The 121,348-nt window shown below is 38.9% G+C and overlaps 2 protein-coding genes and 1 long non-coding RNA gene across 7 annotated transcripts; 1 reads left to right on the plus strand and 2 right to left on the minus strand.

The window, feature by feature from the left end:
• Window positions 1-5,237: 5,237 nt before the first annotated feature.
• Window positions 5,238-119,947, plus strand: LOC110974918 (uncharacterized). 3 transcript variants are annotated; one of them, XM_087135423.1, is made up of 11 exons: window positions 5,238-5,492; window positions 16,171-16,347; window positions 40,553-40,785; window positions 56,069-56,273; window positions 64,605-64,739; window positions 68,227-68,427; window positions 106,750-106,884; window positions 113,062-113,196; window positions 114,681-114,827; window positions 115,996-116,187; window positions 117,451-119,947. In XM_087135423.1, the coding sequence occupies exons 2-11, from the start codon at window positions 16,248-16,250 to the stop codon at window positions 117,849-117,851; spliced, it is 1,884 nt and encodes a 627-aa protein (XP_086991549.1). In that variant the 5' UTR covers window positions 5,238-5,492; window positions 16,171-16,247; the 3' UTR covers window positions 117,852-119,947. The 3 variants fall into 3 exon arrangements, with proteins under 3 accessions (XP_086991549.1, XP_086991548.1, XP_022082577.1); XM_087135422.1 differs by lacking the exon at window positions 5,238-5,492 and adding an exon at window positions 8,733-8,868; XM_022226885.2 differs by lacking the exon at window positions 5,238-5,492 and adding an exon at window positions 8,733-8,868 and having other exon boundaries at window positions 113,062-113,175.
• On the minus strand, window positions 8,865-24,928 carry LOC147799349 (uncharacterized). Its single transcript, XR_015424989.1, has 4 exons — window positions 24,765-24,928; window positions 22,124-22,340; window positions 10,768-10,879; window positions 8,865-9,518 (listed from the first exon to the last, which is right to left on the minus strand). It is a non-coding gene; the product is annotated as an uncharacterized LOC147799349 (long non-coding RNA).
• Window positions 86,478-100,223, minus strand: LOC147799350 (uncharacterized). Of its 3 annotated transcripts, none has more exons than XM_087135425.1 (5): window positions 99,983-100,223; window positions 95,468-95,798; window positions 91,469-91,570; window positions 87,602-89,197; window positions 86,478-87,254 (listed from the first exon to the last, which is right to left on the minus strand). In XM_087135425.1, exons 4-5 carry the CDS (start codon window positions 88,167-88,169, stop codon window positions 87,157-87,159), a joined length of 666 nt encoding a protein of 221 aa, XP_086991551.1. In that variant the 5' UTR covers window positions 88,170-89,197; window positions 91,469-91,570; window positions 95,468-95,798; window positions 99,983-100,223; the 3' UTR covers window positions 86,478-87,156. The 3 variants fall into 3 exon arrangements, with proteins under 3 accessions (XP_086991551.1, XP_086991550.1, XP_086991552.1); XM_087135424.1 differs by lacking the exon at window positions 99,983-100,223 and having other exon boundaries at window positions 87,602-88,451; window positions 88,946-89,197; window positions 95,468-96,058; XM_087135426.1 differs by lacking the exon at window positions 99,983-100,223 and having other exon boundaries at window positions 87,611-89,197; window positions 95,468-96,058.
• Window positions 119,948-121,348: the final 1,401 nt, after the last annotated feature.

Here is a 121,348-nt window from a genome sequence, read left to right on the forward strand (position 1 = left end):
CGCAAGCAGGATCCAAAGCTGGATCGAGAAACTGAAATGGGAATCCTTTTCTAGAATTTCCATAAAACAAAAGACTGGTGTATGTGTATCAAAAATAGAAAAATTTCTTCAATAATCCTTGCAGATAATGGAAACACTGGAGATTGGAACTTTAAACGAAACATTTCCTAATGAACACCCACTTTTAATGAATGGCTTACTGACCGTTGTGCGCACATCACGCGCAAAACCCCTTCCGCCCCCCCCATTTGCCTAAATGATAGCGCACGCTCTTATTCATAGTGAACACATGTTGAACAGCCTTTTTCCCCCAAAAATTGAAGCTGGCGCTAGTCCCTCTTTATGCAGCTCTTGAGTCCAAGTCGGCGGGCAAGTGCAGTTGTTTAGAAGGTTCAATTTTATGGATATTTGGATCGTGATATAATCACGTATCTTGGCTCTGGGAGTTAAAAAAAGAACAAACCCAGTGCAGGCAAATTAATATTATGCATCCAAACTTATTTTAGAATTTTTTAAAGGAAATTTGTCAATGATTTAATGGTTTAATACTGAGGTACTTTACTGATTATGTTGTATAACCCGATTTCCATGAACCTTATACGTTAACTAATGAAAAATGCCCATGCATTCACTTCTAGGAAACACTTTAAGTGATTTTTTATATTGACCACAAACACCACTACGATTGTCACGTTTTAGGGATTAGCGCCAAAATTTGCTAAATTTCCGGAACTTTGCACGTCTGGCCTTCGCGTGCTGTATGCAGATGTCATTAATGGCAGAAAGTGTTGATAGTATTATTTATGAACGGCACATTACGTGTTTTCATGACAGTTTTGTGTGCTGCTTAAATGATCTACAAGGATTGTAATCAGTGTTTTCAGGAAGTGTTTCTGTTGGCATTGTCAAATGCTCTGGTGGTTGATTTGTCTACGACATAATTTGCCTCTGTTTGTGTCTGTATTGCGTTTATGTGATCGTTTCATTCATTGTTTTGGTTAGCCAAAAGCGCAACACAGATCACTATACGTCTGATGTCCTAAAAGAGCCAATCTATGATGTCGTGATTTCTTTTTAGGCAAAGTGTACCGATGTATACCTCATCCAATTAACGGGATATAACTTTGACATCAAGGAATCATTTCATTCCAAACTTCGGGATGACAAGCAATAAATTGTTAGGATGACAGGGTAGCCTACTTAGGGCCTGTAGACAATGGGAAATGTATGGGGGGATCATACACGACATCAATTTGCACTCAAGGAGCCAAAATTGCTGAAAAAATGTCACTTTGAACATAAAATGGACAAAATAGTATACTATATATGCCCTAGACTTTTCCTAAACAATAGTTGGCACAAAGCTATCACCATTTTTTTCTGATTCTTCAGTGCACAACATGATCACGTTCCTGAATTTACATGGATTTAATCATGAACGTTTAAATTGGACTGGATGTTTTAGCCCATGCAACTGGAAAAAAAATCGTCCATCTTTGTTCGCCCACTTGGGCATTATGTAGACCCACATGTGTATTTTGATCAAGGCTACAGACTTGCTCGCTTGTTTCTCTTTTCGTCTGTTTGTACACATCGTTTGTAAATTTATTGGTATGGGCAGCCGTTAATGCAAACTGACAAAAAAATGTGGCTAACACATTTCGGGGCAAACAGACATGCACGCTCTGTCGAAAAAGGGAACGATTGGCAGTATTTTTACCATTTTATATTCACTATACACCGATCATTATTGTGGTTTTTTTTGTTTGCAAGTGACTGTGACGCTATGTACCGGATTAGTCAGTCACGACGATCACTGATGTTGTCACTCGACCAAATCTGTGTACTTGACGGCCAAATTATTTGCTGCCCTCTGTTAACCAATAAAATGTTCACCCTGTAATGGCGTTGGGAACGAGCTAAAGAAATTAAAGGTGCAAACCACTAATTCAAGTGAGAATTTCTGACCAGCTCATTAGCATTAAAAAAGTGCCCCCCCCACAGTATCTTTTGAAAAAGGAGATTGTTTGGCCCCCAAAATGGTGAGATTGTGTAAATCGTCGCCAGGATCAACTCCCTGGGTCTTTGAGCTTTCATGTGAGGGCAGAAGGGCTGAAAACTACGGTTGAAAAATGGTCCTAAGTGCCCGAGAAAGTTGAGGGTTGCCACTTGAAAAATGGCTGCAATCAGACTTCGGAAAAATCACTTTTTGGGGGGTGATTTTGTTTTGTGGGAATAATTAAAAATGTAATTGGTTAACCCACAAAAAATTGAAAAGAAATTGAAAGATAAGTGACCAGACAAGAATTTCATTTGTGTTTCAGAAAACTCAGGGATGTTGGCGTGCATGCTATATGGCCCTGAACGGTGCTGATTTTACACTGTTTTCAATGGGGCTTGAATTAGTGGACGTGGACTGGACCCTTAATAGGCCTACCATCTATGGTGCTCAAAATATGAGCGATTCACAACAGTGCGCCTCCAAGAGTTTCTTACACGTTTGCCAATCAAAATGCGTGAATATTGTCGACCCAGCGCGCAATTGGCAATAGCCTGGTTCCTTGCCCAAAGATTCCCTGACGACCCTTATACCCAGCAAGAAATGTGACCGAGGGGTACCCCCCCCCAACATGTCCAATCCCTATACACATTCCAGACTATTGTTACTTAACACCCCCCCCCCGAGATGTCTGAAAGGAATTCCCCAGATTCCTGCGAGACAATGACCAACACAAAGCAGGGAGGGTTCTCTCCGTCTCATACCTTGCTGCATATGACGACCCTTGGTAAAAATCTTCAATAGTAGAATAGTTCGAATCACCGGATCTGGTATCCAGACTAGTTACGGTGGGACTCTTTGAACACACTAGACCACCACGGCTCTTTTCAACCGATAGGGGGCGCTTCGTCTCAAGGCAGATAGGCCTACAGGAGCATTTGGGGGCCCAAGTTTTAAATGTATTTTTGCCTAATTCCATTTGCAAAGTAAAAATGGAGATGAAGATGAAGGGTGAAGAAGAGTCAGTGCAGAGGATGAAAAAAATAATTGATTTGACCGTCAACTGTTTGTACGCTCGAAAAGTGGGTGCACAACCCGATCTCCCACCCTTAGCGATTGAAAATATCTTCCAAAAACTTCCTCAAGGGGCTTTTTCAACAAAGACTGGTAACGGGTTTGAACAAAACTTCATGCATGCACAGACGATCATTCCTAGGTGCTTAAAAGTATTGTTTCGAAGGTAACTGGAAAAGTAACGGTGAGGGACAGCCATACATCTCTGGTTGTATCTCTTGCTCCTTTCCCTGGGAACAATAGGTAAACCGAAGCCGAGTATAAAAGAAAACGGGCGGGAAGGGGGTTGGGGTATCTATTTCTATCATTGTCTTCTTTCCAATTATCAGGAAACCATTACGACAATTTCGTAACAAGTTACCGGCTGACACTTTTTCAAACCGTTCACAGCTTCTCGTGACTAAAAATTTCAACCTATCCGGGAAAAAAAGGCATTTTACTTCGTGTCGCACGCACAGGGAATCGTTTTCTTCAGATGATTTTATATCCTTCCCGTGGTTGCCGCAAGTTGCCTCGGGACAAACACGCGACACCTTTTTTTCGTCTGCAGTTTTCTTTGCAACAAATCGGTTCATTTATTTGTGAGCGAAAAAGCCTCACAGCAGTCTCTTCAGCTGATATATATTTGTGATTGACTAGAAAGGATGGGCCAAAGCGGCGGCCCCTTTGTACAATCAAAATTTGCTGCAAGGGGAATATACACAGATGGACAGGTTGCACTGCCAAAGATAGTTCATTTTTGCGGAGCTTGCGCAGGACATAATTTACTCTGCTACGAATGCTGAAGAAACAATAGCTTGCCAATGACAAGAACAAGAATGATCATTAGAGAGTCGTGATTTTTCCCCAGATGGATAAGTAATGGGGAATGGTTTCATTAAACTAAAATAGGAAAAAAATGTTCTTCCAAAGTTCCAACGCGCCTTGGATACCTTAATCGAGGTATAGCGTCCAGGGGGGTTGCAACACACCCTCCCAAGGAAATTAGGGGCAAAAAATTGTATTTTTGAAAAGTAACGAAAAAGAGATGCTTGTTCTATTTTATTTCCCTTCTTTCAGAAGGTGTGTAAAAAAATGTAGCCACACCCGTCAGAAAAGGCAATTGAACATTAAAGGATACAATCCCACATTAGCTCCCCCCCACCAATTTGGTCCTGGGTCCTTCCTTTCTGTCTGGTTTTGATTCGGTCATATCAGAACTTTCCTGGATGCATTTTATGAGATCGATGGATTATTTGCAGTCTTATGTCTGAATCTATCATGTGTTTCAATGTTAATTTGGCTTTGTGATGGAGATGTTGATTTTACACCAGCGTGTATATCCACACTTCACCCCAAGTCGCCAGAGAGTGCGAAAAAAATCCCAAGCTTGCTCGGGCGGGTGATTACTTTATTTCAGACGGAACTCTCTGACCTAATCGAGAATGCAGTGTGAATGTATGCATGTCGAAGAAGGACATAACCTACTAGTACAAAAATAATTTAAAAATAGAAAAATAAAAAATTGTGTGTTGTATGAAGTCGAAGCTCCTATTGTATATATATATGGGCGTCGCTAAGACGGGGTTTGCCTGAGCAGACTGAGTGACAAGCCATCAACAGTAGACAGGAATTGGTTACTTCATTCGGCAGCATTTCTATGAAAAAATGGCAATATTCCCGTTTTCCCGTACATTGGTCAAAATCATTAGTTCCGTGACCTATCATCTGACCTTTCACTTACATGTACAAGTAAGGGTATATGCAATCATTTTTGTGATCACAATCCTCCAAAATGTATCTTCGTGCCTTAGTTAAACTGATTTTCAACTTTTGTTTAATTATATCAAAGGTTATTTTGTTATTCATGTGCAAAACTGTGATGTCATCTCAGGAAGAAGTCTCAATATTGCATTGGTTTGTACACCAAAAAGTCCTGCACTTTTGTAGATTTTCCTGGACTCAGTTTTCTTTTCTTTGCGGACTCATTGTTGTTCATGTGCAAAGCAGTAACAAAATGTCAATCCCTCTCTCAGAAATGTTCTCAATAGGTAAATTCTGGGTTCACAGTTTGAACAGAAACACCTATGCACTGTACCATGTCTTCTCCAGATGAATTCAAAGTAACAGCGCCCTCAGTTGCGTGGATAACTTTAATCGTTTAATTAAAAACGTGCACTTTTCAGTGCATTTAACCAAATAGGATCGGAGTGTCAAAGAGTTTTCATGCAACGAAGAAGAGTACAAAGATGCAGAAAAATTGTGTAAAATAAAAATTCAATGCAGCTACACTTTAACGAGCGAACGTAACGCCAAATAGCACGCGCGTAGACGGTATGTGTGTGAGTGGGTGTACATGTAGATCAAGGACACAGGAGCATGATATGCAAGACAGTCGAATTTTTGAAACGGTGGAAGTTTGGAAAGGACAGAGAGTCAGGTGTGTTGTGTTTGAAAATACTGCTCTACAGAACTCAAGATGAGATCTATAGGACAGTATTATCTAGGCCTGCAGATTTTCCCCCGATATTCTCATGATTATCGGCTGTCTTCAGCAGTGTTCACTGTTCTGTGGTACTGATCATGATAGGCCCGACGGGCCCGTTTGTTTTTGACCAATAAAAACAGTTAGGCCAAAGCAAACTTCCAGGTAGGTTAGGCTTATTCATGCATGGGTTCCTATTAAACATACTTTTTCAGCACGAAGAAATATTTAGTAATGTTCAGTGCAATTTCAATCTTGATTGTTCTTTAGCAAATTTATTGTAGGCCCTACCCCCTCTGCAGTTGATAATCCTGTTAAAGGATTATAATGGGTCGATTTGAGAGCAAATCAACTCAGGATGGAGTACTATACATTTGTGAAAGATTCAAGATTTACACAATGCCACATTTTCCTTCTAAATCCCTGGTTAACCTCTTCAATTTGCTAGTCAATATGCCCGTAAGCCTACCCTGGTGCTTTATACTTAGACCACTGAGTCCTAACTAGAATGAGGTTTAATATGATGAATGGCTTACTATATAACTTGAAAATCAATTTAGATGGTATTTAGATTAAATGTAAATGTATGTTTCCAGTGAGCCAATGGGAGGAAAGGATTTACATATCGGTGGAGACCTGTTATGTTCCCTCTTTCAGGTTCAGGTTCACTTTATTTTTCACATTATAATTATTATTATTAATACATTATTATTATTATTTATTTCTGGTAATGACACCAAGGATTCCTCTAAAGCGCCCTAGGCACTGTAGAAGCCTGAAGAAACATGTAGAGAGGAGACAATGAGAAGCAGTTACAGTTTTAGAGGTAGGAGGAAAACCCCAGTGGAATATTCTGGGTAAAACCCACCGAATCAGGTAGGAACTGAAAACCCAATCCACATGTGGACTGAGCCGGGAATCGAACCGGGACCGCAGAGGTGGAAGGCGAGGAAAGAACCACTGTGCCAACCCGACTCTCGATTCCAATGGTATGTGCCCGTGGGAGAAAATTAAACTCTTCTCTGATGGAACTGTTTAATTACTTTTTGTGTACCAAGTAAACTTCTAGACTGGGTTGTACTACAGTGTAACTAAATTTTATGGCTTCTCCAAACTGAGGAAATTTCATTGATGTTTTTGGTCTTGCTGGAAGAAGGTGCTGATTGGTGAGGGGTCTTTGGTGCCCTGGGACGGTTGATGTGAGGTCTTTGGTGCCCTGGGGTGGTTGATTTGGGCAGGGTCTCTCTTGGTGACTGGCTTGCCCAGATCCATTGACATTGGTAATTTGAGAAAAGCAGAAAACAAAATAGACTGGGGACTAAAGAGGTGGTAAAGGCTGTGGAGAAATCTTAAATGAGATGCTGTCATAGGTGTGTCATTCATAGTTCCAAGTAGAAACAGCTCTTATAAGGTACACTTTATCAGTAAGCATTCTAAGGCAACTGGCAAAATTTACTTGAACCATTATGTCAGAAAGGTGCAATTGCACAAAGTGGATGTCATATTTAACAAATCTTCTGGAGCCTTATATGTCCATATTTGTGGTACAACTGCATTTCAACTTCTTTGCGGTGTGTTTGAAATTATAGCTCTTGATAAATGTATATTGGTAGCAACTCAAGCAAACTTAGGGATGGAGTGGTTGAGCCTTCCTAAAACCCTCACTTTGCAGAAAATCTGTCTTTGTTCTTCAGCTTTCAAGGAGCATCACTGGACATCATGTAAAAGTACAGTTACACAAAAAAGGTTTGCGGGTACACCATGTTGGGAATATCTCTTTTGTGAAGAGGTGTGGCTCTGAAAAGAACCGGTGAGAGCCACACCTCTTCACAAAAGAGATATTCCCCACATGGTGTAACCGCAAACCTTTTTTGTGTAACACTTCCACCATGCAAAGCTTCAAATCTTACTTAAAAATACAGTTATTAGGCAATTACTGTCTTATTCAGTCCCACAGAAATCTCACACTACTTTGAAAACTGTTTAATTTATTACATTCAGTTATGGCTTCAGATATAAGTTTGAAGTTCACTTTTAAAAGAGAAAATTTTACAGTGGAAAGGGATAATGTAGGTGGCAAAGGTTTTTACAATGAAAAAAATGATTTCTCTTAAATTGGTTTCCTTGCATCTATATCTATCCAAACTTTTACACTGTTCTGAACATGGAATAATTCACCAAATGATGGAAGTGGTGATAGAAGAGCATCTCTTTATATAAGATGAAGCAGTGTTCCTTTCATAGGCAAGTACACGTATAAAGACTCTTTAAATTGAACTGTAACAAGTAGCCCTCCCCTAACCCTCAAGGTTTAGTGCAAATCACATAAAAACTTGTTGGATTTGGCACGATTAGGGTGAAACAAACAGATTAAGTACAGTTGACTGATTAAATGATTTCTTTACAAATCCTACTCATATTTGATGTTCTCTCTACAAAGTTATTTTTCCTTTTTCTAAATCAGTTTCTTTCCTTCTTTCTTTGCTTTGTGAAAGTAAGAAATTTGACCTTATTACTCTAATCTGGTTTTGGTGTTGCAACCATAAGTTTGCACTTTGAATCTTTGGAGGATGCGGTTCACTTCGACATAAGGGTGACTTGTCTATCCGCGGACTTACTGTACTTGGAGGGCATTGGCTTGTCAACATTTAATATTAATGTATAGTGCACGCATTCAACTAGTTAGATTTATCCATTTCTTTTGCTGAGGCTTTTATCATGGTCAATTCTCTGCCACAACACTTTATATATGTATTTAATTTTTCATCTTTCAAAAACAACTCTGTTTACCATGGGATGTTTTAATCTTATCAAGAAAGCCTTGCTTAGCCTGCCCGCAGTCCCCCCCCCAATTTAATTTGGCAATGATTAAAATCGAAAACCAAGCCAGGTGTTCTCCACAATTTCCCCCTCCACCCTCAAAAAAGTCATTCCTGGCAAATTACTGTAAGAGACTGACTGTGTTATCATTCGACGGTACTTCACAGAGGAGATGCAGACCAGGCCAGATAAAAGTGAGGCCAATTTGAATGGCACTGCCAGGCCAGCTTCTTCCGAATTACTCACCGAGAAAATTGGTCATAATTTCTCAGCAGTGATTCATGTCTGCACATGAGAAGCGGTCCTCCTTGGGATTATCGCTGCACTCAGCGCATCATTACAATCCATCATTGGAGTGGAGTATATACACGAACAGCTCAGAGCGTTGTGGGAGCTAATTGCAATGCACTTGTATGTAGTCCTCGATCCTGGTGCGTCTCGTGTGCACAGTGCTCAGCTCCACTGTGTACCCATAGTGTGTGTGGGGTGGTTTGATGTTCTCATATCTCAGGTAAGTGATTAGCACCATTGGAATACCAAAATGGGTTCTGTGAAGTTAGCGCCAGCGTTTGTGTTGTTTCCAGAACACTGTGTATCTGGTCGGTACTCGCATCATCTTTTAGAGCTAGTGTTCTAGTGTTCTTTGTATGAATTTTTTTCCTCATTTCCTGTTTGTTTTTTGCTTCACTATAAGTTTTACAGTAATTGCATGGTCACTGTACAAATTACCTACACAGTGAGTACATCATAGGTATACATGTACATTTATATTTCTTTAATCATTTTTCACAAACGTACCTGTGCACATACACACATATAAAGGCATGTAAGCTTATAATCTACACAGTGAACCCAAAACAACCTTCTTCAAATGTATGCATACATTTTGTACTGGTATATTGACCAGGATTGCTGGTGGCATGAAGGGGAGAGAGGGAGGAATCAATAGTGTCGATTTCAACTACAAGGTGATCAAGAGTGATGAAAGTCGGACATTTTGCCACGTTAATGTCTACTACAGGAATGATAACCTGTATAATGGCATCATTTGTGGCTGCCAGCACAGAAATGAACACCGATATGAAACTGGAGTGCATTATGTCAGTCGTCTGTTGTATTTAGAGTAGGAGGCAGGTCAATCCTTGGCCTTCATGAGACAACCTGTGGCATTAAAGGAAGACAGGCCAGAGTTCCTTGATTATATCAAGTGTTCAACCAAGCATGCAAATTTGTAGGAACTTGGACTCATTCAACAAGGAAGACTGATTGAAAGATGAGTTTATTTATGTACAGTCATGTACATGCACATTTGAGTGAAAAATTCTTTTCCTCTGATAAAATTTCTGTTAATTAATTTGAATTTTTTTTTGCCAGAAGCACAGAGTAAAAGTAATTTTCCTTTTCTTTTGGGGGGAATTTAATGTTTACCATTTTTGCAACTTAAGGAGTTAGCATCTTAGTTTGTGTGCACAAATTGCTAGATTCCATGGGGCAAACATTAAAGATCATATAGGAGCTGATCTATCAGAGTCTACCTACCTTTTTTGCCACAATCACATGAAAACTTTCAAACTAACTATAAGCTCACACACAACTCATTGAAAAGGGTACCATTCAAAATTGGTACTACAACTACAAATTTTAAGTCTTTTTCATTCCGTCATATCAGTGGGCTTAGAGAAGCAGAATTTTGTGTTTCAGATATCAGATGAGCGTTTAGAAAATAAATTTGAAACTGCAAGTTTGAAATCTTCACATCCACACCCTATGTAGAGCTGGGATATAATATAAAATGATAATATGAAATGACAAACCCCACTAATTTCTACCAGTTGAATATGTAAGCCTCAATTCAGTGTGGTCTGTCAGTGTGCCTTCATGCTGGATTTAATTTGCCTGTGAGGCTTGAGTGACATTTGTTTGAGCACTTTAGAATCTGTTTGCAGTTGACTCTGATGAGGGAGAAAATGGTTGGAGGTTGTGAGGTTTTCCCTTTAATTATTTTTCATCTTCGCTCAACAGTTCAATCAAAGCTGTCTAGCTGAAGCATTTTGAGCAATTTGTGTTGTAGTTACAAAGAGTGATGCTGAGGAGGTTGCCATGGTTACCATGATGTGGTTTGAGTCTTGTCCAAATGGCCATTTTGGAGTAGGTTTTGTTGTGCCATTTGTAGTTTGATCATCATTCAGTCTTTTTAAGTTACTGATTGCTCACATCATTGATTTTGGATGTACACCATGAACCACAGTAACTAGAAAAGCTCTATAACGATGCCAGACCGTTACTCACATTTCCAGTGGCTGCATTTTTAAAATGTTCAATGTGGCTGTTGCAGTTTTACAGAGTAAATCCCAGCTGTACTTCATTACAAAATATTGTATTTGGGAATCAGAGATGCAACTCTACATACCTGCATGGATTCCAGTATACAAATACCATGGTGCCGTAGTCTATAGATTGTCAACTTTCAATACTGAGGTGAGCTATCGTAACAACGACTGGAAGTTAATCAAACAGTCCACCTGTGAATAACAAAAAAGAGCAACTGCCATGTGGGAGTGAATGGACCAGTATAAATATGGCTCTTATTCATGAAATTACATACATGTGACTGGTTTCTTCTGCTTGAACTGTTAGACAGTGATTTTTAAGGAAAGGTACTGGTACTTTGCATTTTATATAAACATGAAGAATATGTAGTGCTCAGAAAGCAGTGTAACATTTTGAATATTGTCAAATTACTAACTTTTAATCTACATAATGAGTACTGATATATTTGTTTAGGGCCTACGTCAAATTTGGTGTGCTTAAAATTTAGCCAAAATGATTTTGCAGAGACATGTGCATGTAGTTCAATCATAAAAAAATTGCCTTTGCGAAGAAAATGTGATAACAACTCATTGGACTGCTTCCTATGTACATGAACATGCTGGATAGAGCAATGAGTCAGTTAATGATTGTGTGATTTGGGTATGGAAAGGTTAATCTTCACCAAAACACTGTAATCATTCCCACCACTATGTATGTACTGTTCCACTGAGCAAATTGGTTATGTGTTAGCTGAATTGTCACGACACTTTCGCTGACGAAGAGTTTGCTGTTACCACACATGAAATATCCTTTCAAGGACTCACACAATGCAGATGCCAGTTTCAGGGCCTGTTATTAAGCCTAGCTTTAGCTGCATGAGGCATTCAAGATGACATTTCTTTTAACACTTTTAATTCCACGTTACCAAGATGGAGGCAAGCACTGACTGCAATCCTGATCAATTATTGGCAAATTTGCTGTGCGGACCTGCTGTATATGGAGTGCAAAACTGCTTTGTATGCATCTACATTTAGGTAATAGTACTGAGGAAATCTGGAAACATGACATGGAGTATCAGGCCTTCCGGGCCTGAGTCACCAGCAATTGAAATGGTAGAGGGAATAACCAACTTTCAAAATATATTTACCCGCAATCGTAGAGCCCTGAAGAAAGGGTCAAAGAGGACTAGTGTGTGGTTGGCTAATGTTTTTTGCTAAGTGCCATCATGCTTAATGAAAAATTTACACATTTCAGAAGAATCATTTAGTACTAAAATTTACTTTAACGACTTGCCGCTGGGGTTGCCGGTACGGGACACGTATTCTTTATACGCGTGGCTGGGGTCTCCGAAATTGGACAAAGGGAACTGGGCCTTGTAACAAAAGACCGTACTCGTAACAAAAGACCAGGCTGCTGGGCATTACCAACATTTTGTCACTCTCAGTGGTGGAGATAATCCAGCCTTGTTTTGAAACAGTATACCACAGTTTTGGGGATTTAACATGAGTAGATTACCACCGGGGACAAAAGTGCTCCACCACTGCAGCAATGAGCCATACAGTGCCACTGCACGCGAACCTGGTCCCTATTGAAAAGAGGTCAGCAGCGCACTGTGCCAGTTTCGTGAACAAAAGACAATTACATAGCACCGCACAATCTGGGCTTTTTTACAAGGTGGCAGGTCTTGCTGAAATACTCCAGCGTCAATAGATGTTGTCTGTCAGATGAAAGTAGAAAACAGATGGTCCTTCATGTGGGTATAAGTGTCCAGTAAATGAAGATACAAATGTTGAAAAAGAATTTTGAAAAAGAAACAATGATAATTATCCCGTCCCAGCATCATCAACATTGATAAATGCTCCCGGCGCAATGTGGTTAAGTATGTCATTCTTATTTTCAGTGTAAAACTCTGTGTTTCACCTCCTTAAACTATTCCCAAAGTACGGTGTCTTTGAAATGGCAGGATGTATCAGCCCGCCATCCAATTATTGTCATAATGGCAAGTCTCTGCATGTGGCACATGGGATGTGACAATAGAGTACTTAGAATTGGTAACAAGACCTGTGCCAACTAAACCTGGACTGAGTCACTGAAACCAATTATTCTGAGATTATTTTTATCATTTTGAAATTATCGAATTACCAAGGTTTTGGATGGTATCACTTGTAAATGCCATTAGTAATTGATATCAGTTTCCCTTTGCACTGATCCTGTGGGAGGAAAGTGATCCATGCAACCAGTATCAAAAATCAATTGTGAGTAAAATTTCATGTATGCAGGAAGTACGCAACCAGCCTCCCTAGAATATGTGCAAACAGTCCTATGGTCAGCTTGAGGTATTGGGGGACACAGTACCAGTGAGGGGGAGGAGAATACCTTACAGCTGTTGCTGATGGGGGGACCAGCTCACCAGAGGGGCATTGCCCTTCGGCCCCCCTTGGTTACATGTGTCTGAATACAGTAATACCTTGCTCTATTCTGTCTTGCAGTGACGATTTGAGGGGAAAAAATACATTCTATAAGATTTTATGTCCATGTATATTTACATAAGAATATGAATGTTTCTGATTTCATGCTTGTGCATTTATTCTCCTTCTGTTACCCGGTTCTACTGGAGGTGGTTTCAAACTTGGTGCAAAACAAAATAACACTGAATTTTATATTTACATGTATAGATGTACATGCAGTATTAGCCTTTATACGTCACTGTATGACATCTGTGCCTTAGACTTGAGTAAGGATTACGATAGTGGCCACTTTGGTTTACACTCTCTCCACATAATCAGTTTGCCACAAATGCATTGTATCAGGAAGCCCTCTGTTTACATGGTTTGAGGATGGGTCGTTAATACATGGGCAAAATAAGGACACAGAAAGAGTTACAACTCTGGCACTTGAAAGTGCTCGATGAGCATCGCTGCCCCAGTCTGACAAACAAAAGTAAACGTTCCAAAATGCCTGATTGCTGCCTGCAGCTTAGCCGGACAAGTGGGGACAGTAATATCCTTGCAATATTTGGTGTGTTAATTTTGCAATTAACTACAACTTACCGCTGTGACCAGGAAATAAAGAGCAAAAAATCTCTAACACAAGATCTACTTTTGCCATCATGAATAAACTTTTATATTTTAATACACTGTTCCATTATCCATGCAATATTTGTAATTTTATTTTGTCTCTCCAAAACATCAGTTTCCAAAGTCTTTGTGCGAATTTGGCTAAGACTGGCCAATAACATGTTGACCACCACTGGACAGTTAAGTTCATAACAAACAAAATACGCTATTTCATCACTATGAGTGATCATGAGATCTCATAAAATACCTTTTTGTATAAATGTGGCAATAAAAATGATTCAAATAAAACACAATTTCTTAAAATGAAATTACATGTAAATAGCGCATAACTGTTGAACACAAACTCGGCTTGTGCCCATATGTGACCAGTTCCACAGAAATGGGTATTATAGGACAATGTTTTCAAAATGAGTTACATATTTAAATTGGTTACACTATAAGCTTTAATTTGGTGTAGGTTTCAACCCAAGAGCATTTTGCAATCTGGAGATATATTGATTTTTGTGTAATCATATCATACACATTAACAGAAATGCTTTCAGAGATAAGGCCCTTTAAACACGGGAAAAGGAAAAAGAAATCAACCAAGAAGAAAGTCTCTTAAAACCCATTGCAACAGTTAGATTTCTTGTATGAATTGTGAAAGTATTGATCTAATAGAAGCCAATAAACCCAGAAGTAAAAGATCACCCTGTCCACATTAAATAGCCCTTAGCGTGAAATAACACAGCATCCCGTAATACCCTTTTTTCCAGAGCAGGTCACATATTCATGCCCATTTTTAAATTCACTGTACAGTGTGCTTGCTTTCTCATCTCTTGTGCAGGTTAACTTGTTTCTTCTTTTACAGATTTTCTGTATACATACCATTTTGGTGTGAATATTATTCTTTGTCAATAGCAGTATTTTTAGTTTTATCAGTATCATGGATAACCTCCAGAAAAATGGAAATTGTGTTTTCAGGTAATAAAGAACTGTGTGAAGGTAAAGAGATTTTTAATATTACTAGCATCTTGCCAATGGTTACAGGTTTAAAACCACATGCCTACCACATGCATCTGCACCTTGCAATGTTCTTTCTGTGCGTAAAGAGCTACGGCTGTGCATAGTACACTGATGTAATAAAGGAGTATAACCAATGGTCCCACTGTGGATTATAACAACTGATTAATGGCACGTGATCAGTAACCCACCAATCAGATGATGGGGATTTCTTCAGGTGTTGAATAAAAGATATTTATTGAAATATTTGCTGCTACCTGCGTAAAAAATGCATTATGATTCTAAAGTTATAGGTATGAGGATCTTGAAAAGAATTTCATTTTGGTGGACTTATGTGTATTTCGTTTGGGAGCTGTTCCTCCTGAAACGATAGTGTTTCATGTTTGTCTCCCAGAGGTTACAAATACTCCTTCGCACGAAGTAGGGCTGTGGAGATGAAGCTCAGATGACAGTATGTTCACTCATTGCATATCACCTCATCTTTTCCAAACACGGAAGAAAATCCTTATGAAATTAGTCCCGACCCTCGGCGGATTCACAGTCGGATACGAATCACAAAATATTTTTGTGCAGAAGGAAGAAGGTGACCACGGGAATGGCTCAGAAAAATTACTAATGCACCACTGGCCAAGATAACAGTGCCATCTTATCCAATTATCACATCGTGCATCACTCCTTCATCCTTCCGATGCAGATTCTGGTGCATTAGTGTGATAAAAGGAAACTTTTCCCAGCGGGTTGGATGTGATAGTAACGTGCATGTTTTCTCACCCATGCTCATATCTGCGCCTGTCTCCTTCAACGTCTTCAGCTGATTGACATTCTTGGCATTAAAACTGTGGTATTCATTTAGTGGGAACTCACCTGGAAGTGCTGACCTCTTCAGAGAATCAGTGATATTTCAGGTTGGGGGAGGCCAGGGGGGGTTGGATTGAGGGAGAATAGGCTCTGGGGCATGTGTTTCAAAGAAAACGTGATTACCTGTGATAGATATGTTTGCATAATTTATTAGGTTGCCATATATGACAAACAATTTTGAGGGGGATAAATTTATCATACAGTGACCTGCAGGTTTGAAGGAGGGTGAGTTATATGCATATTCTATTTGTTTCTATTTTTCCTTTTAGAGGGCTCCAGGAGGTTTGATCCATGCATGCTATCACAATCAGTGGTAATGCTGGAATAGGTTGGGAAGGAGGTGGATAACTTATAGAGTCAGTCTCTTGGCAACAAGCATGGGGCCGGGACCTATACCTAGGCATATGCTTACACTGACCAATCATTCATCATTTTGTTGCCTCACTTGTGTTGAGCATCCAATCACTATTGACCTACACGTTACTGGTATATGAGCCGATCATATACTGCACAGATCTGAAGTGCATTTTGTAAATCTGGCTCATCCCAGTCTTGATCCTTTGCAGGCGCGAGACTCCCTGGAGAATTTATGCGTGCACCGGTGATTTGGATGTCGTGATTGCAATCGCTGGTCTGGTTACTGATGTCTACCAGTGTAATGTCACTCATTCCCATCCCCACTACTCTGTGGTGCCTTGCTCTGCTTGCCTTCGCTGGACTCCAAATAGCCACCAGCACATCTGGTAAGCTGATGTATAACAGTTTGAATCCTTTCAAAAAGCATTAATTTACATGTATTATTTCATTACCTTAACTTCAGGTCAATATGTTGACTGTTTTTGGGCAGTAGCCTGATGGCAAGCTGGTGAATGTGGCAACTTGAACTCAGTAACAGTGTTAATTTGTCATTATCAGCTTATTAGTGATGGCTGTGCACATGTTTAGCCTGCACACAATGAAGTAATGATTGGTGGGATAGTGTGTAACTAAGTAATCCATTTGTGCGGTTAGTTGCCCGAGGAGTGGCTCACCATGAGAGGATGGGGCTAGTTCATGGTAATATGAGCACAGCCCTGATTGATTGGCGCACAGAGCTTCAATTTTGCCCCTTTTAATGGAAAGCCTCTCAAATGATTAGGGTAATCGGGAGGGAGGGGGGGTCCTTCATGTCGGGAATGCAATTTCCGTATGTTGCACTCGGTATATTCCCTTTGGACATATGCTCCATAACAAACCCAACTGAGTGGTTAATTGCACTGGGATAGAGTCATGATTTTACAGAGGGCGATGATTTCCTGTCATTTTAGCTCTCTTTCCACATTGCACAAAAAAACATACAAATGCAATGGGAAATGAAAAGCAACGACTTTTGGGTCAATGAATATACAATGCATTATGAAAAATGCTGGGCAAGACTCTTTTGCCCAGCTCAGTGCACCAGGTGAATCACTCAACCGTTGGGCAAGAAAGATTAAAACCCTGGGGGAAGCAGTTGTTTTGCAGTTAACATTTTCTGCAGCTGTTAGGTAAATGACACAAGTTTGCACAGATATCATCCAGGATTACCCAACAGTTAAGCAGTTAACCTGCTACCCCAAACTGGGCCCCAAATAATAATAATTTGAAAAATTAAAAAGTCTAATATTTTGACAGTATATTATAGGTTTTATCATCAAATGTCTTGAAAGACAAACATGCTGAGATAAAAGATAGGGAGTACAATCCGTAAACAGGGAGAGTTAAGTATGAGTATATCTTGACTTCTGGTTTAGCTACCCTGATAACTGAATAACAATCCTATGTATGACAGTGTAATGACATGGAATCAAAAGAAACAGTAACAGTGCATATTATTATTATGTGACGATCAAATTAATACTTTTAGTTTTGGAGGAGTGCTGGTTTTTTTGGTTCCTGGTAACCTGTGTCATTGTGTTGCAAGATACCATATTCAGTGGTTCCCCGAATCATTGTTTATGAGTGTGAGGAGTTTCAGATACAGGCCTGCAAAAGGCATATATATCCTGAGAAAATGTTTTGGGGGGGAGGGGCAAAATATGGAATGTTTTCAGTGTTACCTACTATGGCCTTCCTAGCAGGTGAGGTTTGGGAGAGGAACAGACACAAAATAGTCCCCCAAATTGCCTTTCAGTATTTTTGAAAAACAAAACTATGTCTTGTTTTAGGGAGCCCTGGTCCCTGTTGGCTCCATAGACTTACCAGTAGACCTGAGACATTCATTGCATACATGTATACCGGTATTATTATTTTTTTTGTAGTGCAAGGCCTATGCATGGTTTAGAGTTAAATATGCCATGTTTCATGAAATCGGCAGCTGAAGATTCAATTACATTGCTGTCACACTCATTCAGTTTTTATGTTTATTGTGTTTTCCCCTGCCTTGTGCATAAATTTAATTTAGTTTGTTTGGCTTGCCTGCAGCATCTATCGATGATGTGAATGTACAATGTACATGTACCAATGTGAAACATTGTTCTATCACAGTTTTCTCGATGTTACAGATTAAATCCCACTCCGCGTCGATTCTTTGTTCAACTGTACAACTCAGGGTTCCCGCGGTCATGAAGAGTTATGGAAAACTGTAGGATGTCGTTGAATCCTGCTGTCAAAGAAAAAAAATCAGGGAAAAGTCATGGAAATCAGGATCATACACGTGCTGTTCTTGATGAGATGCTTTTGATGTGATATATGGAATAATGATAAATTTACGGTAGTGGCAGTCTCCTAGTTTATAATACCTAACTCAGGGTTCGTAGTGGTCATTAAATTCCTTCAAAATCTATAAACTATGTTGTGGTCATGAAATTCCTGGAAAAGTCATAAAATGTTTGTAGAATTGTGAATGGAGTCATTAAAAGTCATTAAATTTTCATCTTTTACATCTTGTATTTCATAATTGTGTTGCGTTTCTCAAGACACAGTTCAATATTTGCCTGAAGCACTCCGATCTGCAAATCATGGACAGTTATTGCTGTTATGTCAAACCCCATGATGTCACGTCAAAGGATAATTACACATAACGATTGTGGAAGTCATTAAAAAGTCTTTGAAAGTAGACCATTAAAAAAGCCTTCGAGTTTTGGGGGATGAACCCTATAACCAAATGATGTTAAATATCATCGAAATTGTCTAAGTTTAGTCCTGAAAAGTCATGTAATTGTAGTTTTCAGATTTTGGGAGGATCCCTGACAATTACATGTATAACTGTATATACATGTATATTGCCGACATGTTATTGTAAGCACCTTATCTGTTGTGCTGTGTGGTTTGAAGAACTATGGGCCCTCCCTCCTCTCACAACAACCCTCTGACCCTAGAGATATTTAGTTTTGTCAAAATTTTATTTTGGGTCAACTGTCAATCTTTTCATGGTAAATCTGTCTTTGCAATTAGGTCGGCCACAAAGCATCTCCAGTGTACAGGTTGTGGTGATTTCAATAATGCAACTTTAATTATGCATGGTACAATGGATGCTGTGTGTGGATGTGCGAGCATGGTTGTTAGATTGTGAGCATGGTTGTTAGATTGTCCAAGAATAATACACGTATTATGAAAAAGAATTCTAATAACAAGGAAGGGTATATGTGTTTATCTTCAGTTCTTCAAAAGAATGTGGGAAGTTGGCTTTTGGCAGTTGAGGAAGAATGACAAGGTTTGTGATCTGTTGAAAGAAATAAAGAAGGGATTTTGCCACACAACCTTTTAAAGTGCAATTGTTTTTAGTGGTTTGGCAAGGTTTGAGAATCATCAGGAAGTTCCCCTCCACAATCTTGCACTGTGCTCCTGAACTTGATGCTTTACAATAGATATTATGAGACTGTTGCTGTAACAGTGTTAATGTGCGCACTTCCTTTTGAAAACAAATTTGAAAAAATGTGTGTCCTTTTGAATCACTCAGTAAATGTGGAAGTCCTGTGTGAAAACATTTAGTGCAGGTGCAATTTCATGTAAACTTTGATTGCTCTGCTGTGAAGTGTATATATTGTTGAAAGCTGAACCACGCATTCACCATCACAGGATGCCACCTCTCTTCAAAGTGCTAAATACCAATATTTTAGTACAGGCATGTATCTTGCAGAAATGTACCATAGCTACATAGGTGTTTGAACAAACTTAGGCAAGGATGTCTGCTGAAAATATAAGAATAAGAAATTTTGAAACCTCCAAAAGAATTTTACCGGTATTGGTCTTGAAAATAAACGTCCAATCTGGAGGGTATTTCTGTTTGAATAGTCATACTTAGTAATGCCATATGAACTTACCGTACATATACAACCTTTAAATTTGTTGATGTCTCACTGAAGAACTCATATTTTTAACACCTAATAGACGGTTAATGCAACAATTTGAGTATGATTTCGTGGATGTGGCATGCATGCCATACTTTCTACTTTTCACAAGGAAATATTGGCAGATAAAATCTTTATATCTTGGAAATTTAGTTCATGAGATGTGAAAGCTCCAGCTTTTTCACAAGATAGAAGTGAAAAGCTCTTGTCAGTGATTTTGAACTAATGATTAATCAGTAATGGATTTTCTTAACAAGAGTTTCTTCTAATTTTTTTCTCCCATAACTGCACTTTCTACGAGGTGTATTGTGAATTTCTCTCTTGACATGGCAAATTCCTTTATGATACAGTTCTGGGGAAGGGGGTAGTACCACAGTTCTTCATTAAGCCTCACTCTCTTGGCACTGTTCACACTGTGGAACCTGCCTACATCCTCCCTGAATCCTCCATTGGCAGGAACTCAATTGATGATACATTAAAGTGTCAAAAGTCATCAAGTCACATTAGTTGCTGGGCTCAACCATCTTCAGTGGTGCAATACACTCCAAATACCTCCTTATTGATTTGGAGAGCCCTATGTGGGTAAGGGTTATGGATCTTTTTGATGTGTGTTTGAGAGAACTGATTGATGATGATTTGGTTGAATCCGTGATGAGTTTTATATTTTATTTACTGATGTTGTTGAATAGAAAACAATAATACCAAAATTTGTATCTAAGTTCAAATTTTTATTTGTTACAATTTTTTTTGTAATTATGAATAAGAAATCTTGGCAGGAGGAATATCCCAAGTAAAACATGGCTTTGATTAGTTTTAGCATTAAATTTATGACATGGATGCTTTTAACACTTTCTTGGTGTTACATCAGACGCATGAAGCAGCAGTCACACTGTGGATTCATAGTTTCCCATTTTTTTAATGTTAAAAGTACATGAGCAGTACATTGTAGCCTAATATAACAGCCTTGGCACAGACTAACTTGGCACGTCATATTTCATAAGACTGGCTTACAATCAAACCTACAGGTGTACGGTGCAGTTCCTTGATGAAAAGATTGTGGCTTATATGCACACTAAAAATACTCTTCAGATTTTATCAGAACTTAAGGGAAGAGGCCAAGCCCATTTCACAAGATGAAATAAACGTGCATTCCTTGACCTTCTTTGTGTATACATGTATATCGCATCCGTGTTGCATGTACAATATATTGCACTTGCTGCTTGAGTAAATTTGATTCTGCAAGTGATTGATACATATATATGCAATCTATGTTTGAATTCAGGCCCCTGACCAAGCAAACCCCAGAATCTCCCAGTTGATTGGCCGTGGTTGACAGAATCATTCATCATCGCAGCAGTGTTTCACCAAACTGTCTCTCTGCATGAGTCAGACCAAGATGGGATATTTAGAGTCACTAGAGCTGCCCCTGGGCAAGATCTCACTCATACCTGCTACTTTAGATAGGAACGAAATTATCTCTCTAAAAAGCACCCAGACGAAGATTGTATTTTCTTCCTAATCTCACAGCTTGGGAGATTAGATTCCATCCCTCTATCTGGATCTTAGAGTTGTAATGACAAATTTTATTTAAGTAATGATGAAGTTTGTATCAATGTAAAGACATGAATACCCTCTTTGTATTGGACAAGACATTCTGTAGTTATTGTAGATATCTAAACTTCAGACCATTTGTAAATGAGTACTGTTTCCATGCATGTTCAATAAAAATAAGCATTTTATGCTATCACAAGTTTAAAAATTTGGACATTTTGCAAGAATGGCTAGTTCATATATTATTTCCCCTTCATGTCCAATGTATTTAAGACTCCAGCAAAATAACTCCCTGCATGTAATTGCAAGGTTTCTTTATTGTGATATTAAGTGTAGCAGTCCAGGTTTTGTTGAATTGAAGAAAAAAATAACGAAATATGTGTAGAAACCTAAATTAAAAACTTGCATTTTGTACATTATGCTTCTATCAAAAAACAATTCTTACTACAAAAAAGAGAAAATGGATTTTGTACTTGCAGTAATCCTCTTACAATGGTTCTATGATTAAAATGTCATGTCCAATCTCAGAAAACCTGGCTTGAAATGCCATGGGCATTGTCAAATGGAGTTCCACGTTGTGATGTGACAGCTATTATGCTAATGGCATGCAGGAGTCCTGACCAAATTTACCCTGGAAAAGGAACTGCCTTTTTCCTACCGTATTTCATTAGCTCAGTCACAACAGTCTACTGGATTTCTTATTCAGCAAGGACTGGACTCTTGGCTTGTACACCAGCGCATGAAGCGATAGAATGTTTCCACTTGGACACACACTCAGTTTCCAATTCACTAGTGACATGTCAGCTTGTTTTTCCCTGCCGGCAGAATACTTCTCTTAGTTGCCACACAGTGTACTGCACCATGCACAACAATTCCTGTGGAGGAAGATGCCATGACGCCTGATGAGAACAAGACATCCTCATGGATTTGACAAAGAAAAATAGCAAGGTAGAAGATGAAGCCACAAAGGGCAGGCCTAGGGACAATCAAATCACCACTGAAAGTCAAAGATAACAAAATTGGGAGAACCCTTATGAGCTGTCTAAAAATTGAGCTTTTATATACAGTGATATAATTGGAAGGCCACACAGTAAATAGAAATTCTATTCCAAGGTCTCCAGAAATATATTATATTTAAAACTACATGTAAACTTGTTGGTAATGCAGGGATTAATTGAGGCATGTTCAAAAATTTTCAGGATTAATTCAGACATTTCAGGCTATAAATAATGAAATTTCACATTTGTGCGATGAAAGAATAAACGACTCTCACAAGTACACTCATAAATGTAACTATATGTTTAATAACCTGTTCATTCCAAACTCTGAACAAATACTTCAAACTCATATCATGCCTGTAGCTAGGTATGGAATCTGAATAAAGTTTGATAGCAAGTTGGATGATGTTTAGTGATTGAAGCATCTTCTAAACTTGAAATTGATGACATATATGTTTAAGAAAGAAATGATCAATCTTGGATGCTCTCACTTTTGAAAAAATAAATTAAATGATGTCATAGGTGTGCTAATTGGAATTTCCTTAATTGATTGCTCATGTACAGGTATGCGTACTCTAAATTGCTTCTGGAACAACTTACTATCAAGTGTAATTTAATAACAGAAGGAAAAGAATTCAGCCATAATGGCATACAAATGTATTAAAGGTTATTTAGTGTTGTTATCTAAGTGACTTATATTTGGCAAAACTACATGTACATGTACATGTATTAAACCACAATTCATATTAAAATGGATCTGCAGAGTTCACTACCTGATGGCATTATTTTTGCCAAAAATTTTGACTTTCAAAAAAGGCAACATGTACTGCCACATGCCACAAATATTGACTCATTGGAGTCAATGGAACACTCCTCCCCGAGCTGAAGTGCACCCCCATTTGGCGAAAGAAAGACCAGTGGTTACAAGTGGGTTCTTGCACGCATTCTGCGTGTATGCAAAGACCATACATGCCAGAATAAATTAGTTACGCGTACTCGGCATACTCCGTGTCAAACACGCATATATTTGTGCACGTCATGACGCGCCTATGCAGTGAGTACCAAAAAATGCCCTCTTTTGTTCCCCTTTGGAGCAGATAGTTGTGCAGTATTTGTTATCGTAGCCTCATATTTTTCAACACCCCGGGATGTGCCCACTGAGTGGTATTTTCTGCCACAGCAGGCTGTGTCTAGCAGCCAGGTTCAAGCTCAACAAATGGTCTGCCCACACAGACTTCATTTTGTATGAAACAAATGGGGGATTAGCATGTACATGTATAAATGACAGATGAGATTCAGTCCAGGCGCGTGTGGCAGTTTAACTCAGATCTCTGTAGTTAAGAAACTGAAAGATGGAATGACTTGAAATATCCAACCAATACTTTACTGCATCAGCTGCACTCATTAATTCATCCGTGAAAAACATGCTGTTTGTTGTTGTCGATGTTTACTGGCAAATAGAAGTCACTCTGATGTCAACGCCTCAGTTGGTTGTAAGGTAATTCAAGCCTGAAATGGGAGTGTGTCTCCTCCTTGTGCCTGGATGTTGCAACAAATTACTGAACCTGTGGCTCTTGATGCACTACATGCACACTATATTGGCACCCAGGCACCATTTGAAGATTAATTTCATTCCGTGTGTTCTGTCACGTCCCGGCATGATATTTGATCATGTCTTATTCTCTGGGCTTGATGTAATGTACTTGTGTTTAAATTCGGTGTGACGTGTGTTTTGTGAAAAATCTCAACAGGAGGTAATATATCTTGTGTGAAAAAAAACCTTACATGTGTGTGTCTTATGTCTTGTAAAGATTATAGGAAGATGTAGCCATGTTAATGGCAGTGTACAATTCATAGGGATGAGATCTGCAACAAATCTGATACATGTGTGTTTTAAGGAAGACCAGGGTTGGAGTGTCAAATTACATGCGCATGTCACTGGTACATGTGCCGTACACATACATGTGTATACATTTATTACTGATATTTGTGTAGCAGTAGAACAAATCTTGAACTGTAATTGAAGCAGACTTCAGACTTGTTTTTGTCATAAACGATTGTTTGTGACATGTACACACAGAATGGTGAGTTACACCTAACAAGATACACATGTAAATTTCGTTATGTTTAATTGCCTCCAATTTCAAAAAATGCCAGCAATCAATCTAATGTTTCAGTAAAATATCTGAACGGAGATAATATATCAAGTTAAGCAGTTTTGCAGGAATGCTTGTCGGTCTTAAACTTACACAGCTTCAAGTCTTTCCCTGTCTTCCCAACCTTGCCTGCCTAGCTACCTACCTCCATCCCTTTCTGTACCCTGCCTGTCATTCTGTCTCATTCCATGACCCTGCCTGCTTAGCTGTCTCCCCCTTCTTCACCCTGCATACCTGCCTGCCAGTCTGCCTCTTTCCCTGATCTGGCCTGTCTGCCCATGTCCCTCCTCCTTTCACCCTGCCTGTCCTTCTACCTACCTTTCCCTCCCTTTCCCTGTCTGCCTGCCAGTCTGCCTCTTTCCCTGATCTGGCCTGTCTGCCCATGTCCCTCCTCCTTTCACCCTGCCTGTCCTTCTACCTACCTTTCCCTGTCTGCCTGCCAGTCTGCTCATCTTTCACCCTGCCTTCCTGTCTATTCTTCCCTTACCTTTCCTGTCAGTCTAACCCCTTCTCCGACCCTGCCTGCCCATCTACTCCCTTCCCTAATCCTGCAGTCAGCCTAGCTGTCCCTTTCCCTCACCCTACCTGCCTCTGTCTCCTTTTTATCTGCTTGTCCTTTTCCCCCTCCACCACAAGCCTGCCTTCCTGTATTTCTACCTGTTTGGTATCTATCTGCCTGTCCATCAGATACCTGCATCCCACATCTACTATGCTGTGCTGTTTTTGTACACTAGGCTCAGTACTTCACAAACTACTGAATTACTTTCATTGGTTTTTTTTTGGTTTGCTTTTTTTCAACATGTGGTAACTGCACTAGTTGTGATGTACTTCATTGTTCTCTTGACTTTCCCTATATAGCCTTGCAAAACGTCTTTCTTAAAAAAATTAAAACACATTTGGTTAAAAACTGGTGACGTGTGGTGTTCATAATACGTGGTGTTGCACCTTTGTGAACAATTTAAGTGTCAGAAAATTTCATTCAAAATCCAAAACTAGCGCCCCCCCGAACAAAGATATTGACAAATGAGAAGAGCCACCAATATTTGGCTGGATAGCTCAGTTGGTAGGGCACGGGTACAATATTCCGGAGGCAGTAGGTTCAAATCCCACTCTAGTCAATTTCTTGTTTCATCTTTATTATGAAAATCCAAAACTGTCGATGTCGGGAAATTGGGCTTGAATTCAGCTGAGTGTTCCCTAACGTGACGCACTAAAAAAAATCTCAGAAAATCCCACAATTGATAAATTGATAAATTTTTGTAAAGCATCGTTACTTCCACTCAAATACCCATCCACAAATTTGTTAGAAAATTCTTTTCCTATTTTTGGGCACATTTCAAAAGAGTTCATTTTGCACATCGTAAAAACCTGAAAATTGGGCAAAATATAATGTCATCTGAACTTTGTAGCAGGTATGTAAAATTGAGATTCATGAATCAGAATATTAGGAGTTTGATGAAGTTTCACTAACTGAAATTTGAGCCAAAAATATTGCTCATGAGACAAGAAACAAAAAAGCGCGTGACTTTAGGGGCCAAGCCATGTTAGGGTAAATCAACAATACAGTAGTCCTGTAATCCTGTTCAAGATTTGAACGACCAGTGCAAATGTTATTTGAGACAGCCAAAGTGTAAAAGCTTTGGATGTGAAATGAAAACAGTGCTTTATAGCTTTATGTACAGTGCAGTAGGCCTAGCTAGTAGCCTTAGTATGAAACTAAGGCAGGGATATATAACAGTACACATTGCCAGTGTAAACTAAATACTTCAAGATTGGGAAAAAAGTCACTGCAGCTTGTTAGAAGAGCCCTTGAGCCTTGAGGGACAGTATACTACAGAATAAAACTGACAATGCACACTATGCATATGTAACATGATATTGGTATCTGTCTACTTGCTTGGACATGACTGTAGCCCAGGTCTCTCACTCTACTGGTAGCTTGCAACTTTTCCACCATTACAGTAACATGCAATATGATGCCCCCCAAAATAATCCCATCAAAATTAAATTAGCCATTAAATATTCATTGGCAAAATCTTTGCAAAGGGTGTGACTGGTTCATGTTCATGTTTGGGCTTGATTACATTTTTTGGCAGGCTCAGCGAGACATTGCAGAAGATCAAGCTGTTTATTAAGTGTCCATGCTGTAAATTTTATTTGGAAACATTTGTATAACTGTCTACTCCTCTCAAATGTAGGTAAATCTCTCGGTTAGTCTCTTTGCAAAGTACTTGTTCTTAAACATTTAAATGTTTCCATGCTTTCCCTTAAATGGTTGCACTGTTTGTTAGGATGTCATTACAGGCAGACACAACTCGTTTGGATTTTATTTTGGATCAAATTATGAGCCCAAAATTTACTCATTGAAATTTTTTGTGAGAATTGACAAACTGATGAGACAACAAATCACCAAATTGAACATAGTTTATAACAACCCAAAAAAAGCCAAAATTCTATCAAAGTTTAGTACAAAAATAGCTGGAACACTGAAGTTTTTGTCTCAGATGACATCACAGTGTTAATAAAATTTATTTTAGCATAAAAATAAAAATGTCCTTAAAATGGCATGACAAAAATTGAAATCAGATTGAAATGGAAGGAGCACGCACTAGAACTTAATGAACAGAACTACATTGCATGAGCCCTTTTAAATTAAAGTGGCTGTCTGTCTTTTCATGTTTCTTCGACAAATTTGTCATGGCATCATGGTCATTGTACTGAGGAATTTAAGACACCTGGGATGTACATGTATCATTGAAAGCAATTTAAATGTAGAAATTCATTGAAAAACATCGTCTGCGATGTTGACATTCAGAAAAAATGTTCTTCATTTCTCAGTGCTCTATCTTAGGATGGTTCATAATGCAGCAAAGGCATAGAAACATGGATGTCACACTAAGGTTCAGACATATTTTAGTAAGTTTTAAAACCCAGAACTAAATTTTTGTACCTTTTTTGTTGCAGCAATTCACATTAAACAGTGCAGATGCAGTTAACTGATTTTCTTAACAGAGCCAGACTAAATGATTGTAAAGTTGCAATATAATGTTTTGTTGCAAAAATTTTACAATATTTTGGCAACCATTGACCTGTTTGTCAAACTGTCTACAGTGCATTTCTTACATGCCTTTTTTGTGTGTGTATTCCCTGCATTGAAGAGTTTAGAAAGAGTGACTTTAAAATTTACATGGACAGTTTCTTTAAGTGATAAAACTTTTTTTTGACTGTGAAAAATACATGAAGGTTGCTGACAAACAATTGCAAAAGATGAATACGACCAACTGCATTGCTTCAATGAGCAGTATTCAAGAGAAAGCCCTTGCCTTAAGTTAAGAGGATTAGCATACATGAATGCAACAAATCTTTGCAAATGGCTCTTTGAATTCCCGCCTGCGATTCTGTCATGGTTTCACACAGCAAACATCCGCCGTTTAATATAATACCGTCCCCTGCAGGGAACTGCAGTCTCACCTTCACAAAGTTATGCACAGACATTGCAGGATGCCTTGAAGAATCCCACATCCCGACACCCTTGCGACGTTTCTTCCCATCAGTAATTGCCTAACAGGATCAGCGACACAATGCATAGCAACTACTTACTGATGTACAGCAACACTTGCCACGCAGCAGTGTCTGTGGCAGGGGGTTTTAATCTCATTTGTTGTGGTATTTGTACCCAGCAGCATGAGTGTGAAGTTTAACAGATTTTTTTTTAAATTAAGATTTGTATAGACCTACGTGTAGAAAGTCATGTCATTGGCCTACTTCCATTGACATTTCATCTTGTGAAGCAAACATCTTTCTTCTTCTGAAATCAGAAGTAATCATGATTTGTTTGTTTTTCTGGTTTCTTTTGTTAATTTTTGGCTGCTTGCCTTATACCGCTGTATTTTTGGCTGCTTGCCTTATACTCTGTATCCAACCCTCATCTGACTCTGGTCAAAGCACCCAATAATGTTGTGGCACTTTAGAAGAGAATTACATGTACATGTACATACTAGTAAATGTACATGAATATCAGTCAAAATTGGTTTGCCTTACAATTTGTAGTGAACTGTTTATGGTAAATTACAGTAAAGGTAAAATACATGTGAACAAAATCACTTTGTTTTGTCTGTATTTAGGTATTGAAATGTCTGTTGTTTTTAGGGACCTCTCCAAACAGTACTTCCCTACACCATATCAGCTATTTGTATCTATTTGGAGACTTTAGTACGATTTTTTTTTTTACCACAAACTAATAAAGATGTTTTGAAAAAATAAATCTCCACTTAAACGGCCATCTTGCTGCTAGTTGGAACAACTTCACCATCTACCCGGAGGATTTGAAAGGATTTGTGCAATTCAGGGAACATAGCTGACATTGAAATTCATTAATTCAATTTCCTTGGAAGTACATTGGCTTCCTGCACATCTGTGAAAACATTCCTTACAAAAATTATAGGGGTCAGAGAAATCAGTTTTTTTTTAACCGGAGTTGTTTGTTCATTTGTATTTGTGTGATTTCTCCTTGATTTCTGGTCAATCCAGGTAGACTCTCTCTAACTATGCTTTTGCATTACAGTCAAGCTAAATTCAATCCTGCAAGCACTGCAGCCATTTGTTTTTAGGGATTTTTCCAAATATGGGAAATTGTTATTCATGCCCTGTCAATCCAGAGAGGAAAGTGTGGATATAATTGAGTGAGGAAAGAGAGTTCTTTTTAGATATCTTGGCATTGCCATTCAATTACACTGCTCAAGGCAGAGAACAGTGTCTACTGTTACAATCTCCAATGCCGATTTAGGTCACACTGGCGAACATCAGCAGCAGTCATTCACTACCTAGTTTAATTGCCCTGAAACTCTAGAAATGTAACTGTCAGAGAGCAAATCTGATCATGGAGGAAGGAATATTCTACAATGGTAGTGGCATTTGTTGCCAGCTACACGTACTAATTTATAAGATGTATCTTTTAAAGAGTTGTGTTTCTGGAAAGTAAGACGTAGCTTTATCCCAGAGTTAGCCACTGTCATGAAAGCAGACATGGCCTGATTTTTGTCCCCTGTGAGTCACTTCTCTTGGCGTTGCCATTTCCCTTTCATCATGAGGTAAATCAATTCAATTTGAATGAAAGCCTGCGGTTGCTCCCCCCCACCCATCAAGTTCCACTTTTATCCGAGTGGCTGTATGAAACGGCGATGTCTCCCTCAGGGGTCACTGACACCCAATGGCAGGAGGTATGGGATGGATATCGGGACATCAATTCACAGATCCTTCACTCGCATCCCTCCCGGATAACATCTCTCAGGAATTATGGACATCAAAGGTTGAGAAGATTTCACATGGCAAGATATTTATGCAGAAGCCTCAGTGTCCCGGAGGGCTTCCACCTCTTGACGCCGACGTCCAACAGACATCTGACTAGCAAAGAATGCAAATTCTATCATGCTGGCGCAAGCCTTGGGGTATATTAAAGCTGTGTGGAAATACTAAACTTGCTGTAGATAAAATAAACATGGGGATTTATCCAATTAATTTGGAAATGGCATGCTGCAGCAGTAAGAATGTAATATATGGTTCATGTGTACACATGTCTGCAAAGCTAATGCAGTTTGAATTGATTAAAAGGATTGTCATAGGTTAATTTATTTAAGATAGTTAGTAAAACATTAAATGACTAAATGTACATACTGCTCATTGGAATTAATGATTTAGACTGTTGTTTGTGCTTGCTTCTTATATACGTGTAAAAAAAAGATGTAACTTCAGAAAAATAGAAATATCATTTTCGATTAAAACAAATATTAGAACTGGAAGACCTTCACATAAGAAAGCATCTAAAAATGTAAACACTTCAAGCTTCCTCCAATTGAATGTGACAGTTGATACAGGCCCTTAAGTGGTAGATGTTTTTAAACATTTTACCAACATTTTCCATCATCATCCACCGCGGTGATTATGTTTATCTCTTCTAACATTTTCCATCTGATTTGGAGATTGGGCTCAAGCCAATCACCTACATGTATTTGAAATTGTCAAATTCCATTTTTTTTTCTTTTCTGCCCTTTTTTCTGGACATGTTCTGGGGCTTATGTTTCGACAAGGTATTATGCATAAACTTGAAAGTTGGAAGGAACATCAACCCCGATTCTGAGGTGTGCTTATAAGGGTGACGTTGTGATGATGTCATCGGGTGTCAAATTACAAGCAATTAATTTTTAATATTTTTAATCATTGAAAATCCTTATAAAATCAACTGTGTACCTCATCTTGCTGTTTGTGGCAAGTTATAGAGTTAATTAAGGTCATCATTTTAGTCATGTACAGAAAGTCACCTGACCTCTGCTTTTGTTAGAAACCAGATATGTCTAATAATTACATGTACATGAATTTGAAATTGGTAAATGATATGAGTACTTACTGTCATGGTCATAAGTCTATTGGTATTACATGTACATGTATTAATTAGATACAAATATTGTTCAAAAATGGGACTAGACATCATGAATTTCTCCAGCTCCCCCAAGTGGCAGGTTAAAAATTGTAAACGGTGCATTTTCATTTGTAGTGTGTAGTGAAATTTGCCGTAGTTGCTTAAAAATTGGTGGATAGGTGACCTACGTGTAGACAGCATATGTCTAAGGATTCAAGTTGATGATGTGAGATCAGTCGTGAGAGATACAGTCTTACCATAAAATTATGGAATAATACGTATCCAGTTTTCCTTGTAGTCTTAGTTTCAAGATGTCCTTAGTGGTGCAGTGTTTAAGCATGCACTGCCAATTGGCTGCACAGTGAAGCGGCTCGGGGGACCTGTACACACGTACATGAGGCCACAAAGGATGGTATATCTTGGGAATCGTTGTTTGCAACAGTGTGTGACCTATATGCATCATTCAGTAGATAGGTCACAAGAATAAAAGAGCTCATGTGCACTTTTGGGAATCATGGTTTAGTAATAAGCTGGCTAGTCACTGATTAGGTATATTACATTACATTACTGAAGCTACTGCGTGGGTCATGCATGCCTGCGTCCCCGGCCGGCCATTTGCCCTGCACCAGGCCCACTAGGCTGACATGTCTCTGATCTTCTCAACAGCCCGGGTGACAATCACCAACACTTTGTCCCATTTGCCTCCAGGAGCATGTATTTTGCTCAAGGTATCAAAGACAAATGGTGCCGCTTGGAAAATCGCACTCTTTACAAATCCATCAAGTGGATAAATCATTGAAAAAAAAAATCATGGCCACATAGAATTTGATGGAGAGCACTGATTTGGGGTTTTAAGCATTCCAAGGCCATTTTTTTTACTACAAATCGATTGCTTTCTTCACCCTGTCGAACATGATTTTCACCAAACAAAAAAACTCGCTCTCTATTTGCACACTTTATAAACAGGTGAGTTGGACCATTCATTTATGTACGGTAGTATGCATAGGAACTAGACAAGAGGGTCAACAAGTATACCCGGCAACATCATGCAATTATACAATTACATGTTTGAAAATATATGCACAATTCTGCTTGGAATTTCTCTGATTACCTGTTGCATTAACTATCCAACATTCAATAGAAACTCTTGGCATCATTATGCACTTTAATTGCTATCATACCAGTACTTTTTCCCAATTTAAACTATAATTGAAGGATTTTTGGCCCCTAAGATTTGCTTACAGATGATTCTCTCTAGGTCATAGTTTGCTTTTTATACTTTTTTGGTTCCATTATAGCACGTTTACAATTTCAAAAGGGTGAGCAGTCACAATTGTCTGTGTTTCATTGTCATCATGCCATGAAATAACAGTGGATGCTGTTGTTACACAACTTTGTTGCCTTTATGAAAAGTGACCAGTGCTTACTGAGTCTGGACTTGTACTCAAGTTTGAACTTGAATCCAATTTGGACTTGATTCAACTTGACCCAGTGTCATGGCCTTTAGAACCTGTCTGAGCTAAGTGCTTGGACTTGGCTCAGTTTATTAACTTAAAAAGAAAATCTAAATTGTTGAAACAGTCCCATGTCTGTTTTCTGATCAGTTAATTCTAGCGTGGGACAATTTTTCCAAACATTAATCTGGGCGATTGAATAATCATAACAGATTGGATGGTGTCTATATTCTTGGTACATGCCTGCGTGTATGTGTTTTGCGAGAAACATTGACTCACTCTTCAGGAGACAAACAATCCTCTCCTTTGTGTATCCTGAGCATCATTTATAATTAATTGATTAGCTTCAGTGATTCAGTCTCAGTCAGTGCTAGACAAGGGAGCATTTCTTATGTGCTTATTTCCATTTAAAGGGTTTGCCACAGTAAGTCACAGAGAAATATTGTGATCCCTCGTCTTACAAATTTGGATGATCTGTAAGTTTATGGCTCATACAGTAAGCCAACCATTCTGTGTGGTACGTGTACTTGGCACATCCTACTTGACTGGCCTGCTGCCAAATAAGTGTTTGATGTGCACACGCCCATTCACACACAAAAAATGTTTTGTTTATGCATTACTTGTAATTCAATGACTTCTGGCATAATGACCTGCAGTTAATCATCTAGCTATCATTGTTAAATATTACCACACAGATGCATTCAGAAGCCATTTAAAGACTACATTTGTTTACAGGAAAAAATCCAGCTTCAAGCATGTTTGTAAAAAACAGACAAACAACAAAACATAAATCTTCCATATATCTGTCAGAGTTTTGTAGCCTTTGTGCAACATGGCTACCATTTGGCAAGGTGGATGTTGCCATTTTTCCCTGTGATGAACATGTACCATGGGCAAAGCAAGATCAGCCTTTCAAACCTCAGTTTCTCAGGGTCACAAGTTGCTCATTTTACATGCAGATAAATGAATAAGATTTTTTGACAAATTTGATTTGACATATTGCCCCTACACAGATGTCTCTCCTGTTCTTTTTCTGTCCCCAGGGTCCTTTTCATCTGTCCCTATCTGTCCTTGTCTTCAAAATCAATAATCAATCGAGGAGCCATCAACCTACCATGCTTATTGGTCTTTAATTTGATGTTAAAATGATTAACCTTGTCCCTCACATGCAGAAAACATTTCTGCCATACCCCCTTTTTTGTCTGATGTCCAGTTTTCCGGTTATTTCTGTCTTTGCTTACACCATGAAGATAAAGTATGGTGCTGTCGAGATGCTGTCTTTTGTTGTGTGTTGCACCTCAAGTTAACATAAAGCTCATTCAAGACTAGAGAGAAATGTAATATTGCCTATCATCAGACATTACTGGTATTTCTTGTGGGTCAAAAAGTAAATTACCTGAAAAGTACAATGTTGTCAAATACTGTTATGAATACTCAGATATTCAAGTACTTTCTTGTCAAATCCAATAGAAATAAATGCAGTGAAACAAGGGGTAAAAATAGTAAATATACTGACAAATACAAATATTTCAAGATGTGCATACTTTTTGTTGGGAATATGTTAAATTTGATTACGGGTTTTACCCTTACATTGATTCATGTATTGTTTTTGTAGATGATGATGCAAAAGTTGATGTAATCATGGGAGTTGTTAGTTTTTGTCTATGTACTTGATGGAGAACTGAATACACTTACTACTTTTTTTAGTGATGTAGCTTGTAAAACATCCACTACCTAGAAAGGAAAAGTGTACTCAACGATAATGAAGAAGCTAGCAGTCCATCTCTGAGATCCCCCCTTTTTTCAGTTCTGATATATTTTTTTTAGTGTCATGTTTACATTTTGAATCCAGGGGGATAAAAGGGAGCTTTTTTCTGAAGTGGTTGTCCAATTTTTTTATTGAAAAAGAACCCTCCTTCCATCAAAGGAAGGGTGTTCTAAAGTGTTAGAACATTCAAACAGAAAGATATAGGGAACTTGAGCTGGATACGTCACTGCATCCTTACTTTTTTGGCAGTGCTTTACAGTCATTATTAAAGTTGATGCTAACTACCAGACCATTTTTTAGTAGTAGCTATTCAGTCAATTTCTCCAAACATGTGGTGATATGACACTATTAACTATCAAAACCATTTGCCTTTGTTTGCATGGCCAGCACCTATTGAAAAGGTTTCTGCTAGGAATTTGTGGGGTTTTGACTTCTTCAGGCATTTGTGATGCATGCTTTTGTGCCTTCAAAAATGAAGGAGTTGTAACAAAATGGTTTGGTTCAATTATTCCCTCCTCTCCTCCCCCCAAAAAAGGGAAAAAAAGGGAAAATGCATCCAAATAACCAGCACAACTATTATTTGAATGATGAAATATTGACAGTTGTTACAAGGGTTAATACTACATGTATGTCACGTGAAAGGGTATCCCAGTCACCCAGTCATGCTGTTAATTACAATGATTGAGGTCTCCTTGGTAAAATTGCTGCTCAGTTGTACAGATCTCATACAAAATGGCATCTTATGAAAACAGTACTAAATACAACGTACATGTACATTTAACAGTGCAGGATTTCTTGTTAGCTTATCAGTGAAGTCAGTGTAGTTCACCTATGCCAAATTGTCAGCACCACTTCTCACAATTTATGACTGTGGACCATGTTTTCCAAGTTTGGCATAAGTTGCAGGAGGATAGGAATTCATACCCCCACTTACTGTGGGGGGGTGAGGGAATGAGCCTTCTCCCTGAATCTGCTTGTCGGTGCTGAGAAATATAAATTCATTATTTTGCTGTGAATGTAGCACTTACAAAGGGATAGGTTCCCTGGCATTTTTGCAAGCGGGTGGGGTGGGTGCCCTTATAGGAAATAAACATATGAGTGAGGCTTATTTAAGTTATATTTAAGTGTCTTCAAAGTTACTTCAAAGTCAGATAAAAGGCGTCTTACTTCCAAAAGTTGTTTTTAAAATTGAAAAGTGCAGGGTGAGTTGTCACTTGGTGCAAATACCGTTCCTCAGATCTGCTATTGGTACATTTATATAATAAGCTGTTTTTCAATTGTTGAAATGCACCAAATCCCAAACATTAAAAGAAAAAAAAATGAAAACATGGCACAAACACAAAAACTGTTAAAGTTCCATTTCATATGAGATTACAACATATACATACATGTGTTGTGTTTCTTGTCAAATTTCTACTGTCAGACAATATTGTGTTAGGATGGTTACATCCTCGTTCTCCCGTTGGCAGTATGGATTTCACCACTGGTTTTTCTTCATATTTTCTATCCTCTTGTCACCTTGTAAGTCTCATCAAAGGTGAGCTGTTTTTACTAAAAAGGGGTTTCCATAAGTATTCAGTTTTTAGGAGAACTGACGAGCTTAGAAGCAAAACTTATTATTGTGGGAGGCAGAGAATTGTAAGGGCCTCATGAATATTTCCACCGCTTTACTTAGCTCCTTTAAGAAAATCAGAAGCAGTTACATTTAACTTGCTTAGTATTGATTGAGAAACCCACAAATAGAGAACTTGTTTTAAGGTCAAAAGTCCAGGCTTATTGTTATTGGAACCCTGAATATGGATGCTGCATCAAAGTAGAGAATTTGAAGGAGCTCACTTGGGCCTACTGTTGCATTCGATTAAGCATGGCAAGGACGAAAGCCAGCCGTAAGTAAGTTTCGTATCTGTGCCCAGAGTGCATTTGCTTAATGGCACAGCCTGTACACTTCCATTAGGGACTGTATCTATTATCCATTGGTCATTAAATGATGATTTATTCAGCAAGAATCACGGCACATACTGTGGTTTGTTTATACCTGCATGTATAATGAGGTTCGCTTCTTGAACCCGGCTCGTGAAAAAGACTGTATTTCACAGCCGAGACCTGGCCTGGGAAAATCATGCCATGCCCGGGACATCAGCTCTGGGTGAAAATAAAACAACCCCATGTGTACTTCTGTCTCTATTTATTTGATGAATTCTCCAGTGGGCATCAGGAGGGAAAAGCTGAGAGCAATCTGTGATAACTGCCCAGGCGTATGAACAACCAATCAATAAACTGTGTGGCATACCCAATTCCTGTTCAGGCTGTCCACTGCAACCGTCAAATGCAATTGATGTCCCTTGATGCATACCAACACAACACAATGAACTGCATGTATGAGTACGCCGTGCCACAAACTTAACATTACTTTCTACCCTCTCATTCCTGAAATGTTTTATTCACAAGCATATGTACAAGTAAGCCTGTAAGTTATAAATCTGGTAACCATGCAGATGTAAGGCTTATAAATGATGGTAGTTTGGTACCAACTGCAGTTAACAAAGGGAATAGTAATAGTATGCGCATATATATATCTGGTGAATGTTTTCAGTCCTAAGATTAATTCTTGCTGTGTTTTCTGTTGTCTTTTTTGTCAGTTTGCACTTTGCTTGTGGCTTGATCAGCAATCTACCGATCACGGATGTGTCACGTGTACAAGACAGTGTGTTGTGAATTAAGTTGGTTTTAGTATCTGCGCTACTCGTGTGTTCCAGTGTTTTTAAAAAAGTCCTAATTTTAGCCATCCTTTGACACATTTCACATTGGAAATCATTCCTAAATATTGGAGTAGAATGCAATTTTGTAGTTTGATAGTGAACCATTACAAGCAGGAAAGTACATGTACCTACACGTACATGTACATTGTAGCTAGAGGCATCTAGGCATTGTGATGCCTACCTGAATGTATTACGCAATGTTTTGCAAATAAAAGACTTTTTTTCTGCATGCTTCTGGCCACCTGGAATTAGACATATAAAGCTTTTTTACAGAAAATTGACATGGTACCTGTAATTAACCATTTTTAATGAGTCAGTTTCAGTATTTCAAAAGGGCAAGTCATTTGACAACAAAGCACCTGATATCACACCCTTACAAAACAAAAGAGTTCAGCACGGGTGAGTCAGTGTAAAGCCTGGGCCGACAGGACCAGTTTTTAGTGCTGTTGGTGTTTTCAAGTGAGCTATATTCTGAACATGATCTATTGAATTATAAGTACTGAACTGGCTCATTGGATTTTCAAACATTTTTACGCCAGTTGAAGCGTGCTACTTAATTGGCTTCTGAGTAATGGTCATTGTTTTGTTCAGTTGTGTAATATTTGTTACAAATGACAGAGTAGCTACAACTAGATATAAAATCACTCATCTACAGAGTTGCTGGCTGTGTAAATTAAAGAAAGGAACAACATTTTCACAAAACAGACAGGACATTGTATACAACACAGACGATTCACAACAGTGCGCTTCCAAGAATTTGCAACACATTGGCCAATCACAATGCATGACATTTGTTGACCCTTTGCAAACACACATTGGGTCAACAGATTTCATGCATTGTGATTGGCTAATGCGTTGCAAACTCTTGGAGGTGCGCTGTTGTGAAATGCCGTTTTGCTGCTGCATCTCAAATTCAGATCACTGGCTTTGAAACTTCCAGGGGCACACAGGGTTGTGTCTCCCCGTCCCAGTGGAATTCCATTACCACTCCCCCCATTTTGAAAATTTGAATTGAGTTGCTTTCATTGACCCCTTGAACAAATATTTGCACCCCTGGATACCCCCTCAGAAATTTCCCCCTAGATGAGCTACTAGATTGCCCTCATCATTTGCCAAAAATTAGAGTATTGTTGTCTGAGGCCCCCTTCATGTTCAGTCCACTGCCTGAAGCCTGCAGAGGCTGATCATTTTCCCCGGCTTCTCTCATATAGAATGATGGCCTTGGCTGGCTTTGCTGTAATTAGGAGTGTCATTACTGCAGCATTAGCAATAGGGATAATGGCCACCTGGTAATTAGCAAAATGAAATAAGGCCATATAGATGACCCTGCTCAAGGATAAGTAGAGATTTGTGAAGGGCTGTTATGCTTTTACAGGCTTTATATTCATGCACTAATTCCTGAATTCTGTTTCAAAGTATTAGTTATTACTCTGAAGACAAGCTACCTCTCAATGATTATCTGTGTAATGAAGCATTATCGATATTATTGAGGAGCAGCCAGAGCATGCTCTGTGCTGTTTGCTATTTTATTAAAAGGGGAAAAGTAAACCTTCACGCAAAAGGTATATAGTATACTGAATAAACATTGTATGAATACTTGATATCGCAATGAAAGGAGACCTACTGTAGTTAAATTTGTCTCCATTGAGCATAGTTTCAATATGGTCGTAATGATCGCTGACATCTCACCAGTTAATAATAAAGATGTAGGCAGTCACTGAAGAGACAGTGTGTGATGCCATTCAACATTAACAACCCCCCCAAACCAAAATACAAAAGCAATTTTTATCTGAAGTTCACAGCCAATTCGTCTGAAGTGCCCTTTTCAGGTGGTCATACCATTTCTGGCATCTAAACTGGTACTTAAGTGTTTGATGTATCACGTTTAGCGGATAGTCAGCTGTTTTTGACATCTGGTACATGTATTAACTTCTCAGACACCAGGAACAATTAGACCAAAAGTATGGAACAAGAGGACCATTGTGTGCACCCGTCATCATGTCTCTGTCCATTTTGGTATTGGCCTACTTTATCTGAGGACTTGATGCAGTCAGTCGGCTAAGCTGAACTTGATCCAACTGTGACAACTGGGCCTATTGACAACTGAATGAGTACATGTTGTCATCAGAGATAGTTTGATGTTGCTGTCTGCATATTTACACTACACTATAGTGCTGAGGGTGCAAGTCTCTTTATATTTGATAACGGAGGGCTGTATTGATATTTTTTGTCCATTGGTTTCAGGGAATTTGACACTAATCATGTGGTGCATTAGGAAGGTCAGAAAAAATGCATACAATCCCATATTAACTGTATCATGCATGCACATGCATTTTTTTATTAACATTATGGTTGAAACTTACGTCGATCATTATTATCGATGAAATAAATTTATCAATCAGGGTTTATGAGTTGTTAAGTGCTGGTTCACAAATCAAGCATGAGTCTGCCACAAGTTAGTGACATTTGAGAATTACCATTGATTACGATACCCATTTTTTGCTGTATCAGATATGAATCTGCCAGCTTTAGCAAGCTTACCAGTGGTTAAAGGTGCAGTCCATTATTTGTCATTTGTGCATTATGTTCTTTTATGGCAACAAACGTACTCAAAATCTGAACAAGAATACCTAAAGAACAATTAATCGGATGAAGTTTAGCTCAGTGAATACTAGATATTCCGAGTAAAACAATATTCTAGGATGTTGATTTCAACTCAAAGATTGCATCTCAGTCACAGTTTGAATTGCACCCGAATTCAACATCTGGGACACATTTTCATTCAGTTGAACTTAATGCATTGTCATGCATTGAACTGAGGAATTATAGTAACTGTACGCATATGTGTTGTGTTGATGCATGCGTGTATGTTTGCGAACGAACTACTGGCAACAGTTTCCAAATATGTACTGTTTGACACGTTTAGCCAAGGACAGCTTTCAGATCAGGATAATTTCACAGGGAGTTTAGTCCCATCACACTGAGCCTAATGTGCTTTTTTCAGCTTTTGTCAGCTAATTTTTTTGATAACTGCAAATGATAGACTACATCTTTAAACCACATGCACCTGGCGGCAGGAGGTCATAAATTCTCCTAAGTGTGTCCTTTCTTATAATTCAACTTGTCAGGAATGGTTACTGTCCTATTCACTATTACCCCTATTACTCTATGGGCCTCAATCTGGACCAAGAGATGGTGCTATTTTTTAGGCAATGGAGGCTCCTTGGTTGAAACTGAACTTCGCTTGTTCACGAATGACAAGGAAATACACATGTCACAGTTGCATCCCCACATGAACACCCCCAACCAACGCAGCTCTTTTCAACCAATGAGGGGGTTCTTCTGCTCCAGACAGATTGTTTGAACAATTGGCAGTTCACTGTCTCATCCTGTGGGACAGTACCTTGGTAAAATTCACAAATTAATGTTTGTTCCTGAAGTCTGAATATAACACATGCATGTTGATAAATTGTGTTTCCCAAAGTGATGACCATTCAAAATAAACATGGTTTCTTTTCTTTTCTGTTACCTTCACAGATTATAAATATTTCTTTGACTTCATCCAAGGCAACCATTCCTGCTCATCGTCAGGTGCTGTGACATCCCCAGGCTTTCCCTTGCGCCATCCCACGTCAAGCTCGCACATTTATTTCTATGAGCTGGAGCATTTGTCTCCTGTTGGACGCATCAAACTGGTCTTCACCGATTTCTTTCTAGATTCTGTGAACAAATCGTTCAACATGTGCAACGACAAACAAAATTATCTAAAGGTGAGTCATGCATGGGTTCAGTTTAATTATGCTAGTGCAGCGAGGGAACTTCAGAAAGGCACAGGGACATTTGGCCTGTTGTCCTTGGCCTTTAATTTTGTGCCCCTTGCACTGTGGCATAAATAAAGGGGAATTGGGGAGAGCACTGCTTGAGGCATACAGTACGGCTCCCAGTGCTGTCCCTGGTGATAGTTCACATCTCCAACAGTTTAATTGCATATTTTGAGGAGTGTAATTACTGAGTTCACAAAAGTTATTTAGTGCACATAAGCCTGTGACTTCTGTAACACATAATGGATTTATTTTTGATAGTCCAAGATTGCATACATTTGCAGAATATAAATCGCAGCCTAAAAGCACCATTTCTAAGTTTGATCATTTTGAAGACTCTTATTGCTCATGTAAGATTATATCAAATCTCTTTTTTTCTGAAAGGGAACCGTAATAAAATGATAGACATGGAATTTGCAGCCTCATTCTGAAGAAACAAGGCAAAACTGTTCTGAAAATTATAGATGGCCCTACTACTTTGACTTTGGTGTTACATTTTTGAAATTGTACATACAGATAGACAGCCAGGGTTGTCGAAGCCGAAACTGTCTTTGTCTTGGTTATTTCTATTCAAAGATTTGCCCATCTACACTAAGTTTTGAGAAATCAGTCATAAGTGCACTTCATCTCAGTAAATTTAATGCTGGAAATTGAGTGAAAGGAATGCATTTAGGCACTCTTGAAAAAACTTCATTACCATGAACAAACTGATTGGTCATACATGCACTGATAGTTGTCTAGAATACAAGCTTAGAATCAACAAAATGAACAGTTAATGGCCCAACAATTGGAACAATAATATGCCTTTTTTGTTTTGTTCTTGAAATCCATTGTTTACCAGATCATCCAGTACCTTGTCTTTTCCTTTTTTTTGATACTGTTTTACTTGGTTTTTAAATTTTCATCCAGTTAGCATTTACTCACACACAAATTAAACCAACTACCTACCTTAACACACATTTGCCATACATATGTAATCAGCATACACTTTCTCTTTGTAGAACCATTCAAAAACTAATTTAGCACTCATTGAAATCAACTGAGATATAGGGGGTACCAGCATATCAAGCATTTTACTTGCCCATCGACAGCCACAACAACAGGCCTAAAATTCAACCCTTTCTCCCCCATCCCACCTGCCCAACCACCCATCTCACTGACTGCATCTGATGAGGACAGTGATTTGGGCAAAAAATAAAATTGGTTGACCCCTTTTTGGGGGGGTTTATAGTACCTGTTTTGCTTTTCCCTGTTGTTTAGGGAGCATCTCAAAAGTCGGAACGTTCTTGTTCCAGCTCAAATGCTCCATTTGGGAACTCAAGTCATTCCCATCTAGAACACAGCTTGTTCCCAATGGCAACAGCCAGTGTTCCTCTTGGGAACACGAGTTGTTCCCAGCTGTTTTCTAGGGAATACTGTGTTGTCACGTCAATGTTCCTTCTGGGAACATTGGAAGTGGGTCATATCGTAATTCTAATTGGGATGGAAAGCAAAGGAAAATAAAATATCCTGGAAGGAGAAGCACTTGACAACATGATACGTCCATTATGTTAGAGCAGGGTAAATTGAGCATGCCGGATAGCAATCAGACAGGAGTCATTTTTGCATAATTTAACGTATGTGCTCTGCAGAGTTAGTTTCTGTGCTTTGAAGTTTTTGTATAAATATTTTGCCAAAATGATTCCATAAATTATTTCCGTTTTGCACTGAATATGTTGTTGTTGTTTATGTGTGTGTAACACATGACCATTTTCTGCATTGTGCTTCCCAATACTGGTACTTAGTCACTTAAACCATTTTGATGAGGGGGAATTTACATGACTTCCTGACAACTGACAAGTTCTTGTTTCATTATAGTCCTTTCAGTTTGAAGTTCATAAGCACGATACAGATGAGACAAAATATTTTGGTCATTCTCAGTGGGAATAAGCTCATCATATTTTATATCATTCAAGAATGCAAACACGCATTGCATCAGGGAACAGTGGTGTTCCAAAGGTGTTCTCCACTCATTCCATCAGGGAACAGTGGCATTCCCACAGTATTCTCTGAGCATTCCATTAGGGAATGGTGGTGTTCCCACAGTGCAGATTTCTTATCAAATGACAATTTCTCTAGTTTCTTTGGATGTATAATGTTTACTCACTTGTGATGTTTGCTGCGATGCTGAATACAAAAGCAGTATTCAGTTAAAGGAAATTCGTCTTTTTGGACATCATAATCGTATCCCAGTGCCGAATAATTGTCAAGTCTGGGAGCAAGAAAGCCTGTCGTAATAATCCCCTCCCCTGTTACACAGCTTAGTGTATTGCATGCGGTACTGCAGTGCCTGTGGTTTGATTCAAATTTAGAGATCTATTTTTCAAAATGTTTGCAGATGATGTCCCACATTCATCTTATTTAATATAGTATCTGAGCAAAATCCTCGATTCCAACACAGGTGTGCTGCAGAAGTTTATAAAAACAAAATTTGTGTACTCAGCACATGTTAACTGGGTTCCGAAAAGGAACACACGCATTCCCTGAAATCAGTGTTCCCAAAAATGGAATGTTCCATTTGGGAACAGCACATGTTCCACAAGGGAACAAGGCTTTTTTCAAAGAATGACCAACGTGGAAGTCATCATAAAAGAGCAGCCTTCTCCATGTCTGAAGACTTCCAACTCGCCCCTAACAAAATTTGTAAACTGGCCAACTACCTGTATGAAAGTGTCTATTGAAAAAGCCAATTGGAAGTGACTACTTGATTTCTCTGCAATGATTTTGGTATAAAAAAATTAGATTCAATCCTAGATTTTGTTGCCACCAAATTCTTTTTGAAATACTATCATTCCACTAAGTTTAATACTGTCTGTTTTTAACCTTGTGTATTTACATTAGCAGCATAAATTAAATTATTTCCAGAATTCTCTATAAATTCTTTTTATTCAAGGATTACAGAAACATTAGTATTCCTCTTATTTCTCCTAATTGCACAAAGACTGTTTACTCTCTTGAACGTGTTAATCTATCAATGTTCATTTATCTCACACCATCTATAAATTCCTTTGTATTCACAGATTACGGTAACATTGTCATATTCCCTTAATTAATCTAATCTAAATTCAATCTGATCTACAATCTGATCTGATGTACACTGAAAGATTGGTCTTCCTTCACCCTTTACCTCATTCTTCTAAAGATAATCTGAACTTCCCCCTTCTCAAAAAATGGATAATCTAGTACCCAGCCCCAATTCCTCTCATGCTATTCTTCCCTCACCAAAAGTTAAGAAATATTTGTATCATAAAAATAAAAATAATAGATAAAAAAAATTCCTGTCTAGTTTAATTATCAACTCATTAACGACATTAGAAACAACCTCCACACTGAACTATCCGAACTTGACAACCAATACCACACTCTAATAGATGACATCAGATGCAACAAACCAGTCAACCACATGAAATATTGATGTCATCACTTCATTACAAAATTGTCAAATCCTTTATAAACAGCAGACTACCCCTTTATAATCAAACATGGTGCTTACAAACTAATGTCCTACAGAAACAAAGAAATAAATAGCTGGCAAAAGAAATTCTAGACCAGTTCCCCAATTTCCAAAACTTAACTAACCAAATAATTTGCCAAAAGTCCAAGGCCACTTCCTCATCCCTGCAGACCCCATTGAAGACCCCTTTCTCACTGAAAATATAAATTTATAAGTTTGTCCTCCTGTCCACTGAAACTCTTTCAATAACCCCCCCCATAAAGACCTCACCCATGATTGCAATCAATCCGACGCCATAACCCCCCTCACAGTTTCAAAGATATAAGTTTTGATTATGTCCACACCACATTGGAAGATGCAGCCAGCATCCCTAATATCAGCTAAAATATGAGCTTATGCATCGACTACACGTCACATTAATGAAGCACAAACAGCAAATCAACTAAACACATATAAATTCCTAGGAAAATTCAGCACACATTCAGTTTCTGAGCTAATAAACTCTGCTAAAAATGACTTGCAGACACTCTTTAACCAAGAAACCGCCCCCCCACCAATTTGACTGCAAATAAATTACTTCAGCTCTTGACTCTTCTGCTGTAAGTTTACCCTGCATAGATTTGCTTCCTAAAGTTAACAAGCTCAAGTCCCCCCCCATCCCCTAATAATTAACACCTTCTAACAGGAAGACCAATCCTGACTGCCCACAGTTGGATCACCTTCCTTGTATCTAAAGTTCTGGGGTATTAATCTCAAATATAGTAAGTTCCACATTGGTAATTTCTGTTTCAAACAAAACATAGGCATGGCTGTGGACAGCTATTATTCGTGGCTGTGGGCAGCTATAATTCAGCACAAGTTACTAATCTAATATTAGTCTATAGAGAATACTTGGTCTTGCAGAAGCATTGTATAGGGCCTAACCAAATATGATAATCTTTGTCAGAAATAATCTGACGATTATCTGATCATCTCCCATAATCAGAATTAATCTGAGCACCAACAGATAGTTCACCTACAAGCATCACAAGACCCTTTGTATATTCCTATCACATTTTAAAATAAAAAGTAGTACATTACTTAGATCTACAACTGTCAATCAACCACTACATACTACTCCATAGCAAATGTCATTTAAGAATTTATGAAAAACCCCATCCAAAATTTCACCTACTTACTTTTCAGTTCCAATCATAATCCATCCTTTTTTTCTAGTGTAATTAAAGAAGAATGCCACAGATACCGAGCCCACTCTGGGAACCCAAAAGAATACAATCATATAACTAAATCGTTCAAATTAAGACTAATTAAATGTTGGTTCACATGTCAGTCATTAAATTTGACTATAAAAAGACAAAAGAAACCTTCTACCCTCTGCAACACCGAGTCTTCTGGAGGAGAGGAAGTATAGCAAAATGAATAAAAAATGTTTTTCTTTGCTTTATTTCTTTAATACTGTAATATCATGACTAATACAAAAAAATTAATCCAAAATAAATTCCATATCCACACCTTGATCGCTAACCATAACAACTTGTAGAGATTGTCTTTGCACTAGCAGTAAACTCCATTCAAAATATATTCTTTTGTTTCTCTGGTTTTGTTTTTCTTCTCCCTTTACTTCTCCTTAAATCTCACTTTTATACTTCACTCTCCAGCCAATCATTCAAATCTATGTAATTGCTTTTGCCCACGCTCTCTGCAGAAAGTGTCCCCGATGGCTTCCCTTCAACCTTGTCCATTTCAGAATTCCAGTATTCCTCACTCCACTAACATTTCTTGCTTCAGCTTCAAATTTATAATATTCTTGATACAGTAGCCTTGTAATTGTGGTAAATTCCACGTTGGGGGACAACTGGTTGTGTTGACCACCTGAGCTGGATCAAGGGAAGGGATGTTTATCCCAAGGTCAGGAAGCAGCGAGCGAGATTGACGACAAGAATGGAACAAATGGGGTGACACACACTCACTGATGATTCACTGCTTTATTTTGACTACTGAAAGACCCATGGAAAGACAGTAAATTTCAATGGTGACATTAGGGTTGACTTTATAATTCTTTTATAAGAATTTATAGAATTCCGAATTACACACACACTTGTAAAATGATTAAGAATAACTTGAGTAACTTGTTAAGAATAATGTCCAAGGACCCTGATCATTTAAAATAAGGACAAGATCCTCACCCAACACTGTTGAGTTAGCTGAAAGAAGAATGCGACACTGGCTGCATCCTACATGTAGCCTACATGAACTGCTAGAAAGCCTAAGTGAATATTTGGGCCCACCACAAAGGTGCAAATATCCTAAAAACAAACCATCATAAGTCATTATTCAACAATATATATCCTTCTTATAAGATAAGGTGGGACAGTACGATGTTAATGGTTGAACTTGAATATGACATGCTATATGTTTTATGTTGATGTGCATGTACGGTGAGTCTGCATGCATGCACAAACTGGACTGTACAATCACTCTAAAAAGTTTACGCCGCCAGCTCATCAGTGCACAATTACAGTTGCTTTCTGGATTAACCTCAAAGCTCAACTTTCAAAGAACCACACAGCTTTAGATCAGTATTATCTGACACTAAGATCTCAATCGCACAAGGATTGGGAAACTGATAAATACCAGTCAAATTGAATGAAAATGTTCCTCACTGTCAGCTCTTGCTCTTACGCGTCTCTGGACAAGCTGTGAGAGGCCATATCACTAGTAAATCTTTATACCCATGGGCCATCTCCCTGTTTCTGAATACCGGGTTGCCTTGGGTTCTAACTAAGTTTTCTCCCACAAATTACAAGTTCAATGCCCTTTCAGATTTATCAAAGAATAATTTTGACAAAGGACAATGTTACAAGGTGCGAAGGCCTAGTACCTAGTTTTTGTTGAGTGGAGGACCACTTCCATGCCCATTGTAACTTGTACATTGTAAACAACTTACGTTAAAGGGGCAGTTTAAGCTCACTGCACTTAAAGGAAACATATCATACCATAACCAATTCCACCACATAATATTTCAATTTTCCTCATTCCTTTATTTGTATTGTTGTGTGAGTATGCAAATAATGCATGTTTCATATTCGTGCGATGGTAAGATTAATTGCATGAGGTGACAGATGAAATGGTCTGTTCCACTCTGCTTCGCTGAGTGGGGTAGGTCGTTTTGTCTATCACCTCAAGCAATTATTCCCACCATCACACAAATTTGAAACATTTATTATTTGTGTCATACAACACCTGTATAAACTCTCATCATCTATTTGGTTTACTTGTAGCATATTTTATTTGCCTCTTAGAGCTGGCAGCATCAGCTTCGTTGACAAGTTCCTCGTCAGTTTCTCCTTCAGTAAAAATCGCGAACGTCAGATCAAGTTCGCCATGTTACTGTGAATATTTGGTGCCACAGTGCCACTGCATGGAAGCCACAGTGCAATCAACCTGGAGGTGTTTGTTATCCATTTCTAAATTTTTTGCACTCTGCACGTGTGTCACGTGCATGTTGTGCGCCAGCTGTGTGTTGGTACAAATAATTCAATGCCATGTGATCAACAATCCACCAATCAGATGACAGGGATTTCTGCAGGTGTTGTGTAATCCCCATTGATAATATACTTATCAGTATTAAAGTACCTGTATTCCTTAGCATCCTCAGTAGCTTGTCATTGTAATACTACTTAGTAATTATTTCTTTGGTTCCAGATATCACAGTGTAGAACTTGTATTCATCATCTTCACAGTCTTAATAGAATTTCCAACAATCCATGATAGTATTATTAGTGATTACTGAAAATTATGTTTTCCTTAATACATAAAAGGCTATTGCAATAGTTATGGACAACATAGTGAGCATTTGGTCCGGTTTAAGATTTGTGCCCTTTATATGCTCAGTGCGTGTGTATGGTTTTTTCCCCTTCTAAAAATATGTTCCGAGGCGTGATGGTTAGTCTTCTCTATTTTTCCTTCTAAAATATCCTTTTAGGTGTGATGTTAATCCCCTCTAATTTCCCTTTGAATAAATCTCCTCCTCGCCATAATGGTTAGCCGCCTTTTTTTTTCTAAAAAAGTCTTCCAATTAAACATAATGCTCTTTCTCTTCAGTATCCCTTCAGATATATACCCTCCCCATCATGATGGTTTGTCTCGTCTAATGTTCTTTCTTTAATGTCCCCCATCTATTGTAATTTGTTTCCCCAATATCCCCCTGAGAAACTCCTTCCTAGCTGTGACGACTTGTGTGTAGATTCAAAGACCACAAAACAAACACTCTGTCCAAAAAAATCCTCCAATTATTATAACATATGAAATTTGGCTCACTCTCTTATTTAAAACAATTTGTTCCATTTCGTGCCAAGATAGACAAAGTCAGTATCTACAATCAGTTGTCTTCTCATATTGGCATACTACTTTTGACGGTCTAAATTTCTTGCATTCCATATCAAATCAATAGTTTACAACGTTTGGCATATTGTGAGGTGTGCATTAGGCTGATAGGATCTCATATCATGCCACTCTTGGAAACAACAGACCCCAAAACAGCTCTAAAATTCAACCCAACCCACCACCCACCAAAGCACCCTTCGTTCCAAGACACCATCCATGGGGCACTACTCTCTGCCCGCCTTTCCTTTCTCATAAGTTCCCCTTTTCACTAATGCATCTACCCTTTTACCATCCTGTTGGTTTAGCCTTTTCTTTATGGGCCTGTCATGCATTAATCTATTTATCCGTTATATTGATGGATGAGTACATCCAGAGTGAAAAGGAGTCAACTGGCTGAATGGATGTATACAGCTATCGGGTTCTCATCTGGAGACCTTTGGGATGTAATGTGATAAAAAGATTAATGTGTAATCCCTATGATGCATGGCATTGTCAATAACTACCTTTCCCACTTAATTTTCCTGGGCTTCTTTGCACTTTCCCATCCTCATCAAAGAAGTACATACAGACATCCATTTAGAGGATCTTCTTTTTTGATGCTATTATTGCTTGTACTGGTAGTTTATAAAGCCTAGCTTTTGAATGTCAGTATTAAACCACTCTTAAGGCTTGGTTGAAAAATGTGTTTGTAGTCCCATACAATGAACCATTTAAATCCTGTTGTAATTCATGATCAGATCCCACAGAGTGAGTTTTTCACATGCTATTTTTGATTTGCATTACAGAGTGCAGGCATTTTAGTTTTATTAATCTTGCTATTTGTCATCCTGAACAGAAATGAACATACCAGTAATGCATTGGGTAAAACCTATTACAGTTTCTATTGATTTTCATTGCACAAGAGAGTAAACTCCAAAGTGGTTGTATCAACTCTTGACGCAGTTTGCTTTATCACGTTTGTGATGGTGCTATTCATTGTGGATAGAAGGAATTAAATGACTAATTTAATTAATTTAAGTAATTTTACAGATCGCTGCAAAAACCTATTTGCAACTGAATGTTTCTGACAGCTGGCATTGATTGGATATTCATAATTCAGACAGTTTCCTTATTCAACAACGCACAGCGAGACCATGTATTAACATTTGATAATGCCCGCTGAGATTTGATAATGTCGCTGTGTAAAAACACACTGGCACCTGGATATGAGAGAGTTTAATCCATCTCTACTGGTCAAGAGACTATATGCAGCACTCCATGCAAAATGCATCATGCGTGTGCCAAGTCCATATATGGAGATTCCTCTGAACAATTTGCCCAAGGAATATACCATAAAATGGACGGAGGTGTTCAGGAAAATGAAAGTACAATTCTACAACAAAAATCATTGGAAAGCCATCATATAAGGCTTCTTTTGACTCTCTGACTACAATATTTATGAATGGGAATAAATATGTGCTTGGCCGGTCTTAACCACTTCCTGCCGGGTGGGATTGGCATATGCAGGACGACTTCTCGGATGATTTTTGAGATTTTCCATTTACAAAATTCTTCAAAAATTCATAACTTCATTTAATTACTGCACACTTACACCCACAAAAATGACTGTCTGGTGGCTCCGGCTACTCTAATCTGATAGGCAACCTCCATTGACACCCGAGTATTGCAGCCAGGCCTGCCGCCCAGTAAGAGAGCCCAGATTATGCGGTGTTGCCTAATTTCCTTTGTTCCTGAAATTGGCTCAGTGCGTTGCTGAATGGCAGTGGTGTTTTTTCAAATGCGGCCAGATTAGCGTGCAGTGGTGCACTCACTGGAGTGCTGGAACACTTTTGTCCCTGCTGATAATCCCTGGGTGGTGAATGCCACAAACAGTGGTCTACTGTTTTGAAACAATGACGGATTACCTCTGCTAATGCGAGCTAAAAAATGATAGTATTTCCCACCAGCTCGGTCTTCTGTTCCAAGTACGGTCTTTTGTTACAAGGTCCAACTCCTTTGTCCAATTTCGGGCACCCTGGCTATGCCCACAGACCTAAGGTACCCGGTAACAGCAACCCCAGCACTGAGTGGTTAAACTGATGTTTAAGACTGGCTCAGGAGAATGAATGCTGATAACGCCCTCGCCTGCAGTTCAGACATTAGTCACGTCCAGTCTCCTGAGTCGGTTTACAGACATTTAAGACTGGCCAAGCACTATTTATTCATTTGCCAAAAATCTCTCTCATATCCAGAAAACCTTGATGTAATTGTACAGCGAATTCCGTTTGCCTCTTTTGTTAATGGATGATTTGACTGGGATAACTCCCTGACACTAGGCTGTAGATTCGAGTTTGGGGGAGGGATAGAAATGTCAGAACTCACCTGCAATTGAAATGGAAGAGATCAACATTTTCCAGCACCTGTACCAGGAAACACTATTTATATGAATTAATGTTCGTATATACAGTATAAACGTACATGTTGGCAGTTTTTAACCCATGGTCTAATAGCTACACTAGGAATTTTATATGAAATTAGCATTCTGGTTCCTCACCTATTCATTTTTTTCTGTGGTCTTTATGTCCAGGGAATGGGAGTAGGAGAAGAGGTACATGCATATCCTACACCCCCTTCTCACCACTGCCCACATCCACTCTCATCACTGACACTAAGTAATGTCTGTGCACTTAAGGCATTCTTGGTTCATCATCACACGTTGATGGCGTTGTGTGCTATGTGATTGGTGCACGTGGTTTATTAACTATATGCATCACTTGCTGGTGCACTTTGTGGTCACTTGGGGTGACATGTGGGCACCTAGCTTGCAACTCGCAGGGTATTGGGGTGGACAGAGTTCCCGTTGCTTCAGGCATTGTCAGCTAAGGGATGCAACGCTGTACAAACATGCAGGTGGTATAATCAATGCTGTGATTTGGCCACACGTTCAGAATTGATTTGAAATGAAGAGGTGCACATCAAATTATACGGACCATTTTACCATGGACAAAATTGAAATCATAATGGGATTTACTACATACATATATTATACATCTCTTTTGGGCTAGTTCATACTTCAGATGAATACAAAAGTCAAGCATATGTAGCATTACAAATTGCTTGCTGTACACTTCGCTGCATGGAGTTAAAATGTGTTCAACGTTTGTGAATTTCAGTGTGAATATTTAAAGTGATGATGATGTTTGAATTTCCCTGTAGTCAGGAGGTATTTGTGATCTAACCAGTACAAACAATGAGACCAAATTTTCACCATTGTAAGTTATAAGGTAATCCTGCTTGTGAAAAGTATTTGCTGGTACATGTAAGTGAGACTGATTTTAGTGAGGCAGTTCAGTATTTCAACAGTGCATATGTCTTAAATGAAGCACGTCTGAGGTCATGTGGGAACAGCAATACATGGACGAGGTCTGCCTGATCAGCAGAGCCATATGGACTTGGACACATACATTGTTTTTTCAAATATCCTTTTTTGAAATATGAAACTAGATCATTGCATCACGACCAAGAGTGTTTTTTCCGTTGTATTGCTACGGCAATAGTTTTGGTAATAACCACCATCCCTGTACACTGCAATAACATGGGCAGTTCCCTTTCCCAGTTCCACATCACTAATTCTTTTAAATGCTAGAAGCACATCAGATAAATACACTCTGTTTTGTGTGAATAACCCAATTCCACCAGATTTTGTTGGAAATTCATCGTAGCCTACACTCTCATCTTATGAAAATACATGGCAGGTAAAAATTGAAACAGAAGAATACAGTCAATGTATGTTGGACTTTAAGCATGGATAGGCCTTCAGAATTATAATTAAGAACGCTTTACCCACAAAGCTAAAATGTATAGTGTGACATGAACAGAAATGCAGATAGCCTTCTTGAAGCTCCAGATCACCTCACAGCTGTCCAATGAGGTCAAGAGGAATCCTAGTCAAGATTTCTGCAGAAACTGGCTGGAGGATGCATGCTGCCATTGTGGAACAAATTGCTCAGACAGTTGGCAAGGATATGACAGGTTTAGCATGTTGATTGGTCCCAGGTTGTCAAATTAAGTAATGATTGGTCTTCTGAAAATTGCAGAACTTGTCAGCTCTCTCACTAGTTTGCATACACTTTTCCAGTTTGTAAAACATTTAAGGGCAACCCCAATCAGCCAGAGGTCATCAGTTTCTTCCAAAAGGTTCTTTCAAGGGACTTGGCCTGGGTAGGTTCATGTACATGATTCTGAAATGATTTTCTAAATACCGTTGCCACCATTCTTTCGATCTTGAAAGTCTCAAAGATTACCACCTCCCCCAGTACTCTCACTGTTACACAATGGCTTCTGGTAGAGGCAGAATGACCAAATTGGAAGCCAAGAGACAGGCAGCAAGGTAGTCATTGAAAGGGATTAATTGTTCTTATGTTAGTTACCAAATAACAGCTACCATGCATGCCCTCGAATGTACAGCTTTGTGCACAGGAAAATTGACCATCTTCCACCTTTTGTCTGCTAAAGACAGAATTAAATAGTACAGCTTTCAATGCTTTAAGAGTAATTTCTATCAGTCATTCTGCCGTCAGATTCAATTGTCTCCTTCCTATCAAACTCAAACTGTGCAGGAACTGAATATTTTTGTGCTTTAACTTTCAAGAGGCAATCAGACCTTATTTGAGGTAATAATAGCTGGGCCATAATGAATATTCTTAAGGTTTATGAAATCCTCCCATATTTCCATAAGGATGTGGGAAAGCTGGGGTCGAGCAAATTTGACTGCAACATCGTTTCAGTTGAATTTATCAATTATTTTCCGAAATACTTATATGAACTGACTGAATTACTTGAATACGCCCCTTAAGATTGGGATCAGTTTGTCTGACAACACAATGTCAGGTCTACAGGTAGAGGCAATGAATGTTTTGCAAGTATTTTTTCATAAAAAAAAGAAGTAGCAATTAAGAGGACTATTGAGATCTGCCCAGTTTCCTATCTTTCTGGTCGACAGAAATGTTCATCATTCACAGAATTCAGTTAATTGCATGAATGTTCAAAAAATGTAATTTTAAAATCTTCTTAAAAACAAGTAACAGTACTTGCAGAAAACATCAAGGAGTTCAATACGTGTGTGTGACATCTGGAGTTGCCCACTTTCTACACTCACCTAGACTCCCCCTCTCCCCATGTACTCAAAGTGTGTCCCGACTAGCAATATCAACAGTCGTATAATACAGCTGTATTTGCTTGCTGTAGCCGATAAATCTCTTGACAAGCTCAGGTTTCTTTATTTCCTATCATTGGTGGGATATTCATTGTCAGTCACACAGACACTTGAGTGACATTATGAGATCAATTGATGCCCAAAGGACCAATTTCACCAAAGCCTCCATGTCATTCACCTTGTGTTGAATGTGCATCTCCATGTGTACTTATCAGGGTTCACATACCGATGGATACCTCTGTAATCTCCCAAAGTTGAAAGCCTGGAGAACAAAATTTGCAGGGTATCACAAAAAGTTCCCGCCAAATATGTGCACTAGAAATTCAGATCAGGTGGCTCGGGTTACAAAATACACCCAATGCAAACAGTGCAATCAGAAAATCCAAGTTTGACTCTTGGTGCAGCAATGCTGAATTGCCTACAATTGATGTCAATTCTATTTCATCAAAAACAAAAAATTCATAGAGAGAATCAATTTATGCTTTCATTCTTTAATGTGATCCATGATCTCACAAACATGTACTTCAGATCTAATGCACTCTTGCTTTACAAGCCTTTAGATCTATGGCCCTGCATTAAGGGATCTTGCTTTGAAAGATCACTTTCTTTGTTGTTTTCTTTTTGATGGAAATCCAGTGAAGACAATTTGTTATTATGTTTACCTTAATAAGCCCTGCAACAAATGGAAGGGGCCTAGATGGCTCTTAGGAATGTTTTATTAGCCTGAGTAAGGCAGTAATAATGATGTTACACCTTGAGTTCTAATTGAAAATATGGACGCCGGAAATGTCAACAGTGAAGTTATTATATTAAACACATGTTTAACACCACAGCCAAATACAGCTGGAGTTTTTTGCATTTTCCTTCCAAATTGATTTCATCGACGGGCTTTGTAATTAGAATATTGTATAAACACTTTCAAGGACATTTAATCCTCCAAGATTCCTGGCCTCAGAATTCTCTGGGAGCTTTGACTGAGAAAGGCAAAGTGATTGTCCAACCACACTGTTTTCCCCACACAGGGATTCCTCCTTGAATGCATTCAAGTACATTTCAGATTGTGCCCGAGGTGTCTTCCACAATGGAGGATCTTGCGGGATTGAGAAAAATTTCGATCTAACATGCTGAAGAAAGTCTCTGCTTATTTTGATAAGAAGTTATCAGTAACAACCTACTCATGAAATGTGATTTACATTAAAGTGTGCTGCGTGTATGTGACTGGCTGCAATTAGGCTCACTCGGAATATTATTTTCTTAACTACAGTGTATCATGTACATGTAATTGCTTTTTTCAGTTTTCATCTGTCCTTACAATAACATTCTGGCTATTGCTAAGTATTGCTGTTCACGTGTTTTGGTAGCTTTTCATTATTATGTTTCTACCATCTTTGGCTTATTTGTATTTATCTTCTCTGATGTATATATTTACAATGCTTAGTCATACAGGTATTCGACTTTTAGACATATAGTGTAGGTATAATGTTTAACTTTGATGATTAAGCCAAATTATCTTATGGAAATGTCATATTCAACTTCAGTTCATGATTTCAACAACATTCATTTTCAACAAGCAAAGTTTGGGTTCACAGTTTGAACAGAAAACCCCCACATGAGCTTTAACTTCCTGTGATGACATCGAAACTCTTTATCAGGAAAAGCAGTGGAAAAGTTTAAAATGTCTTTTCATTGAGTGCAGCCAAAAACATGTCAGATAGCTTCCCATATTTGAAAAAGGTGTAGAAAATTACGCAAAACATATTCAAACATATTGAAGTAAACTTCATCAATGAGTATAAACTTTCGTTTGATCACATAAACAAAACAAGATTAATCTGGTACTATGAGTCTTTCTGTGATGTGTTGTATAATTCTGCTTGACAGTTTTTCTGTCATCGTACAACATATTACAGGAAACAGGCTGTGAACGATACTAAATGCATGGCAAAAGATCAAGAAAAACACAAGATAACATCATCGTCATATTGAACAAATTTCCTTTGAAACAAATTGCTAAAACTTCTTCCCCAAATCATTTATACATAAAAAACAGCCTCCGTCTGCATAATGGTACACGGTATATTGGATCAAATTGCATCCTCACCCTGACGTGCCTTAATGTGGTCTGTTTGACAGGTCTCCAATTCGTTTTGACCCCACAGATTATCGACGACAAGAAGTCCTCCCGCTACTGCAGTTTCAAGAGGCCAGCACCACTCTTATCTTCCACTCACAGCCTCCGCTTGGAGTATCATCTTAACGGAAACCAAAGACACCATGGCTATGGTGTATTCAGTCTGAACTACTTCTTCATCACGCTACAAGAGGCTGAAGAATTCGAACGCGAGTTGAAAGGGGGAAACTATGGTAATGAAAATATTTAGTGGAAGTAAAGTCAGTGGACGTTGTTGACACTGAAGTCATTAATTTTCCTTTGAATCAATGGAACTGCTGCACAAAGTATTGCAGTAGCATTGGGGAAAATATTAAATTTGAGGCAGTATAACGTAGTCCATGTTGAAAAAATTGAGCTTAAGTCATTGTTGAAAAGGTTAAAAAGGGGACAATTTTCAATACTAGAGGCTGTTATGGTAGCTATACCATTTGTTCTTTATGAAACCTCCCTCAAGTTTTATTAGGAGACCACAATCAGTGAGTATGACCAAAGGCATGCTGACTGTAGGGAAACTTGCATAAGACAGAACTAGCTTCAATGCAAAGTTTTAATACAAACTTTAAAAATGGACCTTCACATCTCAGCTACCCTCATTTTCAGTTTTGTTTAACTGTTTTAAGGGGTCTTTTGATGCATTTTTGGTTTACTGCTAATGAGAAATGTGTATATTCATGATAAAACTGTGATGTCATCTCGGGAAGAAATATCTCAATGTTGTATTGGTTTGTGCACAAAAAAGTGCTTAAGTTTTTTAAAACTTTGCTGGCCTCAATTTTCTTTTCTTGAATGATTCATTGTTGAGTAAGTTCCCAGCAATAAGCAAACATGCAACCCATTATCAGAAATGTTTTCGTTTAGTTTTTGGTTCACAATTTTGGTTTCACAATTTGAACAAAAACCCTATGCACCGAAACTTGTCTTCTCTGAATTACATCACAGCAACAGTGCCCACAGTGTTCTGGGAAAGCATGGGCAAGTTTTAATGTTTTACAAATTGCTCTTTTCAATGCATTTTACCAAAAAGGGATGTCAAATAATTTTGATACACTGAGGACGAGTATAAAGTTGCAGAAAAATGGGGTCTCAGAAAAATTCATTGTGGCAACACTTTAAAAGAAGTGCTAGCTGTGACAGTTAATCAGCTCAAGACTCATCTGAGGAGATGCTATTTCTCACAGCGGCACTAATGTGCACATTCGGTGAGGCAGCAGTAGCATACACTGCATGTCTTAGCACAGTTCTGTCAAGAAATAAATTGCTTATACTAATGGGTAACATTTTTCAGCTGTGGTTACTATGGCAACAGCATCCCATTGGGCCAAAATGCTCTGTGCATGTAAATGCATAGGTTCACACGTGTATGACATACAGTACAAGCTGCCAGGACTCATTGCAACCCACATTGTTTGCACAGACACCAGTTACCGACACTGTAGGCCCATGCACAGCCCCCCTTCCTTGCCACTTGAGAAGGTGTACTGATACATGTACCTATACATGTCTAGACTAATCTGAAAAGACGTCATTACCCTAAGAGCACTCTAGCAAGTTGTGACACCTTATCTGTTGAAGAGGAATATGATGTGTGCTAACAACCTTTTTGTACACAGATGGGCCCACAGCAATGACTTTTAATTCCAGTCACTGGATCCTATTAGTATCGTTACATGTACAGTTTTTCTGTTACCTGTGTAAGGTTACAGACCAGCAAACTGTCATATACAACATCAATTTTTAGGAAAAATATACAGAACTTGCTGAATTTTGTTACAGACATCAAATTAAGTAAGGGTTATTTTCATCATTTACTTTCTGTTCAGTTTGACTTTTAGATGATCTTAAAGGAGATGTTTAGAAGCCATTTACCATTTTGAAATGAGTTCTATTCTCTTTATTGTAAAATGGACCCATTTCAGAGTTCAAATTATTTGAAATTTCTCTAAAATACAAGCTTACAGTTGCATTCAGAGCCTTGCAGTTGGAGCCCATACAAACCCACACCAAGCATGGCAAGAAAAACCCTTGAATAAGAAAGGCATGGAAGGCATGGAATTATGATTTATTCAGTGCAGGTAATTTGAGGCCTATTTACCAACGTGCACTCTCCAATAGCTGCATTGACTCAGTTGGCCCCTCAGTGGACCGTGTGAGTGCTGTAAAGTAAATAGCCAATATGATGCAACCAACGTTGCATCATGTACTTGCAAATTTACAGAAAGTGTCAGAAAAAAGGTTTAGTTTGAAATTGAAGAGATAATCTGGAGGCCATCATTACAGAATTCTGTTTTGGCAGTAAATAATTTCAGTTGGTCTGGTATGCTGTGATTGCTGTAGCAGCTACATTTGAAATGTTTTTAATAATCGATCATGTCATGTGAACATTTTTCTGTAGGCCAACATCTGATACTAGCCATTTGCTGATTCCTTGTTAGTTTTCTTGTACCACAAACAAGGTTGGGGTCTGGAAAAATGTCAGATCCAGCAAGTAGGCCCATTGCAGTCTGTCCAGGGACTCATCAGCCATACAAACATTCTGCCTGTGGTGTCAAGCCCAGTCTCAAGTCTTCAAATCAGGAGTGTGCCCAAGGGGTGCTGGAGGAAGGAGGAAGGAATCAGGGAAGGGGAGGGAGATTGGATTAGTTGGCTGTAATGATGTGGACAACCTTAGACTGCTCAGCCCCTTAGACTGCTCAGCCCATTATTAACAATGCATACAAAGTTGGGGCTTTGCATCATGCACTTTCCAAAGCCTGTAAAAATACATGAATTATACAAAGAAGTCAGAAAAATCTCAACTATGCTATGAATAAACTTCTTCCTGAAGAAAAAAGACAAACAGAAAGCCAACTATACATTCATGTATAGCTGACAAGGAGATTGGCTAGAATTTGAAAATATGTTAATGAGCATGTAGTCCAAATTCATTTTTTATATTTGTTTTGCGTGTGCTTTATAGAATTGTCTTTCAATGCATCAAAACCTCACATGGATTTTAATTTAATAGGAAATACCTTATTTGTTGAAAAGATATTCCCCACATCAGACTGCATCTATTGCTGGAACTAATTTTGTCCTAAATGGAAACCCTTTCCCCTAAATGAACAAGGCATCAATCCTGGCCTGAATGTGTCATAGCAAGACTTCACTGCTGGAGAGTGCTTCAACAAACATCTACTGCCCACATTTACCCACCCTCTATAAAAGGACACACCCCCCCAAAAAGAATATCATTACACAGAAAACAGCTGCTATTCCAACTCCAGAGGGCAGGAGTCTGTCTGTGAACTGAGATAGTTCAACTGATGAGACTAGTTTTTGTTTTAGGCCCTCTAGTTAAAGTGTACAAATTTGATAAATCTTGTGTGAACAGCTGTAGCTGCCTATCTGTCTGGGAGGAGCCTAGTAGGGGCAATTAGTATTCACAGCACAAAGTTTACAAGGATTTCATTAATATTTAATGTGGAACTGACCTTAAAAAAATGGCAAATTATGTGTATTTGTGAATATCTGAAACTCCCGAAATGAGTCAAAATTATCTTAATGGGAGATTCTCTAAGAATATCGAGTTTGTAATTTTGATTTCATTTATTTGCTTTTTGTACAATATAAAAATGTAATAAAGACAAAGTAGAAACAGAAATCTAGATTGTTAAAAAAATATGTTCAAAGAAGAAACCCTGTCAGTGGAGAAGCAGGGATAATACAGACAAGTTTAAAGACTTATTTCCATTGCAGTTCTGTACACGGAGTTTGATGAGTTTTGGTACGGGTAAACGAATAGGCAAATAATGTATGTTTACACATAACCTGTTCAGGTCAGGTAAAATTAAATAGAGTCTGGTTCAATCAATAAATGTCAGAGGAAGTACAGGCAATTCAATCAAGCAGTGATTAATTACCCTTGAAATCGTTCTGCAGAAATTTCTCAATTGGGACACTGAACAGTTTTAGGTTTCTATTGCTTTTTCTGAATGAGGTTGGTTTTGTAGTTGTTGAGGCAAATCCCAATATCAATTTCAAATTGTCTAGATGTTGCCAAAGATGTTTTTAGCTATTAATTTTATTTCCAGTAATCAGATTTTAGCATTTTCCTCTAAGCATTACATTTCATGAACTGAAAATTTGCAAAATATGTCCACCCTGATCACAACATTTGCATATTACTGTGACATTGTGATCACATCATCGTATTTGCTGAATTCTGAAATTTTTTTATAAAAACAAAATACCAACTCAGAGGAATTGTTTCCAGACTGTAAACAGCAATTCCTCCAAGTGTTTGGACATTTCTATGGTGATGACATGAGTCAGCCAGGAATATATGCAGTTTGGCACATCCTCCACTGTAGCATCTAGAAAGATTTCCACAATGATGGATGGTTTCAGTTTGCTACAAGTACATGTACGTTGGACAGTTCACACATACATGGGGTGATGGGGACAACACCTGTTAAAACATGGACATTGTGGGGTCCAAAGATGTTCTGGGAACAATTTTTGTCCTCACATCTCGGCCCTGACTTTTCTAGCAAAATAAATTGTCCCCTTAACACAGGGAAGGCCCACTCAACAGCAGAGTTGTAGTTGAGACCGGATAGACTGAGACCAAGACCGAGACCTGAAGTTGCGAGACCAAGACAACCCCCTTCAAAGTGGAGCGAGACTGAAATGGTCCGAGACCAAGGATAATAAACAACAATAGTAGAAATAAACAAACGAGACACAAAATTACAAATGAACCACAATATACAATGATTTGTTAACAGGGTTGACAACATTATATGTGGGCTAACAAATGTTTGAACTATCAACTGTACTGAAAAACGCGAATGAAATGAATAGGTTTTATATATGGTACTGAAGAAAACAAAAACATGACAGAGTAAAGTAAAGTAATTGATTGTATGCTACTTAGTGCCGGTCTTTACCTTAGACCAGCCACATTTTCAAGACCATAGGGGAATGAAACTGCAGCTCCCAAGACTGGTCTCAACACAAAAGAGGAAAGGCAAGGGAATTTGCCAATTTTCATGAAATGCCTCAAGAGCTGATCTCACTTTGGTGTATTTTTTTTTTTGTTCTTTTGTCACTCAATCTGCTAATAGTGTCTCCCAACCCATGCAACCGACCCCAACCCCAACCTCAACCCTCCCCTCTAACAACAAAGGGCCCTTCTACCTCCTGGCACTATTCATGGTATTATGATGGAAGATGAAACCACTCTTTGGAGATCCGTCTCCAAAGCCCAGCTCTCTGGCTCATAGGGGAGAATTGGGCTAGGTTTTCCAAGCGAGTGGAACCTACCTGTACTTTGGGATCAGTTTTTGATTCCTTAAGCGAAATTGTACTACCTTTACTTTGGGGTTGTCATGGGAAGTGATATTAGTAGCAAGCACCATTTAGAATAGAAGTATTTTGTTGCAACCATCTGAACTAAAATGTTCTCTGAAATGTGTATTCAGTGTAAAAAGCGCCCTCTCCTGATGACTGAAAGAGAATTGAAAATATTTCATTTGAAATCATACATGTTTGTGTGACTTTTTTACTGAAATGTGCATTAATCTGCAGCCGTTGTAGTATGAAAAGTTTTGGCTTAAAATGGATCAAATCATCAGATTGAAAGTTATTGTAGAAAGAGTGTGAAGTTGATAATTTCTTCCAGTAAATGTAGCTTAAGTTAACCCCATCACGAGCACAACAGCAGTGGTTTGTATCAGATAAAGTTCTGAACCTTTGGAATGCTGTAACATGAAACCATACGTGTAGATAAAAGATGTGTTAGAAATCTGCATACTCTTCCTTTTTCCCTGGATTATTGTCTTTTAATCTTGCACATGTTTGAGTACTAGTTGTGACTTTGGATGGTTTCCTTTCCCAAAGCCCAGTTTAATTTTAGCATCTCAAGATTAAACAAGTCAAATGCAGATTGCATATCTACATGGCAGAATCAGACTGTGGGTTTTGAAATTTATAATGTCATTCCACAGGGAGTTGTGCATATAATGGAAATATACATGTATATGAAATGTAATGTCATTTAAAGTCAAAGTAAAAAAATTCATGTTTATCATTCCTTCACTCGCCCGTTTTGGAAGCCATCTGGATTTTTGTTACCATTGGAAAATGAGGTGGAAAGAGAGTATAAATGTTCACCAATCTATCTGAAAATGAAATACCTGTAAATCAGAACTTCTCACATTGTAGTCTGTCAGTCACACCATCCTTGTACCCCTTTGTACAACTGCAAATCATACACATGCCTTTGATACCATCTTCATCCACTACCATGGACCCATGCTGTTTCCAGCCAAAACCAAGTAATTCCTACTGCCTCGCATGTTCTATCATTTTCTCTGGCAGTTGCTTTGAACAAAATAGCTAAATTCACAAGCAAATGGAGGTAGCACACAAGAAACTTTACGCATGACTAGACACTCGCTGGATGTCTCTCTCAAGCTTATTGGAGTGAACCCAGGTGTAGCAGTGTGCACCACATACCTTTCATGCAAACTGTGGCTGTGCTTTTGAATTCTTATGAAACCTGAATATTCAGTTCTCTTGTGCAATGCACTCTATCATTTTTGTGTCTTTGAGCAGTAGAAGCCCATCAGTATTTTGTATTTTTCCACTTCATCTAGTAACACCAGAAATTAATCAAGCGTCTAAATGATGTAGCTTAGTAGCTACACTTGTACTACCTGGCTAAGAACCTTTTTAACTCAAGAATCGTATAGCATTTTGTGTATGATTTTCCTTTATGTTAGATATCAGTGATGTAAAAATGTGATTGATGGTGCTTTTGAAGTAATAGAAGAATGGAAGGAAACAGGCAGCAGTTTTTACCTGAAACTGAGACACTGTACATCTTCGGAAACTGACTACTTCTTTTTTATAAATCTTTTGATAAAACTGAGCCAAAAGTGGGAGAAATCTTTGTTAGACAGTCAGGTCACAACCAATTTCCTGGTTTGCTGTTACGGTGCATTTTGAACTTTTCCCATACTTTGACAACATTCACTTTCACACTGTGCATCCCCTGATACTTCAGGAAGTCATGGGCCAGATCAGAAGTAATTTTGCTTCTTTGCCATTCTGTTGCCGTGACCATTCACAGTCTGTTGCCTCACCTATTGCCGACTACTTCCTCTCCCAAACATCATTACCCAGTAGTTAAGCAGTGAGATGAAAATACGGTGTAGGTCGAGGGTACTTTCCAAAGGAAAGCTGTCAAGCAAAAATACATCAAAGAAAAACCCCTTTTGAGGCCTAGTGCTGCCTAAATTACAGCGTTGTCAAAGATCACCCGAGAATTGTGTGACTGAGCGTGATCCTTCATTATTTGGAAATGGCAGGGAAGTAGTTTGAGAGTGCCTCTGGCAAGGCGCCATCAGATTCTTGATTTGTGTAGACCGTGTGCGACATGTAGGTGCCACACTCTGCCGGCTGAGGAAAGCAACCCTGCCAGCCAGGCAGCATTGTAATATTGGGCAAACGTGCCAGTGTGGCCACTTTGGGATTGCCTTGGGCTACAAAACACCCAGGACGTGTCCAGATTTGAACCAACAAGTTTTTTGCAATGTGAGCAACCTTTCACATATCATGTTTGACCAAATCTAACAAAATGAGTCACAAGTCTCCAGAGCCACTTCTGATTAAAGGCCTTTCAAACAATCTCGCAGAATAAAAATCAATAGAAACCCTCTTTTTTCCATCAAGTCTATTTTCATCAGGATGTCAAAATTAGAGATATGTGAAAAACATAGCACGCTAAAAACTTATTTAGAAAAAGATGGCCTGAAGACTTGCTTCATGGGATTGGGTAAAAACTTTCAACAGATGCATAGAACTAAAAAAAATGCTTCTAATTTTGGCAGGAGTTGGACCCAAATGACATGATCAGCAGTTCAGTATTGGATTTTTGGCAAGTACAAAAATTAGCTAATAGTTGATGATTGCCCAAGATGGCTATGGATGGTGACTTTACTGTTGCTGCTTCTTGGGTGAAGAGAGACCAGGATAATTACCATCTATGAAAAACCCCCTTCTTCTTGTTGTCCAAACAAACAAGTGTAAAATTAATGTGATGGTAACTGTTGGGAGAACTGTAAATACAATAAGGTGAACTATTTAAAAAAAAGCGACATTGCCTACCGCCCGGCACTGTATGATGTATATTTACTATGAAATATTTATTTACATCTGTTCAATCAATAGTGCATTTAGTGCAGGATGAAGTGACAATTAAGAAGAGAATGGAGAAATGGTCAGTGCGAGAGGTCGGAGGAAAACCCAGAATGAATATTCCTGGGAAAACCCACAGAATCAGGTAGAGACTGAAAACCCAACCCACATGCTGACCTAGGTGGGATTCGAACCCGGGTCACAGAGTTGGAAAACGAGAAAAGAGCCATCACACCAGCCTTACTCCCTGAATACTATAGTCTATAGATTTTCGGTCTGTACATTGATAATTCAAAATAATATTCTTTGCCTATGTCCACTTTTGTTCTCTTATGTGATAGTCCAGAACACAGCATATGAGGTAGCCATCATTGGTCACATCTCTATTGACATCTTGAGAGCACAGACACATTGGGTGGACTACTTATGGTATCTCAGGGGCAGACCAGGTAACAGGCTGCTGCTTAACATTTTAGGTAAGTCTGATGAAAGGCAGGCTACCACAGGATAATTATTGTTATGTTTTGTTTGTCAACGTAGCTGCTGTCTTTAATGGCTTATTTGTTCTGAGGGGATCCAGCTTGCATCAGTGATCATTGATTTGTTGCTTCATGTATCATACAATGGCAGACTGTATGAAGTTGGACACTGTGTTTCTGTAGTAGCTCATTCATAACACAGAATAGTTACACAATGCACATTTCTGCTGCTCTGCTTTTGTAATGGGAAGCCTATCTTATTGTTCATTGTTAGTGACAATAGCAGTAATGAAAGAACAAAACAACCAAATTTGCATTTCTTGCAACAAAAAGCAACTGAAAAAAATGAACAAGAGACAAACAGACTTTACCCAAATGTTTAATACCATTACTTTTCTCCTGGGAGTCTGAAAGTAGGACAGCAAATGTACACATATTCTTCCACTCTTGAGCAATTTGCCATTTTCTTGCATTGATATTCTGTCAATATCCTTGTTCCAACCTTTACCATTACAGCTTTTTGGACTGTTCAAAGAGCTTCAGAATTTTGGACTTCATCAGAAATATTGTAGCATTTAGAGCACTGGCATACAAAGTAATCTCTGTGCATACTAACAGGATGGCCATTTTAAGATGGAACAAGATTTGGCCCCAAAAGACCTCTCTGTTTGTGAAGAGGGCATGTAAGTCATGTCTGCTACCTTCGCAACATATTGTCAAACCAGGATCTAGAAAGAAAACAACTTCAGAGATTTCTGTGCAGTCAAGGAGAATCTTACATATTATTGGACAGAGAAATCCTTTTTTCCTAGAATGGAAGGTTTGATGGGAGATATCACACAGGTATTGTGGATACAATTAATACAGTGCACCAGCCAGTTACACAACCTTGTTTTTGCAGCCCAAGATGGGATATTCCCCTTTTTTATGTCAAATAAATAACTGAATATGAAAAAACGTCCACTTCCATGAGAGAAGGTTTTACCCAAAAAAAAAATCATCTCTAATATACACCTGTCTCACCAAGTAAAATAAAGCCACTTGGAGGTAGATTTGGGTCTGTCTTTGAAAACACATAGTCCTACATGGAGGCAACACTTTCCCATAGTTTATTTCATTTTGACCAAATTAGTGACTTGGCTCTATTTGTATTCAGTATCTTGCATCTGATTTAGAAGTGTGATCAATATTTGAACCTCCTTTTTTTTTGGTTAATATATTTCTCATTGCCCGTTGGCCATGTCAAAACCCCAGTGCATGAGCTGCTTTTGTTTGAATTCTTAAAAGAGTACAAGTACCAAAAATATCACCACTATAACCAATTTCTTGATTTTGAGTTTTATGTGGAGGATATTGGACATGTCAGGCCCTTCCTAGCAACATCACCGCAGTAGTGTGAACTCGGCAATTGATGTAGGCAGAGAAGTCATGATCAGTTATCCCATCCAATGAGATAAACTACCTATAGACCAACAACAGTCGGCCATTTCCAAAAACCATGATTAAACACTATATCATTCCCAGAGGTTACTTTGGTACACTGCTGGGCATCATGGAGACAAAAATTGGGGCAGACCATTGCAAACTTAAACGTATGCACAGTTGGTTGCACGTCGTCTGACATGGCATATTTTTTCCTCAAACATTAATGATGTCATCATTAAAGACCAAACTGCACAGAAGGTGAAATTATGATGGATTTCAAATATCCCATCGTTTAATGACCATTTTTACAAATAATTTTGATTTGACACAGTTCCTGAAGTTTATCTTAAAGAACACTGAGAACTGTTTCAAAAACATGTAAAAACTTGGCAAATGATCTTTTAACAAACATGAAATTGAGGCAAATATGAAAAACTGTGGAAGTTTGTTCATACATGTACATGTTGCTGTGATGTACTGAAACAATAATTTTATTTGTGGAAAATAACTGAACATCAAATTCAGCTGTGCAACATGTAATATTTTCAGTCATCATCCATAGTTCTGATTTGTATCACTCAATTAACGTTGCTCTATATTCTTGTGCAGACCTGTAATGACTTATGTTTAGTTGGGCACTGTAAAAATTATGATACCCAGACATTGATTGTAATAGATGTCAGTCTCTAGGTATTTTAGGTCTGTGATCCCAATAGAATGTAGATTCCAGTGCTCTCTACAGACCTGTTGCTTTCTCTATCATAATTTGCTTTTCTGCAGTACATAAATTTTAATTGTTCACATATCATAAACATGTGTGTTCTCTCCATTATTTCAATTGGCACTTGTAAATAGTTCCAGTCCCTGTAGACTAGGGAACAAAATGTTTTTTGGTTCTGTCCGCTCCGAGCAGGAACAAAAGAAATGAAATGAAAAAGAAATGAAATTGACAGTCCTTTGGCACTCATGCACCGCATATAGGTGTGCAAGTTTATGTACGTTTCACGAGGAGCATGCTGAGTACGTACAACGATTTTAGTCTAGAATGTATGGTTTTCAAGTGCATGCCGAACGCGTGCTAGAACCCGGTTGGAAAATTAAGTACAATCAGTCTTTTTTTCCCCGGTGAGGGTGCACTTCAGCTCGGGGCGGGTAGGTGAAATGCTCATGCATGCCGAGCATGTGCACACAGACATATCTACCTATCATGTCTTTGTTTTCGAGTGTGTGAACAAAGTTTCTTTGCTGCATGGACAAAATTGCTATCAGCAGAATATTCTGTGCATCACATCACCATCACATTAGACCCAGATCACTGCAGAATCTGACAGATGGATGCGGTGATATGGACGAAGTAAAGTACATTTACAGTGAGAAATAGCCAAAAAGATGGGGTAGAAACTACATCATCTGTCACAAATTTGTTATAAATAAATTATACAGCTGGCAGGGAAACTGTCAAGCAAGTTTTCTCTGACAAGGCTGCACATTGAAATCACACAAGGGACTAAACTGTATACATTATAAGTGTTGCGGAGTCTTTAAAAGACAGATAGATATTCAGGGACAAGCTGTCAAAATTCATGAATGTCACTGTATTCACCATAAAGGGGCCTCAGGGTATGTACATGTATATGGGTTTCAAGTGACGCAGTCGTCTCTCACAATTTCTAAAGCAATTTTGCACGGTGTAACTGTGGTAAAACAGGCATTATTTGCTCAAGCTATATAACAAACTATCGTTGAAGTTTATGTATACAGTTGCATAAGGCATTTATCTTGTTGGCTGTTAGTGGCATTATGTAATTCATATGATATACGTGCTATTTTACATCTAACTAGAATGGATCCAATTTTGTAAATGATGTAAAACAGGAAGAATTATATAAGTTTTCTCATTAATTTGGAAGATATGAGTGATTGAAATGCCGGTGTGAAACACTTCACCAAAGCAAACAAGAAGTACCCAAGATTTCAGCTTTGTTTTGTAAGAATGTGAAGTGATCAAACCGTTCTCCAAATTATTTTTGTTAATATTATGCTTACTATTTTATTTCAGCTGTCAGCATTAATCCAGCTGGCATGTTAGAGGTTCGAGATGGTAGCACCTCCATGTCACCTCTTCTCCTTCTGATACAGAGAAACAGCACTAATGTCATGGATGTCATTTCAACCCAAGAAAAGGTCTACGTTCATTGGCATGGCCCAGTCAGCCAGTTCAACAGACTCAGATTTGTCTACTCCAATGTGGCACCAATGGGTAAGTGGATCCAGTTTAGTTTTCAGTAACCTTTTCATCTGGCTACCTGTAGTGGCCCTCACTGGCAGAAGAAGTATTGAAAAGAATTCTTGTTTTAAGAATGGATATGCCTAATCTTTGCATGCCCAAAGCAATAAAAATGACACTTAATTGAGGAACACTTGAGAGCTATTCTGTCAGCGCCAAAGCTCAGAAACTCATATCTTGTGAGAATGTTTTGTGCACGTAGTTACAGATCATATAGGAATCGGCAGGTGCTTGTGATTTTGTCTTTTTTGTAGTTTACTTACAACTCTGAGGTCTGTAGGAACTGAAGGAGCATACTGTGTATGTAACTCTGTGTTGAAGAAAAAATCCCCTTCTATAGAATAGTAAGAATGACATCATAGTAAGAGCACTAACATCTTTGAGAAAAGGCATGGAAAATGGTGGTTTACAAAGGTGTCTTTTTCAATACAACGAACTTTAAAAAAGAAATATCAGTAGTTTCTTATATGTTTCATACATTTAGAGGAGCGGAAAGTTGTGCAAATTTTGCATCTGGGAAAAAAGAAATCACATGGACCCTTTAAGCAGGTATAGATATAGCCTTGCATCATGGAGATCTGGGTGCATTGTAGGTGTCTCCTCAGAGCTTACACTTGCTGAGGAAGAAACAAAAAATGTAAAGTCTGTGTCAGCCTGTATGAGTCGTAGCATATTTTCATCACCATTTTCGTTTTGACCCCAAGTAGGCCATTCAAATCAAATGAATGATATGCTCTTCTGGGTGTATTGCTTCACCGGCTTTGGTCATGGTTCATCAGTGCTGAGAGTTCAGTCACTTCTCTAGCTGTTGAGAAATTCGCGGAATTTACTGCTGAGAATCGTGTCCGGCTACATTAATATAGTAGGTTGTGGTCCTGATTAATTTCACACCTTTTCTGACACATGAATGGTGCAGTTAATCCGGGCTTGATTATTTTGGGGAATTTGCATACTGTACTTTTCTCTGAAAATCGCACTTTGTTGCTTTCATAAAATATATCAGGATTTAATATGAGGAGAGACGCCAGTTCCTTTCAAAGAACTGCTAGTACTTTCTTCTTGTTGTGAAATTGAAGTACAGCTTTACTTGCTATGTTGCCAGTGGGTCTTCACATGTAAATATAGCTCAGTTCTCCACTGGGCGAAAAGACTGACGCAAATACCAGTCCCACGGGCTGCCTGGCGGTCACATGTTCCCTTTTGTTTCTACCAAATTATATACATTCAAGTGAGAAGTGACCGAAGCACTATGTCTTAACCAGTTACACATGTACTAACCCTGAATTTGAGCCTTTTTTTCATGCAATTTACTGATTCAGTGGATTTGGATAGAAACCTGCGCTGGAAAAGAATTCTACAAATTAAAGTCAAGAATCAAACATTGCTGGAACTTCTCTTATATTACATGTGGTAAATTGTGAATGATTTTTTTAGTCTCCAAGAAATTTTAAATGTTCACAATGGAGAGAAAGTTCACTGATAGCAGTAAGCAGAACTATGTCAGTGATGTTCAAATAAGCCTGAATATACTGAAATCAAGAGTCTGGGGTAATTTGTGCATGAGCAACAGTGTTCTAGATGACATCTGGTTATATGGTGTCTGCTGGCTTTCCTGGGCCAACACATTGTGCTTTCTGTGTGAATGTTGCGGAGATAGTTTGCCTTGATCATTCATTATATCAATCAGGATACTGGCATACATGTATGAACAACATGGAGAGTCCCGTTAAGGGAAAAAAGAAAATCTTGTCTGCATTTAATTGTTGAAGGTATCTGCCAAAGATACTATATTGTTTCTCAGTTGTTGAATAGCAGAGCTGCAATTTTCATGAGAATTTAGATGTGAAGGAATATTGTGTTTAGCAGACATGCTTACAACTGGGAAATATTAGGGTGGGACACCATTGCCTATTTTCAGCTTGAGCCCCCTTGACCTCTTGGTACATCTCCACATGCATCAACCCATTCTCATTCACTACAGCTTCTTTGCAGCCAGCTCACGTCTGTGATCATTCCACCTGCCCCTCTCCGTGTCCAAGTCAAGTGGGGATTGTAAAAACACTGCCCCTGTCAGCTCCCTCTCTCCTCCAGCCCTCCAGCAGCCTTCTATTCCCTATCAACCTTTATCCCTTCGTATCTTGTCTGTCACGACATGAATTTGCTCATTTGCATTTCATTAAGCTGTTGAATGGCAGGTTCGTGCTTACATGAACATGTTATTGGCCATGTAGCTCGTTAATTAGCCCCTTGTTGACTGTTGGGACTGTGTAAAGTTCAAGTTTGTCATACATGCTAGTTCAATATTTCTTTGCATTTTGACTCATTACAGAGTAATTGTTATTTAAAGAAAGGCAGTGAAAAGGGTGATTGCTATTCTATTTATCATTGGATTGTTGAAATCTCCACTAGATAGCTTTTCCTCCAGAATATTGTTCTTGTCACTATTCATCAGGGGTGAGATTTGAAGGGATATTTCCTGATTTCAGGATTATTTCATCAAGATTTTACCAATTTCAGGATTTTTAAAATGATTCTGCATTTGACATCTGGAAAAACCTGAGTTTACCATTAAGGGGTTTTCATGAATAAAAGTTAACATAAAAAAAGGACTGGATATTTCCAGGGATACCTTAAGGCAGACACAAATATATAGATCCTATGCTGCTGCAGGACCTCAGTTTCTGATGCTTCTTTTATGGATATTTCATTTTCCTCCAATCTCACTCCTGATTCAAGCAGCCATTCTATTCAAGTCTGAAAAAAAAATTGATTCTTAAACATTTTACTTGTTGTTAAGTGTAAGTCTATCACTCTAAACTTGTTGGTAGAGCTCTATCAAGGGACTTTATATAGTCAATTACAATTGAAGATATAAAACCAAATTCCTGTCTTAACCTAGGGATGTGCATATTTCCATGTTAGCAGTCAGTTAGTGATACAGATTGCCTGTCCAGGACACTGTGTGTGATGTACCTAGTCATTGAGCCCTCAAATTGAATAAATGTTCATGTGGCACTTTGTCTTTGGACTTGATACACCGTCGTCATGCACAGCCATCAGGCAGTCTGGCTGGATGCTAGTCACTGAGTGCAAAGTGGAGGGAGTGCGGTGTGGTATTTTGCATGGAACGCATGTCATTGGTGGGCAAACAGAGCCACAAAACCTGGGGAAATCAAGCAGGGTAGCAGAGATGTGCAGATTCGAGCTGTTCGTAATGTAATTTGACAAGGCCAGCTCTGGGCCATTCTTGCCCAAAATAACAAGTCTTGTCTCAAAGTACTAGACCCACTTTACTAAGCATCAGGCAACAAGTCATGAGGAAGCATAGGGAAGCTGTGCTGGCAGACTCAGGTATGAATTGTTACGTTGGTTTTCTGTTTTCCCTCCTACTTGAATGTTACAGTTGCTACTTTCTGATTGTATCAGATTAATCAGAAACTGTGAACCATCATAATACAAAAATCAGATGTTTTTTAGCTGTAATCAGGTGAAGCAGGGTACGTGTACATGTATTTGTCTTTAAAAGAAAAAGTATTACAGTGGTTGACTGAATAACAGAGGCACAGTTTCTTTCATTAAACTGAAAATTGTTTGCTATGAGCAACTGTTACTCACAATGTGATTTTTTTTGGGGGGGGATACTTTTGCTTTTTGTTCTTAGCAAAAGTCCTATTATTTGATGTAGCTAGATTAACAATGAATCAACATGTAAGCAGTTAACTCTTTGTCCGTGAGTGATAGTTGCATAGCTTGCCAAATGTCTTACCAGACATATGTTGCTTAGTTCAGAATGTTGGTGCACATTTGTTGGAAGGCTTTTCAAAAATAAGAACAGTCCTGGCAGGGCCAGATTGCAGTTTCATATAGGCTCTAAGTACCAAGATTCCATAGGTCCAGATGTACCGGTGTTCTGTTGGCCCCTGGGTACCAGTATTTCAGCCTATAAGTACTACTGTTTCATAGGCATGGAGGCACAAGTGTTCCATAGGCCTCAGGTACCACAGTTCCATAGGCCCCTTGGTACCAGTGTTTCATAAGCCCTAAGTACTAGTGTATAGGCCTCGAGGCTCAAGTGTTTTATTGGCCCTAGGTACCAGTGTTCCATGGGCTGTACGCCATGTTAGACATTACATTTACATTTGTGTAGAGCTTTGCATCGTAAATTGATGAGTTGTATAAGCTATGCACTTGCTGGTTTGAAGCTTTCCCTAAATAAAAAAAACTTCAATAGAGATGCTGCGAGTTTTTCAAGAACTGTGTGCTTTATGGCACACTGCCTGTGGTATGTGTATTTTCATTGGTTGTCCAGTTCCTCATTGGGCCTTAAGCATAGTACCTATTGGATAATCTGGCACCGGCTCCTGGAGTTATAGCTTTCATTAAGTTTACATAACATGCAGATATTTTACTCATTTCTCTTTTTGTAAAAAGTGCTAAAAGTACAATATGTAATGTTTGTTTTTAAAATTGCTTCAGTGGAATTTAAAGTGATTTAAAGTAACAAGTCATGCTTCTTGCTCTGTCAAAAATGTTTATAAAGTTTCCAGACTTTTCATGGTCAAACTGTTTTATGCTGAGTGTGAATTTGAGAAGCACAAAGTTGCATAATCATGCTTTAAATTTCCAGAATTGTTAACAGGTAGGAAATGTTTGTTGAGTAATACATGTGGTTACAATGTTACACAGAAGTTTCCCTGTATGTGTCATTTGAATAAGCATAAAGAAAATGCTTATTGTTTAATTAGAAGTTTTCTGTTTCTGCTCACACCGCATTTGATATTTTGAAATCACTTTTTCTTTAATGATATTAGTGAAAATGGACAGGATTACACATAAATGTCTTGTTTACATAAAACAGTCCCATGGGGCTAAGATAGCAAGGGAGAGAAGGGAGAGGTTATCATGCCTCAAATTTTCGAATTGCAACTCCTTCCAGGGCATCTGTTTCTGTTTGGCATCTGTTTTATGTAATGGCAAATTGTCCTGTTTTTTCTTACAGCAGTCCCCATAGAGTATCACATCATTTTGAACCAGTATACATGTACATGTAAGTGCAGTGGACATGAGTGGAGTACGCATGTGTATTGGTTCATGTGCTGGTTCTCGCACTAATACCTTATACATAATTGTGCGCATGATGTATTCACTTTGTTACTCTATTTTGACATGATACATTACTGCCCCTACAACTTTGTAAACTTCGGATATTTTGTCTCACGGTACAAATTACCGGTATCTATGCATCTTTTTATTTCACACACAAACACACACAAAATTGAAATTATGTATTCAGTCAAGAGAGTATATTGTAGCAATGCAAAAACATGTACATGATACTGAAGAAATGTGTGAAATGCTACGTAGGAAATAAAATGCAGGTTGTAAATAATAATGATGTTAAAGATCATATAATAACATTTGAAATTTCGAAACTAAAGACAACAAATCTACAAGAAATGCAGGCAATTTTCTATCTCTATCTTTTGTGGTATAATTTTAAAGAGCACCTCTAAGGAAAACGTGTTTTCTCTGATTTTATCTGTTCAAATGAATATGGAAGCATCCAAATCGAATGCAGAGTTATTTGTCTTCAGAGCTCAACTGTAACAAGCTTGAAAGGGCTTTTTTCTGTTCATGCTAAGATGCGAATTCTGAATGTAGATTGCCTCATTTCTGAGAAAACATGGAAAACGAGGGGAACCCTTGCCCTGTGTTTATAGTGGATAAACCCTTGTGCATGCCAAGCAATGCATGTAGCCTTTGTTTTTAGCCATTGTTTGGGATGCACAAGGGCTTATCCACTACGAACACAGGGCAAGGGTTCCCCTCAGAATGATGCAATCTGCAATCAGCATGTTCGCATCTTGGCATGAATAGACAAATGACACTGTGTTTGATGTGGATGCTGCCATATTTATTTGAACAGAAAAAATTAGAGAAAACATGTTTTCCTTTGAGTTGCTCTTTAACAAGCAAAGTTAAGGTTTTTGTTTTAAATCCAGTTTGTAATCTCGATTTCCACAGAAGCATATTTTTATTTTGACGTAGCATGCAGCTCTTTGAGGCATTTCTACCTCCCAAAATGGTAATTTGCTAGCCTATCCCAAACGACATCCTGCAGCATTGTCGTCAGTGACGTTATAAGGGTGTGTGCAGGAAAAATACTCCTGGAAATACCGGAAGCATTTCGGGCATTAATATCCGGTTTGGAGGTCTGTAGCTAATGAACCATTGAAGCTGAGGCAAGTCATGAAGAGATGGTAGGGTTGGACAATTTGTTGGATGCTGTGAGTTCATCGCAATGAGTACTAATGTTATGAATGGGGAGCTGTCAGCAGAGAGATAGTTGATTATTACTGGCAGGAGATTTATTCATCTTAGCCAACTCTAATTATTGGCTCAGGGCCTGACTGCTCAGTGAAAAGTACAGCTGACAAGGTGTGAGTTATGGAATTAAGCCGGTATGCCCTACTTTGATTGCTGTGGGAAGCTTGCATATGAAGCACATTCACAAAGAGTAGGAATCATTGAGCCCCAAAAGCTGAAAGGCCTGCCTCAAAATCTTATAGCTGAATTCAGAACATAAAGGAGCTTAAAAAATTGTCTGTTATTCAATTAACAGACTTGGGATTACTTTTGATAAGGAAGTGAGTCATTAGATCAAAATATGTTGGACAAAATAGTTAAACAAGCTAGCATGGTTATTGGCTATCAGCAGGAACTGTTAGTGGATTTGAGTCAGACATGCGCAAAATCACTCTGATCATGGCAGACAGATGTCATCCGAACATTACATAATAGGTTTATTCATAATCTGAGAAGCAACCGGCTGGTACAACAGAAAATGAGAACTGTGCGTTATCGCAGCTCATTTGTTCCATCAGCTATTAAGTGGTACAATGAGCAGTTGTAACAATGAGCAGCTGTTTGTTTCTCTGTTTGTTTTATGAGGATCACAATACATGTGTTTTCCCTGCTTTGTTTTAGAACTATTAATGTGGCATGATGATCTGTTGTATAGTTTAGTAAGCTTTTTATTATGTAGCTATCAACTATATTGACTCGTAAATTTTTAATTGTTTTAATATCCATGTAATGTGTGAAAAAAGACCAAAGGAATTTCCCTTCAACTTTTAAAATGTTATATTGAATTGAATTGAATTGAATTGAGTAAGTTGAGTCAAGTCACAGATGGTGCATGGTCGAGTCAGGCTTAATTCATGCTTGAGTCAATTTGAGTCTCTGATATTTGAACACCACCTAATAAATAAACAGAGAAGACAGTTTATTAACTGCGTGGTAATCAGTACACAACTTCTGCTGGATTCTTCCTCCAAAGATTCATGAAAATTTCAATAAAACAAATGCAATCGTGCCTTCGGGTATAAAAGTGGTCTCCCACTTGCATGTATATACATCCTAATTGCATCATGGAAACAAAGTTTATTAGAAGTTGAAAGCAGGACATATTAGCCACAGTTCAGTTGAGGTCTGATTGGCCTGACTTCAGTGTGTGGAAACAAGCCGAATGAATTGGTAATTGTGTTAGAGTCTAGTTCCAGAGTAGTCCAGGGGCCAATTTCATAGTGCTGCTTAAGCGAAAAATTTGTTTGAGCATGGAAAAACCTTGCTTGACAAATCAGGTTACCAGCCAAAAGTTCTTGTGATGTATATTGTTTTGGAATGGTATTTACCTGTCTTTTGGTTAGCATGACAGTCAAGGAAGTGTTGAAGCTGGTAATCTTTGTTTATTAAGCAAGTTTTTTTGCGCTTAAGCAAAATCTGTGCTTAAGCAGCTCTAAAATTGGCCCCAGGCTATGCAGTACATTGTAAAATCTCAAGGTGTGAAGGAGTCTGTATTGTACCAGCCCGTGATACCAAACATAAGTATCTTTGTATTGTCATTTAAAGTACATGCATATGAACATGAGTAACTTCATATTACGGTTCATCATAATTTTGTAAATAGTTTTGGAACTCAAGTTTACAAGTGGAGTCTTATGATGAAATTCTTGAGTGACTCAGAGTTATTTGCTCATGGTGACTTACATCTTTTACTGGATGAGAATCAAGTCAAGTTCAGTAATTACTTGCCAAAAAGAATAGCTTTACGATTTGACCACATGCGGTGTCATCGCTTATGCACATTTGTGAGACCATGATGCATTTATGAATTCAGTGGGCAGAAGTTGAATAGTATAGGCCAAGTGTGAGGGTTGAACCCATCAGGTAAGCATTACTAATGCACATCTGCATAAAACTTGAATTTCTCTTGACAGTGGCAAATCATGGCAAGGAAGTATATGTAAATTACAGGTCTTATCTGTTGAAGGACACGTTTGGTATAAGTGAATAATTATTTTCATTCAGACCTCTGAAAATCTTTGTTTTGATTAAAGCGGCTTGTTTCAAACCAAGAGGATTTTTTTTTCTAAAATTCAAATATTGGTAATTATCAAAAATTGAAAATTGAGTACATTCATCATCCTTACAGCGGAGTCATCCTACATGTACATTCATCATCCTTACAGACTACAGTGTACATTAAAGCAACAACGTGCAGCATTGTAGCTTTTTTCAGCAACTGTGATGTGTAGATGTTTAAATTTAGCAGCATGAATGATCTGGCATTTCACTGGTAAATCTCCGTGAAATATTACAGGCCTTAAAATGAACACATAAAACTATCATGTACACAATTTTGGAGTGCACATACACATACGAACCAATATTTATAAATATATGATAATAAGCAAGGACAGCATGTGTGTAACATATAGGGACAATTTGGGTGTGAACTTTCCATCCCGAGTGGGACCAACAGAGGCTGCAGGTTTCCTAGCAACAGTTGCCCCTCATAGGAACTGCACCCAGTGATTCATGGACATCCTTTGTAATGTACATCATTTTGTAATGTACATTTATATTACACCAGAGGGTGTGTGTGTAGAGTGTTCCTGATTTGAAGTGCCTCTGTTTATGGAAAATAATGCAGTGGAAAACAGGCTTTTATTACACCCGTGTCCAAAATGGACTTCCAGAGCTACAGCCATATATGTCTATTATAGGGTATCTCCACATATTTCCAATGTAAAGAATGTAGACCTAGCTCCTGATATTCAGATGCAGCTGTGTAATACTCCCCACCAGCATGGCTCTTTTCAGCCAATGGGGGGGGTTTCTTCTACTTAAGATGGATACCTCAACTACCAGTCTGTTGCTTTTTTAACACTGGGCATGTGCATTAATGCAGTGACACTCAAACAGCCCTAGTTTAGCTGTACTGTAAAATCTCATTGTCACTTTTTACCATTGGCTGCAACTCTTGTGGCATTCATGGTTAACTACATTTTGCACAATTACTTCCATGTGAATGGTTCCTAACATAACAATAAATGAAATCCACTTTTGATGACTAATAGTGAGACCATGCCCCAGGGTCTATTTCTAAATGGTCAACGAGATTGTTGGAACCATCCATTGTTTGAATGATGTTGGTTGAACTGTAGTTAACTTTTGTACACATATCTTGCTGGTTGTTTGTCTAGTTTGGCTGAAACACAGTCACAAGGGGTTCACTGATACAAGCGTGTGCATGCCGCATATGTACATGAAATTTGCATCAGTGTGAACTATGTACACATGGATCAAGGTACTGCAAGTGTACTGTGTATGTAACTGTTGATAGAGTTAGAAAATCGAACTCTTTCTTTTCTTGAATTTTTGGACAGAGGTGTGCTATACTTGGCCTTGGGAATTCTGTCCTGGTCCCTTGGGTATATTAACATGCATTAGTGACTGCATTGCCTAAACACATTTTCTATAGGTTAATGGGATATTCAAGTCTCCAAAAAACATTGATTTGCTCTTTTCTAAGGTTTGGCAAACTTGAATGGTCATCAAATAAAGTTTTAATAATTGGAACACTGTATAATTATCCTAGGAAAATTCACAGTATGTACAACACCCCTGATTGTCCTAGCTTGGTTAAGAAAAACATACATTGGCAAAAACATTTATCTATGATTTGTGTGCTCAAACATAAAGGGACATTTAAAAATGCTTTTCGACTGTGGTGTACAGTGCCTTCAATATTTTCTGCATGTCATCTTCACATTTGAAATATTTCGCCACGAGTACTTGCCATACTATGAAAGAAGCTGAAAAGATGCAAGAGAAAAAAAATCAATATTCGCATGACTAATTGAATTAGATGCTTCTGCAGTGACAGCTGCAGTTTGCTGGTTACCTACCTGGCCGAGTAGAGGGTCTGTGCCCAGACTCAGCCATGAGGAGTTGAACAGATGAATAGATGACAGCAGGAGGGGAATTGCTCAAGAGGGAGTGATTGAATTTGTCAAGAATTATTGCCATCTATTATGATCAGCAAGTTTCTCCTAACAGAATGAGAGTGAATTATGACCCATCAGGACACAGTATTCCCGACACTGCTGCAAAGCATGAACAGCACCCATGTAACATTACCCACCCAGGAAAAGCCAGGCAGAGAAAGTTAAGCAAAGCTTTCAAATAGGGCTAGCCAAGTGTGGCCTTGTAAATGGTGGCCTGGTAAATGGCAGTTGATGCTTCCTGTGCTCACAGGTCAGGGGGAGTTGAGTACCTTGAGAGTGATAGATCACCTACGTCCACTTGAAATGATTGACATTGAAGGTGGTTGTGTATTGCTGATTCAATACACTTCCAAACTCAATATATGCAACATTTTATTATTGAAAGAAAATTCCAGTTGTTATAGTGTGCACATTTCAAATTTCAAGTCTTGGTCAAGAAACCCATGTCTTGCTTGCACTTTTCTTGGGATTAGTTTGCCTTGTACTGGTTTTTAACGATTGTGAAGATGTTTGGGGTAAATAGCCAGAGTTAAGTATTTAGAAGTTTATTCTAAGAGCAAAGGCAAAACATTTTATATTCACTACAATTTACAAAATTCACTTCTGATTTCATTTCCAAGGAACTTTGTTTTTTATATTTCTGAAGTAAATTTACATGTAGATAAAGCATTATCAAAATAAGTATAAAATATGACTAGCTCATAGGGCAAACAAGACATTAACGAGTTGGACAAGAGGAACCCACAAAAGAGAACAGAAGACAGAGGAAAGCTGCGTGAGACGAATTGTCAGTTTGTGTGGAACAGACAAAATAACAAAATCCAAGTCAAACCATAATAAGTAGTGAATGTCATAAGAAAGAGTAATACTGGAAGAGGTAACTGCACACGGCAAAAGTCCAGATAAGACAAAACAAGAGCAGTAAATAGAAATGAGAAGAGGAAACCAAACACACAAATCAGAAATCTGTGATAAATCGGTGATAAATGAGACGTGCGATTGTTCTCAGTATCTTGGGATAGCCAACTATATGGAATGATGCAGCCTGTATCTGCCCTTGCTTTTAATTCTTCAAACCATCAATGCAAAAAATCTGAGTTCCTTCACAGCAAGATCCTCAAAGGCAGAATGCATTATTGATTTGGGTAATGCCTTTTATTCCAGAAATCTGTCAATGCGTGGTACCTTATTGAACTTACCAATCACTGAACCAATTAACTTACCCAATTTTTTTGGGGGGTGGTGTATTTATCAAAGAAATTGTTTACTCACGGAATATTACAGGCATTTACATGTATTTTGAGTTCAGATAAGCTTGGCATATGCTTAGGATCTTCAGTTGTCTATGCTAGTAGCTTCTATCCTGTGTTAATATGGGAGCTTATTCCTTTAAGTAACCTATGTCTCAAAAATAACCATTAACACAATTTAAGTTGTAGAAAAGCATTTCATCTTTTTTTTCCCAATTTAAAATACATGTATCTCAATTATATAAATTACAGCAAATACAGACTGACCCCCAAAAGTAGTATTTTCTTTTTCCCAAATGTCATAAAAATTTGTTTTTGGTGTCAAATTAACGCTTAGAATGTTATCTTTTCAAAACTGATGATGCATGATTGGTGAATGCATTGCATAGTGAAGATAATCTTGAGTACGCAAGACAAGTGCTGTCCAACAGGATTTACCACAGCAGTAAAAATACTCTATTTAATACCCTTTAACACCTGGGACCATTGGAAAGGCCTGCAGAATGAGGATACTGAGCTGAACAGGGTTTTGTTGTATTAGTTAAATATTTCCTTGGTCACTTGGGAGACATTTTGTGGTAAATTTTTCAACCTTAGGGAGACATCGGTCATCAGGGAGACATTTCAATGTCTCCCTAATGCTCCAACTACCAGAAGGAGGCCGAATTTTATGTCCAAATTTTGAGAGATGATAGATTAGGGTCTAAATTGAAAACATACAAAGTTTGGTTCAGATCAGATTAGGGAATATTTAATTATGGGACAGTAAAGTTTGTGCACGTTCCTATGGGAATGTCTCCAAAGTGACCCATTTTTGGTAATTAGGAAAACCTCTTAGTATTTTAATAAAAATACGATCCTTAAATAGTTCAGAGTGATTAATAATACAGAAGAAAATATGATCAGCATCTTGTTACAAATTAACACAGATAAACTGCTTAAGTTTAACTGAAGTTGTTTTCTCAGAAACAAATTCATTAAACTCTGAAACGGCAGAATTAATTAGCAACCATTATCTTCAGAAATACACATCAGTTTCATGAAATGTGATGCTAGAAAGTGTTACAACTGAACAAAAATTAAGGAACTTAATTAAGACAAAACCTATATACTGCCTTTTGACAGAACCAAAAAATGTGTTAGGTAATTAAAACTATCTCTGCAACTAGGGGCATAGTGAAGGCTTTTTTTTTGGGGGGGGCCAAATTCAATTTGTAGACTTGTAACTTGTTCACCAACCTCATGTCGTGTAAAATTTTTCCAAAGTGCAGAAGGGATATACTGAGTTGTTTTCCATGTACACTGGATGATTTTATAACAATACCATAAAATCTTGAATTTCAGATTTATTTGTTTACTGGAATTAACTATTGGGGAGGGGATGCCATTCCCCCCCCCAGTCGTTATGCCCTTGTCTGCAACACATCATCAGTTGTACATGAATCTTCACTTTGAAAAGATGACATCCTAAGCCTTAATTTGATTCCAAAGACAACTATTTCAAGTTTACTTTAGTGTTGCATTTTTGGGTCACCTGGTAAACTGTAGGTTAGTTTACTTGAAAGCCAAATATACAAAACTCAATCACAGTTGGGTCTTACCAATAATTTTCATTGCCCCATTCCAAACGGTCAACAGTTGCTCACTCTGGATTGTTTTGCTGACATTGCTAATGTGAAACCTGATTAATTTGGAGTTTTTAACTGCTTGGCAACTCCTACATGCTCATTGGCCTCAGCATGTCCCTAGGGTATTTTACGCATGCATTGGTATTTTTCAAGATATATGGTGTCGTGCTCTATGACTTAAACTTGATTGCATGAAACAACCCCCCCAGCCGTAGTTTCCAGAAGCTGTAATGACATAGCATTGCCCAGTCCATATCTGTCTCTTTCAAAAGGCATACACATTGCTGTGGTGGGATTTTCCCCTATAAGTTCATGTAGTACAAATTTTGTGGGTTTTGGTCATGGATGAAACACAACATATTGTTAGTTTGTTTTTTTCAGGTCCCTCATTGCCTTTTTAAAATAATTTAAAAACAGGAACTTCCAAAATCTTGAACTCCCTGTGGATAAGTTATTATCCTAACAAACACAACAGGGATGCTGCCTGAAATGACTGAAAATGAAATGTCTCATTCCCATATTTATTTGATGTTTGGCCTGTTTTGATGCCCCAGATGAATCAGGTTAAACAAAGACCACATGGATAAGAAGCTGTGTAATGTATATGAGGTGTTTCACTGTCAAAGATTTTTATTTGTAGCATTATTTAAGTATCCTTTGCTGCTGAATTCACTGATTCTGGCCCTGTTTAGTTAATGCCATTTGATACAATGCCCGAATAAATCCCTGTCATCTGATTTGTGGATCTATTATGTGTCGTTAAGTCATTTGTCCCAATGTGACCACACTACAGAAACAAGTTCCTTCAGCCATGAAGAGAAGTTCTGTTTGTTTAGGTTACACTGAATTTCTTTACTCATTTGTGCTGGAAACATTCAAGTGGTGGAGATTTATTCAGGGGAAGTTGGAATTTATTCAGCCATTGTGTAAGAATAAATGAACAAATAAAGAAGAATAAATAAGAATGAATATTATAAGAATGAATTTATTTCACAGTCATGTTATGGAAAGAATAATTTCATTCACTGAATAATGAGCAAATGATGGAAACAGAGTGGAGTGGAGCATTCCATCCATCTTCTCGTGAAATTATTCATAAATGCAGATTATTCCTATCTATAACATGCCCTCTTTCAACGTAATACGTGTTTGTCGTCAAATTGACGTGTTTGTCGTCAAATAACCGAGTCATATCTATTGACAAGGTGTAGGGTGAGGAAATGTGACAGATTTTCTCATCACCATTATGAGTTTCTGTGGTGAAATTATTATGTCAGAGTTTAATTCAGTCCACTCTTGATTTAATCCGTGCTTGCTCTTAAGATCCAACAGACAAGTGAAACGTGTCTCTTGACTTATCTCTTTTATAATATCCTCTTGGTATTCATTCAACACATGCAATGACACGTTCAGATTTCATTTGGGCAGCATATCCGTTACACCCTTCACTATCAGATCGATATGGCATATGGCTAGAAGTCAAATGCTTCAGTGCTCAGAACATCGAGGCTGGTTGAGTGGTACCAGTGTGGTTCATCACTTACATATGGAACTGGAGGGAAGAACCATCCTTCAAACCACACACACCTGGGATGCGCATGCTTAGGTTCATCCAAGTGCGTACAAATGGACGGAGTATTTTGTGATTTGCAGTTTAGCCAACCTGGGTGTCGAGATTTGTTTAGAGACTGAGTGCTGTCAGGAAGAAATTTGATTTGTCATTTTGCACACAAGGCACGGATCTGTGTTTGACCAAGTTATATCAGGAGTGGTTAGACTTTAGGTGCATGCATGGAGGTAAACTATTGTTCTGCTGACTGGAATGGAACTAACTTTAGGGATTAAGTAATGAAAGGTTTAATCTTCCTGTGTCACATTGTGTTTTCCTAGGAATTTTGATTCACTTTAACATTTGTTTTGGAGGAGAAGGGTTTGAGGATATCTGAGACTTTTTAACAAACCATTTCATGTAATCTACTGTTATCAAGACTCCAAAGAGCTTTAGACACTCCCTCACTGCACTGAGCAAAACACCTTTTACACAGACATAGACCAGGAGGTAAACTTGAATTAGGGTTCCTTTTGGTTAAGGACAAATGTACAGAGAGCAGACTGCAACACACATATTCATTTGACTTCATCTTCTCATTGATAAAACAAAGGAGTGCTGATGAGGCTGTCAGTACAATGTACACATGCTTACTTGTGTACAGTTTCATTACTGTCATGTTACAAACTATAGTTTTAAGTGGTTTACTCAATATATGATATGCATGTATGTTTAGGAATATCAAAGAGAATGAAAAGTAGAAGATGAAGCTGGGTCTGGATTTGTAGAAATTGTATTAATACCACAAATGACCTGTCATCTGAAAATGTGGGGGATAGGACCTAAAGCTACTGTGGAAAGGGCCTGGGTTGCAAACAGTTTTTATTACATGAACATGTGCATGCCAGACTGATCATATCTCTGTCTGTAGAAAATGAAACAATATTTCCATTTTGTGCCAGGTTTGTTGTCTTTCTCTTTCCAACCTAATCCTTCCCCCGCTCTCAGACCTTTCTTAGGTCTAGTTCCATTAAGGTCTCTAGTAAAACGTGACTTCATTCAACCAGCTGCAAAGGGCAGCACTGACCCATTACCAACCCTTAGCCTGTCAATAAGGCCACTCTACATCTCTCTAAGATCTCACGTTCTCCTTTGGTTGTTATTGGATCTCCACAGTTTTCCATATTTGAAGCATTATCAAGGCCCGAGAATGTGAAACTTACTCCCTAGGCATTCGGTGAGAGTGATTTGCTGAGGTGTATCTGGTCCGAGGAGCTGGTCACAAAATCCTTTAGCTGACCTCTTCAGCTTAGCTTTTTTGAATTTTATTTTTTGGGGGAGGGGGTTAAGAATGGTGATGTACACAAATGTGTTGCTGCCAACACAAAAAAATTGTTTCATCTCGTTTAAACAACATAGTTATATCATTTAAACGACATTTATGTAGATCTCTCGTTGCCACCAATGCATCCGCCATCGGCACTCAGGAAAGCAGCTCCAACTGAGCTTGTCATTCATCTTTGTCTCTTGAATGGCATATTTCAGTTCCCTGTTGAAATTCTATTTCCAGTTAGGATTCAATCGTTCTGAAATTCTCAAATGTTTGGATTGCAATAATGGGATTGTACTGAGTCTTTGCACTTTGAGATGCAAGTTGGCCAGTGCATACTTACTTCGCCAGAGAAATCGGTCTGATCATTTAGACGTTACTTTGTTTCTGATAGACCTATATGGAAACGTCAGGCAAGTTTAAGATTTTGCACTTGAGATGCATCCAGAATGGCTTTGTGGTAAGCCAGGATAATGTGAGATTGTTGCTTCATATTATTGATCTGGAAGCTGAGAAGAAGGAATAGGTTGAAGAGAAGGATCTACAGGAGCTTTGGGCTAGACTATCTTTGGCACATCAATTCCTATGACAAACGGCAACCTTACGAAATTTGCAGACATAGATGCATAGACGGATTTTCAAGACAGATAATTTGCATGGAGGCATACACCACAAAAAGTGACCCAGCCATGTTGGGTAATTATTACAGACCGCGGTACAGAAAACTGCTACATAGAGCATCAGCAGAAGTTTTTAAGATATGACCACCAGGATGACTGTTCTCGTCATTCTTTCCTGTATGGATCAAGTAATCATAACCAACAAAGAGGGTACTGGTGGTGTTCCAACAGAAACAATGCGTAAAATTCTTGATGAATGAGTTCAAATCCCTCAAAGACACAGGCAGATTTTCTGGATAAAATTTGCTTCAATTCTGCTTCCTTTATATGATCCAGGTTAGGTGTATATTAGAACAAATCTCACATACATGTAAAGGCAGTTTAATACCAAGAGAACTCATTCTGTAGTTTTTGGATACAAGTATTTCTGCCTTCAACAAAGGCTATGAGAACTATTGTTGTCGAGTCCAGTCAAGACAGTTCACTTTATAAATCATTCGTCGGTGGGAAGCAAACCAATGCATGTATAGGCCTCCGACATCATATTGTTCACCACCACCAGCGCTCTTGGTGAACAGCTCTCAAAAGCAACCTTTCAACTGCCGAAATACCCACTAAAAGACAGATTTCTTCCCTAAACAAACCATATCCTGTCCAAAATGCTCGATAAATAACAGTATTTATACTTCTGTTGTTTTCAGAGAATGAACTTGACAAAGTTGTTCAATTGTGAAGCACCCATCAGATTCGCCCCTACTGGAATCGAGTTAACCCAAATAGACCACCAGTTTGGATGTATACACTGCCACACCTGTATGGCTCACAAAGTCATCTTTGCCCTGTCACAGACACACAGATTGAACTGTACCAAAAGGAACGCACTCCATAAGGACTATATCCATGTGATGAAAGTGTATTTGATCTTTTTTGTTTCCTTATGGAAGAGGCGGGCTTGAACGCACCAACCGATCCCAAGAATGCTGTTTCATTGTAAGATTTCCTCCAACTTACGAATATGTAATTGAGTACAGTACGACAAACAGAAATACATGCACGTGTGCAGATATATTATGATGATGTACGTAGGCTTCATGTATTTGCATTTCAAACAAATTGACCACTGAAAAGCAAAGCTGTTTAGTCTCTTAAAAAACCACAAGGTATCCATCTTGTATTCATGGTCATAACCATCAGCAACAATAACATTTAGACTTCACACTGGAACGATCAATTAACAATAAAATTAAGCATATCCCAATATCTCAGGAAGTGCAGATTCATTTGGCATCTGGCATCATTTGTAACTATATGAACATTTTGACTTTGATTACCTCCAACAAAGTATATACGTGCCTGCAGGCAAAATGCCTTTAATGATGTTGATGTTTACGATGTTTTTATGATGTCCATTTTGAAGCATTCTGAAGCATTCTGTGCTCTCCAGTTCTCTCCGAAACTCAGGGTAAGACTGGTATGTCGAAGGCAGTATCATTGCGGGGCCATAAGTATGTGCAACTAGTCTTCGATCTAATCCATCCAGGCTCGTGAACAAAACCTCCATTTTGTTCACACATATGCTAGTGGAACTCGTGAGAAAGTGCAGAAGTCTCCCGAGGGAAATCTCGCCCTGAGCTTTCACAAACTGCAGGGGGTACCTTTGTGCCTGCTCTTCGTTTTTGTTTGATGGAGACACCTGCAGAAGTTGCAGTATCTTTATCACTGTTGGCTTCTTCTCTTGGTACATGTGCTGGACATCATTGGTATACAACATCGCTTCTACTTGGACACAGATACAAGAGGATGTTGCCAACCAATGTGTTTAGTTCGATGCTATCTTCCCCGATGACAAACGACATCACAAATGCCACACTCATCTGCAGAGGAAACATGCTGTGATCAATGAATCTTTTGACTAAAACCCTTCCTACATCCTTCCATTCCTCCTCTCGCCACTTCGTGTTGACTGCTGGTACTCATGACTCTTCACCGTCAGCTTCTCCCATGAAAAACGCGGACCAGAATGAGGAGTAAGCATCCCTGGAAACTCCTGAAGCATCACTACCAGCTTCATCTGTGAATGAAAATCTGATGTTAGTGTCGATGATATTTGGATCCTTAAAATGACTCATAATCTCTTGTAAAGCATTAGCTCTATGCGGCCTAAGAACGACTTGTCTGTCAGTGGTGTAAGGGATCATGAATTCCTTTTCTGTTCATCGAGATGTTCAGAGAAAATTTCTGGAAACGGTTCTGTGATGACCTCTTCCTCCAGTCCGCTGTAAAAGTTGTACGGTAAGGTGTCTGACAGATCACAGTGAGGCGGAGAATCAATATTCCCAAACTGAATTGTCTCAGAAATAATACTGCAACTACAGAGGTAGATTATACAGATGCAGTAGTCGAAATATTAAAACGTACAAGGCCAACCTGCAGCTGCAGATGTTGAGGGCCAAGATGCTGCTGCAGATGTTGAGGGCCGAGATGCTGCTGCAGATGTTGAGGGCCGAGATGCTGCTGCAGATGTTGAGGGCCGAGATGCTGCTGCAGATGTTGAGGGCCGAGATGCTGCTGCAGATGTTGAGGGCTGAGATACTGCTGCAGATGTTGAGGGCCCAGAGGCATTATCTGGTTGATTGTGGACGCATGCTTTTTCTGGCATTGCACAGTTCAACAGAGTAGGTCGTGTATCATCCTTGTCTTTCTGCTGAGTCGATAGGTAAAACTTGACAATGCTCAGTTTTGTCTCCTCATACAACTTTGGTTCTGTCATATCATCTGGAAATGGTTTCTCTGCAAATATGTTGCAAGTCAACTCCTGCAATGAGTAAAGTTTGGATTTCCCATCTGGAAAGAAATGTTCCTTTGAGTATTGCAAGATAGCTTCCTTATTTGCTGTTTTTGGTGTGTTTACTGGGTTGGTTCCACCACCATTCCATTTTCTCACCTGATGTCCCTCGTGAACCCAACCGATCTCAAATTTTCTCATGGTTTCAAAGCATTTGTGTTCCCTTTAAGATGTTTCCTGTTGTGCACATTGTTCTCTTTTTCTTCAGAATTCTCTTCTGAAGGTGGAGATTTCTGACACTGTTTCATTTTTGACTTAATGTAGGAAACAAGCTCTTCTTCCTTTCTTCTGTTCCTCAAACGGCGGAACACGACATTCTCGAGCTCAAAGAGCAAAAGTGGTGCAGTGCTAATCTATCCCCTAGTGCAGGTAGGTAAACTGCAAGTTCTTCATCAGTTTGAACTTGACAGTACCTTCTTCAATCTGAAAAAAAGACGAAAATGAATGTGAATTCAACTTCGGGAATTCAAATGAAGTTGGGGAAACTTGAGAGGATAATATCGCTGACGGCTGTACATGGTGACCTCAAAAAGGCAACTCAAATGTAATATTGATTTTCTACTTTTGATCTCTGTGGTTAAAACTTCACGGCAAAAAATTCTACAGCTACACGTTTGTGAGGGTTCGCAAGAAAAAAGGAAGCGTGCATTTAATGAAGGTGCATTGGAGGTTGGACATACTTGGTTTCAATAACACACCTATATAGAATACAAACACAGGTATGTAACTAGACGTACAAAAGACATACAAAATGTTGAATTTTCCATAGGTTTGATGTGCAAACATGGATACGCCCAGCAGGCTTCATTTTGTATGCAAGTCAGTGCTCTGTAGTTATTTAGCTCTATTATTCAACCTAAAATGCAGCACATGCATCTTTAAGAAACATATTAACAAATTAAGAAGGTTTGCTTTACTCTGCACATCTTTGTATGACTGTATTTTAAGTCAGTCTAGGCCCAATTTCATATGTAGCACACAGTATTCTGCAGAGCCTAGTCCTCCATCTGCTTCAGCTTTGTGAAATTGGGTCCTAGGACCTCAAAGAGTAGACCTACACCACTGTGTGTCTCTACCTTATCCTGTTCTAGTCTATCCAACTAAGCTTCTGTAATCCCTCATTGTCATAGAAATCCAGCTGTGCTTTTAACTTGTTCCATGATGCCAGGCTAAGAAAACGAAAAAAAATATTGTTGATGTTATACATTCCCATTACATGCAAGAACTACACAAATAATAGGTCTACATTATAGTACATGTACTCAACAGAAGGGCCTGTATATATACGTTATATAGCAAGTGCTTCTCCCTCCCCACTCACTCATACAGTGATGAAGATCTTTCCCCTGTTATTCTATGGAATTGGGTTGCAACGACTGTATTGTAAAAAACAGGGGCTGTGAAATATAAGTGTCAACCTCCTTTTGTAGTTTAACTAGAGCTTAGTGGACCCAGAAAGTGCACATAGTCATTCAGCCAGGCACCAGTGGTTCCCTTCAACAGAAGTGAACTGACTCTCCCTGTGTCAAATTTGGCTAAAGTTAGAGCCTGACATGCCCGATTTCAACGTTCATGCTGTATATACATATACACTTCTTCATCATACCAAGAAAGTTGGTCTTCGTCGAGATGATGGCTAATCTGATTGGTCGAAACTTAATAACATAACCCAGACAGACCTGAATTGAAATAAACTTCGCCTGGACTCCTGACTTATATACAACAATTAACAAGCGTTGGTTTATTCATGAACACACTCAATCAATACACCAGTAGAGGGGCGCTATTGACGGGGATACTGCGTGATTATACGTGACCGGACTTCACCCAGAGCAGCGAACACCACAATTAATTGTGGGCATCCAGTGCCAAATCAGGGACTTTAGCAAGTCTACGGGGCTTATTGTCAGGGCTGCGCTACACGCAACTCGCGTCACGAGATAGCAATCCGCCCATGCATCGACCGCAAGCTCCTATCAGGAACTATACCGCACCACCAATCAGCCCCTCAACCTACCGAGCCCCTCAACAGCACACGCACCACTCGGACTCAGGCACAGTCACACTAGGCTAGGTGACTTTAACCCTTGCACAGGATTCTCGACCCTTACCTCAGGATCAGCCCTTGATCAAGACGACTAGTCCTGGCCTATGTGCGCCTTTTATAGCTTTCGCGCTGCTCTGACCATGCCCGCCCGCGCGCTCACGTGACCAAGCAGTGACTTCCGCTGCCCTATTGCACAACGCACAAGGTGGAGCCCGTGCGCCGCGCTTGCTTAACACACAGCTATGCGCGCCTAACATCTGCCTCTGTTACTGGGCAGAGCGCCATCTATAACTCTGCACCGTGCCTAGTGACTAGCGCCCTCTGTCGCGTCACAATACCGTAGGCCCTAATATTTGGCATATGAGCCACGGCTTATATGTTGATTCTCAAGCTCAAGGTGACCACGATTCTGCATATTATTGAATCAATCTCTAGTCATATGTACCATCAGGAAATTCCAGCAATATCCACACTTCAGGTGTTTCAAAGGGTTTAAAATCAATGGATTTTTGTTAATATTGAAAACTACAGGGTACAAGTCTTGCATGCAACGTTTGATTCGCGACAGACATGCAACGTTTCAATGTTGTTTTCCAAAGCACACTGTGATAGGCCTTTTTATAAAAGTATGTGTTCACAGTGCCCAAAAGTTCCACTTTTTGGTGTAACAACCTTTGCCCCCCCATCTCTTGTCAGGCAATGGGCCTGTTGTTTGTGCTGTTGTAACACAAAGTAGGACTAATGTTTATAAAAACAATGAGCTGAATGTCCACTGCACGTTCCTTTGAGATGCAGCCATTAGCAATCTTCACACCAGGCCCATTGCCTGCCTGCTTATTTAGCCCTCTGTCAACCCCCCTCCCATATTGATTTCCCCTGTGTCAGCAAGCAAGCCTGCCTAGCATATAAAAACAACTAGAATGGTACCTAACATAAAATTCCCTGTAACTCAGGTCATTGGCACTAAGTAGGAATGAGGTTATGGATATTAAAACCAAGTGTGTAATATTCCCTAAGTGAGACAATAACTTCAGCAAAAATAACCCCTAAACTAGAAACAAAGAGGGAAGATTGGACTTGAAGTTGATCCATCAATTGGTTCCCTTCCTCATGTCTCTTACCCTCATGGGATATTGTTCTTTCTTCTAGTATCCTTCAACTCATATTACAGTCAATTTGGAAATTAATATCTTGATGTAATGCTGAGGGGATGATTGGCAGGCCAATTAAGTGGTCATTTTGCGTCGGCGTATCGTCTGACAGAGAGAACTCTAGTACTTAACGGCATATCAAATGTATGTCCGCTCCTTTCAATATTCTGGGACTTCTTAGACATATATTTTTTATCTTACATAGAACCATTACTTCAGCATATAACCTGTTTAAAATGTACCTTTTTAAACATTTAGAAGTGTCCATCCTTTTTCAGATGACAGAGGCATTGCTGTGATGGCAACTATGGAAGGCTCTGCTCAGTTTTCGTTTGTGTTTTTTTCTGTTCAAAATATGAGCCCAAAATTGCTTGTTGAATACATTTCTGAGGAAAAATTTCCCATTGGCTTATTGCCATGTACTGAAACAGCAATAAATCATCAAAAGAAAGGAAATTTAAAGGAAAAGAAACAGCAAAATATAAAAAGTTCCAGCAGTTATTGTGTGCAAAACAGTACTACAAATCAATGCAACAGTGAGGTTTTCCCCCTGGAATGACATCCCAGATTTGCTCATGGAAATGGAAATTACATAGGTATAACAACTATAAAGGCCCCCAAATATAATTTACAATAGTTAAACACTGAAACATTTAAAATATGAATGAGACACGAAAAACGTGTAGTTTTAAGGGGTATAGTAAAAAATGAAATTGTATAGACCCATTACAGTAGTACAGGAATGCCCTTATGAGTTGGTTGATTTCCCAGTCTAAGAGATGTATCTATCCCTTATTTTCATTCAGCTTCTGACAAATCAAGCCCATAGATTGATCTGGGAACTATTTGGGGTCTAGAACTGTTCAAATGTGTTAAAATTGCACTGTACACTGAGAAACAAAAACCCACTGGTCAACGGGCATTTCCTGAGATGCCAATGTATCAAGCAAAACAAAGTATGATGGAAAAGCAGCCCACACACTTTCATCAACATTTCAGGACTCCCCCGTCGGGCTTCTGCAAGTAATTCAGCAAAGATAGGGCCCAACGGCAAATCTTTAGAAATCAATAAAGGTATCACATTTCCTATTTGGCGTGGAGCATCAAAATGTGTGTTTTATGTGAATGGCTTATTACTGCTGGGGTCAACACCCTGCTAGAAATCAGACTTTTGACTTTTTTTTTCATCTCGTCATTTTAGAGCTGAATATTCTATTAGTGTTTATAGTGCTTTAAGTAAAAATGGGCTTGGTTAAACATTTTGTAAAACATTAATGGAAACGATTTCGCCTGTTCAAATGTGTTTTACTTTAAAAATGATTGTAAATTGGAGTGGTTAGCAGGGCAATAATTAATTTCAGTTGTGATACACTATTTGCACTGGATAAGTTGAGCTAAACTAGAGAACTCCAGGTTTGAATTGAGGATTTCAACAGTGGACTTTGAGATGAAATCTGTAGCAAAACAAAAATAATAACAAAACAAAAACTGGTATCATCAAGTCATTGGGGTCCTGTCTCTCTTCCTAGTGCAAGTCTTAGTCACAACAATGGTCCCAAAGGGAATCAACATTAAAACTCTGCCAATTCAATTTATGAGCTTCATCGCTGGATGATCTTAAGTTGAACACAATATAAGACAAGCATGGAAATCAGTTATCAACCACAGAAAGTTTACTTGTAGACCAACATAATTTAACCAATTCATAAATAACACTTGGATCAAACGCATGATCAACACAGGTTTGAACAGGTGAAAGTTAGTTTTATGGTCAAATCCATCACAAGTGCCTGTAATCTCTACTGTGAATGAAAGTGTCCAAACATATTGCTCACATTTAGGCCTATTGGCAGTCTCTTCAAAAAGGAGAATGCTTTTGTCACTTTTGTCAGTTGTCAATTTTTTCATTCCCCAGAATGCCAGAGATCTTCCCTCAAAATGCACTTGAAGAGAGAAGGAATTGTAAACAGGAGATTGTCACTGTTTTTTTTTGGGGGGGGGAGCTATTCTCTTTGATTTCACCAGTCTTTGCCCTACCAGTCATCCTATTGGAAATACTATCAGCAATTTGTCATGAAACCGGTCAAAAAGCCCCCAAGGAATTGATTGACCGACAGTCCTGCGGCAAAATACTGAATCATGTGAAATGGAACACTGTCTAAATCTCATCTTGTCATTGTGCCCGGTTGTTGGCCGATCCTGTTCATTTTTCTGGGGGGGGGCAAATTGTTGTAGGTTGTTTGGAGTGAAAGTAGAGAAGACACTGGTTGTGTATTTTCTATGTATTGTTTACTCTGACAATCACTCATACCCAAAACTACCAAAGAAAACATATTCTGTTGAGACTCATCCGTATTATATTCATTTGATTTACATTTATGCTCTCAACAAAAATATGAGAAGAATTGAACAATGCAGAGTATTTTTTTTGGGGGGGTCAGTTTGGTTTGGTTGGGTTTGATTTGAAAGGTTGAGATATGAATTTTTCATTTGACATGTTTACATTTGTTGTCTTATTAAAACTTGAGCAGTGGAGGTTTGTAATTGGATCAACAAATGATGTATACATTGGATGTCTTTTTTTTTTATTGTTCAGGCCTCATTTAAAGGGTGTCAGGAAATGAAGTTTTCTAACATGCACTTTAATATCACTTTAAACTCTTCCTCAATGTTTAAAAATAATTTGACATCCTTTGTGGCTAAAGTGTATTGAAAAGTACACTTTTTAAAATAATTTAAATTGTTTGTTTTTTTGTTACAAGAGGATAATGTTGCCATGAGTCAATCAGTTTTCTGTTCAAAATTGCTGACTAAAATTTGCTCATTGAAAACATTTCCAAGAAAGGTTTGCTCATTTGGCTTTTTTCTATGTGCTCATACAACGATGAAATTAATTTTGGGTTTCATTTTTATTCAGGTTAATTTATTTCATGTTCTCGGAACATTACCGGTACCAATTACAGGAAGAAATGCTCAGTTTTAAAGGTTGTAAGAAAACCTTGGACAAATATTGCAGGAAAAACCCACAGAATCAGGTATGGAATAAAAATGGAGTCCGTTCAATTAAAAAGATTTTACTGGACAAATTCCAAAAGGAATATACCATAAAATGAACGGGGATTTTTGGGAAAATGAAAGTAAAAATTTTGGAAAAAAATTGTTGAAAGTCCATCACCTGTTGGCTTCTTTGATTTTCTGAATTAAAAGATATTTATGAATGAGAATAAATATGTGCTTGGCCAGTCTTAAACTATAACGTTTAAGACTGGCTCAGGAGACTGAGCTGGTCTTAAATGCACATTTAAGACCAGTCATGCACATATTTATTCCCATAATATAAACCATCAGTAACAGTGCCACTAGAAGTTACCAGTCAGATGGGGATTTATTCAGGCACTCCAAATAAATGTTAATATATTATTTGTATATGAGATGCATTTATAAAGTTCAGGGTTACAGCTGTATTATGTTTAAACAATCACAACCAAAGCATGAAACAGAAAAAGTTTGCGTCTCTTTGCCATGACAACTACCGTATTTGTACATGCAAAAAAAGTGTTGATTGCTTCTTATACATGTGTCAAATGAAAAGTGGCTCTCTTCAGCAACCTTAGAAAGCCCAGGAAAAAGGTTCTCCTTGAATTTGGGGGGATTTCATTTGGTTTTCATCCAAAATTTAAAAGTTGGTGGTATTCTTAACTTGTTAATATTCTTCAAAGATGTGGCTCCATACACAAACTATTCATAGTCTGAAAAGGACATGACTTGAGCAAGATATTGAGATGGACATCAGGGAAATGGTTGTAGAAAACCTGTTCAAAATGTATCTGGTGTACAAGTGCTTCTTTCAGTCTTAATTCCATTTATGACCAACCATAATGCTGATAATAGTGCACAGAATGTACATGAAATGGTGTCCACATGTTTTCTAGTTCAGGCCATTTTATTGATTCATGAAGGAATTACTCTTTCACTTGCCCTAATTACACTGCCTAGTCACGCAGGGTAAATGCTCCTGTATCATGTTGGCATGGGGCAGTTGAATCGAACATTTCTGAACCAGATGTTCACACTACCCCCGAGTAGTGTACATGTAGATGAGATAGATAAGATGGGTTGCTCACATCTTCAGCCTCCATTTCCATCTCCCTGAGCCATTGATCAACCAACCACCAATGGTCTTGTATACTAAACTCTGAGAATCAAATGAAAGAGTGATAAAAGACATGTACGACACAAACCGTTATCAGATCCTCCAGTGGTCTCATTAATCATGGATTCAGAAAGGTCTTGGCGGTGAGATGAGCCGCCATCAATGTTGGATAATGCTTCAGCTCCACATCTTATGAGCCCCCCTGAGGCGTATCCGTCCACTGCCAGAAACTGTATCCAAGAGGGCATTTTCTTGCATGGAGAGAGTATCCCCCTTCCACAGAAGTGGATAGGAGGAGCCATAAGGCACCCCAGCTAAGCCAAAATGCGTAGATGAGGTTAGATGCAACTTCCTGACACATGCGTCTGTGCACACTTGTGAGTGCTAGAAGAGCCGACGATGGATTTTGACGACGGTGGCTGGAGAGGATAAAAAGCCCATTTGAGTTAGTACCTTGAGTGGAAGCTTGGTACAGCAGATAAATTTGATATTTCTGCTTGGTTAAGACAGACGTGTCTCTGAGGACTCACTCTGTGTTCTTTGGCCACTCTTTCTTGAAGTACGTGTTTACTGCAACATATTGCTGATAAAAGCATCTTGGATGCATGGCAATCTGTTTAGTATATACTTCCAACCATAGGACTTAATTCAGCATCTTCTTAGGCAAGTTAGGGACATATAACATCATGGGCAATAAAGGTAAGACATTCTAGTTCCCCGGTTTTTGTGTTTTTTTTTGTTTTGTTTTGTTCTGTTGTTTTGTTTTGTTTGTTTTGTGTGGGTGTTTGTTTATTTTTTGAGTGTTTTTTAATTTATACCACCACGTGCCTGCCTCAGTCCATGAAGTAAAAGCTACAGAAGTTAAAGAGAAATTAGTTTATGTCTATTTATAATTGTTGGATCCACCCAGTTTGGAAGAGATGTTAAGTTTTAACGCAAGTGTTATCATGTTGATATGTCAGTTTGCTTTGCAATTAGAACTCTGTTTACCACAATGGAGACACAGGTATCCCTGTTACCATGTAGACTATTCTTTTGTCAGCCACCAAAAGTCAGAAGATGCAGTTGACATGTTGCATTCTGCACTGATGTGAACACCCTGCAAAGATACTGGCATCGTGTGCTAGCATGCTTATTTGTTTGCAGGAGATATCACATTGTTTTGAGTGTTCATAGGTCTTACTTTTCTGCAGCTTCTTGTTTATAGCACTACAAGAGGATTTTTCATAGTGTCTAGCGAAAATGTGAAAGGCCATAATTTGTAATTGTTGCTTTTCAAAATAACCAAAATATACTTGTGTCAAAGCTGAAGAATAAAGTTGAGTCAAATTGACTTAATGGATATCCGAATATTCAACCCTCCATTCAGTTGAACATTCAAATACTTGGCCATGCTGGATGGCAGGTGTTTAACGAAAATGACATGAACAGAATATCTGTTATAGAAGCAGTTTCATTAATGCACACAACTACACATTAATAGCTTCTGATCTTTATGACTATTGCCAGCAATGATTTAGCAAAACTACTGCTACCTTTTGTACCATTAAGAATGTTTTTAATTTTTCGGTGATAAGTATGATCAGTTTCAATATTCTGCCACTCCAGTGCAACACCACTGTACCATGGAGGAAGGATGACTGTACCAAACACTGCTTTACCAAACAATTGCGTATGCCAAATATGCCCTTTGGCTCCTGAATTTTCTGTGCACTGTTTTCCAGCATTGAAAATTTAAACAAAAGAAACATATTCCGGACTGATGGTAATGATTCAAAGGTTGAGGAAAATCTTGCTCACCGAGGGAACAATGTTAACATGTGGTGCAGTCCATATTATTCATAGGGTCATGTACATGTATGCCAGCATGCATTTTGGCAGCCACGTAGATGTACCCGCCAGTACAATAGGTGTAAGCAACATGGGCAACTCTGATGCTGAAAATCTTGCTTTCTTAATTGCTACAAAGGCAAGGATTTTACTCTAAAAATCATCAAAACTGAGAAGGCGTATGAAGATAAACAGATTAGCTTTTGTGACTTAACTCACACCCAGAACTTGTTTGTAAGTATTTTGCAAAGTTTGAATGTTTCCAGCAATGCTTACCAACTTATGACACCAACTTCAGTCATATACAAGTATCACAGTACTAAAGTGGTTTTGAATGGTTCCTGCCCCAGCTATTCTAGTGTCAGTTTAGCAGAGGAAACCAGTGTAACTGGACTACATGTCACATACAGTTTTTAGCGATGACTCCAGGAAAACTCATGGGAAACATTTTTTTATAGGAATCAATCACTCTAGACCCTCAAACAAGATGCTAAATTACTTTGAATGTGGTTGAGATTACCTTCCCCATTTTCTGATAAAATAATTCCCTTATTTGTGGTCCACATTGCTGTTAGTACTGTTGCCAGGGATCAGTGCAGCTTTCATTGTGTAACTGCATCGATCGCTTCGTCATCATTTTCTAAACAGTTTTGATTTTAATATCAATGTACAAGATCAACATGGTATAAAGATTATTCTGATTATGAAAGAGTATTGTAAGAATAAGTATCCCATGCCACAGTTCATGGTCACCAAGACACGACTTACATGCCCAAGTCTCCATTTTGTCTGATGCAGCCATCTTCCTCTTCAGCCTCCAGTCATTTAATTTCCAGTTGAAATATCATTACGTTTCAGCATAATTTATTCCAATAAGGTTTGTATTAATTTCCTGTCATTACAAAGAATGCTAACTTGCAGATTCTTAACTTTTCTGCATTGAAAGTTATTTCCATTTTCTAGGATGTATTATATATTTTGCTATCAGCTGCCTGCAAGAGTCTGGAATCACCTTGTAGTATTAAGCCTATAGACTGTGATTTTTGTTACAAAAGTGAATCTTGCTCCCTTCTTTCGTACATTTTTCATCTCAATATTCAAATACATTTGATAGTCACTTAAATATGTGAATATTTGGATATGTGGCACAGCCCTGCTGAAGGATTTTTTGCTACTAATCTAGGTCTGACTGTGGTACTGAAAATAACATGGTAAATTGAAAGAGCTGTCTGGCACCATGTAGACAGCTTTGGGGATTCTGATAATGATATTTTTACTGTGTATCATGCTGATTGTAAACCTCAAGAGCATTCAGCAGATTTCTAAGATTGTATTACTTGGAATATCTTATAGCAATTTTCATTGCAAACATTTGGTTTGAGGTCAGAGTGTAAACTAATGTATCATTGTACCAAAACTAGATTACCACATGTATTTTGTAAGACTAATATAAGTGGGTAGCTTTTCTCTAAATAAACTTACAGTGAAAAACTTTTCTCTGAGGCCTTAAGGTATACTGACCAATCCCTTCAAAGTGTACCATGGTGGGAGTTTTTCCCTTGACCCCTTAAAAAAGAAAGATCCTTATACTTACAATGTTACATCCTCTTTAATGAACTTAATTTTCATTACCCGTATATATATATATGTTATTATTATTCAACATCTCCAAGTCAGTGCACTTAAACTGATTTGCTTATTTTTCCCCTTTGCATTAAAGTTCACTTCACAACCTGTAATTATATTTACAGCTATTGGTAATCCACAGGTTTTCACTCTTTTTTTGTGGAGATTATCACTGCATAAATATTCATGCACTTTTTTGGTTATAAGGTACACATTGTTGAGTTAATCAGTAAGGTGTTTGCTTGATTTGTATGTAAATTACACTTCATCCAATTATGACACAGATCGCCCACTCAAGAACGTTTTAATAGATAATCATACCAGTCACAAAAGTCTTCAGAATTAAGGATTTATTTGCTTAAGCATTTTGCTGGGTAATAAACAGTAGTGACAGCTATTCCGATGGGACTTTTTGTTCACTATGCTAGTAAATGTAAAGTGCTTGTTTTGCCAGTTCAAAGAAAAGATTTTTCCATAGAACTCTTCTGAATACCAAACAGGATTGCATATGTGAATAACTCATTGAGATTTTTTCCATGAGACACACAGTCGTTTCCCTGGCAGGATAAGGCAATAGCCCATGGGCCATCCTGTCTACTGCAAATGTAAATTTGAGAGCTTTGTCCAACTGCCAAAGTTTAGTGCAAACATTTGCTTAATTGATGGACATTTATTGTTTTTTTGTGTTTTTGGGGGAGAGGGGTTGAAGTGGCTACACTATACTTTAAAAGTTTTCTCTTGTAACTGTACTGAACTATTCCTTTATCAAAATGAATTTGCATAATAGGTTAAGTGAGCTATTTACAGTACACCCCTTACTTACGGCACAGCATATAATGTAACCAGGTGGGTAGTACATTAATAGAAAGTTGTGTTTAAGAAAGTGCTCCTTACTGTGGCTAATGACTCTAGCTGGATATCCATTATGAATGACAGAACAGTCTCACTAAATTGGTTGCCCAGGTGCCCGGGACAACCAACAAATATTTCCGGACAAGAACTTCCATAAATGGTTGTTCATGGACAACCAGAAAAATCTGGCATAAGCACAGTACTGATTTTTCTCCACTCATTGTTATTTTTTATCTCAATCAAGAAATGCAGTTTTAAGAGAAATAAAAGCAATGAATTCCTTGATCCAACTCACAAATTTCAGCAAGGGTTTGCAATAAGCCGATGTGCGTGTCACGTGTAAAAGTCATACTGTATTTGTACATGTATTTAGTCAAGTTCCCTGACCTATCCTGCAGATTCACCAATTATTCCTTAAGTCTGGGAACCAAACTAACCCGCATGTATGGCAAATTCATGAAGAAGTACATGTACAATGATTTGATTTCTACATAGCATGGGGCACTGGGAAAAAAGGGAGTCGCTGCCGATCTACATATTCAGGGGACACTACATTTCTCTACGTTCCCTATACTTCAATTCCAGTGTAGCAAACACGTGCAGTTGCTGAGCATTCACGAATTAAATTATGACCATAATGACTTTATGTGTGTAGGTTTTTTGCAGACTGTTTTTTCTAGGATTATTTTGGCATTTGCCCACCCATCTCTTTTGCTTATTTTCTGATATTTGTAAACATCACAATTTTATCAGAATCTTGAGAATGTTGAAAAATTTTAGTCTTAGTTAAAGTTTTATTTGTGTGTTCTAAAAAAATTCATTTGAAGCAAGATATAGGATGGAGAGAACCCCCCCTGCCCTTGTGTTGGTCATTGTTTGATCGGAATCTCAGGAATTCTTTACAGACTTCTGGGGGGGATGTGTTAGGTAACAATAGTCTACAGTGTGTATAGGGATTGGACAGGCAAGGGGGGTACCCCTCCGTCCCATATCTTGCCTAGTATAAAAATTGAGAAACCACTCGAAGACTGCCCCCATCTTGATATAGACGTATTCATCCGCACATATATAAGTACAAGAAATAATTGACCCATATTTTTAGCGAAGTTAACCGTATGTCAGCCAGACATGTCATGATGTCAAATCTTTTCTGTTTGAGTGCTGTAGTCTATTTTGTGGTTGGACTCTGTTCCAATGTTTAACACAAAACAACACTCATGAGCAAGGTTTAAACTGGGCTACCAAGCTGAAACACTGGGCAACCACTTTTCATGAAAGCAGTTGCCCAGGGCAACCATACTTTGGGGAGATTTGTTAAGCACTGCAGAAAGGAAGCACATGCCTGTTAAAGAGAATGTGACAATTGAACATGATGCCTAGAGCCCAGACACATTATTGGTGCTTCTGATGTGGAGGAAATGCTTCAAAATATAGTAAGACGCACCTGCAGCATGCTAGACTGCACAATGCTGAAGGCCCATATCTTCAGTGTGCAAAACATTCATTGTTACTGTAAATCAAGCACATTAAAGGGCATAACATGAGCAGACCTTAGCAGTGATTTGTTGTGTGAGCACATCATGCTGTGAGATGTAGTACTAGTTCAATGTTTTGGCGGTCAGCCAGTGAAAACAGTCATGCAAAAAAACCCACGAGAGTGGCAAGAAATTCAATGAACAAAATGTTGAGTTATATTTTAGTGTTTGTCAGCAGTAGTTAAACAAGGGTTACTAAATAACAGAGTAGAATTGCACATTGATCAGGAAATTTGGTAAGACTGTAGTATACACCTCCACTTGCTAAGGATTGATAAGTCCAAAATAACCACTTGAAAACTTTTTAAAAATGCATTCAACCGCTGCAGTTGAGCTTCAGGTAACTTACGACTTAGGGAAATAGGAGAATTTCAGCAAAATAATTCACTTCACTTCACTCATCCATAAAATGAAGAGCCAGAAGTTTCACTTTATTGTCAGATGCTTATGTATAACCACCAGTGGCAGCCGGCCATGCATTTGAGAATAAAATCAATCTTAGTAAGATATGATTGCCAGAATTGGGCTTGGTGTTTGGATTAGTATTAAATACTTTCTTGCTTTTCCACAATGCATATACTTCCCAAAATCTGGATGTCACATCACATTCATCTTTAGTATACTTTGTCGAAGCCATCTTTTAGCATGGAGGTACTCTCATAAACCCATCTCAATTCGAAATCTTTCTTTAGTCTGTCTTTTTTCAAAGTCCTTTCACTTTTGCTCTATTTGGATCTAAGTCAACCCAAATATAGGATGACCATTTCCAGGAGTCAAACATTTGATTTAGCTCAAAAAGTACAGGTTTTCCAGTTTACAGTGTTTCTGGTGTATCATGTCTTGAAATCTGTTAGATCCACGAATAACTACAGTGAGATGGTTTAGAGTGTCCCTACTGCTAGTGAACCTTGTCTGGAGAACTCAACATATGAATTTGAAAAATTCAGTGTGCCAGACATTGTTAGCCAGATCAGCCAGGTACCTTGAGTTTGTGCGCATAGCCGGGGTCCCCAAAATCGGACAAAGGAGCTGGGCCTTGTAACAAAACACAGTATTCAGAACAAAAGACCGAGCTGCTGGGAATTGCCATCATTTTTCAGTTGGCATTTGCAGAGGAGATCTGTCATTTTTAAACAGTATACCACTGTTTGTGTCATTCATTGCTCACGGATTATCAGCGTGGACAAAAGTGCTCCAGCACTCCGGCTGTAACTGCCACATGCTAATCTGGTCGCATTTGAAAGACACCACTGCCATTCAGCAACACACTTGCCCAATTTTGGGAACAAAAAAAATTATGCGACACTTAACAATCTGGGCTCTCTTTACTTGGCAGCAGGCCTGGCTGCAATACTCCGGTGTCAATGGAGGTTGCATGTCAGAATAGAAAAGCCACCAGACCGTCATTCGTGTGGGTGTAAACATCTAGTAAATGAAGTTATGAATTTTTGAAGAATTTTGAAAACAAAAAATCTTGAAAATCGCCCGGGAACTTGTCCCACATATGCGAATTCCAAATTTAACCTTTCAGAAAGAATGAAACAGTGATGTAAAATCTTTAGGAGCATGTAGTGGGTTGCGTGCGATTTAAGAGTGATTGGAGAGTCTCTCAAGACTGTCTTTCAGAGAATAATGCTGGAAACAGAGGCACTGACCGAGAGTAGCATTACACTTAGAAGCTTGAATGTCATCCCTTGAACAGGCATTTTTTTTGTTAGCTGTTTCAGCAGAAATAGCTTTTTTTGTCCAAACTCCAAACCCCCATAGGATAGTACATGCCTTTTTGTTCTACACATGACTTTTGGCCTTTAAACATCCCAATTCCCTTCAAACTTGGCAGATACTTCGACTGTTATCCGTGAATGGAAATAGAACCATGATATTGTGATGGCATCATTGGGTGTCTAATTACAAGCACTTTATGTTTTGACAGTTGTAAAAACTTAAAAAATCCACATAAAATCAAGTGTGACTTCCCACAACTTATTTATTGCAGCAAGTGGTAGATTAAATTCAGGACTTGTCTTCGTGTCAACACATATGAACGCTGATGGCAAAATACACCTTAACAGTAGTCCGTTGTTCAAAATGTCAAGTGTAACAGTGTATTTCATGTACCATGTGTTGTGTGCATGTACAGTACGTGCATTTACTGAGATTGCTCAATATTTCATTGGAGTGGAGCCAAATTTGTGGTGGTGATCCCAAATTTTACATGAGCCTAAATTAAAAGGAGTTTATTGAACACTCCTTTCATGTTAACTCAAAAGTTTATAAACAACACAACTACACTTGGTTAGATGAGAAATGGGTTGAGGGTACACTATGGAATCAATCTCTTTTAGGCGAGGTGTGGTTCTTAAAGAACCAGCGAGTGTTAACTCGACGTTTCAGCCAGTGTGCTCTAGCTGTCCTCAGGAGAGTGTGCCAGACTGGAGTGGATAGCTGGTTATAATGGTAATCGGGAAGGGGTGGAGTGTGGAACAGTGTGCTCTAGCTGTCCTCAAGAGAGTGTGCCAGACTGGAGTGGATAGCTGGTTATAAAGGTAATCGGGAAGGGGTGGAGCATGGAACGGGATTCGCGGGTTTTGTGACTCAGCGTGTGCGTTGTTGCATGAAGGTATTGGATCCTGAAATTAGTGGGAAACCTTGGGTTCGGGTATAGGGGACCATTATGCCAAGGGGGGATGGGGTGGCTTGAGGTAGAGAAAACGCTAATGCCTGGGGTGGGGGAGCATGGGTTTCAGGTACTGGGGACCCTACTGCCCAAAGTGGGTGTCTGCTTGGTACTAGTAGTGGGCACCAGATGTCGCTGAGCTTGTCTTGAGGTATGGTGTTGTGCTGGAAAATCTTGATGGCTTCTCAGATTCTCCTTGGGAGCCAGTTCTGGATGGGGTTGATGAGTTCTATTTTGTCCCATTCGATGCAGTGGTCCGTGGAGTGTGCATGTTTGATGATGGCCAACTTGTCATATTCCCCTCGTCAGCCATGCAAGCGGTGTTCTTGGAGTCTGATGGGGAGGTTCCTGCTGGTCTCCCGATGGTCACATATGGCCGCATTCACATGGAATGTGATATGCACTAGGGCAACTGCTGTGTGGGTGCTTGTCCTTGTGGATGTGAAGTGCAGCCTGCAGCTTGTTGGGTTCTGAATGATAGACTTTGATGTTGGCCCGTCTGCAGGATGCACTGGAGTTGCAGGGAAGTGGGGCCCAGGTATGGTAGACATACTGTGGCGGTTGGGGGTTGGGGGGCTTTGGGTAAAGGTGACCCTAATGCTGTGGGGGATGGGGGGACTTCAGGTATAGGAGACCCTAACGTCCTGGGGGAGGGGTTGGAAAGGTTGATACGTTGGTTACAGTAGCCGTTCATCTTGAGGGTGGACTTGATGTGGTGGAGTTCTTGGTGTAGGTTGTTCTGGTCGCAGATCTCGTAGGTTCTGCGGACGAGGGTGCGGTTGACTGAGGTCTTGATGCCTGGGTGGTGGAAAGATCTCCGGTGCAGGTATCAATCAGTATGGGTTGGCTTGCGGTAGACATGGTGGGTGAGGGCACCGTCTGGGTTTCTGGACAGGTGAACATCTAAGAAGGAGAGGTGTCCATCTTGTTCTTGTTCCATGGTGAACTTGATAGTGGAGTGTTGCTTGTTGAGGTACTCGAGAAATTCTTGGAGGTGAAGACGAATGACGAATGTGTCATCGACATAGTGCAGCCAAATGGTGGGTTCGAGGTCGGCAGTGAGGAAAGATGATGTTTGAAATTCTTGCATGCAGATGTAAGCTAGGACTGGGGATATAGGGGTTCCCATGGAGGTCCCAGCTGTCTGCTCATAGAACTGGTCTTGGAACTTGAAGTAGCTGGAAGAAACGCAGGGCGGATGAGGTCGGCGATCTGGGCAGAGGAGAGAGAGCTGTGCAGCCAGTGATGGAGGGGTTGCTGTCAAGTCAATCCTTGGCAATCTGGCATGCTTCTTTGGTGGGAACATTGGTGAATAGCGACACCACTTTGAAGCTCACCATGATGTCTGTTGGCTGGTGTGACAGGTTTCTTGTAAGCTTTGCGAACTGGGTGGAGTTGGAGATATGGTGTGGTGTGTTGCCAACCAGGGGCTGGAGGATGCCGGTCAGGAAGCAGGCAGTCTCGTACGTCGGTGAGCCCCTTGAAGACAAAATGGGGTGCAGGGGGATGTCCAGCTTGTGGATCTTGGGTTGACCAAAGAATCTTGGACGGGTAGACGCCACCGGGCGGAGGCGACGGTACAGGTCTGCTGGGATGGAGTCGGAGTGGTGGAGGTCGAGGAGGTGGCTGGTAATGCATTTCTCAATGGCTCCAGTCTGGTGAGGTTGGGCTTGACTGGTTTGGAGTGTGGGAGTGCTTGGTGTATCTTGACTTGGATGTTATCGGCTGTGGTTTTGTCCAGCTTCTGTATGGCAGGTTCAATGGCTTGGATGATGTCGGCTAGGGGGACGGCGCGGTGGGGTGACAAAGTTCATACCTAGGGACAGAACATCTGTCTCAGTGGTCAACAGGGTACGTTGGCTTAGGTTCACGACGGTGTGTCTTTGGAATTCACTCTGGCTGCAGAGGTGGGCTGGGAGGGACGCAGGTGGTGTTTGCTGTCGGGTTGCATTTGTCCCGAGCCCAAGGGATCTTCTATATTCCGACGGCAAACACCACCCATGTCCCTCCCAACCCACCTCTGTAGCCACCCAGCAGTAGCCCCGGTGTATATCGCATTCCATGTGAATGCGGCCAAGTATTACATCAGGGAAACCGGAAGGAACCTCCCAACCAGACTTCAAGAGCACCGCTCACATGGCCGACGAGGAGAGTACGTCAAGTCAGCCATCATCAAACATGCACACTCCACGGACCACCGCATCGAATGGGACAAGGTAGAACTCATCGCCCCCATCAAGAGCTGGCTCCTGAGGAGAATCCAAGAAGCCATCAAGATTTTCCGGCACAACACTGTACCCCAAGACAAGCTCAGCGACATCTGGCGCCCACTACTAGCACCCAAGTAGACACCCACTCCCGGGCAGTAGGGTCCTCTATACTCGAACCCAAGGTTTCCTGCCAATTCCAGGATACAACACCTTTACGCAACTACGCACACGCTGAGTCACACAACCCACAAATCCAGTTTGCTCCACCCCTTCCCGATTACCTTTATAACCAGCTATCCACTCCAGTCTGACACACTCTCTTGAGGACGGCTAGAGCACACTGGCTGAAACGTTGAGTTAACACTCACTGGTTCTTTTAAGAACCACACCTCGCCCAAAAGAGATTAATTCCATGGTTTACCTGCAAACCCATTTCTTTTGTCTCTTTCACCATGGAGAGCTTCAAATCTTACTTACACTTGGTTATGAAAAAGGCCTATTCCCCCCACCCAATAGCATTTATATCCATAGTGAATTACTGAATTTGGATACTACTTGTTTTTTATGCCACTTCAGATAATTTATTTGAAGTTTGGGCTGTTGATCACAGATGATGTATTTTACTCCATTCTTCTGTTAGACTCTTCGGGCAGTTGTCCTTCAGCTTACTTCAAGTGCAACAATGGTGTGTGCATCTCCAAGGAGCGGCAGTGTGACGGTGTCAATAACTGCCAGCAAGGTGGTGATGAGGATCCACATGCCTGCCAGGACCAAGGTAGGTAGAAACAGATTATCACAGTGGTCCGAGTCAGTTTCAGATGGAACATATTGAACAGTAGCCAACAAAGTTTGAGTTCAATTTATATTTTTGGAGCCACTCGCTATGTGGATCCCTGTTAAGCTTGACATGTATAATTTGACATGACATGACATGAAATATAATTGAAATTAATTTCAAACTATTTTTGTATGTTTGGCAGGTAACTTGCAGTACTTATCCATTCTTGGAAATTAAAGAATGACTTCTAAACTTAAAAATCACATACAAGATGTAACAGGGACAGGGACAGAAAAAAATTGGATCCCAAATTCATAGAAGGACCTGTATAGTTTTCTCTCACCACTTGCTTAGGATTATAGCCAGTTTTTCCAAATATACACCATTTTGATGACAGCGGTGACCATGGGTATAAGTGCCCAGGGGGATGGGAGTAATATATTCCCCCTCCACTTTTTAAGGCGGGGGTGGGGAAGGAGGGATGGGCTATTTAATCACCCCTTTCCCATACACTGTTTTTTGCCGAGTGAAATATTAAAGTAGATTGTGAACAACTTTTCAGACTTATCAATAACTAAAATGTATTCAGTATGCAACGCAAAAAAAGAAAAACAAGTTTTTAAAGCCTTAAATATGCCATTCTAATGTAAGATTCTTCATGAATGTAATACATATTACAGATGTACATCAATATCATGAACACCAACCTCTATATTGTCATACGGAGTCACCCCCTCCCCTTTTCAGATTTTCATGGCTGGGCAAGTCATCCTTTCCTCCTATCTCCCATCCCCCCCCCAGTTTCCGGCACAAATTTACGCCACTGGCGATGACCATCAGCTGCAATTTTGAAAATGTGATCAGAATCATGTTGGCATCTCTGGATGCCAACAAGAACCTGTGAATGGGCGGGGCATCTCTGGATGCCAACAAGAACCTGTGAATGGGCGGGGCATCTCTGGATGCCAACAAGAACCTGTGAATGGGCACTGTGTCGGCTGCAGACTGATCTGTCCTCATGTTTTTATGCAGGATTTAATTACCAGCATTTCAGAAGGTCAAGGATTTTGAACTTAATGGTAAATATTCAAAAATCAAAAAGGTGCAGACACCTTGACTGGCAAAGTTTCATTTTTTTTTTGAAAGAACATTTTCCACAGTAGGAATTGGTTTCAATGCTCTGGGAAAAGCTCAGTGCCATATCTGTAAAAGGTCCAAAATGTTTCACCCAATAAAAACCTGTTTGTTCTTAGCATACATTAAATTCAAACATGCATAACGTTTGGTCCTTCTTGAGGCTGTTTGACGTTCCATGAGTGAATTTGAATCAGTGAAGAAATTTCCCATGGCAGCAAACTGATAGGGCTTGAAGGGGCCCCATTTTAGATACCGTGAGTGAAATATTCCAGTTTCTCTTTACATTTGGTTAAAAACAACAGGCCTACAGTTTCTACAGTACAGCAAGGTGTGTGCTATAGACCTAGATCCCCCAAGGTTAAATAGTGCGAGTATAGTGATTGAGAATTATGAAAAAGGAAATTATCGTAAAACAATATGGGATTAAGTAGGTTTACCTTGCAATAGCAGTTTGAAATATGTGCATCTTATTGACAACATAGGCAGAGAGGAAACAGTGTGTAAGAAAACAAGAAATTTGTTGCTAAATTGATTTTCTGTGCCTACATAAGGGCATGCGCGTGATGTTGTGCACTTTTATTGGGGTTCTGCAGCACACATCTTGGTAGGTCACTGATCCAGAAAGTAAAATAAAACACGAGCTGTACATTTGAAAAAAGAGTGTATGAACTATGAATAGTACATCTCTTGAGAGCATGAGGTACAGTTCTAATATTGAGGCAAGGACTGTATGTGGATGGTACAGCTGCCTGTGTTAAGAAATGTCCGAGCTTCATAAGTACGTCTAGTCTCCCACAGGCACTGAAAAGGTTTCCATTAACAGGGACAATTTGCTTGGATGTTGGTGGGTTTTCAACCAGGGAAAATGACAGTACCGTGAACTGCTGCTTGTTTTATGATGGCAATTATGTCTGTCTTCATTTTCCCTCTTATCACTTTCTGTCACTGAAAAGGGATGAACAGGGAACCTAAATTACATTTCTTGTGGGGGTAGTCCCTCTGAATAATCTCATCAAACCAGTCATGCATTGTTTACACCAATTGAAAAAGTACAGAGCTGTACTGATTTGGAGGCTCATTTCTAGGTTTTGTACTTTTGTAGCTTTCAGCACACGTGGGACTCTCCCAGCACTTTGTCCATTTCCTGAGGGAACATTTTCACCTAGGATGCCATTAATGGAAGTAGTGCTAGTGGGCAGAATAGACATTGCCGGATTGTATTTTGTTTACTCACAGAACTTAACAGATATTGACCTACGGGAAGTCTTGAAGGGCCCATATATTCCATTTGTAGGGCATTTTGGCTTTCATATTTCAGTAGGCTAAACCTGCATGTTGATTAGCATAGTTGATTTAGCACATGACGGTATTTAGCTGAGCAAAGGTTTGGCACGAATTACTTCAGTTAAATCATTTAGGTACCAGTGGCATTTGAGCCATTGGTTGAATTTTTTGCCAAGCACTAAATGGGGAAAATTATAACTTGAATTCCAGTTTTGTGTGTACATGCAAACATTCGTGTGAATTTAGTAAGGGAATAAGTATGTGCTTGGCCAGTCTTAAACACACGTTTAAGACTGGCTCAGGAGAAAGGATGGGACTAATGTGGCTGGGGCATTATCAGCATTCAGTTTCCTGAGCCCGTCCGAAATGTCAGTTTAAGATTGTCCAAACACATATTTATTCCCATTCATAAATACCTTTTTAGTCAGAGTGTCAAAAGAAGTTAATATGTGATTTCCAACGATTTTTGTTCTAAATTTTTACTTTCATTTTTCCAATCACCCCCCATCTATTTTATGGTATATTCCTTGTGTAAGTTGTCCAATAGAATCTCCTTATGCACACAGACTCTTGACCAATCAGAATCGATTAAACTGTCTCGTATCCAGGTGCCAGCATATGATTATGCAGCAGGCATTATCCCTTCTCAAATGTTAATATATGGTCAAGTTGCAGTTGTTGAACAGAGAGATTTTCTGAGGTTACTATTCATGTTGACCTGGACATCACCAAATTTACTGTTGGTAGAAAATGAATACAAATTTTCCAGATTTCATATTTTCAAGTTGTTAATTGTATGAACATACTTTTGCTCAATACATCTGAGGGTTAATCATTTCCCTTGGACTCAAGAATTCACTCCTGATTCGTTCACATTGGGTTTTGTGAAAAGTTGAAAGGAAGCAAAAACATGTCTGTTGTCACCTACAATTTGTAAATGAAATCTCCATCCTTATATTACTATTCTTTTCTATTACTGGAGGCATATATCCATTCCATTCCTGTAGAGTCAGGTCTGTAATAAATGGATCCCAATTTATGTTCGCCCGGGAGATTGACAGGTTCTTGTGGTTAGCGTAAATCTCACTGGGAAAAAATCCAACAGTAACTACAAGATAGTTAGATATGCATAGTCCTTGGAGGGAAAATGCTGGTGGGATTATTGGGGACTCACATGAGAAAGAAATTAAAGTGTCAGTTTCTTCTGGTGAAAGTGATTACTGGTCAGTGTTTTTGACAGGATGAAGGGAAGCTGGGCAATATTGGAACAAGATTGAATTCTAAACAAACCTTAAGATGAGTTATCTTACCTGTTGGATGAGAGCTGTGTTAGACTTTGTCTCCGGATCTCTTGGGATGTCATTTGTTGATGTGGATATTGCAAGTGTAGAGCTTGTAAGGCTGCAGATGATTAAGCTTTGTAGGAGTGTGTTGACCAATGACATTGCAGTTAAATCAAAGCAACAGGTGAAAAGTGAGGTGTCTCCCATCCCAGATAAATGTATTAAAGATAACCACTGAAGAAAATGTCTGAGAGTTTCCTCATTAAAAATAAAAAAAGTGGACTGAAAACCTCAACAGAAATAAGATACACCTGTACATCTACATGTGTCCACCTTTACAGTTTAAAACCAGATCAATCTATGCAAGGTACATACCATGATACTAAAGCCAAAAGTCAAACTTCATCTGCAGTGCATATTGGACATGAAGATGTGAGGAGACCGTATACACACAGTGCATGATTCTGTATTTAGTACACCTACATTTACACCACCTGTTCAATATGCATTACTGTACAAGTTATTTTTCATGTGGATTTCTTTTCTAATGGAAACACATGAATAATCCTGTCAGGTATCTCATGTCTTCTCATGACATCCCCATGTCCCACTCATCCTGGAATTCTTGGCAATGTTTAGCAGACAACTTATTGACTTTTGAGGATTGTTATCAGTAGACCCCAGGGTTTTCAATTTATAATTTCATTAAAATTGTTCATGAATAAGCTGTATGTGAAGTATGGTGTTTACAACAAACCTCCCAAATCAAATCTCTCCAGAAGTTTTTGCTACTTTGATTTGTGAAGATAAATGTATACACAGTATCTCCAAGGATGTTTCTTCAACCTGTGAAACACATTAAAGATGAAGTAAATCAAATTAACAAAGTACACTTCCTTGTGAAGAGCATTTTTACTCAGGACCATGTTATTAAGTACACACATATTGACAAGTCCTTCAGTGTTGCTTTGTAGCAAGGGTACTCTCAGAAAGAGCATATGTTAGGTTAATAATAAATTTCCACTAAAAGCAATTTTTGGTACAAATGGTGCTTAAACTCGAATTCAAAGGAAAGAGAAATCTTGTTTGTAGGGCCTATTATCAAGCACCCTCATTTTTTTCCAGAAAGTTTCTTTATTTGTTGCTTATTAATAAAACATACAAATTTTCCCTCACAGTTTCATCATATTTTAAAAGTAAGAGAAGATGTTTTGAATGCTTATATTAGTTACTAGAATGTTTTCATTCAATTGAAAGGTGCATGTGAAGCAAGATGATGTCACACTTTTTTTTCCTATGAGAGCTTGAAGGATTGCATCTCACCAAACTGCCATCAGAAAGTGCACATGTAAACAAAGCATGATGTCATTGTGTATTAAGTCTGTTGCATCTAGTGTAAACTAAGTTCTTTTTAGGATTTGTTTACACCAATGGCAATATCAGTTGTTTTGATGTAGAAATTTTGCAAAGAAAGATTTGCAGTTTCCAAAAGAAATAATGGCTTGAACCGCAAGGCAGTTTGGTCAAATTTTTTGTCATTTTTTAGCTAGCTGTCAGCATGAAAAGGTAAAATTCAGAATTTCTTCCTGTATGTTGTCCAAAATTACCTTTTGGGGGGGCATATTAAGTTTTCTTGTGAGGAAATATGAATACCTGAAGTGTCTTTTATTAACATTTTGCATTTGACTAAACTGAATTGCCATATTCACTGAAAGATTTTTGTCCATGCAAAAGATGCTTACGGATTTTACAAACTCCCCTCCCATCTCTGTAGTAAACTTGATTTTCCTTGCTTTCTGAAAAGATAGTAATAAGGTTACGCTACATTATTTCAATAGTCCTGGAAACACACATGCGTGTATCCCATCATCAGGTGATGCAGCATGCATGATCCAGAATTCTTGAATAATTTCCTACCATAAAGTAAAAGTGGGGGTTTATTTCTCATTGAGTCTGTGTGACAAAAACACAGTCACAAACGTTCTAGCTACCAGTCCAAAAAAATTGCTTTGGACATGGACTTCCACTTACCCTAATGGACTCAGCTCCAATACAAACTGGCAACACAAATTCCTGTTTTCATTTATGCCAGTAGTGCATGCACCATGTCACTCCTCACTCTAGATTCGATATCTACATCAATTTCTGGCAGAGAAATCCCAGGAAATCCCCCCAGATCTGACTTCTTGTTCAGTCATCTTTGTCAGTGCCGGAGGCATTCTTTGCCTCACGTAGTTGAGCTGCACCTGGCCTAATTTCCAGCCTCTTGTTCTAGCCCTGTCTCATTTCTTTAAATGCCTGCCGCTGCAGTGGGACAGACAAGACCTCTGATCTACTCACCTTGCTTTGGGAGATACAGCCCTAGGCAAAGGCCGAGGCACCTGTAATCTACTTCCATCTTTCCTCTGGTCATTTCTACCTCTCCTAGTGCTCTGATTAACTGATTAATTCTCTTTTGTTTTTTAATTAGATTCCGCTGATTGCACCTGTGAGAATGGAGGAACATGCATGGTGAGGGAAAACTACCTTATCTGCCTGTGTCCGGATGATTTCACTGGGGAGCGGTGCCAGTACATTGGGCGACGTGAGTGTAATCATCATCAGGGTTAGAAGACAAAACCCGCATTTGCTGATTTTACTGTCTGAAGGTAGCATGGCTCTGGAGTACCATGTTCAAACATTTTTATGTATTTGTGAATATACATGCTCAGCACTCAAACTGTGTTGTGGATGACCCAGGATTTAACAAATGAGATGTCTGAAGTGCCAAAGTTTAGACTTTTCACGTTGACAGTGGCTCAGGTTCAAGTTGACACATGCAGAGAAAAGTTCTGAGAATGAACCAGGATTTTCAATACTGTAGAAATTTATTTTACTAAAGGAAATTGAAGATTTTTACATTAATATGTGAATGATCAGGATTAGTTTGACAGCCAGTGCAGCCCCACCTCCAATGTGTACCCTATGGATGCATTAGAGCGAGCTACTCTTGTTAATATGAGTACTCTCCCTGAAGTGCATGAAAGGTAGGAGGATACTCCTAGCGCGAGAGTAACGCGCTCACATCCTCACTTGTATTGACAGGAGTAACCGCACAAACACAGCCTAAATTTCAATTTGCCACCAAAAATATGCCAAGTCACACCTTATATTGCATGTGGTTTCAGATAATTTGCTTTAACAGCTGCAATTAGCCAAGGCCTGAAAAGATCTGTACTAGGTATCAGGGCCTTGGGATGGGGTATGGTAATGACCTACCTACTGGATCCCAGTTGTTAAAGAACAATTGAATGTAATTTTATATCTACATCTTATCCAAGTAGATGTGAACTTCATTTAGAAGTATTAGTATTTGAATAACTTTATGCAATTTCTGGGAATTTTCCTTAGCCCCTCCCTGTCCCTTTGTATTCCTGTGTTTTTAAGAGCATAGATCTGCCAATGATCATTACTCTGTAGACAGAGAACACTGTACTTCATGCATGTAAATGGAAGCCACAGTTTAATACAGCTCTTCACATAAAGAGACCACATTTCCAGCGACATCAATAAATGCAAAACCCTATTCCATCTTCTGTCAGATAAAGAAATTTCCAAGCTCGTAAGTCATAGTGACGCTTCATAGAATGAAAAAAAGAACTCTGTTTTCAAATGATAACCACAAGTTGCAAGACACACAGGAAATGTCTCTTTAAACAAAGTCAGAATCTGAAAACTTTGTGTTGCAATTTTACACCAGACAGAAATCCAAATGGTGACTTTTACATAAAGAGGATTTATTCAGATTTTATGTAGAGCAAATATTAAATATTTCACATTTGTGCATTGGAAAGAGTGAGTTTTATTAGGTGACAAAAATTTAACCTCACGAAGGCATTCTTACCATGCATTATCATACCATATCCATAAACATGCATTATTGGTGTAGTGTTACTATGAAGCGAAGCATTTTTAAGTTTGTTTGGAAATGAAAGTAACCAAATTTTATAACTTTTTAAATTTCGAAATACCAATTGCTATTATTGTTTCAATTTGCTTAATTCTCCACTCATGCTCTATTTGTCATCATGGATTTTTTTCTGTCAACAGGTAAACATGTGAGTGCAGTCATCTCTAGATGTAATTGTAAGAACGGAGGAACATGCACTCCTACCAGCTCTGGCTTTGGTTTTGTCTGTAACTGCTTGCCAGGCTATGGGGATTATGACTGTAGCCTTAACAACAGTCTCATTCAAGGTTCATATCTCCATCCCTTCCTCTTTAGGCCCATTTATACCGGTACATGTGAGCAGTAATGCAAGGCAGTTACAGAAAGTGGTATGCCCACCTGATATTTAAATTTACATTTACAAACGAGGCAGAAACCTGTTCAGCATGCAAAGCATCATGTCACTAACTTTACCAGTAACAGGTGTCCCTGACTAAACAATAACAAAAGTCCTTCAAGGGAGAATCAAACGCAGTACAAGGAATTGCTCAACTGTGTCAGTTGGTCCGTTACGATATACATGAGTACCCAATGAGAAACCTGATTGGGAAGAGTAGGCACTCCCAGTGCAATATTTTTTTTTAAATCACTCCAGTTTCTAACTGCAGCACTTTATCGAGAAACCGTATGCTTTGTCCACTCTTAATGTAAATATCTAAATAGAAAAACCCTGTTTTCTATTTTTGTTGACCGCACAGTATTGTGTTACTGTTAATGTATGCAAGTGAGCCTTTACTTGATTACTGAAGCTGAAAGTTTAACTGTTCATGGGCAGATAGCTGGATATCTGCATGATTTCAGTTCAGTATCCAAGTTTCAAACCTTTCGTCTTTGTGGACTTCTCTTGTAATGTTGGGTGATGTTTACGTACACTTGGTTGTATTCTGTTTATTTAACTACTAAGCCAGGAAATTCTGAAAAGAAAAGATATTAGTAAAAAGCAAGTGCAGTGCAACAAACTAAGGAAAACACCAAAGAATCTACCTATTTTTAGGCTGCTTTACCCTTAAAAGAGCAAAGGGTTACATGTTTTCTGTTATTCTTACAGTGCCCTTTTTTAATCTTGATTACTGCCTTCTGGAGTTTACCACTTATGTTTTGTATCATTTTGATGCCAATTTTATTGAGATGACACATACCTTTATCATGAAATGCCCTCTTCTCAAAAGACAAATTTGCCAAAAATCTTTTTTTTTCAAAGGCACATATAAAAACTTTGCTCCTCCTTGGAGGTCCTTATTTGCAGTATTGCTGTGCACTGTATCATGAGAGTGCCAACTGTAGCATACATCGATGGGTGTATCTAGAGTCAATTGCTCCTCACCATCTTACTTGTCCAGTACAATCCTACTTCCCTTTGAAATTGAGCCACATATTTTCATTTGTCACCTTTTCTCTTTCTTGTTGCATACACAGGGGGTGCTTCTTCCACCGAGTATGGGATTGCGATGGGAGCTGCAGTGGTGGCTGTCTTACTGGTACTCTTTGGCGTCGGTCTCTGTCTGTGTGTTATCTTGCAGTATCTCAAGCAGCAGCGTGAAGGGCCTGATGGGCAGTACAGACCAGCTCTCAGTAGGGATGTCTACAGTGTGGAGGCTGTCAATATCGGTGAGGCTGGAATTGTTGGCCATGGTGCACTAATGATACTACAGATAGAATATCAAGACTGTACAAACGCAAACCCTGTCCAGGGTTCTATAGTTGTGAACATTACCAGAAATTCATAAAATGCTCATTCTGAAAAGTGGTGCTGTGTATATAGTTAGGCACATTATTTAATATTGCATAGCTAGGAGTGAACTAGTACAGGCGGCCGTACCATACTACATGAGAAACATGCCTCTGCTTACCCCACTGTAGTCGCAACGTGGCTAACGTTAAGTCAAGCAGTTCCAGTGAATTTAGAAGGCTGACAGCTACACAAACCATACAAAAATCTAGCCCTCTAAATAATGCTCTAATATGATTCTCACACGTGTATGTAGTATGTACATACAACAGTATGTCAACACAGTCAATGTTGAATGCACATTGCCAAATTCCGATGCAACAACTTTGACCCACTGTAAAAATTTGTGGCCATGTGAAGATCTTTAAGCTCTATGTAAACTTTGAAACACTGCCCTCAATCAACACTATTTGCAAGTTTACAGCTCGAAAAAACTGGCCTTGAAACTCAGTGAGTTGTCCAGATTCAGTGTCTTGAAGTGAGCATACCATTGCACCCTATAGTGACATTTTCAGAGGCAGTATATACAATTAGTTTTTGTCAACATTATTGACAAAACTTGGGCAAATAAAACTTCATGAGTTGGTCTTTCACGTAGGCTATATGCGGTTTACTTCCTATTAACGTAAAACTGTACAAGAATATGACCTTATCAAACTACATGGAACCCTGCTGTCATGAGTTTGCGCATATGCACACACAGACCTTACAGAAGTCTGGTAATGTCAAGTTTGACATTACTAATGTTGTAATAACCTGTTATAACCCTGAATGTCACTGATTTAGCTCTTAGATAAGTGATGTATTATGGAACAGCTTCCCCAGAGTTGGGTACAGCTTATTTGCTCTGCAAAATATAGCAATTAGTAGGAGTAAGGGTTATGCTGAAATGAGTGTTCGGCATTGCTTTTTGTTTTGCAGCATGCCTCAGAGAATAATTATATATTGAGAAGAAATCAGTCAGTTGTTTGTGACATTTAGTGAAGGGATCTATGAAGCTAGCATCTTGACATGTCAGCTTTTTCTTGTTCGTTTAAGAATGTTCTGTAAAAAGTTTTTTAAAGGATCACTTCAGCAGCAAAGTGCAATACGTGGAGAGTGCAAAAGCAATGCATTTATTAACATTGCAGTTCTTTCTTTAGGTTTGAACTCTGTTGAACCTAATGACTACATCCCTCCTAGCTATCACCAATGCACGCACCACTCATCCCATGCTAGCGTGGCCACCCCAGATGGATCCATGGATGGCACCCTGACTCCCACAAACCCAAGCTACCAGCGTCAGATATGCAGACAGCAACGTACACCAGAGAGCCCCCCACCAAACTATGACACCATCCTCAAGCTGGCCCGAGACTTGAGTCCTTTCTATCGAATGTTCACCAGCAAAGGAAGCCTGAACTTTAGCGAAACCAGGTCACAGCCGCCCAGCTTAAGGGACCAGGATAGTGTGCCTAATACAGGGTCTTTGAACACACCCACCACTCCATGCAATGAATGCTTTGAGATGAAGCACATGCCGGATGTCAAGGAGGACACCTGATTGGTTGACTGGCTGATTAACTGGCCAATGCACAAACAGTATTACCCAGTGATGTTCTGTGTGTGCCTGGAATCATGGGGATGCACTACTGTGTCAAAATTGTGCACATTTGGAATGGGTTAAGGCTACAGCTGAAAAAAAAACTCTGAATGGACAACTTAGAGAAATATGTTGAGTAATATGCATAAAAGTTTGGCAACAAACCTTCTAAAAAGGAACAACTTTGAATGGATCTACTAAAGGAGGGAAGAAGGCACTTGTGATTTTAAGTCTGTATGGTGCATACATTCTAAATAGCTGACAGGGTTACTTGAAAAGGGGTACCCCTTTTAAATGGGCATGCTTAAGGTTGGCCCAAACTTAATGCCGGCACTTTCTTATTACATTTCAATGATGTTTGAACATATTTGTCTGTCGTTTCATTCAAGTGAAGGGCAGCCTTACATGTAAAAGCACAATGTTGTAAACTGCACTTACAGAAAACATTAACACCTGCATTTACATGTACATCGCACAGAAAGATATGAACCATATTATATTATTGAAAAACAAAAATGTCCTTGAGAAATGGGTAATTCCAGAAATTAGGGGTCCATTTTTTTGGGTGTCCCTGTCACATCTGACATACGATTTTGTAAGTGCAAAACACATTTTCTAATTTCCAAGAGTGATGAATTAATGCAAATTACCTGCCAAACAAATAGTTCAAAATCAATTCTGGTGATATTTCCATGTCAAGTAAGAAAGATCGGATGCACTTTTGGACCCCTATTTTCTGGATTTACCCAAATATCAATTATTTTCATTTTCAGTGAGTGGCCAGAAACACAAAAATGTTCTTGAGAGATCTTTTTAGAGATCTGGGTAACAAATAATTCTCCTAAATGAGCCAGTTTAGTATTTCCAAAAGGAAAGGTCAGTGGAGAACACAGCAGACAGGCAAGTTAGCATATAGCTACACTAATATGGCAGCTCTTCACACGTGCAAAGTACTGTTCCCGAATGACTTCAGACACCCTTCATTTTGGGCATGAATCATGTTGGACTACCAAGCTAGCTCCTTGCTTATCTTACACTCATTTTTATCATTCTGAAAACTGACATGGCCAGCCGCAGTATATGTGTAAAAGGAGAGCAAATGTGAGGAAATGTGTGTCAGTGTGCAACTTGTGATATAAAATAGTGCATAAAATAATGTAAAACCAGTTAATACACCGGTACCTAAACAATATTCAAACACACAGACAATGTTGTAATCAGTCCATCACATATCCCTCCAAAAGTCCAGTCACCTCTTCTTCCATAAGACCACTTGTAAAAGGGTGAACAATGACAGAGAAATGTTTCTGTCACATTTCATTTGAATAGCTTGTGATCAGACTTCTTGACCAGATGGATTGTGATGAACTTGACCACAGTACTGCACGCAAAGTTCTAATACCATTAGTACGCTGCAAGTTGTTACGACACCAGACTTGTTTTCATTCAGGATCTATAAATATAGTTTCTATAATGCAAAGGTATCCAGAGGGCTGTTATTTTTTGTCTACTATGCAGCAGAAATCATGAATCATGTAACCTACACCATAGCTAATTGGTTACGCTGGAGCCATCTTTGTATACTATACCATGCATTATGCATGTCATTGATCTCCATGTGAATAAATCTGGATAGGTCACCGGCTGTCAAAAGTTACAATCCTCCATATCACAGCTCCATTCATGTGAGATTTTGATAATTATTTGAGTGATGGGAATGGTTGAGTCTGGTTTCCTTGGTACATTCCAGTGGATCAATCAGGAACCAGCTGTGCACATAGGTTGACTCGTTTCTCTAGCTAACAGGTTATCCTGAGTGTTTTTAAATGGAGGTGAGTGGTGCATGCAGGAGTCACAGTGCATAACATGGTGCTATTGAAGAAGGTTTGGAGATGCAAGTTCAACACAACTTGCACGATGGAAATGGTAACTGTAGTCCGATGATGCATCTTTTTGTTTAAACATGCATGCAGTGAAACAGGTCAGTTAAGTTTTCAAGACTCATCTAACAGCATGTGAATGTCCCAACAGCAAGTAACATTAGCTAGTGCCCGGATGTACAGGAAATTATCATGCATGATTAATTAGCAAGTCATCTCAGAGGAATGTGACACTGATGGCAACAGGGTGATATCAAATACTTGAGTATGTTTTATTTTGACAGTACTATACTATACACAACAATGAAATGTGTAACATACAAAAGAAATTGCACTATTTTGCCTCAGAGAGATATATAGATGATAGAGATAACAGCTTATATTTCTTGCATTCTAATTTGTATACAGCTCATCTTCATGACAGTCAGAAAATAAAGACACTTTAACATGGGATGAAAATGTTTGGAAACTGATCATTGTAGGCAGTGCATTTGAGAATCACACCTTTCAATCCATGTATGTGTGTTTGACTGTTTGTTGTACCATGATTCAGTTTGACTGAGGTTAGGTCCATGTTATCCATACAGAATATTGCCAGGTACTTTGAGCTACACATTTGGCAGTTCATGACTTAGTTGACTTACGTATAAGCCGAGAACTCATCAGTTTGTTGGACAAAAACTTTTCTTGCTAAGAGCATTCAGTTTGTGGTTTAATCCTTACTTGCTACTTGAATGGTAAGCATTTAGAACTGACATCTTTGAAAAGCCCCTCATCAGAGCAGTATTGTCTTCTAATAAAACAATTTTTCTAACCTAATTTCTAACCTCCACTTTTCTTCCCTTATACCAACTGCCTTTTAATATTGAGTGTCCGGATTAGCTAATCCCTTAAACACTTTTTGAAGTCCAGCCTGTGCAAAGTATGTTTTCTAAATTGATTGCTACCTTATGATCAGTTCTTGTACATTCAGCTCATAGGCGTCATGGCACATTTGTTATGTCAACTGAGCAGCAATCAATCCCTTTAAATGTTGCAAATCTTCGACTTGTTCTAGCGTCATTACAACATAAGGGTAAGTTCAACGACTACCCTTATGGAATATCAAAGTTGCCAAGCTTTCACTAGAAGTAGCTCTGACTTCGAGACTGAAGTTAGGAGTGAAAAAAATCAAGAGTTGTACCACAAATGCCACAAAAATGTAAATGTCACAGACATTCGTCAAACCGGTTAATACTGCAGACATGATTGGAGTCAGTTGTGTGACTTGCTCTGTTGATCTCAGGTAACAGACTATCCCACATGTGGCTAATGTCCTTGCCATCCATTCTATTACTTGTGGAAGTTTCATTACCTCTGATCTCAAACGATTCTCTAATAAGTCTCATCCCTTCATGATTGGCCTTAGCCAAAGTCTTAGATTCATCCCAAGACAAGGGTGTCGGAACAGGTAGAAGACTCCACACCAGTACAATATGCATGCAAGTAGGGACACGTACTTCTCTAGAAAGAATTAATCTCCTGTCTAATCCCTCAGCTTTTACCCACACTGTACAAGACCTCAAGCAAGAGAGTGAC

Source organism: Acanthaster planci, linkage group LG04 (assembly GCF_054643075.1).
Source record: "Acanthaster planci isolate LZ-2023a linkage group LG04, COTS_SCS, whole genome shotgun sequence".
Taxonomy (NCBI): Eukaryota; Metazoa; Echinodermata; class Asteroidea; order Valvatida; family Acanthasteridae; genus Acanthaster; species Acanthaster planci.

Excerpts from the sequence above, each read along its gene's own strand:
- LOC110974918 (XM_087135423.1), top strand. The coding sequence starts at position 16,248 with ATGTCTACCAGTGTAATGTCACTCATTCCCATCCCCACTACTCTGTGG. Across the intron at positions 106,885-113,061 it reads ACATGCCTGCCAGGACCAAG|ATTCCGCTGATTGCACCTGT; the intron begins GTAGGTAGAAAC and ends TTTTTTAATTAG. Across the intron at positions 116,188-117,450 it reads TGTGGAGGCTGTCAATATCG|GTTTGAACTCTGTTGAACCT; the intron begins GTGAGGCTGGAA and ends TTCTTTCTTTAG.
- LOC147799350 (XM_087135425.1), bottom strand. The coding sequence starts at position 88,169 with ATGAGAAAATTTGAGATCGGTTGGGTTCACGAGGGACATCAGGTGAGA. Across the intron at positions 87,255-87,601 it reads TGCAGCTGCAGGTTGGCCTT|ATGAAGCTGGTAGTGATGCT; the intron begins GTACGTTTTAAT and ends TTTCATTCACAG.